The sequence below is a fragment of the Euprymna scolopes genome, chromosome 10, assembly GCF_053919585.1.
Source record: "Euprymna scolopes isolate OS-2025 chromosome 10, ASM5391958v1, whole genome shotgun sequence".
Classification (NCBI taxonomy): domain Eukaryota; kingdom Metazoa; phylum Mollusca; class Cephalopoda; order Sepiida; family Sepiolidae; genus Euprymna; species Euprymna scolopes.
This window is the reverse complement of record NC_136491.1, coordinates 135,181,892-135,326,070: the sequence shown is the minus strand read 5'-3', so window position 1 is coordinate 135,326,070 and position 144,179 is coordinate 135,181,892. Positions and strand designations below refer to the sequence as shown.

General features: G+C 33.2%; 1 protein-coding gene and 1 pseudogene across 1 annotated transcript; both read right to left on the bottom strand.

Annotated features, from left to right (window-relative positions):
• Positions 1–55,995: 55,995 nt before the first annotated feature.
• On the bottom strand, positions 55,996–134,733 carry LOC145286284 (uncharacterized). Its single transcript, XM_080135136.1, has 2 exons — positions 134,384–134,733; positions 55,996–59,206 (listed from the first exon to the last, which is right to left on the bottom strand). The coding sequence occupies exon 2, from the start codon at positions 57,994–57,996 to the stop codon at positions 56,635–56,637; it is 1,362 nt and encodes a 453-aa protein (XP_079991262.1). The 5' UTR covers positions 57,997–59,206; positions 134,384–134,733; the 3' UTR covers positions 55,996–56,634.
• Positions 99,132–99,248, bottom strand: LOC145286573 (5S ribosomal RNA; annotated as a pseudogene).
• Positions 134,734–144,179: the final 9,446 nt, after the last annotated feature.

The following is a 144,179-nucleotide window of genomic DNA, read 5'->3' as shown; positions in this document are numbered from 1 at the left end:
ATGGAGTACTGTTGTAACATCTGCTGCTTGTCTCTTACTCCTTGACAGGGTTCAAAAGAGAGTCGCCAACCTGATAGGTCCTGACCTGTCATCTAGGCTTCAGCCTCTGTCCCATCGCATCCCTCTGCCTGTTCTACAAATACTTTAATGATGAATGCTCTGACAAACTGCAAACACTTGTACCTCCTCGATGTAACTACACCCGACAAACCCGACAAGCCACTAAGTCTCACCCCTTTACAGTAGAGATCCCTCGGTGCAAGAAAGCCGTTTACTCTAATAGTTTTTTCCCCAGAACTGCAGGTCTTTGGAACTCCCTTCCGGGATTCTGCTTTCCCAACTGTACTGATATGCAGAAGTTCAAGTGTAATGTGAACAAACATCTTTCTACTCATCTCCCTTCATAATGCCCCTGCAAATTAAGTCCCTGATAGTAGCCCCCTGCTTCAAAGTGGCACTGTGCCTTGGGGTGAAAATTGAAAAAAAAATATTGTGCAAAGGCCAGAACGCATACATTCGGAAGACGTAATGAGGCAGGTTATCTCAATATTCCATAAGAATCTTTCACTTAGTGATACAAGCACCGAAATTGGCATGAATGTCATTCAGAACATACATTTAAAAAAAAGAACGTTAGCCATCAAAAAATTCAAGATGGCTCCCCATTTTCAAGATGGCTGTAGAAGCAAACCTGACAAATTTCAATTTTGGTGCTCGTATCACCAAGTGAAAGATTGTTTCAAAAATCTGCCACACTGACGAGTGTTATTTCGAATTGATGAAAACCGTCACCCAGAAAAAAAATCCTTAAAAAATTAGGCTCTCAAAACAATAAAGTTAAAATAATTCGTAAAAAATAAAATCAAATAAAAACAGATGATTTACTGAATTATGTGAAGAAAATAATGAAGTCATTAACACTAAGGAAGGTATCTCAACTTAAGTAAAAAAAATGAAAACCTTTATTCATTTAATAGTGGTATTAATTGATTGTTTGGATATTGCTCGGCAATTTTTTTATCTGTTTTGTTAATCGCAATATAGGAAACATTGGGTTGTACGGCTCCCCAACTATAGCATTTTCATCATTAACATTCAAATAAAATTGCTCTGTCTTAAGAATGTCAGTTTCAGTTGTATATTTTGTAAAGTCAAATAAAGTTTGACTCAAGCGTATTAAAGTCATATCAATCAATGTTTTCTCTCGGCATCAAAACCCTTGCTGAGATGGTTTGTTCCCAGATGACTAAACCTTTTTTCTCAGAGAAGAGACGTTGCGAGTCTATCTCTGCTTTAATGTTATTTCCATGTCAGGTGCTCGACTAAATTCAATCTATGTCCCTTGTAAAACATTCTCAACAAACGCTCATCTTGCAACAACCGCTGTTAACAATTTTCCCTAATATCTATCTATATCAAAAACAAAACGCAAAGTCTCTTTTCCTAAGACTATACGCATGTGGAACTGTATATCGCAAGGCTGCTTCTCAGTTGACTACATCATTGTAGCTTCAAGTCACATGTAAACAAGTACTTATTGAGGCGTTATCTTAATCGAATTTTACTACATTTCTAATACTACTGATCATTACCAACAACCTGACACCTATTAACCCTCATCTATTAGTGACCTACTAAAACACAGGTATATCTTTGGTCCTATCAATTCTATGAGGTCGCCTTTTGCGAAACGTTTACTTTGTCGCCCTTTGAGAAACGTTTTTCAAATCTTACTTTCCAACCCTTGTGTCACATCATTCTGCCAGAGGAAGGAGATAAATAACTGATGGTCATAAAAGCTATAACAGCTGAGGGGTTTCCCCGCAACGAAAAAAGTTGAGGCCAATGTTGAGATGACTCGTTCCCTATTGGCTAAGGTTATTTACTGCTCCTGTTTCTTTCTAAGAAATTCCACCCATCCCAGGCTTTTTCTTCTCCTTTTGAGATTAAGTTAATGTATTGCTAATCGCCTGAGGCGCCTCTGTAGGGGGAAACCGATGGACCCATCAAGCCATTTTTGCAGGCTAAAGTGCTTTTTTTTCTGGGGCGTTAGCTTTTGGAATCTCACTTTCCTGACCCCTGTGTCACATCATCTTGCCATGAGAGAGAGGTAAATAATTCAGGGTTGTTTATGCCTTTCCCCTGCGCTTTCCTCTTGAATAATTCATTTGCCTTTTACAAAATAGACAAACAACAAAAACTAAAACAATAAAAAAGGATTTACTTAATATAGATGTGGAATAATCACTTTAACTAAAACCGGTGTTATGCAGTCCATTCTCGCCTTCTGTTAACATTGGCTGTCAGAGTAACAGATTGGTTTTCACCATTCACGAGTAGATCGCCAAAGAAACAAAGGTGTTGATGGTTCAATGACGGGTTAAACAGTTCATTCCGTTTTTTTTAAAAATTGTTTCCAGATGTCTTTTTCCGCGTAAAGGACCTTTCTGTTACAAAAAGGAATGGTTTTCAGTTTCGTTTAAGAAAGAAATGCTAATTCGATTACTTTCAACATACGCGGATATGTTAATCAGTGTTTTTTTTATGACAAGGTTCACGATAGCGTAAAATTGTTGCCGTTCGCCGGTCCGACGCAGTGTTACATGTCTGCTCAGCCGAATTGGTGTTAAGAACAGAAACACTATATTTTTCCCTAAGATTCAGCAAGTGCTCTCTCAGTCGACACTAAATCTATGAATCATGAGTGCGTGTGACGGGTTAGATTTAGGGTTAGAGTAAGGCTGATGTTTGTCGGCTGAAAAGAACAAAAAAAAAAAACAAAAACAAAAACAAAAGACAAAAACAAGACATACGCACACACACACAAAAAAAAGAAAAACCGGATTTTTCTCGGGTAGGGGGCTACGGCAAATGGTACGTTCTTTGAGCAGCGTTCAAACATCAGTGCGGATTGTGGGAAGAACATCACCCCCTTACCCCCGGTCGGAACAATAGAAAAGAGGTGAAATGATGGTGTGATCGATGAAGCAATGAAAACATGAAAGGACGCTGAGGGTTAGAGATCAGTAGAGCGCAAAAAAAAAAAGAACAAAAAGAAAACGAAAGATGGTTGAGATCACATGGCGGTACACCAATGGACAGGAGTGGCCGGAGATGGACAATTAAGCACCTTAATTGTTGCGTTAGATGTAATCTAAGGTATCGACCGTGGTGACTAGCAATTTCATTTTGTTTTTTCCTCATGCACGATAGAGGCAGACCTTTAAAACAATTAGGGGACACTTCTACGTCATCCAATATTAGCAAGGGTATCCGGCGTTGAATTGGGATAGAGTTAATAAAATAGATTTGAAAAAAAAGTCTTTGTTATTTTCTTTTAGACCATATTTATACACATTTTTTTTTCAGGTCGGCGCCGATTTAGATGTATGTATGCATCTATCTGTATAAGTGTATATAGCTTATCATTTTACTGAAGTTTAACAGATCATCCAATAATACAATATGCATGTATATATATGTGAATATATATGAATATATATTTGTTATGTGTATATATGTATATGTAAGTTTATATATATATATATATATATATATATATATATATATATATATATATATATATATATATATTTGCGGGGTACAAAATTTTATTATGGCTATGTAAAGACTAAATTCAAACTTGTTCGAAAACATTATTTATTTTAGATTGTGAAATGAAAAAATAAAAATGAATGCGTCAGCTGACCGGTTTCGAAGCTCGCTCAACAGAGCTAAAAACAAGCTTAATTATGTTTTAATAAGAAAAGGGGGGAACAATGAATCGGAGATGAAAAAGTAGGGGGAATATATGTATAAAAAAAAGGGGGTGAATTAATTATTAAATAGAAACTACATTAAGCCCTAAGAGATTCTCTTTTTGTTTGCAAAGAGGTCTCAGAGTCTTAATATATATAGTTTCTAGAATTTTAAGATGGTAAAGAGAATGCGACTTGCTAAGGATGGAAAAAAAATCGGCTCTAAAATTCAAAGCGCAAATACGATTATCTATAAGGTGCTCTCCGAAAGATGAGCCATGTGTATTGTTCAAAACGTCCGAAGATAGGTAGTTTCCATTTCGAATTTTGGATGGAACATGTTGTTTTACCCTATTATCTGATCTTTGAGACGTTCGCCCGACGTAGCGCACACCGCATCTACATTTAAATACATAAATAATAGAATTGTTATGGTGGGGGGGGGGAGAACGTCTTTACAAATTGAAGACAAAATGGGTTTACAATAAAAAACAACGCGGGTATTTGATGCAAAGTAACATTGTTGTACAACAGAAGACAGTTGCTTGGCCAATCTTTCACTAATATTACCTAGGCAAGGTAGGCGTAGGCAGATAGGGCATTTGTCGACGGATGCATGTTTAATTTTATTGAAATTAGAAATTTTATTTTTAATTGTAGATTCCACGATTTGCAATGGAAAAAAAAAGAGTCTTGGTAATAAATTTGACTTCATCATTTAATTTGTTCTCTGAACATATCATACACACTCTATGGATAAGGGTGTTGATAAGATTATATTTTTGTTTGGTGGGGCAAAAAGAGTCCCAACGTGTGTAAAGACCAGTGAATGTAGGTTTACGGTAGATGGAAGTCAAGAAAACGGAAGGTGTTTTACAAACCAGTACATCTAGAAAAGGAAGGGAAGAATTACTTTTCTTTTCTATAGCAAATTTTAGAACTGGGTGATTATTATAAAGGGATGCAAAAAAGGTATCTACTTCCGTTTCATTGTTGAACAGGCAAAACGTGTCGTCAACATAACGAAAATAAATATCTGTTTTTTTTAAAGCCAGATAAAAGACTCTTTTCGTGGAAACCTACGAAAATATTTGCCAGAGCTGGCCCCAGGGGAGAGAGAACCCATCGAAACGCCATCTATCTGCCTGTACTTAATGTTATTAAAACTGAATTCGACCGACATGGTGGCGAATTTCATTAGTTCCACAAAAATATTCTCAGGAATCCAAAATTCGAAATGGAAACTACCTACCTTCGGACGTTTTGAACAATACACATGGCTCATCTATAGGAGAGCACCTTATAAATAATCGTATTTGCGCTTTGAATTTTAGTGCCAACTTTTTTTCCATCCTTAGCAAGTCGCACTCTCTTTATCATCTTAAAATTCTAGAACCAATATATATTAAGACTCTGAGACCTTCTCTTTGCAAACAAAAAGAGAATCTCTTAGGGTTTAATCTAGTTTCTATTTAATAATTAATCCACCCCCTTTTTATATACATATATTCCCCCTACTTTTTCATCTCCAATTCATTGTTCCCCCCATTTCTTTTAAAACATAATTAAGCTCGATTTTAGCTCTGTTGTGCGAGCTTCGAAACCAGTCAGCTGACACATCAATTTTATTTTTTAATTTCACAATCTAAAATAATGTTTTCGAACAAGTTTAAATTTAGTCGCATTTTTTTTTGCCATTAATGATCCCCACCCTCTTTTTTCTTTCTATTCAAAAAATGCTACATCTCCAAAAGTGTGTTTATTCAAAAAGTCTGAATAAATACAGGTTTTTGAAAATTTTCAAACGATATAATGCTTGAAATTGTCGAACTGAACATTGATACAATTGTAACATGAAATGAAATACACTTTTCGTTGTCATCAACACCTTATCTTGAAGTCTTGATTTTGCACACACACACACACACACACACACACACACACAATATATATATATATATATATATATATATATAAATAGAGAGAGAGAGAGAGAGAGAGAGAGAGAGAGAGAGAGAGAGAGAGATGGTTATTGGCTGAAGAGAGCTTGATATGCATATCTGAAACGGTCCTAATTATCGGGATTGAAACTGACGGTACCAATGACTTAAATACGATCTCATTTTTCGGATTTTCCTTTTAATTGAGCACTCTGCTGGATTTCTCCCCCCTTGCAGAAAAAGCTAATCATATATATATATATATATATATATATATATATATATATATATATATATTAGTATTTGGGTGCCATCAGCTAGAATCGAAACCGAAACTGTACCAACGAGGCACGCATATTAACTGATAAAAAATAAAAAATAAACTAAGATGAATGCAAAAAATGTATCACGATTTTTCAATTTTGACCCGTTTTTGACCTCTTAAAAAGTATTTTAACCCATAAAAGAACGGTCCGTAAAAAATTCAATCATTTGAGGTCCGGTAACGCCGCTCTGCGACTTTTAGTTTCGGAGGAGGTAGAGTTTGTAAATATGGAGACATATATATATATATATATATATATATATATATATATATATATATATATATATATATGAAACAACGGTTAACGGGTATTGCTGGTGCTTTAAACAAGAATACCAAACCGAACAACAGCGTGTATGTTTATACAAGAGCATTCCGCGCTCGTGGAGTTGCTCCCACAGCCATTTTCTAGAAAGATTGATCTTTTTGCTGAAGGAATTGTCGGCCTAAGTTCGGGCTCTTATTAAGAATGAAGATGCAACAATAGACGTTTGATGTGATGCAGCCTTTCAAGATTGTACAACCGTTCCACACTGGGATCCCACCACACCTTGCATGCTGTAAATGCAATGACCTTAACAACTTCACCAGATATTGCATACGAGGGGGGAGGGGGTTAACAGAGGGTGGACGCATGTATACAAATGCGAGCTATGTGCGAGGAAAATGACTATAAAGTGCGCATGCGAATAGACCGGCAATGGCATTCAGCACGTTCGAGAACACGTTCGAGAGCACGTTAGAAACGCCGATCGAGAAAGTCAGAGGTCAGAGAGAGAAAGCACGATAACGTTTTATTCGGCAAAGTAACCGGAAATAAAGGTCGTTGTTACAAAAAAAAAAAAAGGAGTAGCGTTATTACTTGTTCTATGTTCCTTGGGGCGTAGACTGTGGGTCCCATGTGTAAACGTCTGTACAAGCTTACAATGGTATACCGTGTAATTTAAATTGCCGTAAATAGACTTATCAGTGACTACAAAAAAAAGAAAGAATTTGGGAACAAGATGTCAACACCAGTCTGTTCCGTAGAAAATATGTAAACTCGGCACTAACTAATTCTGGGTATTCGCATTTATTTTTCATACATAAACTGATAACGCAGTCATGATCGATTTCCCGGTTCTGCGACAAAGACACCCGTTTTCCTTTGGCATAGGTGCTTGAAATACTGGATTCGGAGTTGTGAAGTTTCGGAAAGCAGGACCAGAAAGTGATCGGTGGGTCAAATGCCGGCAAAACTAGATAACAGAATTTCTGAATATGTGTTATTCATCAAGGTAAGGGAAGAATACAGACGTAAATTACAAATGCAGATGGATAATAGTTGATTACTGTCATATATGTAGAAGAAGAGTGTGACTCACCCTCGGGATTAATGCTGTTGATTATCATGTTTAACCTAAGATTTACCATGTAATTGGCTATTGAGCACTGAACATTTACAGACCTAGGAAACGTATGTCTGCAAGTAAACGTTGAAAAATCTTTGTAGCTGTACTAAACAATTAGCGTCAAAAGATCAAAATATTGTTAACCAGATTATGCTTCGGCTTAAATGTAGCACAATTAATAGTACTTATGTAATACCAGGAAAGGGTTATTGTTGGATTCGCCCAGAGATTTATGAAAAACAAAAAAACAAACAAAAAAAAAAAACGCCGGAAAGTGTCCAAACGCTGAGCGCCTAAACTCTAATACAAAAAAATAAAACACCCCCCCACACACAAAACATAAATAAAATATTTGTTTACTATCATTGGTCTATTATAAAAATCTAAATATTTATCTTAATTTGAACAAAGGATCGGGAATATTGTCTGAAATTTGCGGTATAATTATCCACGACTGATTCAAGAATATTGTTTTTATTTCAGTTAATTTTTCACTAAAATTGTTTTCATGTTCTCATCAGTTGTTCATTTTATTGACAGAAATAATATATTTGGAATTGTAACAATTCCCCATTAAAATCGCGAAACTTTCGTTCGGCACTTTCCGGTGTTTTCTGTATATCTGGACGATTCCAACAATAGTATTGCGCTCACACTGCATACGTATCCAATTAATAATGCGGTTGTGTTAGCACAGGACTAGATGATAACCTCCACAAATGTCTATTTGAAACAAATATTAGTTCACCACTTTTATAGTGCTCAAACCGCTTATTTACAAACAAACAGGGAGCTTCGCATTTTTCAGCCAATTAAGTAGTGGGTGAAATTATTTACGACAGTGCTCTACATAGGGCATATATATATATATATATATATATATATATATATATATATATATATATATATATGTAGTCATCGATATACTGTACTGTTACATTGCATCACAACTCATCAGTGCCGCTAGACTAGCACCTCACCACAGCCGAGGACCACCGCGTTGACAGTCGGCAGTACTACCCATTGACCCACGGGAGCGGCGCCCAAAAATAACCTTCACAAATGTCTACTTTAAACAAACATTCGTCCATCATTTTTATAGTGCTCAAACCGCTTATTTTCAAACAAACAACGAGCCTCGTATTTTTCAGCCAATTAAGTAGCGGGTGAAAATATTCACGACAGTGCTCTACCCAAAAAGAGGGGGGGGCTTATATATATATATATATATATATATATATTTGTAGTCATCGACATACAGTACTGTTTCGTTAAAAGAAAGAGAGAGAGAGAGAGAGAGAGAGAGAGACAGACAGACAGACAGACAGACGGACAGAGAAATGCCAGTGTCATTTTATGGAAAAAATAATAATTACGCTGCGAGTGGGACTTTGTTATTTTCATTTTGTGTTTGAAAGTCAGCAAAAATATAGGGCTAGTTATGTCTAGCTGTGTATGGATAGTTAGTTATGTCTAGCTGTGTATGGAGGGTTACTTATGTCTAGCCGCGTATTGAGAGCTAGTTGTGGTTGGTCTGTATGAGGGTGGCTAGTCTAGCCTAAACATATTTAAGATCTAGCTGTGTCTGGCCATATATTGAGAGCTAGCTTTGTCTAGCTGTGTATTGACGGCTAACTGTATCTGGCAGAGTGTCGAAAGTTAGATAATTCTTGCAGTGTATCTAGAGCTAGTTTAGACAGTCTCTTTGAGACCTTAAGCAATCAAGCACTAATCCACCACCTAATCTTCTCCTTAACAAACAGCAGATTTAGGCAATATTGTTCTACTGCAGATATTTTAACAGCCATATTTGAAGGCATATACTCTACAGGTCTATACCCTTGATATATCCAAGGCATTTGACAAAGTCTGGAATGAAGGTTTGCGAAGGAAAATTAAATCTATGCTAAACTTCAGACTGACAAACAAAATGGATTTAGACAAGCCCGTTCCACAGCAGACATCCTCACTGTAATCTCTGAACGTATATACCATTCACTTGACAAAGCGGGGGAAGGCAGAGCGGTAGTTCTAGATATATCTAAATCTTTTGACAGGGTATGGCATGAGGGTCTCCTCAGGAAAATTAAATCATACGGTATCCCTGGTAGAATACTTAACATAATTAAATCCTTCTTAAATAAGAGAAAAATCCAGGTTATCCTCGACGGTCATACATCTAAACAATATGATATAAATGCGAGAGTGCCTCAGGGATCTATCCTTGGACCTCTATTGTTCCTAATATTTATTAATGACCTCCCCGACAAAATTGCCTCTGAGATGGATATGATGACACACTCTATAACAGGTATGACAGGAAAACAAATGAACACATATCTAAAGAAATGGCAAACACACTAGAGGATGACAAAAATGGATGGTCACATACAATGCTGCCAAGACTAAACTGGTTTCCTTCAATAATTACAAGAAACCTTCTCTGCCACCAATAGCAATGGCCAGTGACTCTTTATCTGAGAGTACATATTTCAAACTGCTTGGCCTAACGTTCACAGGAAACATGAGTTGAAACAATTACATTGAAAGCATTGCCAGGGCCGCTGCGAAGAAGGTAGGCTCTCTCTACCGTGCTAGAAAACTAATAACACCCGAAAGAATCCTGTTCCTCTATAAGACCACCATTCGCCAATGTATGGAGTATTGCTATCACTTTTGGGCTGGTGCATCTGCTCGTTCCTAGACAAGGTTCAAAAGAGAGTCGCCAATCTGATAGGCCCTGAACTGGCATCTAAGCTTCAGCCTCTGTCCCATCTACAAAATGTTGCATCCCTCTGCCTGTTCTACAAGTATTTTAATGGGGAATGCTCTGGCGAACTGCAGACACTTTTGCCCCTACGACGTAGACACCCTCGACAAACCCGACAGGCAGCTAAATCTCACCCCCACACAGTAGAGATCCCTAGATGTAAAAGATCTTTCTACTCCAGTAGTTACTTCCCCAGAACCGCTAGACTCTGGAATTCCATTCCAGGTCCGTGCTTCCCTAACTGTACTGACATGCAGAAGTTCAAGTGTAACATGAACCGACATCTTGCTTCCCAAATCTCAACATAGTACCCCAGTAGTTGTTGCCCCTGCTAGTAGCCTCCTACACCAAAGTGGCAATGTGCCTTGTTTGGGGTGAAAATATAATAAAAAAATCATACGGTATAACTAAACGAATACTAAATATAATTAGATATTTCTTAGAGAATAGGACCATCCAGGTTGCCATTGATGGGCGTACATCCAAAACGCATAACATTAATGCATGAGTTCCCCAGGAGTCGTATCTTGAACCACTACGACCTCCCTGATAATATTGTATCCGAGATTGGTTTGCTGATGATACAACGTTATATAAAATGCACGAGGAAACAACGGATGTACACAAATCTAAGATAATGGCCGAATATTTAGAAAATGACCTCCAGACCATAAAGAAATGAGGCCTAAAATGGATGGTAATATTTAATACTAGTAAGATTAAGATGTTATCCTTTAGCAATTACAAGAAGCCTCTCTAACCACCGATATCTATCACAAATAACTCCCTATCTGAGAATTCTTCCTTAAAATTCCTCGACAACATTCACAGAAAATATGAACTGGAACAAATAGATTTAGGACATTTCGAAGGCTGTTGCAAGAAAGGTGGGTTACCTCTATCGCACTAGAAAAATACTCACACCTGAGAGTATCCTGTACCTCTATAAGCCCACACTTCACCCATGCATTGAGTATTGTTGCCACATATGAGCTGGTGCTTCTACCATTAGTCTCTCCATCTTGGATAGGGTTAAAAAATGTCTCCAATCTAGTAGGTCCTGCTTTGTCAAATAGGCCTCTGTCCCATCGCCGCAATGTTGCATTCCTGTGACTGTTTTACAGATATTTTAATGGAATGTGCTCTGATGAACTCATTGAACGTGTGCCCCCTCGATGCACATATCCTCGACAAACCCGCTTAGCAACAAATTCTCGCCCCTTCACTGTTGAGGTTCCTAAATTCCAGAAAGCTTTCTACTCTAATAGTTTCTTCCCTCGAACAGCTAAACCGTGGAAATCCCTCCCTGCTAGTTCGTGACACAAAAATCCCGTTCACTTCAGATGTTGGCAACCTTCTCGTAGTCTCTATCAATGTCTTTCAAGAAAAAATTCTGACTAAAAAATATCAGGGAAACCAATGCCAACAATAGAATCTTTAGATTCATACGATATGATAATGAGTAGTGGTGGTGGTGGTGGTGATGATGATAATGATGATGCTGATGATGATGATGATGAGGAGGAGGAGGACGACGATGATGATGATGATGATGATGATGGTGGTGGTGGTGGTGATGATGATGATGATGATGATGATGATGATAGTTTTTTTACTTCAAAATTTTTGTTTTTACTACAAGTTTCTAATAGTAACTATAGTGGTAAATAATTTTATTATTGTCAATAAGTATTGGTGTGTAATATTTTGATGACTTTTTACCCTTCAATCACTAAGGAAATCCTCGAAACATCGTTGATCTTCGCATCAAAATATAGAAAGATAAGTGAGCTCGATAAGGAAACAATCATGCAAGCTCGACAGACCCTTTTATTTTTTGACGATAAAACATGGGTCAAAAAATCAAACCCCGAAGACCCCTTTGACGTCGCGATGGGGGCGTATGACAGTGCGGATATCTGTGATCTGGTTGGACTTTTTCTACTGGAGACCATGAAACATAAATTCCCAGATAACTTTTTTGGATTATATAGAGATGATGGATTTTGCCTATCGCGTGACTACAATGGATGTGCACTAGACAGGCTTAGAAAAGACCTAACTGAATTTTTTTAAGGAACTAGGCTTTAAAATAATAATACAGACAAATTTAGATAGAGTAGATTTTTTAGATTGCACTCTAGATCTCGAGAAGAAAATACACAAACCCTTCCACAAACTAAATGAAAAAATTATGTACATAAATAAGGGTTCATGCCACCCACCCAAAGTGTTTAAAAATATGGTAGCAAACATTAGCCAAAGAATTTCACGGCTTTCTTCGAAAGCTGAAGTGTTCGAGAAAGCAGCACCATATTATAATGAAGCACTGCATCAAAGTGGGTTCAAAGAAAACATAAAATTTCAACAAACCCAGGATAATAGAGAAAATAAAAAACGAAAGAGGAAACGGAAGATAATCTGGTTCTTACCTCCGTTTTCATTGAACACTAAAACATGAGTAGGGCATTTTTTTCTTAGCCTTCTAGACAAGCATTTTCCAGAAATACACAAACTACATAACATTTTTAATAGAAACACTGTGAAAGTTAGTTACTCGACAGCTCCATCAATAAAGTCGATAATATCCAAGGAACCAAAAAAGATAGATAACGCAGGCAGCTCTTGCAGGATCAAAAATAGCTGTCCATTGGAGGGTAATTGTAAAGCTGAATCCCTTGTTTATGAGGCCACAATAACGGACCAATCCACACATATACCGGAAAAATATATAGGTATGACAAAAGGCCAGTTTAAACAAAGATATTACGCGCATATGAGCTCCTTTAGAGCTAAAACAAGGATGAATACAGCATTAGCTGCCCGCGTGTGGGAGCTTAAAGAAAAAATACATCATTTTCCATAAAATGGAGAAAAATAGAGCACAAACCAGCATACGTCCCGGAATTAAGTCAATGCTCACTCTGTAACGCAGAAAAATACTACATCCTCCGGACAATTCATGACCCAAAAATAAAATGTTTAAATGTGAGGAGTGAAGCTTTGAAAAATTGCATACACAGAAGGAAGGGGTTCCTAATAAATTGGATCAATGAAAAGAACAACACTTAGATGTTGATTATATATATATATATATATATATATATATATATATATATATATATATATATATATATATATATATATATATGTAATACGAAAAAAATTGTAAATACAAAAATGATTAGTCGGTAAACTTGGATTTTAATCGTAATTATATTATAGATTTTAAATTAATGTGTTTTATAAAAAATGTTTTTAAATTATACTTTATAAATGTAATTTACAATCTATTTCGAATTTAAAACTATAGAAAAAATATAATAATGTTAATATACTAGGGAAATCATTTAGGATAGATAAATACTCACTTCCCCTAACCCTGAAAGATTTGGAATTTAAAAAAATATTTTTTAAACGTATTTCGAAATTTTTAAACGTGATTCGATATAATTAAAAATATTTTTTAAAATTTTAAACATATTTTTGGAAATTTTTAAGCGTAATTAGATATAATTAAACGAATTTTTAAGTTTTTAACCGATACCAATATATATTTTAAGGTTTTTTATACATAAGAAAAGAGATTTTTAAATTAATTTGGGTTCAAAATGAAAATCGATTTATATAAGGAAAAAATTTTTCGAAATTAGATCTTAAATTTAAATAATTCAAAGTTTAAAATTAGGTATTACATCATCCGATTAATAAAATAAAAAGGGGGGATTTAACAAAAACGAGATTTAAACGTGAACTCTATATATATATCTTCAAACTTCCGGTTATAAAATAGACGAATATTGGCTGAAGAGAGCTTGATAAGGATACCTTAAACGGGCCTTATTATCGGGCTTGAAACCGACGGTACCAATGATCTGTCTCAACTAACAACTTCCTATACACAATATATATATATATATATATATATATATATATATATATATTAAGTAAGTTCAGATGCATTGAACTAAAACGTATTTTTCTAAAATTGCCCTATATATACTTACTTGATATATATATATATATATATATATATATATATATATATATATATATATATATATTAAGTAAGTTCAGATGCATTGAACTAAAACGTATTTTTCTAAAAGTGCCCTATACATATGTAGAGCTTTTATAAGTGAAATATATGCATATATATATATATATATATATATATATGGTCATCTACACGCAGTACAGCTTCGCTGTATCACAGCTTATCAGTGCAGCTAGACCAGCAACTACCAGGATTGAAACTCGACCGCCCAGTAGGATTTGATGTATCCACATAAAATGTTATCAAAAGATATATTTTTGTATCGATTTTCAATCTTTACGTTAACAGTGCTTAATACGTAAATAGAGTTTGCGAACTATGAAAATAAAGTCTGGCAATTTAGCTTTACAAAAGCGTCTGCATTCCCGGTCATAAATCGTCAAGTTATTTTAGCCAGCAAATCACTATAAGGATGAAATGCGAACGCGTCTGTATAGCTTAATTGCCTTATATATTTCCATGGCTTACTACTATTACTAATGATAATATTTTAAAATAAATATTAACAATTTTTTAACACCAGTGTTTCATGCTTTTGAAATCATCAGCATGGGAAGTGATAATTATTGCTGATCGAGAGATTCAAACCCAGTTAACAAAGTCAATTTACGGACTGCATTTTTCCTCTAGGTTATCAGCAACTGAGACACAATATATATATATATATATATATATATATATATATATATATATATATATATATAACTACTTCATTTAGCGATACAAAATAGTTTTAAAACTAACAAAAACAATAGAAAATAAACAAATAAATAAATTAAATAGACATGAATATACATAAACGATCACACATATATGTATGTATATATATATATATATGTATATATATATGTGCATATATGTATGTACACATATGTATATTTATATATAAACTAACAAAAAAAATGTCTGCCTTAAACCACTAACCTAGTTTTAAAACAGATCCTTTGTTCGATAAAAACATGCCCATTGGCTGATAGGAAGGGGCGCGGTGGATACTAGAAAGCTGATTGGCTAACTAAATCCTCAATAGAAGAGGACCATATAAAAACGATAAACAACTACAGAATTCGCGCATGAGCCTGAGGAATCCTAGAGTGGATGAAACGCCGAATATTCAGTGTAGCTTAATCGGCATATATATTTTATAAATTACTATATATATATATATATATATATATATATATATATATATATATATATATATATAGTAAGCTATGTGCATATATATAGTAAATTATGAATGCATACATATAGTAAGTTATGAATATTTACATACCAGTTGGTAACCTGGCGTTGCCCGGTCGCACACTACACTTTATTATGATATTTTAATTTATGTAGATTGCGTATGTATAATTATAGAATCAATCCTCTATTGATTATTATATATTACAAGGAATAACTTTCTCGGTGGACTAATTCGCAAATAAATAACATAAAATAAAATAATGATAATGTCGTTCATCAAATTCCGTAGTCTTTTACATGGGGGGGGGTCACAGCTTATCAAGGCCCAGAGGCTACTCGAGGATAAGGATTAATAGGTATACATTAGTTAATTTTGTAACTTGGATTACTTAGGGGGACGGTTCAATAAGAACTTTTCACGTTGGACTTGAAGACAATCAGATTGTAGTAAGCTGGAAAGCAGGCAAACGGAATAGAGTTGCACAGGTGAGCAGTTCGCAGAAAGAGGCCCTGTTCATGGAATCTACGTTTAGGTGTTAGCACAGATGAAAAAGACAAATTGTTGATAGTTGTTCTGGCTAGACGAGTGTTTTTCGTGAAAGTCTGGCGAGGGGGAACCATAGATTTAAGTTCAGATGAGCACTTGCAATGAAAATAACGATAAAGCAGGGACAGGCTCGCTACGTCTCTTATGTGGTAAAGAAATTGCGGGGAAGAGAGAAGGGCATTCCCCACTAAGCTACGAAGTCTATTTTGAACTCTGTCAAGACAGCTGCTTCTAGCACTTCCTGCCCAGATGTGGCGACAGTACTCCATAGTTGGGCGGGCCTGGTTTTTATATAGGTAGAGAATTTCATTAGGAGTGAGATATCTGCTGGAGCGGTATGAGGATCCAACCATTTTCCCAGCTGATCCACCATTTTTCCAGCTGATCCACCATTTTTTCCAGCTTATCAAACCATTTTTCCAGCTGATCCACCATTTTTTTCCAGTGACAGTCTGTATTTGTTTACAATATGGCATCAGTTGATATTTGGCTTGAGGAATAGTCCCTTTGATTAATGTATAGTTTTAAAATATACGAGTGAAAAATGATTTGCGGCGATTTTAAATGATGCCTTTTATTTTATACTAAATTGAACTAATTAATAAGAAAAAATTAAAATAAAATGGTGAGGTACAACCGTCTTGAAGAGAGGATCATTTGATCTGTAGCCGAATGCTATATCAGTAAGATATATCTCCAGATTATAATAAATCTGTTTTTTTTTAAGAAGAAATGACTTGCTGCAATGTTATTATCTCCTTTAGCCGGTGTAACGTAAAATATTCCCATGTAGACATATTTTGTATCTATAAGAGAGAAAAGCTATTTTTTAAAATCGGTTCTTTCGATTTTCGATACATTCGGATGAATTTCTGTATAAAACATATCTAAGAACACTGTCAGACATTTAAATTAGTTTTGTGTGAAATATGTAAAGGATATGTTCAATCGTGACTTTTATATAATAGTAGAAAGATATATATCTATATATATTTATAGTAAATTATGAATATATCTGTATGTGTATATATATTAAGTTGATATTTATTTGCTTCCACACGAAAGCAAAATTTTACATGAGCCCGTTTTTAATTGGGGGTAACACCAGCTCAGCAATACAAAAAATGTTTTAGTGTCAAAAGCTTTCTCCTACATTGACCAAGGACAAATTTACATAAATGTAGCATCAGAACAGATATTACACTGTGATCTTCTAGTCTTTCTATTATGAATATATATTTATATATATGTATATATATATATCAATAGTAAGTTATGAATATATATATATAATATCAATAGTAAGTTATGAATATATATATTATATATATGTGCACATATATATACATATATATACATATATATATATATATATATATATATATACATATATATATATATATGTTTAAATGTGTGCGTATCATCCTTAGCTTGTTCGTAGACATTTATGTTGACGACACTACCATCTATCGTAGCACATCAAAGACCGTAAACAACCAAGTTCTCACTGATTCTCTCTCCTCTAATCTTGAGCACGTGGTACAATGGGGAAAGAGGTGGCTTTTTACTTATGATGCATCTAAAACCGAGCTTCTATCTTTACACCATAAACGCTCAGATGCCCATCTGGCATCAATTGAAATGAATGGCTCTCGTCTTGGCGAGACTTCATGTTTTGACAAGCTTCTTGGCTTGAACTTTACACCCGATCTGAAATGGAACACATATATATAAAATCCATTGCCAAGGTCGCTGGGAAAATGGTAGGATCCTTCTACCGCTCCAGTAGATATCTCACTCTTGATGCAATTCTCTACCTTTATAAAAGCCAATAATAGAGTACTGTTGCCATATCTGGGCTGAAGCTGCTAGGAGCAACTTATCCTGCCTTGACAGAATTCAAAATAGCTTAGTGTGGGATGTCTGTACTCTTCCCTGCAACCTCTTTCCACAGAAGAGACGTTGTGGGCCTGTCCCTGCTTTATCGTTCTATTCATAGCAGTTGCTCGTCTGAGCTTTAATCTATGGTCCTCCCAGCCAAACTTTCACGAAAAAAAACTCGTCCAGCCCAAAGCATTATCAATAGTTTCCCACACTCTTTACCTTTTTTTTTTTACACAGTGATCACCACTTATCAAGGCCCGGAAGACACTCAGGGATAAGAGTTATTGCAAGTACATTACATTAGTGTGGAGATTTGATGAAGTGTTTACTTAAGGGGGCGGTTCATTAAGAATTTGTTAACATTGGACTTGAAGACATCCAAGTTGTAGTCCGGTGGGAAGCAGGCAGACGGAACAGAGTTCCACAGGCGTGCAGTTCTAAGAAAGAAGCTTTGTTCATGGAATCCGCGTTTTGATTTTACCCGTGCCTAAACCTAAATGTAGAGTCCATGAACGAAGCTTCTTTCTTAGAACTTCACGCCCTTGGAAGACTCTTCCGTTGGCCTGCTTACCAGCTGACTACAATCTGATTGTTTTCAAGTCCAACGTAAACAAATTCTTGATGAACCGTCCCCCGAAGTAATAAAACTTCCACTTCCTATGTTTATTACGCTATAATCGCATTGACTAATGCCTACCCATTAGTCCTTGTCCTCGAGTGGCCTACGGGCCTTGATAAGTGGTTATTACTGTGTAATATATATATATATATATATATAATAATTTTTTTTTCTATAATAATTAAATACCTACAGACACTAGTGTTTCATCCTTTCGGGAATCTTCAGTGCAGGGTGTCACGATTAACAGCAGCCGAACGATTTGAATCCCGCAACACGAGACATCTCTGACTCGATTAGCGAAGACTGTATCAATTCGGCTACCATTAAACGCGTGAAATAGCGTTGAATTGAAACATTTTAATTTTAAATATTCATTTACGTCAGTCAGACATATATATATATATATATATATATATATATATATATATATATATGTGTGTGTGTGTGTGTGTGTGTGTGTGTGTGTGTGTGTGTGTGTGTGTGTGTGTAAATGCGGTAAATGTATATGTAAATGTATAAATTTGTCTGCTGTGTACGTTAGCGTCGGTGGTGATTTACGATGGCGGACAGAAGATGACCAGAAAAGAAAATAAAAAACAAAAAAAGGAAAAAAAGAAAAAAGGTCCTTTTTTCTCTCAAAACAAAACAACTGCCATCCCAACAAAACTGCCGAATTCGCCATGACGTTGATTATAAAGCTTCACGCGCTTTTCTCGTATTTCGCCCTGCGCACCATCCCAGCCACTACCACCACCAGGCATCTTTTCCTCCTACCCTCGCCACGTCCACCTTTCACGGCTCAGGTTTGCATCTTTTCCCAATTTCTGCATGACTTGAAACTATGTGCATAATTCACCCCGTCACCTCGTCAATCTAACCCTCTCCCTCAGACCAACCTTCCCCCACCCAATTCTCTTAGACCCCCGCCCTTTTTTCTCCTCCGTTGAATTTTATTCTATTCCTGACCCCCACCATCTTTTTTTCTCTTTCTTCAAGATACCAAAAACCGAACATTTAGAATTGTACAATCATAATTGGGCCCAATTTTCCCAGTATTTGGACAATATTCTGTAATTTTTAGCAATTTATAGGTCGTAATGCGCCCATTAGATGTGTGGGTCGATGCGAGACTAGCTTGCACGGAGCTAATGATTCTGCGCCCACGAAGAAAAACGGGAAGGGGGTCACCCATTCCCCGTTGGGGGGCGTACATAAATGAAAGAAAAGAAATAACGGAAAGAACGATATAAAAAATGGAAATAAAAAAGAAATGCAAAAAATAGAAGGAGGAGATATTTTAAAACTGATAATAAAAAAATAAAGAAGGATTGTTTAGAAAATAATAAAAAAATAAAACGACCAAGAAATAAGGGAAGTCGATCCGAAAAGGTTTACAAAAAGGGAGCCAGAAAAGAAACAAGCGCAAATAATCTTATTGTACGACCTATCGTAGTTTAGGCGCCCACTAATGAAACTTCTATTCCCAGAAGATTAAGCGTGACAGACAAAAAAAAAATCTATTTTAAACTTACGCGTGACAAACCAACATGCAAACATATTTTCATTATGACGTTTTGACGTAACTAAAGTAAATTGCGTCCATTTAATCTACGCGCTTAGAGATGAAAATGGTCTCTAAAACTGCAGTATAACAAGGTTGTCACTTGGACAGGTTTGAAAAAAAAAAAGAACCTGATAGTTTCCATTCTGTTTACTAATCTTCACCCTCTGTCCCATCGCTGCAGTGTTGTATCCCTGTGCTTGTTTTACTAACACTTCAACGGAATGTGCTCCGACGAACTTATTGCATTTGTAACCCCTTAACGTAAATACATCTGAACAACCTTGCAAGCGGTAAAACTTCTTTTCTATTTCATTTATCTTCGTTACTCAAACTATTTACATTTGGAGTTTCCTTTCTTCTCCTTGTTCCTCTGACTGTATAAACATAAAATATAGATTTAATCTGAAAATGATATTTCTGCTCGTTACTTAGTGTGCTAATATAATATAAATCTGGACCATTACTTACACTAGTATTTATAGTATCATAGACGGCATAATCACGTTGGGTCCTGAATATAACCTTAAACTATATCCGATGGTGAGACCCCAGCTTGCGGGAGTGTGGAGCAATCCCTTAATTGTGATTGCTCCCAGGTCCACTCTGACCCAGAGTCGTAGTACCTGTTAGGGTCCCAACTATGGGTTAAATAGAAACCGACTTAAAAAAAACAAAACAAATATTCTCTATTAAAAAATTGTTCTTCAAAATCACTGGATTCGGCATTAAATAACCTGAAAAGGGTTTTTTTTTACATGGGGATCACCACTTATCAAGGCCCGTAAGCAACTCGGGGATAAGGGTTATTTTGTGTACAATAATCAATGGGATAATATCTTAGTAATAGTTGGTATTGGAGATTTGATAAAGCGTCTTACTTAAGGGGGCGATTAATCAAGAATTTGTTTATGTTGGACTTGAAGACGCTCAAGTTGTAGTCAGGTGGGAAACAGGCAAACGGAAGAGAATTCCACAGGCGTGCATTTCTCAGAAAAAAAAGCTATGTTCATGGAATCTACGTTTTGATTTAGGCACAGATAAAGAGTGGGGGGGGGGAAATTACTGACAGTGGTTTTAGCTAGACGGGTGTTTATCATGAAGGATTGGCGAGGGGGACCAGAGATTGGAGCTCGGACGAGAACTTGACATGGAAATAACGATAAAACAAAGACAGGCTCGCAACGTCTCTTCTGTGGGAGAGAGGTTGTAGGGAAGAGAAGCGAGCATCCTCCACGAAGCCACGAAGTCTATTTTGTACTTTGTCAAAGCAGGATAAGCTGTTTTTTGAAGCTCCAGCTCATCTTTGGACGTACTTGGCTTTTATAGAGATAGAGAATTGCATCAGTAGTGAGATATCTACTGGAGCGGTAGAAGGATCCTACAATTTTCCCAGCAGCCCGGGCAACAGACTTTATATACGTGTTCCATTTCAGATCAGGAGTAAAGGTCAAACCCAAGAGCTTGTCAAAACATGACGCCTCCCCAAGACGAGAGCCATCCATTTCAATTAATGCTAGATGAGGAACAGAGCGTTGATGATGTAAAGTTAGGAGCTTCGTTTTAGATGCATTAAAAGTAACCAGCCATCTCTTCCCCCACTGAACCACGCGCTCAAGATCAGAGGAGAGGGAATCAGAGAGAGCTTTGTCATTTACGGCCTTTGATGTGTTGCCGTAGATGGTCGTGTTATCAGCATAGATGTCAACGAATGAATTTAGTATGTATTTTGAGAGATCATGGATGTGGACCAGGAAGAGAGTTGGGCACAGGATGGACCCCTGGGGAACTCCAGCATTAATACTGTGAGCCTCAGATTTCTGCCCATCAACCACTAATTATTGAGAAAACATTTCCAGTTATACCGTAGCTGGAAATCTTGTGAAGCAGGCCCTTATGCCATACCTTATCGAAGGCCTTTGATATGTCAAGAGCAATTGCTCTTGGAATATAACTATTAGCACATCTGCTGTGGATCTAGCAGAACGGAAAACATATTATATGTCACTAAGGAGGTTATTTCTGCTGAGGTGGTTGACTACTTATTTATTTAATATGGATTCCAGTAACTTACTCATGACACACAAGAGACTTATTGGTCTGTACTGAGAGGGGGATGATTTATCACCTGAGTTCTTAAATACAGGGCATATTGACGAGGTTTTCCAGGGTGTTGGAAAGCACTTAAGCCAACGCTTAAACAGTTTTGTAAGTATGGGGGGGGGCAAGTTCTGGTCGAAGCTTTTTCAACACTATAATTGGAATGCCGTCTGGACCAGTTGCTTTACTGGAATCAAGGTTCTTGATTAGTTCAGCGACCTCAGGCACAGATATTTGTATGTTGGATAGTGTGTTGTCTGTTGTAGGAGGAAATATGGGGAGTTGATGACCTTCGTCGCAGAGAGTGGAGTTAGCTGAAAAGTTCTTGGCGAATAGTTTGGCCTTGTCTGATGCTGATGAGATGACTTCAGGTCTATTGATGATGGTTGGGATTGAACGCACGCTTCTGTTCAGGGTCCTGTTTGCTATTTGCCAAAACTGGTGGGAACCAAGCCGCTGATCAGCTACTTTAGATTTAACGGACTGAGCATATAGCTCTCTTGCATTTTTTATTACTCTTTTACAGTGGTTGTTGGCTTTCCTGAAAGCGGCTTTAGTCTCAGTGCACCTATTACGTTGGTAGCTATGGAAAAAGTGATTTCTGTGCGCGATATCAGCAGCACATTCAGGGGAGAACCATGTCTGGCTGTTAGTTTTTTGTTGGAATTTTTGGATGGTATGAATCGGTCTTTGCCTACAATTAAGCATTCGGTTAGGTCTGATACTATAGAGGATACATCCTTTTTAAACATGGTATGCAGAGGTAGATTAGACGGAAGCTATCCCAGTCAATCATAGATTATCGATATACAGTACGGTGGAGGGGTATATCTGAAGACTATTACATTTCATTTTTATCTTAACTGATACAACTGTTTGATCGGAGTATCCCAGGGGAGATAGGACGGAACATGAACATAGCTCAGGGGAAGTTGTGAGAAAAATATCTAGAAGGCTTGCATACTGACCAGTAGTATCGGGCACACGGGTGGGTTCATGAACAATTTGAGTGAGGTCATAGGCAATGGCAAAATCATGACAGAACCTCCCCTCATCATCTGTCTTATTTGAGTGGATCAGCGATTCCACATTATGGACATTGAAGTCACCGCAAATGTGAATGGTAGCCGAAGGATGAGCAGACAGGATGAGGTCAATTTTCTCATATATACTCTTAAGGACAGTAACCCCGCTGTTGTGGGGGCGATAGAGAGAAAATATGTATGCTGTGGTGTAAGCAAGTGCAACCCGGAAGCACATATAAGGTAAATTAGGGTCTTCTCTGGAGATATCTCTACCACACGGGAAGCCATCTTTAATGTAGGCGCATATTTAATGTCCATTGGGGGTCAGATTTAGATGTTAAGTTAGAGTATCCTTTTATTATGAACTCATCAAGGGAAGTTGTCGGCCCTATGCCAGTTTCGCTTAGAAAGAGTAAGTCCAGTTTCGTCTCCTGTAATTGGGTTTCAACCTCTGGAAGGTTGGAACGTAGACTCCTGATGTTGGAGAAAGAGACATGGTAGTAGGGGTCTACGTTGGAGGATGGGGTTCTAGGTTTATTCGTGTTTTTTTTTTTTAGATATTTCATATTGAGGTTTTGGGGTTTGTGGAACAGGTCGACAGACTTGGTTTGGGTAGGGCAGAGAGGGAAAGTAAGAGAGAGAAAGAGAAGAAATCTTTTTTGTAGTACATGATAAGGTAAAGCCGTAACAATTACCCACTAGTATGGCATCGAGAGGCCCCACTAGAAGCTACTGCATGGTCCAGAATCCATTCATCAAATGGCAATACAGCAGCCCCAGTACTTTACACCTGCTGATAGGACAGCCTCCTTAGTGGTTAACCAAGTTTCGGGTCCCTGACTATCAGGCGGATAATGTCAGCTCAGATGAAACGTTTACTTCCAGCACCCTTACTAGTGACGTGACCACAAGGATAGACACAGAAACAGAAAAATTTTCGACATCTCAGGCTACTGTTCACGAAGTACTACCGACGTGGAAAGCAGCTTTTTCTTCACCCTTTGTCAGAAAAATCACCCATTGGAAATGAGGACTGAGGGACAGAAAAGGAGAAGCGAGAGTTACTGGAGCTGCCGATAACACAACCACAGTGTATTATCTACTTTCCATTTAAAAAATAAATAAGGAAATAAAGAAAAATAAAAATAAAATACAAATGTAAGGACTTGATATATGTAAGGGTTGATATGCCGTAAAACAAAAACAAGCAAAATAATCACGTTGACACACCGGTTTTCACCAGATCATCGAAGTTAAGTAGGCCAACCTGGCCAGCACAAGATGGGCGACCATATGGGAATACTAGGCGCTGTAACGGGTGACGGGGTGGAAACACTTCCACCAACAAGAGCAGTAAGGCACCTTCTTTCCTATGCTAACCAGTGGGAGATCCTTGGATAAAGTTGAGAACTCATAGCCCCCACCTCACTCCGGTCAAGACAGGTGAAGTCACGGCAGGCAGGTGATGGATGAACTGTTCAGCAGCCTGATGGTTTCTTTCCGAATTGGCCAACGCTTCGTTGTTAGTTTGTTAGGCAAATGATACTGATCAAGGTACAATGGCTAAGACTACTCGCTCTGTACGAGGGCTGCTATTATAGCAATTAATTTTTTTTATTGCATTTTCATCCCAAACAAGGAACATTGCCACTTTGTTGTAGGGAGCAACTATCAGAGACATAAGCATCAGGGGTATTGTGTAGGAAGTTGGGCAGCAAGATGTCGGTTCACGTTGCACTTGAACTTCTGCATGTCAGTACAGTCGAGAAAGCAGGGACCCGGAAGGAAATTCTAAAATCTAGCTGTTCTGGGGAAGAAACTACTGGAGGAAAGGGCTCTCTTGCATCTAGGGATCTCTACTGTGTGAGGGTGGGATTTAGCTTCATGTCGGGTTTGTCGGGGGCATTTACGTCGAGAGGGCACAAGTGCTTGCAGTTCGTCAGAGCATTCACCGTTAAAGTACTTGTAGAACAGGCAGAGGGATGCAAAATTTCGTCGATGGGACAGAGGTTTAAGCCTAGCTGACAGTTCAGGACCTATCAGATTGGCGACTCTCTTTTGAACCTTGTCTAGGAGCGAGAGACTAGTGGCAGATGCACCAGCCCAAATATGACAGCAATACTCCATACATGGGCGACTGGTGGCCTTATAGAGGTATAGGATACGTTCAGGCGTTAGTAGCTTTCTAGCACGGTAGAGAGAATCCACCTTCTTCGTAGCGGTCCTAGTAATGATCTCAAAGTAATTGTTCAAACTCATGTTTCCTGTGAACGTTAGGCCGATGAGTTTAAAAGATGTACATTCAGATAAAGAGTAATTGGCCATTGCTATTGGCAGTAGGGAAGGTTTCTTGTAATTATTGAAGGAAACAAGTTTAGTCTTGGCAGCATTGAAGGCGACCATCCATTTTTGTCCCCATTCCACTACGGATCGGAGGTCTTCCTCTAGTCTTTCTGCCATTTCTTTGTAGATGTGTTCATTTGTTTTATTGTCGTGTCTGTTATAGAGCGTGGTGTCGTCAACATACATACCCATCTCACAGACAATTTTGTCAGGGAGGTCATTTATGAATATTAGGAACAACAGAAGTCCAAGGATAGATACCTGAGGCACTCCCGCATTTATATCATATTGTTTAGATGCACGACCGTCGAGGACAACCTTGATTTTTCTCTTATTCAAGAAGTATCTAATTATGTTATGTATTCTTCCAGTGATGCCGTATGATCTTATTTTCTTGAGAAGAACCTCATGCCATACCCTGTCAAAAGCCTTAGATATATCTACAGCTACCGCTCTAGATATATCTTTGCACCTTACTATAGGTACTATACTGCAAAGAACACCATGGTGAAACGGATCGAATGCAGAAAGGACTGGTGAGTTAGGATCATCGATGTCTGCGAAAACCGTTACATCAAGAAGAGTATTTAGCATAAGCAATGCCGGACGATGCCAGATAACCTTGCTAACCTAGGATAAATCGATTGTTGGAAATTAAATTTTAGTTGAAATAAATATTAATATAAATATAAACATAAAAGATAATGTTTAGAGAAATAGTAAAAACGCTATGAGTTTTACAACGATTAAATTAACAACAATCATTTAAAAATAAGTCTAAAAATAAATAAAAAATAAAAAAGCAGTCTGACGTAGAGGTCACATAAGATGACGTGGATCTTAGAATGAGACGTCGAGATCGAGTTAATTAGTGCAGTTGGGTTTTTGGCTCTGAAACGAGAAGTTGGGTTTCTTCGAACGAAGGCGGATCGAATCCAACAGATTGAAAACGTTATTAAGAATGGTGTTTGCAACTTCGAGAATGGAGGGGCTACCGAAAATAAAGAAGTGCAAATATTATTTTATCCATGATATCTGTGTTAGTCTTTATTCCCGGTCTGATAGTCCAAACAGGTGAACTAAACACCGGCTGAATGGAACCTATCGGATGAGAAGGTATTGCCCCTTTCAATGTTTTGCTATCTGCGTATATCTTGTAAACAGTCCCTTAAATGTTATACACATGTTGACATAACCACTAGACGATCAATATACAAATATATATAGTTATGTATAAACACATAAAAAAACCCAAATATATCTACCGACGTTTCAAACCCTTGTATATTACACATGCAGGATATTACAGGTCAGTCAGTCAACCAATAAGGTTTATCAAATCAGATTTTAATATGAATTTTACTGAAAAACGATGACAGTTTGAAAGAAAGTTTAAATTAGTTGCTTACCAATGCATTGCTTCAAATCGGCAAATTAGGTTTCGCAATTTTGGAGATGAAGATTATTCGTATCATTTGGATTCTTTACAACGTTTCGGCTAATGTAACCCCTAATCTTCTTGCGGAACTCTTGAATCTTTTTATCGAACTCTGGAATCTTCGCGGAAATTTTATCCATAGGAGTATCATGCTCTTGTTCTGTAAGTCAGGGTTGGGTGACAGCCCTAAGTAATTCGCAATTGTATCTTGAGTGTACCACACTGAAGTTTGAACCTTCAACTTCCAAACTTACAACTGAATTTTACCAAGTAAATTGCGAACAAACCCCTTCACATAACACTAGCTCCGTACATCGTAGTCGCAAAATACTTTGTTAGGGACGATTGAAGGTAGTTAAAAAAATAAAGCGATCGACAGGCATAATTTCTTATAGAGCTACGTGGATACATAAAAATTCGAAAATATATTGAAAAAATAAAATAATTACTAATGAGTCATTTGAAGTTGTAAAATTTATTTGTAAATTTTATTTTATTTAAATGTGATTGCGTTTGGCTAATTACAAAACCTATTCGATAATAGGGTCAATGTTATTGTCAGCTGAATGATGAAAAATACTCTGAGAGGATTGAAAAAGATGAATGCAATGAATAAAATTTCGTTATATATTATTATTTTTTTATCCTTTGAGATGAGGCTTCATAATTTGCGTATTTATTTTTTTGTGGACGCTTATCCTCATCTTCATAGTTGTTGTTGTTTTCACGACGTTTCGGCTAACTTATTCTCCGGCCTTCTTCAGTTGGTCGAAAAAAATATAATACTCAAAAGTTCATTACTTCATAATACTTTTCGATAAGCAGGTATTGACATTGGATCCGAAGACGACTATGTTGTCGTGTGCAGGGACGTAATTCCGTGATAATTTGTTCAAAAGATAGGAAGTTCTTAGTGAGAAAGTTTGTTTAAAAAAATTTTGCTTGGTTTTAAATTACACAGAAAAAGAAATGGAATTTATTTGCGGTTGTAATGCGGGGTGGATGCCCGAAAAAGAGAAATTGTATTTATGAATTTTATTTTATTTAAATTTTATTTTGTTTAAATTTTATTTTATTTATAAGATTTATTTTATTTAAAACTCATTTTGTGTAAACTTAATTTCATTTATAAATTTTTTTATTTAAATTTTATTTTGATTGAACTTTATTTTATTTATAAGAATTATTTCATTTAAATTTTATTTGTTTTAAATAGCATTGCGTCTCGCTAATTCACTTTTTCGATTTGCCCGAACAACATTTTCAGCATCTATTTGCGAGGTATAATTTTGAAAACTTTATAAAAGTTATTCTATGAATTACCGTTTGACAACTTTTTTTTTAGATTTTTAGCGAAAACACTGTTTAAAAAAAGGAAGATCCGGTTCACTAATTGATGAAAAAAGGACACAGAAATATATTAAAAAAGAAGAAAAAGTTTGATATATTTAAAAACAAAAGGAAAAGAATTGAAATAGAGAAAGAAAAGAGAATATGAAGATATTAATATAGAAACAAAAAATGATGATAAAAATTAGGAAATAAAGAAAAGAAGGCAGGAAGAAGAAATGAACAAAATGAATAAATATCGACGCCATATTTGTATTATTTGGATTATTCCGACTACTGTTCTCATCTCGACTGTTATTTTCCACAACTTTTCGGCAGATGTAACCTCCGACATTTTTCAGAATTATCTTATCGAATTCGAAGACTTTTGTTTTGTCGAACTCTTGAATGTGTACAAATTTCCGAATTGTCCAGAAGGCTCTTTAACGTAATGGATAAAATATTAGGTTGTCCCAAAAGTTCGTAAATTCTTGCGAAAATTGAATTTTTATGCATCTTTTATTGTTTTTTTTTGCGTTTATATTATATAGTAATCTTCCTCATTCCATTCCAGATGGCAATTTATAAAATTAAGCAGCGAGATTTGATTCCTTACTGCTGGAAGCAAAACTTTTCAACCAGAAATGCTGCAGAAGAGATTTGTGCTGTCGAAGGTGAAGAAAAAATTGCTTAGTCGACGATCTCAAAGTGGTACAAAAGTTTCCACTTTGGCGACATGAGTCATGACGATAAGTCTCGTTTGGGACGACCGTTAAAGTTGGATGATGGAAACTTGCAAATCGCGTTTGACATCACGTCTTCATCGAACACTCAAGCGTAGCCTTATGAGCTTGAAGTTGGCAAATAGACAATTCACAGACACTTGAAACAACTTGATTTTACCGCGCCAATATTTCATCGAAGCACAACAGACAATTTTGCGTCAATTGTTAAACAATCCATTGGACGAGCGTTTTTAGAACCGCATTGTGATATCGAATGAGAAATGGGTCTATCTAGTTCAGCACAATCGAGACAAGCGATGGGTCCAGAAAGGCATGCTACATCCTCGGTTCCAAAACAAGATTGATTCGGCAAGAAATCCATGTCGTGCATTTTAAGTTGGTCCCGAATGGTCGTGCCATCAATGCCTAAATTTACTGTAAGCAAGTGGAGCGTGTATACGAAAAGTTGAAGCAAAAGTACCCGACCCAGACCAACAGAAAACGCGCTTTGATGCAGCAGAACAATGTAAAGCCACACACCGCCAGGAAGACCAAACACAAGTTTGAAGAACTGGACGAGGTTCTGCCACATACAGCCTACAGTCCTGATTGTGCTCCATCAGACTACGGCGTTTTCCGTTCAATGCAACACTTTCTGAAGGGTTGCCGACTCAATTCGTTTGATGAAGACGAGGAAGTCTGTTACGAATTCTTGATTCGAAGCTGAAAACTTGCAGATCGATGGCAGAAAGTCTTGGAAATTTGATGGTCTTTATTTTGAGATTCATTTTTGTTTTGTTATTATTTGGCAAGTAAAATTTCAATTTTTTGCAACTATTTACAAAATTTTATAACTACCTAATACAAGTAAAATTTCAATTTTTTGCAACTATTTACAAAATTTTATAACTACCTAATACAAGTAAAATTTCAATTTTTTGCAAATATTTACAAAATTTTATAACTACCTAATACAAGTAAAATTTCAATTTTTTGCAAATATTTACAAAATTTTATAACTACCTAATACAAGTAAAATTTCAATTTTTTGCAAATATTTACAAAATTTTATAACTACCTAATACAAGTAAAATTTCAATTTTTTGCAAATATTTACAAAATTTTATAACTATCTAATACAAGTAAAATTTCAATTTTTTTTAAATATTTACAAAATTTTATAACTACCTAATACACGTAAAATTTCAATTTTTTGCAAATATTTACAAAATTTTATAACTACCTAATACAAGTAAAATTTAGTTCTAAGTAAAACCCTTTTGGAGGTTTAAAGATTTACTCCTCAATGTTGGCGATACTAAGAATACAAATACGAATTACTTAAAAACATTTACTACGTCATTGCTGACGGATCTCCAATGTTTTAAAATAGAGTTTCGTTCGAAGTTTCGTACAGATTTCTGAGTTCGACAGAAACAAAAGCACTTTTATCCATGGCGTCACGGTTGCTTGTGTTATGTAGAAGTTATATAAAGGGGATGTATTATATATTTTTGTTGTCGTTCATATTGTGGTGTGCAGATATATCGCGTATATATAAAGAGAGACAGGGACATTTTAATACAGACATGTAATTCATAATGAGAGGTGGATTTAGATATATAGATAGATAGACAGAGAGATTGATAGAGATATTGATATTTATACTGTTTGACAGTTCTGTGAATGGGAGTGTTTCTATAACATTGACACATATATTTCTTTACCTATTTTTGAGATGAGGATTTCAGTCTTTTATCATAATGAAGGAACATTCATTGTTTATAATAGCTGAGGGGGAGACGTATTCTTAAGATGATAGAGACACATTCTTAGATGAGTTTATACACAGTCTTATAATTACAGATGAGTCGAACACAAGTCTATAATACAAATTCATAATACCTTTCTGTTGAATAACATAACACGAAGACGCAGATACAAAATTATGAAGTTGTTCGTTTATTCCATTCGACCGGTCAGTGGCTTTGCATCAATGAATTCAAAGTCTCTACATGATTTCCTTCTTCTCACCTTCGCTTCCAAGGCGGAATGTCAGCTCTGTCTGTCAAACTCTGTCCGACCTCTGACTTTTCTCTATGACTCCCTTCTGACTAACTGACTGACTTACTGACCTAAAGCTCTCTATATTGAGAACTCATGACGTCATTGCGTGACCAAACACGTGCATTTCGGACACGTGGCCTGACATGCCTCCGTCTCTAAGCATGCATTGTTCCTCACGTTTCTACAAAGCCGATTTCTCTATCCTAATTTTTTATTAACCCACTTTACAAATAAATATAACATTTTCCATTGTTCGTTTTTAAATTCCTTATTTTAATTTCACAAAATTCCATCATTACATTCCTTTTTCAATAAACAGATATCTAACTATTTTATGTGAATTAAACAATGGTTAATTCTACATCCCATTTTCAATAACATTCTCTATTATTTATTTTAACTTATGATCGGAATTCTCAATTCCAATCCTAGCTTCGCAGTTTCGAATCCTCGGCTATCCTATCTCATATTTACTCACTTACAAGAAGAGGCGACTTGTTCTTGTAACACTTGTAGCTGAAGGGATAAAATTGTTTGGTAATAATTTAAGTGACACTCTTCTGGAAGTTGAAGGTTCAACAATCAGTTCGGCCGATATAAAGTAAATAATTGTAAATTACTTAAGACTAATATTTAGTAATGGCTGACGAAAAAAGGAATGCTACCTCCGTTGAGTAAAGAAAAGGATTTTCTTCGAAATTCATTTCAAAATTAAAAGTGACAGCTGGACCAATGTATCGATCTCATATTGCTGTAAAAGAACAAGAGCTATGTCAGGATGTGACACCATAGACAAAGAAGTATTTTCATTCTGAACATCAAAAGTGGTACTTTGTTTTTACTTGTGTGAATTAGTTGTTACATATCATCACTCGAGACCCACGCGCTGTATGCACATTGTCGCAAGGAAACAAAATAAGAATATAATTCGACTCGCTCTTTATTCAATTGAAACAACAGGCATTTATTTACACGTACTTCCAGAATAACGACTTGTCTCTTGTTCAAAAGTTTTCTCGTTCTCCAATGTGCTTAACAAGACTCTAACGTGTCGAACAAGTGGTACTCTGTCTTTGTATGTTTAGGACACGCCTTCCCCTGCCACTCGTCGGCCACTTGTGTAACACGTCTACTTCCGCTCTCTCGTATATTGAACAAGTTTCGAATACTTTACATCTCTAAAACGCCTCGAATACGCTCTTCTCTAAACAAGTGTCTTTTTTTTATCCATGCTATCACATCGCGAAGCCGTCTTGGTCATTTGATTATGGATACTGCTTCTAACGCAGTGTCAATGCCTCCATTATATTGGAAACTTAGGTAAGGCTAGATTATAAAAATAGACGGCTCAATAGGAATTTATTAACATTAGACTTGAAGACGATCATGTTGTAGTCATCCAGGAAGCAGACAAACGGTACTGCGTTCCAGTGATGGAGAGTTCTACGAAGGAAACTCTGTTCATAGAATTTTCATTTAGTTTTTGGTAAAGATATAGAGTGAGGCGCTTGTTTCAGTTAGGTGCGTATTTTTGTGATAGTTTTATGGGGAGAAACCCTAGACTGGACCTCAGTCGAACACTTACCATAAAAATATTTCAAAATTAGGAGTTAGAGACTAATCTACGTCATGTAAAATATAGGGTGATACAACTCAAGATTTAACGTCACGGATAAGAAGTCTGTAGTGACACGTAGCAATGAAGAGAGAAACTGTTCAATCATTTTTCATGGACACATTTTAAGATCAAACAAAGAATTATAACGAACGAATTAAAAAAAAAATCTCTTAAATCAATGTGGGCGTTTTGTAACAGAAATGTTATTTAAACTGACAGACTGACAAACAAACAAACGGGCCGAGGGACCGTCGAATGCTCCGACATATCTACGTTATGAAAAACTAGAGTACTTTTTTTTTACACAGTAATCACCACTTATCAAGGCCCGGAAGCCACTCAGGGATAAGGGTCATTAAACTTGTGAAGTTTACGGATTGTACTGAAAAGATATTAAGAAATCTATTCTTAACATGAAGATGTGGTGCTTTGTAAATTATTCTGTACTTTCACCTAACAATTTTTTAAAATGAGATACCGTAATTCTATCTAAGAATTATTACGTTTCAAAAGAGAATCACCAACCTAATAGGTTCCGAATTGTCAGCTAGGCTTCAACCTCTGTCCCATCGACGAAATATTGCATCCCTTTGTTTGTTTTACAAGTATATTAATGGTAGATGCTTCGACGAACTACAAGTCCTTGTACCCCCTCGACGTAAATACCCAACAATCAGCAAAGTCCCACCCCTACACGGTAAATATCCTCAGATGTCAGAAAATCTTTTCCCTGATAGTTTCTTCCCTAAAACTTATAGACTTTGGAATTATATTTCAGGTTCATGCTTCCCCGACTGTACTGACATGCAGAAGTTCAAGTGTAATGTAAATAGGTATCTTGCTGCTCAACTCCCTGCATTGTATCCCTTCAATTTATGTCCCAGATATTAACGCCCTACATCAAACTGGCAGTGTGCCTTATTTAGGGGCGAAATGCAATAAAAAAGAAAAAGCTGCACAATTAATAAAAATAGCATATTTAAGAGCTGGAGCAAAGAGGACAGTGCAAAGGAAAAAAAAACCCTTCGAAAAAGAAAATGTTGAAAAAGGAAATAAAAACGCGTGAGTCAATGTGGAGGTCTTCTTGTTTGTAAAGTATAGATTTCGTTCGCAGACGCCGATAAAAAAAGGGATTCCCAGTGGAACAAAAAGTAGTCGATATAAAAACAATTGCAGAAGAAATGATGAAAGAAAAAGGTTAAAAAAAAAGATTACGAAAATTGGAAAGAAATAGAATAATAAATATGAGCATAAAAAAAACGAACCTCAGGGCGAGAAAATGGAGAGGAACATGAAAAGTAAAAAGGGAAGAAAAAAGTGAAACATAAATTGTAATTATATCAATGATGATGATGATGATGATGATGCTAATGATGAGGCTTATTCATATCTTCGGCAGAAGACCAGGAATGATAACCGTGATAATGATAAGTTTGAGATGCAAAAATAACGAGAAAATCTAAATGATAACCGTAATAGCAATAAATGAAGATCAGGGGATGAAAAACGAAAGTCCGACTCAGACAAACGAGATATACAAAAGAAGGAGGGGGGTGGGAATGAAAAGCTTGGGTCAAGCATTTTCACCAAAAGCAAGAGAGGCAGAATAAGAAAGTTTTTTGTTTTATTTGTGGGTACATAAAAAAAAAAAAAATCTATTGGAAAAATCTGAAAATAAAGACATAGAAAAGAAGTGAATAAAAATGGAAAAAAAGAAAAGGTAAGTAAAAACGAAAAAGAAAAACCCAACAACTAGAAAAGGGTTATTTCCCTTTGTCAGCAAAGCCGCAAACGCTCGAAAATTAACTTTAATGTTTTAGAAGTACATGGAATTAGTAACTCTATTTTTCGTGGTCAGTATTTTAGATGCGCTTAATGATCTGTATTCAGTCAGAGGACGAATACTCTTTCCTGACGGGAATAATTTTTATTTTCATATGTTTCCAGCCGAAGTTCGATACCAAATGCTTCTGAGTGTGACTTTATAAAAAAAATTTGAAATCGCCCCAGACAAGGCATGAAGCCACTTGATGTACAAAGATAAAAATACTAATTCAAAGTCAAAATCTATTCAACGATAATTGTATAATTATATGGGTCAGTTCAAAGCAAGAAAACAGCAATTGTTTACACTTTGTCAGAAACATAGCTGATTAACATGAGGACTAAAAGAGGAAATAAAAAGAATGGAGAGTTACAAAACTGCTGAAAGTAAATTCAAAGTTGACTGTCTACTCTCCTAAACACAAATCAGAAATAGCAACAGAATTTTACGATAGGAAAACAGAGAGAAAAATGTAACAATACAGACGATTTATAAAGTATACAACTGCTATATATTATAGCCCTACGCCGGTAATTAGAGATTGAGTCAGCTAGTATAAGATTCGAGTCGTTTAAGTTCATTTTCAGTAGAGCAATGCGGCGTGAGTAATATACTGTGTACCAAGTGAGCCAGGGAATAACGGTCTTATGTTAACTCCCTAAAAAAGCAAGTTGCTAGATGATGTAAGAAGTTGGGTCATGTGTTTCGTGTTGACACAGAGCTTTTGAGTAATTGACATCCGAGAAGCGAAGAGACAAGACGTGTGATAACAATGTAGAAATTTTGGCGGATCTTCCTCGAGTAAGAATTTATTGTACTTTATATATTATAAGGAATCAAATAATTTTAGACTACCTTTTTTTTTTTTGTAAAGAATAATCTTTCTGTCGCTCCCATCTTTTGAAACAATATTCTCGAATTAAAACCTTATGAATCGACAACAAACCTCTTGTGTCTCCATGCGTGAAGATTATTCGCCCCGAGTAACAGAGATCAAACCACAGGACAATCAGGTGAGCTGACACACACGGATTTACAAGACTTTACTAAGTGTGTGCTTCATTACTAAATCGCGATAACCGGCAATATTAATTAAATACTACTTGAAAAAAAAAAAAATGAAATAATTAAACTAATGTTAAGTCTTATCTCTTTGTATATTTTTTTGTTCTCAGCGAGTTGGATTCATAATCTGACATTAATTTATTTCCAGCAGCTTACCGTAAATTGTCGGAAGATACCGACGCTACCGATTCGTACCAAAAATATAAATAATGCGGAGAGGTGGTGTTAATTGATATTAAGTCATTAAAAATAAAAATGTTCTATTTAACGTTGGTACTTATCGACTGTTCGACAACTCAGTCTATTTTAGTCTTTCTGTAAAAACGCAAGAGGAAACAATTTGGCCGATATTGATTATTTCCTGGGGAAATAATTTTATTTTTATCATATCGAAAAGATGAATTGGATTTTTAAAATTCGCTTTCACTCCAAACAAAACATCGTGTCTAACAGGAGACTGTGGGGATTTGAGAAGCGATATGTCTATTCACATAAATATAATCCTCTGCAGGTTAGTACAGTAGGAAAGCAGGGAACTAGAAGAGAATTACAAAGTCTAGCAACCCGAAGGAAGAAACTAAGAATAGAAGGCTTTCCGGCATCTATTGACCTTAATAGTGAAAGGGTGGAATTTTGCTGCTTGACGGGTTAGTCAGGAGTATGCACGTCAACGGGGACACAAGTGCTATTGGTTTAATAATTAGTTACGTTAGTCTCGAATGGGAGAATGGTGACTTTGTAGAGACACAGGATAATGGATGGTGTGTCTAGTTTTCTACCTCTGTAAAAGGACACCTCTGCGTTGCAGTAACCTTGCCAATATCTTCAATGCATTTGCTCCAATTCAAGTCGTCTCGGAATGTTCTGTCGAGGAATTCTACGCATAGCTCATAGGTATATTGTTATTAGATATTCTGTTTGTAGTGATGCATGGAGGAATTATTTAGACTCCATCAGATAATGCAGATTGTATACAGAAAAGAATAGTTCCTTCATTGACAAGTTGTAAGTAGGTAGCTTATTGATTAATAAAATTTCTATACAGTAGTGGCAATGGTAACCGTCGCAGAGATGCTAACATTTTCTTTTTTCTCCGTGTTGTTATAAAAGGCCACGCTTTGAAATAAATATCCGAAATCCAATCAATTCATCTGCCAAAGAGAAATACTTCCTCTCTTCATTGTTATCTGTCATTTCAGATTTCAGGTGCATGACGTCATATCCTTACACGTAGCTTTAATTATAATCATCCTTCAAATGAAAATTTTCAGGTTGATTTTTAGCATATGTGAAAAATACTGCATCTTATACTATTTTTACACAACCGCATCCAATATTGCATTACAGAGAATGCATTTGTTACAATGTTAAAACGAAAAACAACACATCATTCAATATGTCCGGGATCTGACAGATAAATGGCACACTAATAACAATCCATTCGATTTTAGAAAGAAATAACTTAAAATGGAACGTGTCAAAATTTGAGTAAAATCTGATTATTAGCTTACAAATTACAATTTTTAAAAAGTGAAAAAAAAGATTTAACATAATGTAAACATATAACTTTCGATGGCTCAAAACGGATTTCTTTCTGATGGTAAAAAATACTGTTCAAGTATTATTCGAATTCTGCTCCACCAGACACAACTGTTACCCGTGGTATTCTGGATTTCGTATAATCGTATATGATGCTGAATAGTCAGAACGTCGGAATTAGAAAACATTTGAGACGATCGTATATTGGAGTTGAGTAGCAAGGAAGAAGCGTTCAAATTTTATTTATTTATTTTTCTACTTGAGAATCAGAATCATCACTTATCACCGCTTGAAGGCCATTCGAGGATAAGGGTTAATGAATATAAGGTGGTAGTTTAGTAATCGTTAATGGTGTAAATTAGGTAGAATTTGATTATTTATGGGGATGGTTCAACAAGAACTTGTTTACATTGGATTTGAAGGTTACCATGTTGTATTCAACTGGGAAGCAGGACAGCGGAACAGTGCCCCACAGGCAGGAAAAAAAGCTTAGTTCATGGAATCTGCGTTTAGATTTAGGAACAGTTAGAGAGTAGCGAAAATAGTATATAACGGTTTTAGCTAATCGAGTGTTTTTGTGAAAGTTGTGCAAGGTGAAACCACCGATTAGAATTCAGTCGAGCTCTCCATCGTACAGTATATCGATACACTAACGCTGACTGGGATAGCTTCCGTACATTTATATCGGATCTACCTCTGCGTTCCATGTTTAAAAAAGATGTGTCCTCTATAGTATCAGACCTGACGGAATGGTTAATTGTAAGTATAGACCGTTTCATACCCTCGAAAAAGTTCCAGCAAAAGCCTAACAGCCAGCCATGGTTCTCTAGAATGTGCTGCTGCCATTGCGCACAGAAATCACCTTTTCCACTGCTTCAAACGTAATAGATGTATGGAAACTAAAGCCGCTTTCAGGACTGCCAGCAACCATTGTAAGAAAGTAATAAAGAATGCAAGAGAGTTGTATGCTCAATCCGTCAAGTTCAAAGTAGCTGAGAAGTGGCTTGGTTCCCACCAGTTTTGGCAAATAGCAAACAGAATCCTAAACAGAAGCGCGTGCTCTATCCCAACTATCATCAATGGACCTGAGGAAATCTCATAAGCATCAGACAAAGCCAAACTCTTTGCCAAGAACTTTGCAGCTAATTCTACCCTTTGCGAACAAGACCGCCAACCCCCAATATTTCCTCTTGTATCAGAAAACACGCTATGTGATATACATATATCTGTACGTGATGTTGCCAAGCTAATCAAAAACCTTGATTCCAGTAAAGCAACTGGCCCTGACTGTATTCCAATTATAGTACTCAAAAAACTTCAACCAAAAGTAGTGCCCATACTTACAAAACTGTTTAAACGTTGTCTTAAGGAGAATAGCTTCCATCACCCTGGAAAATCTCATCAGTATGCCATGTATTTAAGAATTCAGGTGATCGCTCATCCCCCTCTCAGTACAGGCCAATAAGTCTCCTGTGCGTCATGAGTAAGTTACTGGAATCCGTGTTAAATACAGAAGTAATCAACCATCTCAACAAAAATAACCCTTTTAGTGACACTCAATATGGTTTCCATTCTGCTAGATCTACAGCAGATGTGCTTACACTTATATCTCATAGGATTAGCAAATCTCTCGACGGAGGCAACCTTTCGAGGGCAATTGCTCTTGACATATCTAAGGCCTTTGATAGGGTATGGCATAAAGGTTTACTTCACAAGATCTCTAGCTATGGTATAGCTGGAAAAGTCTTCTCAATTATTAAATCATTTCTTTCTGATAGGTTCATAAGAGTAGTAGTTGAGGGGCAAAAATCAGAAGCTTACAGTATTAATACTGCTGTCCCTCAGGGGTCCATCTTGGGCCCAACTCTTTTCCTGGTATACATTAATGATCTTCCAAATCACATCCTTACATCATTTGTAGACATTTATGCTGATGACACTACCATTTATGGTAACACATCTAAGACAGTAAACGACCAAGTTCTCTCCGATTCTCTCTCCTCTGATCTTGAGCACGTGGAACAATGGGGAAAGGAGTGGCTGGTTACTTTTAATACATCTAAAAACAAGCTTCTCTCTTTACATCATCAACATTCTGATCCACATTTGGCATCAATTGAAATGAATGGCTCTTCAGGAGGCCTCAAGTTTTGACAAGTTTCTGGGCTTGACCATTACTCCTGATCTTAAATGGAACACGTACATCAAATCTGTTGCCAAGGCCACTGGAAAAATGGTGGGATCTTTCTATCGATCCAGTAGATATCTCACTGCTGATGCAATCCTCTATCTATATAAGAGACAGGTACGTCCAAGGATGGAATACTGTTGCCACATCTGGACAGGAGCTGCTAGAAAGGACTTATTCTGCCTTGATAGAGTTCAAAATAGACTTCGTAGCCTCGTTGGAGATGTCCTTTTCTCTTCCCTGCAATCTATTTCTCACGGAAGAGATGTTGCGAGTTTGTCTCTGATGTATCATTATTTTCATGGAAAGTGTTCGACTGAGCTTCAATCTATGGTCCCCCCTCTCAAAACTGTCACAAGAAACACTCGTCTAGCTGAAAACATTATCAATAATTAACCCCCCACTCTTTATCTGTGCCTAAACCTAAACGTAGATTCAATGAACAAAGCTTCTTTCTTAGAACTGCACGCCTATGGAATTGCCTTCCGTTTTCCTGCTTTCCCGCTGACTACAATATGGTTGTCTTCAAGTCTAACGTAAATAAGTTCTTGATGAGCCGTTCCATATAAGTTAACAAATTTACCGAATTTTCATTACTAATGATTACTATATTGTTCAATTTCTACTATACACTCTTTAACCCTTATCCTTGAGTGGCCTCTTGGCATTGATAATGTGGTGATTCTTGTGTAAAAAAAGCACCTACCATGAAAATAATGATAGAGCCAGAGATAGGCTGTCAGCGTCTCTTCTATGGGAAAGAGGTTGCAATAATATTCACAATTGTCTATGCGAAGCTATATTCAAAATAGATGTCCCAAGAAAAGAATAAAACCTGAAATGGAAATCAAGTTTATTAGTTAAGTTTACGACTTATTGAAGGATGTGTTAATTGGTTTAGACACTCGTCCGAGTCACGTTTGTGAGTGGATATTCTATACTCGGTTTGGATTTTGTGTATGGAAAATAATAAGATAAAATTAATTATTAGGAACCCGCAATAAACCTTTTATTGAACACATAACCAGAATGATCATATTGATTTTTTTTGGTTTATGTGATATCCGTGCATTTTACCAATAAGGAGTCAAATCGAGGTCGTTTCATTTCGCCACGCGCGCGCACACACACACACACACACACACACACACACACACACACACACACACACACACACACACACACACACACACACGGATACTCCTTCTAGGTCAGTTGAAATGACTAGTTATCTACTTGAGAAAAGCCTCCGTCTTGAGAATCTCCTATGATTGACTTGCAAGTCATACCTGAAATTGTAATCAAATCTGTTGCTACGTCGCTAGAAAAATAGTTAGATCGTTCCATCGATACAGAAAGTACCTGAATCCTAACGCAATTATCTAGCTGTATAAGAACCATACATGTCGTAAGATGGTGTACTACCGCCTTATCTGAGTTGGTGACGTTCAAAGCATCATTTTTGCCTTGGCAAAGTTCTTGATCGACTTTACAATCAAATGGGTGATGTCTCATGGACAGACATTGCTAATCTTTCTCTATTGATATTTTCATGATAGGTGTTTCGCCTTGTAAAACATTCACAGCAAACACTCATCTATCTGTTAAGTAATCGTTGTGTCCGGTTGTTTAAAATGCTTTGTCCAGTCTATATAATGTTAACATGCACTTTTGTCGCTGACACAACACTGACAGCAGAACAAAAACTCACTGACATCTACAATAATATATTGTTTTTTTTTCACTCCGACAATTAGTTTTTTCTGTGACAAATTGTTATTCTTGTTTTGACCTTTACTGAAAGGCGCCTGGTGTGTATTAAGACGGTTGGCTGGTAGTGAAGAAATGGTGACATATGTCGCAGCCCTTCTCTCTCTGACTTTTTGTCTGTGACGATTTTATTTATAATCACATTTTTTCATTAGAATCTCCAATACTTCTGTTAAGTGTTAAGCCATTAGGGTCTCCTCAGGAAAATTAGATCATACGGTATCACTGGTAGAATACTTAACATAATTAAATCCTTCTAAGATAAGAGAAAAATCCAGGTTGTCCTCGACGGTCGTACATCTACACAATATGATATAAATGCGGGAGTGCTCCAGCGGTCTATCCTTGGACCTCTACTGTTCCTGATATTCATAAATGACCTCCCTGACAAAATTGTCTGTGAGATGGGTATGTATGTTGATGACACCACACTCTATAACAGGCACGACAGGAAAACAAATGAACACATATCTAAAGAAATGGCAAAGACACTAGAGGATGACCTCCAATCGATAGTGGAATGGGGACAAAAATGGATGGTCACGTTCAATGCCGCCAAGACTAAACTAGTTTCATTCAATAATTACAAGAAACCTTCTCTATCACATATAGCAATGGCCAACGACTCTTTATCTAAGAGTACGTCTTTCAAGCTCCTTGGCCTAACGTTCACAGGAAACATGAGTTGGAATAATTATATCGAGGGCATTGCCAGGGCCGCTGCGAGGAAGGTAGGCTCTCTCTACCGTGCTAGAAAACTACTAACACCCGAAAGTATCCTGTACCTCTATAAGGCAATCATTCGCCCATGTATGGAGTATGGTTGTCATATTTTGGCTGGTGCATCGGCTACTAGTGTCTCGCTCCTTGACAAGGTTCAAAAGAGAGTCGCAAATCTGATAGGCTCTGAACTGGCATCTAAGCTTCAGCCTCTGTCCCATCGACGAAACGTTGCATCCCGCTGCCTTTTCTACACGTATTTTAATGGTGAATGCTCTCACGAACTGCAAGCACTTGTGCCCTCACGATGTGAACACCCTCTACAGACCCGACAGGCTGCAAAATCCCACTCCACACAGTAGAGATCCCTAGATGTAAAAGATCTTTCTACTCCAGTAGTTTCTTCCCCAGAACAACTAGATTTTGGAATTCCATTCCATGTTTCTGCTTCCCCAACTGTACTGACGTGCAGAAGTTCAAGTGCAACGTGAACAGACATCTTGCTGCCCAAATCCCTACATAGTGCCCCAGTAGTTGTTGTCCCTGATAGTAGCCCCCTACACCAAAATGGCAATGTGCCTTGTTTGGGGTGAAAATGTAAAAAAAAAAAAAAATCCAGTCGTTGAGAACAAAAATAGCGGCAGTAGATCAAATCGGCAAATAATCAATGTAATCCCGATCAGCAGTGGTTCAGTCGTGTCAAAAATCCAATTGTTTAAGATTTTTTAAAAGGATATATAGAAATACATACGGATATACATACACGCACAGTACTTTATACAGATGTAAAGAACGTGTACATTGTAAGCGGAAGCCATTACACTTTAAATTCAATTGTTTAAATACATATACATACATATACATATACATATACATACATATACATACATATACATATACATACATATACATAGACATACATATACATAGACATAGAGAAAATAAAAAGGAACAAACCGTATTATGTGTTCATCAACGTTTCGTCTTTATTTCGAGACTTCCTCTGGATGAAGAAATAAAAGAAATAAAGACGAAACGTTGATGAACACATAATACGGTTTGTTTCTTTTTATTTTCTCTATTTTGTCGGAATACTATTTCCATTATTTTCATCATACATAGACATACATATACACATACATACATATACATACATATAAATATACATACATATACATATACATACACATATACATACATATGCATATACATACATGTATATACATATACATATACATACATATACATATACATACGATGTGTCTTTAAAAAGAAAGGTTTTCTGAAGGTTGAAAAGAAAACAAAGGTAGGAACATATTGATACCAAATATCATTTTATAAGAAATGAAATTAGTAAAAAATCTATTATCATAAATTATGTAGAATCTGAAAATAATATGGCCGACATTTTTACTAAACCGACAACAGAGATAAAATTTAAACTTTTTTTTTACACAGGCATCACCACATTATCAAGGCCAAGAGGTCACTCGAGGATAAGGGTTAAAGAGTATACAGTAGAAATTGGACAATATAGTAACCAATTCGGTAAATTTGTTTACTTATATGGAACGGCTCATCAAAAACTTGTTTACGTTAGACTTGAAGACAACCATATTGTAGTCAGTTGGAGAGCAGGAAAACGGAAGACAATTCCACAGGCGTGCAGTTCTAAGAAAGAAGCTTTGTTCATTGAATCTACGTTTAGGTTTAGGCACAGATAAAGAGTGAGGGGGGAATTATTGATAGTGTTTTCAGCTAAACGAGTGTTTCCTGTGAAAGATTGACGGGGGGGACCATTTGGAATTTAATCTTCAATAAATCTATTTTCAGAAACCTAAAATGAGAATTCGAAACCACACAAAAGTAAAAATAAATAAATACTAATAGATTGTAAATTGTCCCGGGTATGACAATAAATTACCACCATGTTTTCTTGTCTTCGTAACTTAATTAACTAAACATATCTAACAGAAAATACTTCCTTCTTCAGAAAACCATATTCTTTAAAAAAAAACACACATTGTATGTATATAGGTATGCATATGTATATGTATGTCTATGTATTTAAACAATTGAATTTAAAGTGTCATGACTTCCTCTTAATGTGTACTCGTCCTGTATATGTTTGTGTAAAGAACTGTGCGTTTATGTATATCTGTATGTATTTGTATGTTTTTATGAAAACAAAACAAAACATAAAAAACAAAAAAAAAAACAAAAACAAAAGGAATCTTAAACAATTAGATTAAAAATGGCTTCTTTGTGCACACATATTATCCCAATATATTTATATATTTTTATCTGAGCAATGAAAATAAAGATAAATCACAAAAATAAATAAAACAAAAGAAGGGGGAATATTAATATATTTTTTATTTTTACACTATATTAACCTAATTGAGTCCAAAAAAACTCTTTTATTATAACAAAGTGGTGGAGTGTGTTAAAGTGTTTTTGATGAATATGGAGGGTTGCACGAACCGGATGCTCGTAGACAATAAATCTAACAATATCATGCTTTCCTCAAAATAATTTTCCCATGAAAAAGAATAAAATCCTCTGCTATAATTGTGGACGACCCAATCACAAGTTTCCAATGTCGATATAAAAACTCAAACGTGGACTCTTAAAAATGTTGAGAACATTCATAAAAATCATACATTTCGGTAAAAAATCTTCTTGCAGACTGTGGCACTACAGCACACGTTATCACCAAATAATCTTATTTTATTCATTTTGATAAGAACTTTAATCCACAGTCATTTTGTCGAACTGGCCGACTGTAGTCAAATAAATGATTAAGTCTTGAAGAGATACTAAAATATAACTAAAAATAATAAAGGCGAAACTGTATTCTTAAAAATGCTCTTTTAATACCTACATTTAAGCAAGATATATTTTCCGCACAGACAGCCATAAAACAAGGTGCGAATATAAAGTTTGGCCAGAGAAGTCAAAATTGATATACCCAAATGGAACTGTATTTGATATTAAAGAAAATGGCCAACTATATTATTTAAAAGTATGGTTACCTCAAAAGCCACCTGTCACGAATTGGAAACCTGGCATAAAATTCCTAGACACTACAATTATGTTGATATTAAAAAGTTATCAAATGTAGTCGATGGCATGAAAATAATACCTTCAGACGATCTCCCAAATGTGATGTTTGTACTCAGGGGAAAATGGCAAAATACATAAGCAAAACACCAGACAAAAGGACACAATAATTTTCTTACTTATGTACTGTGGCATAGCAGGTCCGATAAGTCCGATGGGAAGAGAGAACTTCAGGTATGCATTAAATTTTGCTGACGATTATTCAAGTTTAATTATGGTTTATTTCTTTAAAAAAAATCTTACACTATCCTAACCACTAACAAATATTTAGCTTACATTGCCCCGTACGGCTCGGTAAAATGTATTCGTTCAGACAATAGAACTGAATTTACTAGTAAAGACTTTGAACTTCTGTTAATTAACCTTCGTAGTAAAGACGAGAAGTCAGCGCCTTAGTCTCCATTTCAAAATAGCTCCATTGAAAGAGCATGGCGAAGTCTTCTTTTTTTTTTCGTATTGAATCTAAATTAGCCCAAAGTTTATGGACATACACTTTAATGGCGCCGGCGGATATCAGAAATAGATCGTTCAATAAAACATTAGGCAAAATCCCGTATAAAGCGTTTTGCGGGGTAAAACTCAAATCGAAGCGAAGGCATATATTCGGTTCAAATTGCTTTGCATTCATAGAAAATACCTGTCATCTAAATATTAAAAGCGAAAAAAATATTTCCATAGACTACGATAAAAGCAGCCCGGCTTATTCAATTTATTTTCCGACCAAAATGGCATAAAAATGTTAGATGTATAAAATTCAACGACACATTTAATTTACAAAATGACGAACCAATGGACGAAAACCTAACATTTTCGTTGATCGCAACGAAAATATTAATAACTAGCGGGGGTACCCGGCGTTGCCCGGGTATTTCGAGGTGTGTGTGGTTTTGGGTAAATCAAAACAAAAGAATAATAAAAATGCTGCTCAGGTGTTTGTTTTCGGGGTGGGGGGAAGTTTAAAAAATGCAATTGGCCAAAAAAGAAAAGGAATAAGAAAAAAAAGAAAAAGAAGAAAAAGATAAAAAAGAAGGAAAAAAGAAGAAAAAGAAGAAGAAAAAAGAAGAAACAAAAGAAGAAAAGAAAAAGAAGGTAAAAAGGAAAAAAGAAGAAAAAAAGAAGAATAAAGACAAACAGAAAGAAAGATAGCGTCTGAAATGAAAATATGTTTATTTTTGCTAGTATTTAATGTATTTATTTATTTATTTGTCTTTTGTTTTGTTTATGCAAAAGATTTATCCACATAAAGTATTTTTTTTTGTCTGCAATAATAGATTTTTTAACAATATAAATGTTTCGTGGACGTACACTGATGTTTTTATTTGTTGCTGTTAATTAAACATGTGTATATGCATCGCTGTCATAGTGGCTTTCTTCCAAATCCAATGTCGTCTGCATCAATTTACATTTAATTGGGCTAAAACTTTGAGAAATTCAATGTGTAAAAATAAATAATGAATAAGTAACTAATTGGAAAAGAAGAAATCACCTCTCCCCCGTAATATCACCTTAAAGAGTACAGTAAACATAACATAAGAAAAACATAATAAAAGGAATTAATAGGCGAGTAATCAGTTGAAAAATTGAAGAACGGTTGCGGCTTACACCGATGATTGCCGGTGTTGCATGATCCAAGCTTAATGGAAATCACGGTAAATCGGGGGGAAGAAAAAAGCAAAGAAAGGGAAGAAGTCCATATACTTGGAACTCGGCTGCATATTTACCTGAATGTTGTCTGGGAATTGTTAATCGATGAGGCTAGGTCGATAAAGGAATGAACGTGACATAAATATAATTGGATACGTAATTAATATTTGCAGACGGATAGAGTTAGATGTAAAATCTGGAATCCAATATTAGTTCGTTTCGTGTTTTTGTGTATTTAATAATTGTTGTTTCTGTGTAAAGTGTAGAATGCGGCGGAGAACGGATTTATGTAAGAGAACTGAACTGTATTCACCTGAATGTTGGCTGGAGAGTGTTAATTGATGAGGCTATGTCGAAAAAGAAAGGAACGTGGCATAAATACAGTTGCGTTTCAACCGACGGAAAATGCCAATCCGTTTTTTTAAACCGGTGCTTCCTCGTAGTGTCCCTTGTGGACGTATCCCCACCGGTGATAGGTGGGCGAGGAAGGAGTATGCATGTAATAGAGGCAAAAGATTTTACCACTTCCATTGATTGGCCGTGGACTCTCAGCAGAAAATATATAGGGATCTAAGTTTATCGAATAAGTGGATAGGTGATAGGCCTATAACACACCAAAAGGTAATGTGCTGCAGTACGTGCACATTTCATTTGCATGAAATGTCTTGATTTTCAATCCTATTAAGGTCAAATTCGCAGGGGAAAAATGAGTTCATTTTATTTATATAGATAGAAGATAGAATAGAAACAAGATAGAAGAGAAGAGAAGAAGAGAAGAGATACCGACAATTGCAGTAAAACTACTGACGTCAATATTAACCGAACACGCCGATACCCGATCAAAGATCGAAAAAAACTTTCTCAAAATTGAAAAATTATAAGACTACGCAGTAGATTTCTGTTACTCGTTGAATGATATAATGAAGCGATTAATTCCGAAACTCGCCAAGAATGGAAACAGCTATGGAATGCGAATTGGACGCTTTATCTAAAAATAATACATATGAAATTGTATCAAAACCACAGGATAAGAATATAATTTCTCGCTGGGAGTTTAAAAAAAAAATCACGGCTTTTGGCAAGTAAGTAAAGCAAGATTTGCTGCAAAAGGGTTTTCCCAAATTTCTGGGGTCGAATATTTTGCCACATTCTCACCAACGACAATTAGAATTTTATTGCAACTTGGCGCTCTATACAATTTAAAACTACTATAGATGTAAAAAAATGCTTATTTGAATGCTTCGATTGACTGTGATATTTATATTCCACCACCCAGAGATTTAAAAATAAAAATTTCGTGTGGAAACTGAGTAAGTCGGTTTATAGTCGCAAAGAAAGCGATCACAATTAGAATCTAACACTCCATAATTATTTAATAGAACAAAAATTCAGGCAATGTCCCGTAAACTCGACCATGGATACAAAAAATATCGGTAATAAATTATTGATTTTGGATTTTTGTGTTGACGATATATTCTGTTAAGAATAGATTAAATGAAAAAATTAAAATAGACGATTTTCACCAATTATTATAATTCCTTGGTGTACAGTTTACTTGTGAAAATGAAAGGATAACAAGTAACCAATCAGGGTATATTGACAAAATCCTGCTAAAGTTTGGTATGCAAGATTACAAACTACGAATAACTCCCGTTGAAATTGATATAAATAAAAATACAGAGACCTACAATAAAGTAATAGACGTAAAGTAACGTAAGACGTAAGATAAAGTAATAATACAGAAAGATTCGTGGAAGTCTTACGTATTTGATAACCGCCACTAGGTCTAGTGTATGTTACATTGTTACAAAGTTATCTCAGAACTTATCAAAACCAACAATTGCAAAACAAGCCTATCATTATATAAAAGGAACCAAGGAAAAATTTTTAGTATTTAAAAATCCATATATCCCCTAAAATTAGAGGCATTTTCAGATTCAGATTGAGGAAACTGAGGATCGAAAAAGTACAACAGGATACTGTTTTAGACTGTCAAAGACTGGATCTTTAAAAAACAACAATTTAAGTAGAGTCTATTGCACTTTTCCACCCAGCGCAAGAAGCAATTTTTCTAAACATCCTCCTAAAATCTATTTTAAAACCAGATCTTAGTAAAAAAAAAATCCAATAGCAATTCATTGTGACAACCAGAGTAGTATATTATTAGCAAATAACTCTACGATTCATGTTTGTTGTACAGAATCACTCAACACTCGAGATCGTAACTATATTGATTCTTCGCCGACTGGATTTACTGCCCCCATCTTTGTTCTACAGAATGGCTCGAATTTTAACAGGTTATGGGCTCAGCACACTTCTCAGACTTCCTTATTTTTTTTAAAAATTACAAGACTATGCAGTAGATTACTGTTACTAGTTTAAAAGCGCAGTGGAAAAATACTGGGCCCATAACCTGTTAAGTATTGAACCATTCCGTAGAACAAAGATGGCGGTAGTAAATCCAGTCAGCGAAGAATCAATACAGTTACGATCTCGAGTGTTGAGTGATTCTGTACAACAAAGATGACGGCAGTAGATCTAGTCGGCAAACAATCAATGTAGTCCCGATCAGCAGTGGTTCAGTCGGACGAAAATTGACAGCAAGCTGACTGGAATACAAAATTCGATATTTTTATAATGAGGTCGGAGGCTTCTCACTAGTTGGTTGTCCTAACACATAGTTATAAATAATCGCGTCCAAATTCTGGGAGTCATCCCCTTCATTATTAGCAAAAACATATTAACAATTTCTTTTGTCTATTGTCTCAACCGTTTGACCGATATCCGCTAAAATATTTCTCGGTCGAATTACGCAATTTGTTACGCAATATTGGAAATACTGAATTTTTCGTGTGTGCAGCCGTTAAATGATTTTCTTCCAGGCGTTGCCTGCCAATGTCTAACATATCTAGCTAGAACAGACCTTTCTTCCTCGGAATTCTTAAAACTAAAAACAACTTATATGAATAGAATTTCATTCCATCATCTTCCCACGTATAGAGCACAATACCACGAAGCTGTTTCCACGCTGATTTCATTATAGTCCTCGTCAAATTCAATGTCAAAAAACACTTGTCGAGTCACCTTCTTGAAAAATAAAACAAATTATGCACTTTACACCCAATATATTCAATCCTCTTATATTAATGTTCATCAATGCAACTGACAATCGCATTAACACTTATCCTAAAGCGGCCGTTGGGCCTTGTTAAGTAGTGACTCATAAGTTTCTTGTCTAGTAATCAACAATATAAATCTGTTCAGGAAAGTTTCATTTGGGAATGTTCGTATAATCCGAAATTTCTCCAGACCATCATCATCAGCATGTTCATATTGTATGAATCCGAAGATTCTATTGTTGGCATTGGTTTTCCTGATATTTTCTAGTTTATATATTTGTTTTAGAAATACATCCGAGATTTACGAAGGGCTATGTGAAGGTTGCTAAGATCCTGAGTAGAAGTTACTTGTGGATCGAACTGGATACGAACTAAGGAGACCCATGTCATCAGTGTGTGTCGTTAACCACTAGAAAACTATTATCTCCTATTTTCTCAGATGAAATGTTTAAACCGTAATTAGAGCTAAAAGTTGTAACAATAACTGATTATCCTTACAAATACACAATGAAATAAATAAATTTGGTAATAGCTAGAGAGGTAACTCTATTGAATATGAATCTGTATTATATCGGGAGAAAAAGTCTCTATATTAAGCTGATATACAATCTTCAGCTTCGTGTCTATTCCGGCCAGGGGAGATAAAATAACAATGATTTGACATCTAAATTATTTTACTGTTAAATAATATAAAACATTGTTGCGTAGACAATGGAGTTTAATTAATGTTGACATTTCCAGTGATTTTTTTTATATACATGATAAATAGAATGAAATAGTACGAGTGACGTTCGATTGCATTGTTATGATGACTAAACTTATGCATTCATGTCCTGAATTATTGACAGCGTGAGACTCTAAGAAAGCAACCCCTATCATGGATGTGCGTCAAAAGCAGAAATGCGTACTTGAATTCCTCCATGAAGAAAATATAAAGCAACAGTCCATATTGATCGGCGCCTGTTGAACATTTACGAAGCCGATGAATTTTATATCAGCACTGTTAGGATATGAGTTCATAGATTTCGGAGTGGCGACAGAGATATGAGTGACAAAGCGCGCTCCAAATATTAACAACTAAGGCATCAAAAGAGGCTTGCAAAATTACAATGATGGCGACTATGTAGAACAATAAATTCTGGAACACGAAAAGCTGCTCGGTTTAATGGTACTACTCCCGTACTCATCGTTTTAGGTTTAGAGTAAAAAAAATAGGAGGCCCTGCTTTTGGAACGACCTTCGTACATTTTTTAACTGAACGATTTATCATAGGTGTCAACCACTAATGATTATTACGGATGAATTTGATTATAGCTTGCAGATATCATCGAGTAAAAAGAATATTTTTTTTCCAAAATAATCGTTCATCTATTATTGGTCATGCACAAACGTGACTTAGCTTTGGTGATCTTACGATAACCCATGTGCCGACATAATTATGTCGTATCCAAATATTTAACTGTCGAATAAACACACACACACACACACACACACACACACACACACACACACACACACACACACACACACACAGAACAACAAACAAAGAAACAAAATATAGTGTAAAAACTGTCTTTAATTTGATAAAGTATTGTATTTTAATGCTGTTCCTTGACTTGAAATTGTTTACTGCTCATCTTGGTTCCAAAACAAACGCAAGAAAAGGAAGAACTTTGGTGCGATTAGACCGTTTTGGTGTAATTTGGTTCTTTACCTAGAAGACGGATGTTTGGTTCACATTGCTAATCAACAGAAAGGAAAGAATGTCGTCAAACAGTGATTGTTCTAACAAATTACTTAAAACCTCGATGTTTTCGCTTGTCGTTTATAGTTTCACAAATGTCGTTGTTGTTATTATTATTATTATTATTATTATTATTATTATTATTATTATTAAACGGACTAAAATAGTTAAGTGCACTTCGTTTTGTGAAAAGACATTAATCACGCAAAACATATTTGATAATCCGTATATTTTTCTGTTCTTAATGCGTATCAAAAAAAAAAAAAAAAAAAAATGTCGCGAAATCCTTACATTTGGTTTTCTTGAAATTTCTATTTTATTTAAAGATTTTCTATTTCAATTTTCTTCTAATATTCTATTTGTTTTAATTGTTTTAATGGTATTTTCAGGCGCAGCTGCTGTCTTGTTAGTGCTATATATATATGTATATATATGGAATCATTTATCATTAATAAATTATGGTTATTAGTGTCCTATATGTTTATGATACTTACTAATGCAATTCTATTATGTTACTTGAACCTGATGTCTCTGTTTAATATACGGTTTTACTGTCTTATATCTTTAGATTTTTTCCCACTTAACATAATGTATCTTCGTTTAGGATTTAAATTAGGTTTCCATAATTTATTTATATTTTACTTAATTGTTATGAATTATAATACGACCCTGGTTAGTTTTTCCCCTATCACTGTTTAGTTTAAATTATTATTTTTAATTTTAAATTATTATTTTTATCCGGCTTAAGCCAGTGGAAAAGCATTTTATCCAAGGCATGAAAATTGTTAAGCAAAATGTTTTTACTATCGGCTTTAAAAATAAAGGTACAAGATTCAATTTGAAATTTATTTACCTTCAAAGTGCACTTTTATAAATTTTACAAAGTAAGGTACAAAAATTTAACTTAAATTGAATAAAAAAAATTACCTTGGCTTTATTTTATGTAATGTACATTCTGTTGCACTTTAAAAAATATCATTGAAAATTTTATATCTATATCATTAATTGCTAGATGAAAGATACTGTTTTTAAATTGGAATAAAATGTACATTACATGAAATAAATCCAAGGTAATTTTTTAATTCAATTTAAATTAAATTTTTATTCCTTACTTCGTAAAATTTATAAAGGTTCACTTTGAAGATAAATAAATTTCAAATTGAAGCTTGTACATTTATTTTTAAAGCCTATAGTAAAAGCATTTTGTTTAACAATTTTCATGCCTTGGATGAAATGCTTTTCTAACTTGTATCTTATCTTTTTAATCTTAATTTAATTGTATCTTATCTTTTTTATCCTTCTCTCTATTTCAGTTTGTATTCCGTCTCACACCACAACTCATTTTTGCAACCCCCTCTTTGTATTATTACATGTCTGAATATTCTTTCTGTTTCAGTTTATATTTCTCCTCACACCACAACACATTTTTGCAACCCTCTATTTGTATTATTACAGGTCTAAATATTATCTCTGTTTCAGTTTGTATTTCTCCTCACACCACAACTCATTTTTTGCAACCCACTCTTTGTAATACAGGTCTGAATAATGGGAAAATCTGAATTTTTTAACAAAAACTTTAAAATAACTTTTTTAGATTAAATTTTTTAAAACTTCTCTCAGAATAGAAAATCTTTAAAATTTAATAAGGAACATATTTCATATAGGTTTCATTAACAAAAATAGATATGAAAATTTCAAAAGGAATGTATACCTGGTTACGGTTAATAGTAGTCCTCGCCAGCGAAAGTCTTTATTATTGTTATTCTATTATTATTATTATTATTATTATTTAAAACATTGTGTCCTGCTCTTTCGCGTGAGGACTAATATATATATATATATATATATATATATATATATATATATATATATATATATATATATATATATATATATACAGCCATTGTTAAAAATAACAAAAGGCTTCTGTTTAGTAATACCTATTTTATTCTTTCAATTTTCGTATTATCTTTTTTGTATATACATCGAACGTATGGATGTATGGTCCAAGCATTTTTTCTTCTCGAAATGTCCGCGGTTTGCACTTTTCGTGAATTCGTCTTCAGATCATCAAGAATGTGTGTTAATCTCGGTAAGGAATTTTGGAAAGATTTATTTAAATAGAAGTTGAGGTGTGAGTGAAGTTCATTGTGACTGCTGATAGCGGTGGGGACGTTGATGTGATAGGGGAAAAGTGAGGAGAGCGTTCCTGTTTTAGGGTGAGTGGTAGGAACAAGTGGGTGGTGAGGGAGGAGAGAAGTGCTGTGCAAGGCATTTGAACGTATTTGTACTATTCTGAAATGTGACCTGATTAAGGTTAGGTTTTTGCGTTTTGATATAAATAACTTCAATTTTTTTACGTTCGTTTCGTGGTGTAGTATTTTGTTGTTGTTAACTAGAATTTCTCTGAAATTTGAGGGGGGCAGTGATGTGTTTTTATGTAAATGTTGGAGGATGGCACTAAATTCGACATTATAACAGGTGAGGCGACGTAATAATGTTATGGTCGTATGTCCAACGTAACTATTAGTTGCATTGTTGTTATAGGAGTTACATTCTTCTAAAGGGATGACTTTTGCCTATTCTAGCGGTTTAAGGGAAGGGGGGGGGCACTGTTTATATTAACTAAGTCTTAGCTTTTAAAATGTTTTTAGTAAATGATGAATCTAATGTTATTGTTGTCTACAGGGGAGATGTGTCTATAGTTGATGTTTTTTTATAGTGATTTCTTCTAGCTTAAAGTCCGGATACATTTGATTGCAATAGAATAGGTTGATTGTATTAGTGTTATGGTGTTGGGGGCTGTTACTGTTAGTGGGAGTATTGTTAACCTTTAAGAGCATGGAGTTTATGTGTTGATCAACAATATAATTTGGGAAACCGTTGTTATATATATATATATATATATATATATATATATATATATATATATATATACAAGTGTGTGTTTGTATATATCACATTGACACACCTGTTCTCGCCAGATTACCTAAGTTAAGCAACGATAAGTCTGCTCAGTACCAGATGAGTGACCATTTGGGAAGGCTAGTCGGTGTATGTACCGCTCCGAATCATACGCGGATTCCATGAACAAAGCTTCTTTCTTAGAACTGCACGCCTGTGGAACTCTGTTCCGCTGCCTGCTTCCCACCGGACTACAACTTGGATGTCTTCAAATTCAACGTTAACAAATTCCTAATGAACCGCCCCCTTAAGTAAAAACTTCATCAAATCTCCACACTAACGTAATAAGAACCTCAAAATCTATTAAACTGTAGACGAGAAATAGCAAACAACTGTGTTCACAAAATAAAACTTACTCTAGGATAGCGATACAAAATAGCTTTAAAACTAACAATAACAATAGAAAACAAACAAATAAATAAATTAAATAAACATAAATACATATAAACGATCACACATATATGTATATATATATATATATGTGTGGATATATATGTGCATATATGTGTGTACACATAGGTATATTTATATATATATATAAAAAAGGAAGGAAAAGATCTACCGTAAACCACTAACCTAGTTCTAAAACAGATCCTTTGTTCGATAAAATGCATGCCCATTGGCTGATAGGAGGGGGCGCGGTGGATACTAGAAAGCTGATTGGCGCACTAGAAATCCTCAACATATATAAAAACAAGAAGCAACCACAAAATTCGCGCATAAGCCTGACGAATCCTATAGTGGATGAAACGCAGAATATTCAGTGTAGCTTAATCGCCATATATATTTTATAAATTACTATATATATATATATATATATATATATATATATATATATATATATATATATATATAGTTTGTTCTAGAGGCGAACTTTTTGTTTTTCTGGTTTCTTGTGGCAGTTTATATAATCTGGCTTCTTGCCTTTTAGAAAAATGAAACAGTTGATTTTTTATTGATTTTTTTGGGGGTGGGAGTTGTAATTGTTATAATTTTATCGAATGTTTTGTGGGGCAAGAGGCTAAAGAAATGACTGAAATATGAATACCCTGAGCTAAGAAAATTTAATGAATGAGAAAATTCCAGGGTATTCAACTAAATCTTTTTGAATAATGACTTGTTGCCTATAGAAAGAGAGAGAGGGAGAAAGAAAGATTTTCCGATATAAGACTTATTACTCAGTATTTAAAGAAAACACTTAAATTTCAATGTTAAAAAATAATTCGCTTTTCTTATATACTCTTAGACTTCATAACTTTATAGATATATATATATACATGTGTGTGTGTGTGTGTATGCATGTTAGAAGTATAAGTATAATATGAAAAAAAAATGATATATATATATATACACACACACATATATATACATATATATACACATATATCTATACATATACACACACACATATATATATATATATACACATGTATATATATATACACACACATATATACATATATATACACACACATATATATACACACACACACATATATACACACACACACACACACACACACACACACACATATATATATATATATATATATATATATATATATATATATATATATATATATATATATATATGCGTGTGTAGGTGTCTGTCTTCCATTCAAAAAATTTTGAAGATTCTTGAGTTCCAAGCAAAGATTCCATAGTTCGTCTTGGCGCACGGGCAGAAGGCCATTTTGATAATAAATAATCGGCAGTAGTCTGTTATCAAATCACATCTAAAAATTCCCGAACGTATTATTCTTTCTTTGCTTTCTCTCTCTCCTCCTTTCTCTCTCTCGCTTTCTCTCTCTCTCTCTCTCTCTCTCTCTCTCTCTCTATATATATATATATATATATATATATATGGATGGGTGTGTATGTGTGTGTGTGTGTAGCGAAAATATGTACAAAACATTGAGAATAGCTTGCCTTCTTTTGACTTTTAAAGTCAAAAGAGTTTTATTTCTGGTTTACGGTATATCAACCCTTTTAGATAATTTCATACTTAAAAAAATGCAAACTATAAATGATACATTGTAAAGTTAGCTAGTTTATTCATAGCAATGCCAGGGAAATGGCACATTTAATGTGTTTTCAGCAGTAATTGTACGTTCATTTTGACCAAATGTGATGTCGCAGTTCTGTTATTAGCTCTATACGCCACATATCAGATGAGCGAAGTAAACTTATCTCGTTCATAAGAAGCATGTGTCACGCGCTATTTGGTTTCTCTATCAGAATCTGTTCACTCTGTGTTGCTCATTTCTCCGGCCTTCTCTCGCTCACTTTCGTCCGTGCCGTGGATCGCGACATGTTTGCTCAGGTGATCACTACGCTCAAATCGCTTGTCGCACACAGGGCAGGCGAATTTCTTATCGCTTATGTGAGTCCGATAATGGCGCTGTAGTTCATCGGACCGCGTGAAACGCATGCCACAAAAGAGCCAATTGCACACGAATGGCCGCTCGCCCGTGTGCCACCTCAGATGCGCCTTCAGATGCGAAACCTTGGCGTACACCTTGCCACAGCCGGGCACGTGGCAATTATGCATTTGTTGGTTTTTAAGTGGTTCACCAACCGGTCCCAGCTTCTCGATATCCCGACAATTAGGGCACTCGCAACACAACTGCCCGGTTAAACGTCGACGGTTTGAGTACTGCTGGGTGGATTTCACCTGCTCTGTTGAAGACGAAGACACTGTACCCTGGCTGATGTACGCGCCAAATGCAGTAGGCTGATCGAAACGGGGTCTTATCTGCATTAAAGCTTCGGTTTGGTAAGTGCCGGAAATGTAATGATGACTAACATTCGATTCAGTGAAATAAGATTTCATGGTCGGACAAATGAGATAATCACGCGGAGAAGTGTTTGTGGTTGTCTGGCTGTGGTGATGAAGACGAGTGCCGATAACTTGTTGCTGGGTGTTCTGTTTAGCACCGGTGATGTCAGGAGCCCCAGAATCAAACCAATACTCCGCAGATTTTTGGAACTGTAGCCACGTTGACTGGCAACGTTCCCCGCCCGGGTTCATATGTGGTTTAAGACTAGAAATGACTGGCGAACCGAGTATCCTTAGGGGCCACATGTCAAAGTGTGTTTGATTTAAGGTTGCGTCTCCGGGAAAGAACGGCCTATTTGCAATTGTTTCAGTCATATTATCCGAATATTTAGAGATCACAATAGAAGAAGCGTGCATCGTTTTTGCGTTGTTAGAGATGCTGCAATTATCAGTATCTTCTCCAATTGGCAATCGTTGTGTTGGGAAGGTTCCAGTGATGGTAGTCTTTATCAAGAACGGGTTCGATTTTTCTTCGTGCGTCGAACTTGTGGCGATGGCTGTTGGAGTAGTAATAGCTGTAGCAGCAGCAGCTGTTGGCGGATCTGTGTTCATTTTGAGAGCTGAAGTACTGGCAAACGAGATATGCGTCGAGGCAGATGTCGACATACGAGCCTGTTTTTTTTCATGCATACTCGACAGAGACTCCGCTTGGCTGAACGTGGAGTCCATCTGGGCTATAAAAGACGACGAAGAAGGAACGCTTAAGTGATCGGATAAAAAGGACGGAAAAATCATGCTATATCTTTTGGTTGTTTCAAAGATATTCATGAGATTTTGTACGAGTTCAAATCTGTTGATTCTACATCTATGCTTGTCCAATTATATATATATATATATATATATATATATATATATATATATATATATATATATATATATATATATAAGTGATGGGGTGATTCTAATATTTTCCCAGAATAGATACAATTTCCGATTTTATTCTAAATTTCAGATTCAGATACAATCACCGATTTGTATTCCAATTATATTGCAACTTTTAGCGTTGTTGTTTTTAATTTTCCTTCCCGATTCCTTTCTGATGATAATATAGAACACGTAGGAATACACGTGTGAGGAGAGGCTTGATTTATGTATTTTAGTTTCTTTGGTAGTTTAAATCAATGAATGTCTATCATTTTATTCTTAGTATCAGAATTGAAAATCAAGTTTTAAATAAACACAAACAAAAAAAAAATTAAAACAATTGTTTTTTGCATCGCAAAACAGGCACTAAGTTTTTTTTTCTCGAATCCAATACTGAATTAGATACCCGCCAAAAGTTTCGATGTTTTCGATGTCTAATCAAATTGTAATGCGAAAAAAAAAACAAATTGATATCCAATTATGACATAAAATTGATTGTATTTTTTCTAATTTCTTATAGAAGTCTATTTAATTTTTTATCAATATAAATGTTTTCTTTATTTCATTTATCTCCTTTCTAGGCAGTTAGACACAAGGCCATGTGTGGGTTTCATGAAAATGTTTCTGTAGAGCGAACTGGATTCGAACTTGGCACTTGGCTTTTCAGTCTGTGTTGTTTACTACTTAGTCACCGAAACCGTAACAGTTAAGGTGATAGACGAAAGCACTGGCACAAATATTTCTTCTATGATTGATAAGAGTAGAAGAATATAGCCAGGATCATAGTCCTAACCAATGTGCTATCCAATATCGTTTAAGACTATACTGTGAGAACGTTTCGAGAACACATACACATATTCATTTTTAAAATAATATAATTTGTCTTTGGAGATATTTTTTTGGTGGTGATTTAATTATTTTTATACAGCGTTAAGAGATTTAAATCCAGTTCCGGTTACATGATTGCCAAGGAGTGGGTTGTAAAATAATGGAGGAGGTAATTCATGATTCAGCTTTCAATCATCACGATCTTCGAAGGATCTGTTTTTGTAGCTCTGTATTAAAACCTCTGAAGACGAAACTCTTCACGGCACAGAAGAGTCTGGTTCATCATCTGAGAGAAGAGAAAGAGAGAAAGTAAAATTAATGTTATTCGTAGAAAGAAAGGAAATAATTTAAAATTGGAAGAAAATAATTATTCTTTATATTTTTAATATATTAACACCTGTGTATGTTTTTACTTTCTAAAATTAAAAAAGAACAAGATGTACTAAACAATAATTTGCAAAAAAAAAAAAAAAAATCATATTTGAAAAGAATGGTACCTTGTGGAGATGGGATAATTTGAACATCCTATATGTATATAACGAGGAACCATTTTGACAATAGGTGCCCCTGACGACAATATGCAAGAAACAACATTTTTTTTAGTTAGGAGTCACCACTTATCAACGCCCGAAGGCCACTTGAGGATAAGAGTTAATGAATGTAAGGCGGTGGTGTAGTCATGCCTATAATGTAAACTGGGTAAAATTTGATTATTTATGGGGACAGCTCAACAAGAACTTGTTTACATTGGATTTGAAGGCTCCCATATTGCATTCAACCGAGAAGCATGACAGCAGAAGACTGTTCCACAGGCATGCAGTTCTGGGAAAAAAACTTTGTTCATGGATTTTGCGTTTAGATTTAGGCACAGGTCGTATATAGTGATTGTAGCTAGTTGAGTTTTTTAATAAAAGTTTGGCAAGGGAGAACTATAGATTGGAGTTCAGTCGATCACTTACCATGAAAATAACGATAGAGCAGAGATAGTCTAGCAACGTCTCTTTTGTAGGAAAGCGGTTGCAGGGAAGATAGATAAAATAATTATTGGTTGTACCAAAAAATCATTTTTATTAAAAGCATGAACCTAACATCATGTTAAATACTCAGGCCGTATGCATCGAACAATGATTTTGACAAGAGGTGCACTTGAAACACTATGCAAGCAACAGCATCACATGATTAACAGGTATATCAAAAAGTTGTTTGAATAAATATAATGAACCTACATGGGAATAAACAACACATTTGATCAATTGTCAAAAACTAAATTAAATGTTGGATGCTTGAAAGGTCATTTTCGACAAAAATGTACCCACAGGTGTAATCAAGTCGAACCAAAGATAGGTCTATCCAGTGAAACGACAATAAATGAATAAAATGTCGTTTAATGTGGTTATGATGATAAGGGGGAAGCTTTTCTGGTGGTTATAAATGATAATTATATGATAATCCGTAATGGATTATCATGGTTAGTTGATGATTTGGGCCCGATAAGAATCAACGCGTTAAATTTCCATACATATATTTTACCTTGATTAACTCAGAATGGTTTATCTTTCTTAAAATGTAATGACTCCTAGAAAGAGAAGAAATTAGGATTAATGGCTACTAATATATCAGCATTATCTACTAATCTCTAATCCCTGTTCGATCAAGCATATTCGGGATATATATTAGTAAGCGTTAATGGTGTAAATTGGGTAGAAGTTGATTATTTAAAGAGACAGCTCAACAAGAACTTGTTTACATTGGATTTGAAGGCTACTATGTTATATTCAACCGGGAAGCAGGCCAGTGGAACAGTGTTTCACAGAGAGGCAGTTCTGCGAAAGAAGTATTGTCCATGGAATCTGCGTTTAGATTAAGGCACAGATAGAGATTGTGGGAAATCAGATATAGTGGTTGAAGATAGTCGAGTGTTTTTGTGAAAGTTTACCAAGGGGGGAACCGTGGATTGGAGTTCACTCGATCACTTGCTATGAAAATGAAGATAGGATAGGAACAAGCTCACAACATCTATTAATGCAAAAGCCCCATTTATTTACTGTAGGGATCCTTGGATGCTGTAAAACACACACACACACACACACACACACACACACACACACACACACACACACACACACACACATATATATATATATATATATATATATATATATATATATATATATATATATATCCAGCAAGTATGTTGAACATGTTCACTAATGGACTAGGAAATTGGAGTTCGGAGTTCTCTCCTTGATCAGGATCATACGTAAGGCTAAAAATGGCACTTTTTGCCCCCTCGCTAAACACACAGCTATATAAAGGAAGAATTAAGGGCAAGTGGAGCAATCCTGATAATAGAATGGCACCCTTCCCTAAATCAGGGTGTATTAGCTAATGAAACGGAAACCTTCGGGTCGCCCTCGGTTACAGTCGACCCCTTAGCTTATTTTATCATTGCAAAATATTTCGGCCACGGCGTATCACAACATTAACACGGCGATGAGAATTATCAGGCAAATGAAGTTAGAAAATATTTGACAGCGACATCAGAACAACATCATTTATTGCCGAAACGCAGATGCGACGCATTCGCAAGGGATGCTCTGTACAGGTGCTTTTTGGTTTGATGATTTCCCAGAGGATACGAGAGGGAAAAAAAAAAACGTACCCGTACTGTTTTGCAAAAAGAAAATATTCCTAACTTTTAATGTTATTTTCGTGTTTAGGTATGCATCCTCTCACCGCTAGATTTATTTCCACCCATGTTCGTCGTGTACTCGACATTCTCATTTTCGTACCCTTTATGCATATCAATCTCATCTTCGGATTATTTCAATAATCGGACTATTGTTCTCAAACAGTAGTCCGATTAATCCAAATAAGTGTTATTTTCACAACGTTTCGATCGATGTAACCTTATACCTTTTTCAGGTGTATTTTTTAAAAAGGAGTCACCACTTATCAAGGCCCAGAGGTCACTCGAGGATAAGGGTTAATGAGTGTACAGTAGTCAATGGGAAAATATCGTAGTATTCGTTAGTAGTGGAAATTTGGGGAATTGGATTACTTAAGGGGTTGCCTCGTCAAAAAGTTGTTCACGTTGGACTTGAAGACGACCGTATTTTAGTCAGTTGGAAAGCAGGGTAACGGAAGAGAGTCACACAGGCGTGCAGCTCTAAGAAAGAAGCTTATCGAACTCTGGAATCCTTTTGTTTAATTCCTGAATCTGCACGGAATTTTGAACAGAACCTTTCATTTCATCCATCAGCCATGGTCAGCTAGAAGCTCCAAGCAATTCGCAATTGTATTTTGAATATCGGACACACTGAGGATTGAACTTTCAACCTCTAGAACGGTATCAATTACAATTGATTTTTTTCTAAATATTTTATCCACTACTTCACGGCTCCTTGCGAACAATTCTTGTATGAATTTTCGAATTCTACTGAAAGATTCCCGAGTTAGAAAAGATACGCCTGAAAATGGTTCGAATAATCCAAATAATACGAAGTATCAATTCTCATGTCAAAAATTCAGAAACAATTTTATTTTGTTTTCGTATTTCTTGCACAAAATGTTTTTACATGTTCCATCTTAGTACAATGTTGCTGGTTAGTTTGTAGTTCTGAACCTTCTATTCGACACATGCGTTGGTATTATGCGATACATATCGAAGCAAAATTATTCATGGCGAAATCGCTATAAATTCAACCTGAAACACAAAAAATAATGACAGATTGGGGCTCTGGAAATCTAATTGCAGATCCACTTTTACCCCATAATCATGGTATGCGGTGAACACGACAAGTAATTTATTGGTCGGGGCGTTGCATTCAAGTGTCTGAAGCAAAGATGGAGTACAAATTCAAAGAGACTGAAACCAGGTTTTCAACGTTATTATACAACAGTAATTCGATGACTTACGATCTCTGAGTTTGATTTTCACTAAAGATATATATTTTTTTCTTTCCTGTGTTTTTGCTTCTTTCAAGATAAATGGACGCGCCATAAACATTATAATAAGACGAGCATTTACACAGCTTACTTATAACAGAAAGAAAAATACAAATGATACGCGTTTTGACGATGTCGGAGTGGGCGTCGCTTAAAAATATATTTTTATTTCGAGTTTCATCCTTATTTCTGTTTTTCGTTTGTTTTGGTTTCAATCCTGTATTTATTTTTGTTTTCACGTTTTCTAAGTTTTTTTTATTTCGTTTTATTTGTTGTTTAGATTTTTTTTCAAGTGATTCTCCTGCATTGAAATTTGATCACAAATATATACAGGTACAGGTGAAATTTGATCACAAATATATACAGGTACAGGTGAAAAAAAAAACACGTCTAAATTTAATAGATGAGGAATGATTATTCGTAATATTTTGAGTTTTTGTACTGTTCTAATTTTGAGTGTTATTTTCACAGTGAAAGAACCCGTGGCGTAGTGGATAAATTACTTGGAAAACTTAATTGTATCAGTTATTATTTATGGAGGTTGAAAGTTCAATTCTCAGTGCGAGCGACACGCAAAATAAAATTTCGAATTATTTAGGACTTCCATCCAGTCGTGGCTGATGGAACGAGCGCATGCTATCGTGCGAAAAGTTGTAAAAATAAGCTATTTCGGCTGTATATTACGCGAAGACAATGAAAGGGCAACGTTTTTTTTATGTCCGGTTGATTCCAGAGTTTAATGGTGCTGCAACTGATATGCCCATTGTCGAATGGATTGAAAAGGTAGAACTAGTGTGTGAACTTTGCGCCATGAAAAATGTTGAGCGCGTCCTGCCATTTCTATTGCGAGATAGAGCTTTGGCCATGTACAGACAACTTAGCAAGGAGCAGAAAGCAGACGCAGAACAGATGAAGCAGGCCATCATAACTGCATATACTACTGATGCATTTATTACATATTACCAGTTCGTTACTCGACAACTCCCGAATGACAGGGTAGAGGAGTTTTTGCTGAGCTGCGGTGCCTAGCTCGGTTGGTTCGGGGGGCCGTTGACCGAATGTTGCTTAATATACACATTTGTCTCTGGACATAACTCACCACAATGGTGAGAATTTTCTAAGTATCATCGACTGTGGTTCATCTTAATTTGCAATATGGCGACCACTGCGCCGACAAGATTGGACCACTATTATCCGTTAGTTGGAGACTATTTTCCTCGAGCGAGACCCACCGATGGAAATACCGACCTACAACGTTACTGCATTTATTAGTAAAAACTTTGTGAATTTACGAAGAATTGTGATGTGCATTTGCAGTTTCGCTGTCCTTACTCGGCGAGTGGAAACAGAATTGTAGAATGATGGCATAGGACAGTTAAGGTCATCGCGACCAAAAAGAATTGTTCAATATTGGATGCGATCTACTGGCACAGCCTCATTCTGAAAGATAACACTTCACCTTCACTAAGCCGACTGAGACACTATAGATACCATGCTCGAAAAAGCGGTGTTGAGGCTAACTCGCTGCCTGAACCAGAGGTGACTGGAGAGAAGTATAAAAATAGTCGTTTGTGTTTTAAAACCCAGGCGGCAAATTAACGACAAAATATAGGACTGGTTGTGTTATTGAAGTGATCAGACTGCAGTCCATGAAAACTGATGGGGTTACTCGTCACATTAAACCTCCGACTAGTAATAGAAACGCCATTATCATCAGCGAAGAAAACGATTCTGAGTATAGTGTGCTTAATCTATCTGAATTCAAATCCACTGGACAGTGATTCAGATGTATGTAGCCCCCCCCCCTCAGGCTGATAGAGTGCCTATTAAAACTCAGATGTCAGGCGAGAGTGTGCGTGGATCTTTTTCGAAGAAAAGACGAGTACTACCCTCGTGTCCTTGTTGTGATTATGAGATTTGGAGGAAATTTAGGGAAAATCGTTACCTGAATTACGTATGGTTGTATGTTGTAGGGTTTGGTCGCTTAACAAGAAAAAAAATAACGCCCCGCAGTTGCTTTTGAGGCCCTAAGTAATTCACAATTGTATTTTCAGTCGCCTACAACATCAAAAAAAAGCAATATGTAATAACAACAGTGCACACCAAGAGTCGATTGACAGTTTTAAAGAAACAACTATCGAGAGGGCATAGCATCAGCTCCAAGAAATTTGGACCAGACACAAACGGACACTCAGAAACTTAAGCGAAATTCTTAAGTCTTTTTTTGAAGTTGAGCTCTGATAATCCTCATATTCTTGATTCCAGTTCTTCCTTACATTAACGAACGGTTACTACAATTTAAATATGCTGTCTCTGTACACAACTTCTGTTATTAAAGTAAGATGCTACATCTCTGGTGAAAAAAAATTCATATGTACATTTCATATTTATTGTATTTGCAGTGTCTTTCCGTTTTTCTTTTATTTGTACATTCGTATATACGTATGTTCGTGTGCGTGTGTTCGACTGCGCATGCGTTACAAAACAAAAACAAGACTTATGCGTCCGTACGTTTGTCTGTGTGCGTGTCTTTGTTTGCGCGTGCCTTTCTAAACGAAAACAAAAATTTTGTTGTTAAGTAAATTGCTAAATAACAAAAACTAATCTTAAATAAACATTGCACCATTAAACTATTCAGGCGAAAAATACACACACACATATATACATCTGTATATATATATATATATATATATATATATATATATATATATATATATATATATATATATATTCAATATGTTTAAATTTCTTTGCGTGCGTGCATTATGGCGAAAAGAAAGATATTTATTACATTAAAAAAAACAACATCATTTTCCCAATTTGGTAATTCGTACGTACGTCTGTTTGTGTGCGTGTGTCTAGCTGCGCGTGCCTCTCAAAACAATGTTTAGACCACTCTCAATCAAAGGTATCCACAAGTATTAAAAACATAAGTAACATACATTTTTGCTATTTTGGGGCGTTTCTTTTTCATTTCTACTAAGCCACAGCAACGTGTGGCCGGGCACCGCTAGTTAAAAGTAAATTCATTCTTTAAAAACATATTAAAGTAAATATATTTTATTACATAATATTTCATTAAAAATAAAACCATTCTTTAAAAAACTATAAAAGTAAATATATATTTCTAATAATCTATTTCATAAAAAACAATCTTAAAAAACATATAAAAGTAAATATATTTTATAATAATACATTTCATTAAAAATATAAACAATCATTAAAAACTAAAAAGGAAATATATATATTTTATAATATATTTCATTAAAAATAAAACCATTCTTTAAAAATTTGAATCCAGTTCGTATCCGAAAATACTTTAACTTATGAGGCTAGTAACTTTCATAAGTACCTCATGGTTTTTTAGAAAGAATTTTACTAGAAAAATATCGTGAAAACAATGCTAACAATAGAGTCGTCGGAATCACGGACAAATCTTTGACTAGAAACGTGAAGACACACCTAAAAATAATCTCTCTGAATGAACTATTGAAGGCTAAAGTAGTGTCCTTCCCTTTTCTGTATAATGACTAGAATTTGATTGCTGAATTCCCATTCGACGCCATCTTTCTTATGGGTCAATTCTTTCTTATTTCTAGCGACCGGCTTCCTTTTGCATTAGCTTTGCTTAAATATAGTCATTTTTATTGCATTGCTCCTTTGGCTTTTAGAGTAAGGATTCACTTCCGATCCACTTACTTCCGTCCCATCCCTCACGCCGAAACGTTTCCTCTATTGAAAATGGCGGTAGTAGGCATCTTGCATCAATGAAAATTCACTGTTTTCAATTACTTCCGGTTTTTGCTTGCCTACTTGCAATATATCGTCGAACCGGAAGTAAGATGAACGGCGTTAAAAAATAAAAAAAAATCTTTACCGTAAGATGTTTCTCTATTTTGCATGCATTGCCCTTTCATTTACTTTTTAAACTTGATTCGCGGACGGTAAAAAAATACTTCCCAAAATGCTGTAGGATATATTCGATTCGGTAAGTACATTTACGGTAGGAATAAACATTGAGTAATTTTGTAGCCTGCATCAATTCCGTCACTATCTGTAACGTTTATTGCAAATGGGTGTTATTTTAGAAGGGAACCTATTAAGCACAGAATAGGAAAAATATAAACAGATAAATTCTTTACATCTTTTCAATCTGTTCGTTTCGCGATGAAAATCATATTTCAACCTATGATGAATTGATTCAAAGAAATATGTAAAAAAACTTGAGTGAATCCAAATTAAATCTAATATAATCATTTTGCTATTTTCAATATCGAAACTTTAAGATAAAACGTCATGTTACAATATATAATTTTCAGTGCTTTTCTTTTTGTATTTGCCAAAAAATGTTGAGGGTATCGCAAGTTCATGAATGTACGCTCGATATACTCGAATTCTTCCACGATGTATTCTTCACTGCATATTCTCAGGGCCTTAAGAAAAATCCTATTAGAATACCTCTTTTTACTTTATCATCGTGATGAGAGTAAAAGTGTATGTAATCATTTTTATTCGTTACTTTCCGATGGACATTAAAACTTAGATGATTATTGTTATTTATGATATTGATGTCCAGAAAAGGTATGGAGTTGTTATTTTCTCTTTCATGCGTATAGTTAATAGTGGGTTCGATCTTGTTTAATTTATCAGTGATATTCTCTATTTTGGAAGATATAGGGAGAAAAATTAAAATATCATCAATATATCTATAGTAGGAAGTGCCCTTGGGCAATTTATATTTCATGGGTCCGGTTTCTATGAATTCTTTTTTTTTTACATAGGCATCACCACTCATCAAGGCGAAGAGGCCACTCAAGGATAAGGGTTAAAGAGTGTACAGTAGACATTGGACAATATAGTAATCATTCTAAAAATAGACATGCCAAAACCCCACTTAGAGGGCAGTCCAAATTTTCGTTTGTAGCAGAGTCCATCGAATATGAAATATGTCATGTCAATGCATATACTTATAATTTTAATTATATTATCTATCGGCAAAGGTAATGTAATTTTTATTTTGTTTAAGTGTTTTGAAAGAAGGTTGAGGCATTTCTTGGTAGGGATATTGGTGTATAAAAATTCTATATCGAGACTATTCATGGTTTTATTTTTCATATCTATGTTTTTTTATCTTATTAAGAAGGTCGCCAGAGTTTCTTATATCGGAATTGCTAATTGTGCCCAATAATGGCGTTAGGAGTTTTTTGATGGCTCTTGCTATCTTATGGGTGGCACTGCCAATGCCAGAGATGATTGGGCGTATTGGATTGTTATTTTTATGTGTGTTTGGGTAAACCATATAAGGTCGGGATTTTAGGATGATATTCTATATAGGTAGTCCATATTTTATCATTATGTATTAATTTCTTGTAAGATTTGTTAAATTTGTCAATTTCTTTATGTATTATTTCGGAGGTAGTTTTTTCATATGTGTTTTTATCTTGTAATAGTTGAAATATTTTATCTTTGTATTCAGTTGTTGCCATTATTACAATCCCCCCACCTTTGTCAGCAGTTGAGACGATAATATTATGGTCGTTAGCTATGTGTGATAATGCATTTATGTATCGCTTTGGTAGGGTGATATGCCTGGTTTGGGCGGTGGTCGTGGATATTATACCGTGGATATATATATATATATATATATATATATATATATATATATATATATATATATATATAAACTTAGATAAATTTGTCCGGTCGATGAAACCGTGTTTCCGATTTCAAACTCCCGCTTTCAGACATTTGCGTATGCAAATATTTCTAATATTTCTCGTCCCCCAAAAAATAAACCCAAACCATAATTGCAATTTTCTTTTTTTTACATCGCCATTTTTCGAATCATTGCTTTTCGTATATCACCTTTTCTTTACATTTCTACATTATATTTGTAAAGATTTCTAAAACGAATATACATATATAAATAAAACCGAATACAATAAAAAAACAAACATTGTACGTTTTTGGCGTTCCAAATTGTTTAAAAAGATTTTTATTCGTATTTTCATTGCAAATTTGAATCGTTTGCAAAGAAAACAAATATGTTTTTCTCATGTGCAAAAGCAAAATAAAACGACTTCATCAATTTACATGTTTTCCTTTTTAATTTATTTATCCAACATATTGATGTACGTGATAAAAAATATTTTTTTGTAATGATAACACGAATATTTCATCTATTGTTTCAACTGAATATGAAAATCTCCTTTTTATTTTTAGGTTTATTTTTCATTAAAATGACGAATATGATAAAATTGTTTTTTTCTTGTCCTTTCGACATCTTTTATTATGTTAATAATATGTTTTGCTGACAACGTTTTGTAATTTATGACAATTATAATTATTCAGAAAGGTTTTGTATTCTTTTCCAATATAAAAAAAAACATTGCTTAACTATCAACACACAATAACTTCTATCTTGTTTAATAAATGGAACACAACAAAAAATAGTGCAATAATTGATTGCTATTATAAACAATACAGTGACATCTCATCGCATTTTTGAGAAAAAAAGGAAGAAATTAAAACCATTAAGTTGGTAAATTCTATTTTCAGTCTCGTTTATAATTTAGAGTGAATTTCTCATAGTAACTGTGACCAAACGCACTAGCCGTTATTTCCATACGTATTTACTTTAGGTTTTGTACGACTTAGACTATTTTAAAATATATTTTATTTTTATTCTGTAATTAGCAGTTTAAAAACATTGCAATTACTTGAAAATATTTTCAATACTTTGAATATCATAGAAACATTAGACTCTTTGTCATGTTAAAAACAAGCAATAGTTATAACCATTTACTTATGATAAGTGTTTTATGCCATACTTATAGAATAATGTGGTATTGTGCTGACCAATCTGTTTTAATTCCTTACTATGTATCGAACGGATACCATAATACGTAGTTCGCTGCACCTTAAAACGATAAAACATTCGCCAATTAATAATTTTTCTGTTTTACTGTTGCAACGACACATAGAAATTTATCTATCTATTTTATCATTTTAATATACTTTCGCTAAAGTGTTTCTACTATGTAACAAATATATATATTCTTGGTTCATTCACGTAATTTTTTTCAAATATTTTTATTCCATAACGAGTATCACGCCTATACATTAATTCCATATACTCACTATTCCATAGATAGCGTTAGTATATACTGACCTACCGAGTCAAGATTAGTTTAGTATATATATATATATATATATATATTATATTATGTATAATATATATATTATATATATATATATGTATATATATATAATTATTTTTTTTTACTATAATAATTAAATACCTACAGACACTAGTGTTTCATCCTTTCGGGATTCTTCAGTGCAGGGTGTCACAATTACTACCAGTCAAACGATTCGAACCCCGCGACACGAGACATCTCTGGCTCGATTAGCGGAGACCGTATCCATTCGGCTACCATTAATCGTGTGAAATAGCGTTGAATTTTAAACATTTTAATTTAAATGTTCATTACGTCAGACAGACAGTGATCAAGTCGTTATACGACGATCTACGCATAAGAGCTAAATTGACCGACTTTTATTCAACAGAAAGTGCTCAACTATAAGAAACGTATTTCTTAAAGGGGCTGTCATAATTATTTTTTTACTATAATAATTAAATACCTACAGACACTAGTGTTTCATCCCTTCGGGATTCTTCAGTGCAGGGTGTCACAATTACTACCAGTCGAACGATTCGAACCCCGCGACACGAGACATCTCTGTATATATATATATATATATATTAGGCTTATGTTCTTTTTGCTAGTTAATATATATGTATATATATATATTTTAGGCTTATGTTCTTTTTGCTAGTTAAAACACACGCACGTACGCGCGCACACACACACTCACGCACACACACACACACACACACACACACACACACACTTGCTCTCATATTTACAAAGCCGTTAAACGTGGTCTTAAAACTTCATCAGTCTGCTCTGTATTTAAAACTCTGACCATCGGTCAGCTGCGTTTCAATACAGACCAATCAGTCGTGTGTTTATCACGAGTGAGTTGCTGAAATCTGTGATAAATAAAGAAGAAGATAGAGAACAGCTTAGCAAAAATAACCTACTTGATGACATGCAAGGTGGCTTTCGTCCTGCTAGATTTTATTTTTTTACACAGTGATCACCACATATCAAGGCCCGGAAGCCACTCAGGGATAAGGGTTATTGCAAGTACATTACGTTAGTGTGGAGATTTGATGAAGTGTTTACTTAAGGGGGCAGTTCATTAGGAATTTGTTAACATTGGACTTGAAGACATCCAAGTTGTAGTCCAGTGGGAAGCAGGCAGACGGAACAGAGTTCCACAGGCGTGCAGTTCTAAGAAAGAAGCTTTGTTCATGGAATCCGCGTTTTGATTTAGGCACAGATATAGAGTGGAGGAAGTTTTTCACAGTGGATTCAGCTAGACGGGTGTTTTTCGTGAACGATTGGCGAGGGGGGACCAGAAATTTGAGTTCAGACGAGCACCTGCCATGGAAATAACGATAAAACAAGGATAGGCTCGCAACGTCTCTTCTGTGGAAGAGAGGTTGCAGGGTAGAGAAAAGGGCATCCCCCACTAAGCCACGAAGTCTATTTTGTACTCTGTCAAGGCAGGAAAGGCTGTTTTTAGCAGTTCCTGCCCAGATATGGCAACAGTATTCCATCCTTGGACGTACTTGGCTTTTATATAGATAGAGAATTGCATCAGTAGTGAGATATCTTCTGGAGCGGTAGAAGTATCCCACCATCTTTCCAGCGACCTTGGCAACAGACTTGATGTACATGTTCCATTTCAGATCAGGAGTAAAGGACAAACCCAGAAGCTTGTAAAAACACGGGGCCTCACCCAGACGAGAGCCATCCATCACAATTGATGCCAGATGGGGATCAGAGCGTTGATGATGTAAGGATAGGAGTTTGGTTTAGGATGCATTAAAGGTAACCAGCCACATCTTCCCCCACTGAACCATACGCTCGAGATCAGAGGAGAGAGACTCAGAGAGAACTTTGTCATTTACAGCCTTTGATGTGTTGCCGTAGATGGTCGTGTCATCAGCATAGATGTCAACGAATGATTTAAGTATGTGTTTAGGGAGATCATTGATGTAGATCAGGAAGAGAGTTGGGCCCAGGATTGATCCCTGAGGGACTCCAGTATTTATATTGCAGGCCTCCGATTTTTGTCCATCTACCACTACTCTTATGAGCCTATCGGAGAGAAATGATTTAATGATTGAGAAAACATTTCCAGTTATACCGTAGCTGGAAATCTTGTGAAGTAGACCCTTATGCCATACCCTGTCGAAGGCCTTTGATATGTCAAGAGCAATTGCCCTAGAAAGGAAGCCTTTGTCAAGAGATTCACTAATCCCGTGGGATATAACCGTCAGCACATCTGCGGTAGATCTTGCAGAGCGGAAACCATATTGTGTGTCACTAAGAAGGTTATTTCTGCTGAGGTGGTTGACTATTTCTCTATTTAATATGGATTCCAGCAACTTACTCATAACACACAGGAGACTTATTGGTCTGTACTGAGGGGGAGATGACTTATCACCTGAATTCTTAAATACAGGGCAAACTGATGAGGTCTTTCAGGGAGTCGGAAAGCACTTCTCCTTAAGGCAGCGCTTAAATAGTTTCGTAAGTATGGGAGCAAGTTCTGGTTGAAGCTTTTTTAACACTATAATTGGGATGCCATCAGGGCCAGTTGCTTTACTGGAATCTAGGTTCTTGATTAGCTTGGCGACCTCATGCACGGATATTTGTATGTTACTGCTGATGTCCTAATTGTAATATCACACAGGGTTACTGAATTATTCGGCTGGCGCTTCATTTCTACAGCAATTTCTCTTGACATATCGACGGCTTTTGATAAGCCATGGTAAACGTCTACTGCACAAGATCTCCAGCTATGGAGTAGCTCGAAGTGTCCTCTCAATTATTAAATACATTTCTCGCTGATAGTTTTATAAAAGTAGTCATCAAGAGTCAGAAATCATAATGTTAATATCAACGCTGACATAACCCATGGTTCCCTCCTGGACCCAACTCTCTTCCTGATCTTCATCAATGATCTCCCAAATCACATTCTTAGATCATTCGAAGATATCTATGCAGACGATACTACCATATATACCAAGATCTTTCTGATTCTCCCTCTTCTGACCTTGAACAGGTGGTGTAATGGGAAAAAAGGTGGATGGTTAATTTTAATGCATCTAAACCAAGCTTCTCTCTTTCCATCATCAACGCTCTGATCCTCAACTGGCCCCAATAGATGGCGCTCATCTTGAGGAAGCACCATCTTTTGCCAATCTTCTTGGAATGACCTTTACTAATGATCTGGAATTGTTGCCATACCTGGACGAGAGTTGCTCAATGCATCCTCTCCTAACTCGATAGGGTACAAAACTGATTTTAAAATCTGGTGGGTGGTGTCATTTTCACTTTTCTGCTGGTTTTTCATAGAAGACATGTTGCAACCTCTCTCTGCTCTATCATTATTTTCGTGGCAGGTGCTGGACTGAACTTTACTCTAGGGATTCTCCCTAGCTACGACTATCAGCAATGTCCCTTACTCTCTATCTGTGCCTCAATGTAACCGAAAATTCAACGAGTTTCATTCTCAGAACTGTTTGTCTGTGTAACACAATACTATGGTGCTACTTCCCAGCTCACTATAACATTGTCGCTTTCGTTCAACATTTACAGGTTCTTGAAGAGCCGCCATCTAAATAAATGATCAAACTTTTTTAAGGTATGCATTAACCCTTATTCGTATGTGGCCTTATATATATATATATATATATATATATATATATGTAATTGTGTTTTGAATTAATATGATATATATATATATATATATTTATATTTATAATTGTGTTTGGAATTAATATGATATATATATATATACTACCAAAATGGACTGCGATTGATGAAAGTATGATAGGTTATGAAAAGGAGGGGGTTGTAAAGAGATAAGTTTTGATGCTCAAAAAATTTACCTTAAGCGAAATATGATGAAAGTAAAGATAATTTTCGCCAATATATATTTTTTTATATCAACTTTGTTTCCATTCGTAGCTAAGAGTGACCAACAAAATGATGTTTCCTTACAAAGAGAAAATGTTATATATAATAATATAAATATACAATAAATGTTACCATAGTCAATAAAAGTTACTTTTATGGTAGAAATGTTCATTGGTTTGTATTTTTAAGTAGTTTGTAAAAAAATGTTGTTTTTTTTTAATTCACGAACCCGTTAAAAAATCAAAATGGCAGCAACTTTGAAATCGAGAGCCCCGTTTTCAATTTGAAGGAGGGGCACCTGAGTATTCTGTGTTAACAATTTAAGAGAGTTCCGTCAACGTAAGGAATATTTATAAACATATTTTAATGTTTTCCGTTATTTTCTGCTTGAGGAATATTCGATTATGGCATGTGTAGTTTATATAAAAATTCATTTAAATTGTTATCGCCTCAAATTTCGTTTTAATTTCGGTTCGCTTAAATTATTTCAAGTAAAGAGCATTGAAAATTATTTCAAAACAAAACAAATCATGAACTGAACTTTTATTGACTATGGTAACATTTATTTCTTGTATATTTAGTTTTTCGGGTAGTCGTTTGTTGGCTTTTCTGCTAAACACTCTTACGAAATAATATCGACGAAATATCGAAAAACAAAGAAAAAAAACAGTTTTGAAAAATAATAAAGCTTTACTTACTTTATAAATTAATCCGAAACAGCAAAATGGGATATTAAAAATTTAAACACGTAATTACTTTAGTTTTTTAAAGATAAAAAATCGATATAAATATGAATAAGAAGAAAATGGCGCCCGTTTCAAACAGAACAGATTCGTTTCAGTTTTACAGTATTGAACAGTGTAGTATTGTGCGGTCGGATTCAGGGTTGTACTATTGTAATCTAAAGAACATGCAGAAAGGGTTTTAAGCAACTGAATTCCTTCTAGTACTCAGACAAAAAAAGCTTGAACATATATATAAATAAAAATAAAAAGTTTATGTAAATGTTTTTAAAAAGACACGTACTCACATAAGCAGGATATTTTCCTTCTTTTGACACGATAACAAGTAACGTTCTTGTTTTTATTATTTATCTATTTATCTATTTTAGAAAGCGTGCCACGTGCAAGTGGAGAAGAAAAAAATAGAGTTATGCAAAATTTGTGTCGAGAATTGTCTAAAGTTCCGACTTTTATTTTTGGCTTTCACTTTAATAAGAACGTGAATTTATGAGGTGAATTTATTCGACATAATATGATTCAACTAAAAAAAAATAAATAAAAGCCAACGTGAATTAAGATTAAAGTTAAGGTGTTATTGTGACCCTCACACCTTTAAAAAAAACCTTGTTAAACTTTGTGACATATTTACATTCTATGGAGGTCAGGCGCGAAAAACAAAGTATACTTACGCAAATAGATATGAAAAGCCTTTGCTAAAGTTTGTGCCATATTTCCATGGAGTAAAGACACGAACGCAGACCCCACAATTTTATTATACCATCCTTATTTAAGTTGAAACATACTTATCAAAGTATTCTTATGTACATCTATATCAAAAACCCTTGTAAATGTTTTTTTTTTCATTTTTTTATTTCCATACTTAAGGGGCCAGGCGCGAACGCAGACCCCACAATTTTTATGAACATCGTTCTGCCAGATCAAACATGCCCATTCCTGATCCTCGATACATCTTCTATCATTATATGTAATCAGTCTTTTTTTAATAGTCAACCATATAGGAGCCTATTCTGACCACACACAAACACACACAAACACACACACAGATGCTCAGCTTTATATATATATATATATATATATATATATATAATTGTGTTTTGAATTAATATGACATCTGACATCTTGTTGACCCTACTATGTAGACGTGTAACAGAAATAGGCATAACCTCATTTACTCAAACTAACCCTTGGAAATTAATCGGTGTTTGTATAATTCTTTATTTACATAGGAATCACCGATTATCAAGGTCCAGGGGCCACTCGAGGATAAGAGTTACATAGTGTACAGTAGTCATTTGGACAATATAGTAATTGTAAGTCATGGAAATTCAGTAAATTTATTAACTTAAAGGGAACAGCTTATCAAGAACTTGTTTACATTGGACTTGAAGACAACCATATTGTAGTCAGCTGGAAAGCAGGAAAACGGAAGACAGTTCCACAGGCGTGCAGTTCTAAGAAAGAAGCTTTGTTCATGGAATCTACGTTTAGGTTTAGGCACAGATAAAGAGTGGGGGGGGGTTAATTATTGATAGTGTTTTCAGCTAGACGAGTGTTTCTTGTGAAAGTTTGGCGAGGGGGAACCATAGATTGAAGCTCAATCAAGCACTTGCCAGTAAAATAACGATAAAGCAAAGACAAACTCGCTATATCTTTTCTGTGAGATAGAGTTGAAGGGAAGAAAAAGGACATCCCCTACAAGGCTACGAAGTCTATTTTGAACTCTATCAAGACAGGATAAGTCCGTTCTAGCAGCTCCTGCCCAGATGCGGCAACAGTACTCCATCCTTGGACGTACTTGGTTCTTATGAAGATAGAGAGTTGCATCATCAGTGAGATATCTACTGGATCGATAGGAGGATCCCACCATTTTTTCAGCGGCTGTGGCAACAGATTTGATGTACGTGTTCCATTTCAGATCAGGAGTAAAGATCAAGCCCAGAAGCTTGTCAAAATATGAGGCCTCCCCAAGACGAGAGATATTCATTTCAATTGATGCCAGATGGGGATCAGAGCGTTGATTACAAGGCGTACTGTCACTTGTAAGTAAGGGGCTACTATATAAGATTATGCCTAACCGAATGCTGTGGGGAGTTGGGCAGCGATATGTCTTTTCCTTTTACATTTATACTTCTGCATGTCAATACAATTAAAAAAGCAGGAAATATGAAAAGGACTTCAAAATCCTCGCAGTGCTAGGGAAGAAACTATTAGATTAGAAGCCTTTCTTTTGCATCTAGGATTTCGACAGTGAAGAGGAGGGATTTTGCTGCTTGTTAAGCTAGGTGGAGAGTATGCGCCTCGATAGGGCATAAGTACTATAAGGTCATCAGAACACATTGTATTAAAATGATTGTTAAACAAGCATATATATCTCGATTTCGAATCTCGCTAGATTCAGCCATCTGATGAGTCGTCGACGACGAAACATGTGTCAGTGGATAATTATATTTTAATAAATAATATATGTGTGTGTGAGAGAGAGAGAGAGAGAGTGTGTGTGTGTCTCTCTCTCTCTTTCTCTCTCTTTTTAATATGAAACAGTCGAAAATCCGATTTCACATTAAAAATTTTAATTATTCTATTATTTAGTAATTAATGATATAGATGTATAATTTTCACTCAAAACCTTGAAAAGGTGCAACAAAATGTACACACGATAAAATAAATCCAAAATAAATAGATTACCACCGTCATAGCCTTGAGCCCCTGGAAGAGCATAGCCGACCCACAACGTTTGTAGATGCTTTTGTAGCGAGGAGTTCCAAGAAGGTACTTACAGCGCCTCGCCTTCCCAAATGGTTGCCCATCTGGTACTGGCCTGACGCAACATTGCTTAACGTCGATGATTTAACGAGAACCGGTGCGTGTGCTGTACAAATTTTAGATTAAATTGAAATTCAATTTTTATATTTTACTTAGTAAAATTTATAAAATCCACTTTGAAAATTTGATGAATTTCAAATTAAATCTTGTAAGTTTATTAAAAAAAAAGATTTTATTTAATCAGTTCCATCTCATTTTTTAACATCATTTAATTAAAAAAAAATATATATAAAAAAGTTAAAATTATTTTTGTTTCAGTACTTTACTTGCTTGAGAAAGTAAAGTTTTTTTTAACAAAAAATGATTATTTTATATAAAAAATTTTTTTATAAAAAACATAAAAAGGAAAAAAGAAAAAAACATATACAATTAAATCTACACGTCTTTCAACAATGGAAATTATTTGTTGTTTCTATACTCTACTTAGATGAAAACGCTGAATTTGTTATAAACATCTTGCAATTATTATTAAATTTTATATTAAATTATATTTATTATGTATGTTTTGAAAGTGGAAAGAAACAATTGTATGAATAAAAATGGCTTTAAAACAAAGAACATTTCTTAAATAATTATATTATATTTTGTACATTAGTAATTCATATTGATAGTAATTTAATATCAGTAAAACATAATATTATAATACCACTAAAATATAATAATACTTATAATAATATCACGATAACGATATAATAATAAAATAAAAATAACAAAATAATATAATAATAATTAACCGATCGATGCCTCCGTTCAGTGTCGAAAGACAAAGGATACCCCTGTAGGGGTAGTTGTGCGTGTAATTGTGAGGCAAGGGTTGCGCAATCCTCAACCACACCTCTCCTGAATCGACACTGTTTGGGTCCAGTGGCAAGGAGAAGACCAGGACGACTGGAAACAATACCGAGAGCACATACAGCACCTGGAAGTCCCAAATTGTTACTCATTTAGTACTACCAGTCTCAACGTTGCTTAACTTCGGTGATCCAGCGGGAACCGGTGTGTCAACGTGATTATGCCGTATCCGATAATAATAATTAATATTATAGTAATAATATTTGATAATGTGTGTTAACTGTATTGAGTTATTAGTCTAATTTAAAGGAAGTTAAAATATATACATATATGTATATGTTGGCTTTTACGTGTATTTCTTACAGAACATTTTGTTCAATTTTCTGTGTCTGATGATTTATAGAAGAATGCTGAATTTAAGAATAATTGCACAACAATTTTGCCAAAAAACGTCGTCTTCCCAAACTGACACAAACAAGAAACGGTTGGCAGCAAACTAATTTCAAAACAAATTCTTTCTTCATTTTCTGTATTTAGATTTATTCTCTCTATAATTTCCCGATTAAAATGTTCGTATCCCTCTAAGCTCTAAGGAGATAATGACGCAAATAATTTCCTAAGCCAATAAAATAGCGATTTTGGCAAAAATGCCACGGTTTCATTTATTTTGAAAAACGAACAAAAAGAAAAAACAAAAACAAAATAAATAAATAAATAAATAAAGACCGCTCATAGTCAAGCGTTTGTGAAATATGGTTATAGATATTTTCTTGAATTGGAATTTGTCCTCCTTTTTTGAGAAAGAAGCTATAATTTGCTTTAATCGTTTTCTAATCTTTACCTTTGTCTCGATTCTTTGTTTATTATTTTATTGCAAAAGAAATCGAAGAATAAATGACTAAAACGAATTGCTTTCGCCTGTAAGCAAGAATGTATTCTTAACAACCTATTTTCTTGTGAAATGTTATAAACGATAAAGGTTTGCAAAATATTATTAAATTTGATCGGGAAGCAAAACAACAAAAAAAGGAAGGTATTTAAAGAGTCATACGCATGCGCAAATTTCCATATATTACTACACACATATTTCTATTTATCGTCTGCAGTTAAACACTTCTTGAATTTTCCTAGCTTTCTGTATTCGTTCATTGGTCTCAATATTAAATAGAAAACTTAATTCTTTTTCCTTTCACAGGTAATTCTTGTTGGCCAATAAGTTTAATACCGAACGGGAGACTCAAAGGTTACTTTGTGACTGGATACGAATCCGTCGACCGGCAGTAATTATCACTTCCTACACTGATAATTACATAATCATAGGACACTAGCTGCTGTTGGTAAAATAATTAATATTATTTTATAAAATACTTATAAAGCCCTTTCAACTAGAATTGAGCCTCTTTAAGAGCGTATTAAGAAGATGTCTACCTTAGCGTAATGTAATATTCCTCTGTCTGTAGCTGAAAACTATAGACTCGTATTCTGTATTTGACGCTTTTCTCGACATTATAAATAGAACATAATTCCCTTCCTTTTTACGTGATAATTCTGGTTGAGCGAAGCGTTGAGTACTAAAATGGGGGAACCTAAGGTGACTTTGAAAATAGACCCGAAATAATCATCACTTCCTACACTGATGATTGCATAATCACGAAACACTAGTATCTGTACAAAAACATTTACCATTTTATCTTTAGTAGAAATAATGGAAAATGAAGTTTAAAACAAAAATAAACCAAATAATAAACAATTACAAGAATCGCTGTTGGCATCGGAAAGTAGGCACATTTTTTTTTTCCGATTCTGATAACGATTCCGGTAGTTTCAAAAGTTCCAATTTTCTCGATCCCCGATTCCGATTCCGATAATCGTCCCCACACTAATATATATATATATATATATATATATATATATATATATATATATATATATATATATATATATATATATACTAGAATTTCAGCCCGGCGTTGCCCGGATGTTTTGAAGTATATGTTGAGCAAAAAAAAAAAACAAACCGGTCAAGTTTTTAAAAATTTGACCCCTATTATGACCTCTTAACATTTATTGTTTTGGGCTCGAATAAGGTTATTAAGTTAGATCCATGTCCAAGGAACCTATATCTAAAATTTCAAGTGTTTAGACCCAAAATTGTCGGAGGAATTTGGCAGAGCTCTCAAAGGTCAATTCGTTGAACTTTGACTCCTTAACAATGAAATGTTTGGCCGAAAACGGATTACAAAGATTTTTCCTAAATCTCAGTACCCTGTATATCAAATTTCGAATCTGTAGACTGACAATTGTTATTGCGTAGGAAAATGTACACGGACACAGACACGTTCACTTTTATATATATAATAGATATATACAGGACTTTGTCATTTTTAAATAATGATTTTTTTTCTATTTCGGATATTTTACAGATAATATTATGGAAATCAATTATGGATAAGTAATGCATTAGGCAATATACGCAGTTGTGGCATTTTTTTTTATCGAAATCAGGCAATGCTTTGGCGACAATATTATCTCTCTCTATGTCAATGTGAAATGGTCACCACGTTTCCCAGACTTGGCTAGCCCTGAGTTTTTCTTGTGGGAACATCTTAAAGTAAGAGACCAAGAGTAAAAACAACCCAAACCTTGTAAGAATTGGAGGAAAACATCAGAAACGAAATAAGGGAGTTAAATTGCAATCAAGTGATTCTGCAATCTGTTATGAATAATGTTTAAGGAAGAACACAAATATACGAAACTGACAATGTGCAACACTTAAAGACATTATTTTTCATAAATGAAGATTGATTGAATTTTGCAATTTTTGCAAACATGTCCCATGTTTATTCAGAAACGTAACAAAGATTTTAAAAAGTGTTAAAAAATCCAACAGAATGGCAAAGTACTTTTTCTATTTTGCTTGGTTTGAACAACGTGTTTTTTTTTTCAATTTTCACCCCAAAAAAGGCACAGTGCCACTTTGATGAAAGCAGAATCCCGGAATTCCAAAGGCTAGCAGTTCTGGGGAAGAAACTATTGGGGTCGAAGGCTTTCTTACACCTAGGAATCTCTACTGTGTAGGGGTGGAATTTAGCAGCCTGTCGGGTTTGTCAGGGGTATTTACGTCGAGGGGGTACAAGTGCTCGTAGTTCGTCAGAGCATTTACCAGTAGAATACTTGTAGAACAGGCAAAGGGATGCAACATTTCGTCGATGGGACAGAGGTTGAAGCTTAGATGACAGTTCATGACCTATCAGGTTGGCGACTCTTTTTTAACCCTGTCCAGGAGGGAGAGACTAGTAGGAGCTGCACCAGCCAATATGTGACGACAATACTCCATACATGGACGAATTGTAGCCTTATAAAGGTACAAGACACTTTCAAATGTAAGTAGCTTTCTAGCACGGTAGAGAGAGCCCACCTTCTTCGCAGCAGCCTTGGCAATGCTCTCAATGTATTTGTTCCAACTTATGTTATGTGAACGTTAGGCTGAGGAGTTTAAGAGAAGTACTTTCAGGTAGTGTGTTTTTTGGTCATTGCTATTGATGATAGAGAAAGCTTCTTGCAATTATTGAAGGAAACAAGCTTAGGATTGGCAACATTGAATGTGACCATCCATTTTTCTCCCCGTTTCACTACAGATTGGAGGTCTTCCCCTAGTGTTTCTGCCATTTCCTTAGATATTTATCCATTTGTTTTCCCCTCGTGCCTATTATAGAGCGTGGTGTCATCTCAGAGACAATTTTATCAGGGAGGTCATTTATGAATATTAGGATTAATAAAGATGTAAGGATAGACCCCTTGGGTGTACCCGGATTGATATAATATTATTTAGATGTACGACCGCCGAGAACAACCTGGGTTCTTCTCTTACTTAAGAAGGATTTAATTATCTTATGTATCCGCCCAGTGATGCCATATGATCTGAGTTTCCTGAGATACCCTGTCAAAAGCTTTAGATATATCTAGGGCTACCGCTTTTTTTTTACATAGTGATCACCACTTATCAAGGCCCGGAAGCCACTCAGGGATAAGGGTTATTGCAAGTAGATTACGTTAGTGTGGAGATTTGATGAAGTGTTTACTTTACCCTCCTCTACATTATCTAGTTTTTTTTTTAATTTTTGAACATCTCTTAAAGTAAAGATTAAAAAAACAAAAAATATTTTTCGTTATTGGCCACGAAATGAGGCGTAACATGAGAAAAAATGTGTGCAATTGTCGGAATAAAATAATGAGTATGTGCAGATTTCTCTCATTCTTGCAATGAAATGGAATTTACCAGTAGAACCCAGCAAAGAAATTTGACAAAGTCATTAGTCTTTTTTTTTGCATAAAAACAACTCAGAATTATGTATTTTTACCATCGTTTAATGCAGCTCTAGATATCATTATCGCAGAACACTTCAGATTGGTTCTACAACCACGATGTGATTTCGGAAATTAAGGTAGCAGAATATAGAAAACGCCTTTCTTTTCAAAAACAATACTACGGCTGGAAAGACGTGAAAGTCAGAAGATTCAAAGTCAGTAAAATAGGGTGTGGGTGGGAGAATTTCATCGCCACACGCCCGTCGTGCTTCTGATCTCGCGACACGCGCGTTGTTGACTGGTGTGTTGTGATGCAGGATGAGGTGCGTCTGTTGATCTTTCCGCGCCGTTTGATTCTGATAGCTTCTCTTAATTTCCTCAAAAGTGAAACATAATAGGCTCCTGCAATTGTGGTACCCTTTGTGACGAAATCTATCATCACTACCTCGCCCTGATCGAAGAAGACTGTAAGCATCTTGTTTGGAGTTGGTGGGTCATAGTGCTTCCACTGCATTGACTGAGCTTTGGTCTCTGGATCATAGACATACATCTAGGTTTCATCCTGTGCAATCGGTCTTTTGAAAAACGTCAACTCATCTTCTTGATACACCTCCAAATTTATTTTCAAGAACATGATGCGTTCCTGCTTCTTGAAAGATGTCAGCAACCTGGGAATCCAGCTGAGAGACACATGCATAGTCAACCAGTTATGAATGATAGTTTCCAAAGACCCTGTACTAAACATGGCCTCTTGAGTTATTTGGCGAATAGTCGGTTTTTCAAATTGATGCCTCATCAATGGTAGAAGGTGAACGGAATGATTAGGAGCTGTTTCAATAGGTTGTCGGCTTGAATTCGTGATACCATCGTTTTACAAGATCATATGATGGGACATCATCAATATATATTTCTTTCTATTTCATTAAACGTCTCACGTGTTCTGCATCTTTTCAAATACAAAACCCGGATCACTGCGCGACACTCAAAAGTCTTTTATAAAGAAATACTCAAAGAAAGATTGTTCGCTTCTCTCCAAAAATAAATAAATAGAGAGAGGTGAATTACAAGTCAATTGAACATGTGTCTAATAAAAGCTTGGCTATTTGCTTTCAAAAACGATATCAGAAATACCAAGGAATATGATTGGTTAACTAATACCACGTTATTGTCTGTATTTTTGATATGAGGTGTTTTCATTGATTGAGATTGTCGGACTAACTTCCTCATCTTGGTTGTTATTGTCACAACGTTTCGGCCGTTTCGCCCTCCGGCCTTCGTCAGGTGTTTTGTATCGAACTGGGGAACCGTTTGTTAGGAGTCTCAAACCCAACCCTTTATTATTATTGAACGAAGGCAGTAAAAAAGTAACATTCAAAACAGAGAATCAGCAACTATGCCCCAAAGCCTAGCTGGAGTCCGAACACGGTACCCCCGTAATAACAATAAAGGGTTGGGTTCGAGACTTCTAACAAACTGTTCCCCAGTTCGATACAAAACACCTGACGAAACGTTGTGACAATAACAACCAAGGTGAGGAAGTCAGTCCGACAATCTCAATCAATTAATACCACGTGTATATATATATATGTATATATATATATATATATATATATATATATATATATATATATATACAGGGTGTCTCAGAAGTTGCACACCATATACTGATCTTCATGGAGTGGCTACTCCGCTCACCAGATCTGTCCCTCTTGGCATTTTTGTCTTCGGGAACATCTCAAATGTGTACTAGAATTGCCCATCTGTTGAGCTAATGAACAAGAAAATAGATATTATATTTATTTTTATAAAAACCTAGATGCTGTGCGACTTTTGGGACACCCTGTATATATATATATATATATATATATATATATATATATATATATATATATATAAATATATATATATAAATATATATATATATATTATTAATTATAAAAGTATGTCCACATTATATTAATACGTTGGTATGGCGTTATATATATATATATATATATATATATATATATATATATATATATATATATATATACATATATATAATCCAAGGGTTATATTTCCCAAAGGCAAAGAAACTAATGAAGTTTAAACGAGGTTAATATATGAATGGTTATACCGTTGTTAGCGGCTGTCACACACATACATATATCCTCTTTGATAGGTTTATATATTTTTTTTATTATCTAATTTTTATTTTTAGTTTCTTAACTGCCTCGTCTTTGCCTTTATTTCTATATTTCAATACAAACCTTAATTCACACCATTATCATTATTAATATATTAAAAAAAAACATTGCACTTTTTAAATTTTTATTTATAATTTTATTTTATTATCTACTTGTATTTTTAAAAACAGGTGATAGAACCCCTTGATTATAATTTCTTATGACGCTTTCATATAAGCTGTATCACTTGAGGAGGTTTTTAGTTACTGGTAACTCTCTGACCGAAACATGCTCATGAATGTATAGCTACATATTTATGCTTATGTAAAACAAATAAAAAGTATATATATATGTATATATATATATATATATATATATATATATATATATATATAATGTTAATGACTGTACATTAAAATCAAAGACGTCGTAAATATAACAAAACACAATAATTGCCATCATTCTTCCGACATTTTCCGCATTCATGTAATCATGGGAATATTCCATTTTATTTTTCTTTAAAATTAATGAGTTCTCATTCTTCTAATAAATCAGAGCAGAAAAAATAAAACATTATCATAATAATTATATGAATGGTTCTACGCTACGAAACAGATGCTGTCAAAAATCTTACATTTTGAAATGCTGCAAGAAACAAACGGTAACATTGACAAATCTTATAATTTTGAATATAGACGTTCTGCATATATATATATATATATATATATATATATATATATATATATATATATATATATATACACACATATATATATGTATATGTATATGTATATATATATATATCCACTTATTAAGTGTTTCCTTTTAAGATTAAATATGTTTTAACTCTTTTTCAAAGTGTTTTTAACATGTTTTATTAACTATTTGCTCTTATATATATATATATATATATATATATATATATATATATATATATATATATATATATTGCCCGGTCATAAAATACGCTTAAATATGATATTTTGATAAATGCAAATTTTGCATTTATTACTATAATATATTGGAACCAATATATAGTATTGATTTAAAAAAAAATATACTCGTGCGCCACCACCGAAAATCGAAACCAAAACATTTAGCTTACAATTTCCTTTTTTTTTTTTTTTTACATTAATGCTGAGCTATGAAAATATGTTTGCTGCAGGGCTAAAAATTAAAGCATGTGCTATTACGTTACGCATGCATATTCGTAATGCCGTCGTTCGACCTTCACATGACAAATTCATTTTTTTTTAAATTTTCACACTTTTGCACCGATTTTCTCCTGACTAAAACCTAGGTATAAAGTTTCGTATGGGTTCGAATATCCTATATATTAAGTTTCATGCATGTAGACCAAAAAGTGGAAGAGGATTTTGGCAGGACAAAATATTTTAAACAAATATAAATACGCATATAAATATATATAGAAAGAGTTTAGTGTTTACTATAACGGTTTTACGCAAATAATACGCAAGTATAAATCATATAGAATATCTGCATGAATATAATTACTAAAGATGATCATCCCATAAGAAAACCGAAAAAAAAACTAATAGGGAATTAATTAAAGTGAATGTTTAAAGAATATGCAAACGTCTCTTGTTCGGTATGATGTAGGTTCATTCCACTGTGGGATATATGTCGCGGGTTGCTTCATATGTGTAAGTTAATAGGCATTCTTGTGTGTGTGGCGTGTTTGTTCTTTTGATTGAGTGCTCGCCTAGCATACATGAGGCTCGGGCTTCAAATCCCGTGTTCGAATGTGTTTAACTCATGAGCCCAAATGAGGGCGAAACTCGAATCTTGGGCTTCCGGTTTGTTGGCTTTCTTGGCTGTTGTGAGCTACGACGTTGTCTGGCTGTGGAAATAATTATATATTCTCTCACATTCTGAAGAATATATATATATATATATATATATATATATATATATATACATATATATATATATATATATATATTTATATATATATATATATATATATAAATATATATATAAAGTTTACTTGATTTACTTGATTCCTCCAGCCTTGACAGACGTGTTTTAAATATTCTCTCCAGTGCTTTTTCTTTTAATGATTTGGAATTTATTCCATCTGCGATTTTTTTCCAAGGAACTCTGCCTTTTGGATCATTTTGGACCATTTGGAATTCACCCATTGGATTGGAAATTTTTAATTCGACCGTTTTGGATTTTACCATTCTTGGATTTTTTACCCTTCACTGGACTATCCATTCATGTGAAATCTTTTTATCATTTTTCTTTTACCTCCTATTCCCCTTACCTCACCCTTCTTTTTAACCAAGTAAGATCTGTGACTTACTTGTAGTTTCATTAAATACTTTTATATGCCAAATCCGATCCCGCATTTTGCTAATTCCTGCCCTCTGAGGAGAAGGAGAGTATTTCTTCGAAACTCCGCGGATTAAGGACTATCCACTTATCTTGTGCTTCCTTTTTTAAAATTAAATATGTTTTTAACTCTTTTTCAAGATGTCTTTTAACATGTTTTATTAATCATTTGTTCATATTATATATATATATATATATATATATATATATATGCGGTAACATCAATTCCATGCATGGAATTGCGTTTGCGTAAAAACATGAAATACATAATAGAGGCTTCAGACTCTCGGATATTTTTCTAAATTCACATAAAATTTTCACATAAAAGTTTGATTAATAGCTCAATTACTGTTACAAAATTGTCTCAACTATTTTTGTTCGTTTCAAAAGAAAACTTGTAATTCCATAACCACAGTCGATGATTACCGCATCCATTTTGGAAGGGAACCCAGATGTATTCATAGATTTTTCTGGTGGTGTACGTAATTTCAGCATATTTCTTTTAAAAATCAACCGGAATTAAAAGAGGTGATTGGATGCAGGCCAAATTCATCAATCGAAATTCCGCATCTACATCACTGATGCTGTGTGTGTAAGACGAATCGCGATTCCTACTTGACTGCGCTCAACATTTAGATAAGATAAGACGTTTGTAATTCGCTATAAACGCTGGTTTTCTATTTTTCATCCAAGTCATATTTCGCATCGCCACTCAAGCATGTAATACTCTAATCCGACAAAATAATTTCTTGCGTCACAAGAATCCAGCAAGGAGGTTCCTTCGTTCAATTTGTAATCATTTAGAATATCAGTTAAGAATATCGACCGTTTCTATCACTTCCTATTTAAATATGTTATGCCTAATTATGCACTACTATAACGTGTAAACGTGTGAGAAGTGGCGTCATCGGTGCAGGGAAAAGGACTATGAAAAGAAAAACACAAACATCTCGTGAGAGACGAGATAACGTTCGAGATCTCGTGGGTGACGTCACGGCCGTAACGACGAGAAAATAAATGTCGTTGTACAAAACAAAAAGCGAGTTGGAGTTATTTCCTATTTTTTTGTCTTAATCTCCTTTGCGACTGAAACTGAATACAACGTGCGTTGCTTTCCAGAGAACATTACAAGACGAGAAGGATCAAACCAGGCAGTAACCAATGGTTTCAAACGCAAGATTTTTGCTTGACTTTGAAAGTAACTTATCTAAGTAAATAAATGTATTTTATTGTAGACACGATTTCGAAAGTGATATCAGGTAATTAAAATGTATCACTTAATGTATATAGGATTAACTGCTCGGGATGCATTACGCATTCTTGAACAGCCATTCTTATCTAAAGTCATCTAAGAGTGTTTGAATGTTCGACATTTCATTCTAACAATGATTACTAAGTGATAGAAACGGTCGTTGTTTTTAACTGGTATTCTATATGATTACAAATTGAACGAATGAACCTCCTTGCTTTATTTAACACCTAATGGTGATAGTCAACTAATGTACTTCCTAACTTCTGGTGTGTCTGCTACCGGAAGCGATGAAAAGGCAAATCAGTTTTTTTTTTCATTTTCATCGTTCTTTAGTATTTCTATTGTGAAGTGATTTATTGAAAAAAAAATATTGAAATAAAATAAAGAAAAGGACATTATTGAAAAATATACAATAAAAATTAACTAAACTACACCGATAAAAATAACACAGTTGGTCTTTATTTGCACTTATAAAAAAAGCTAAAAATTATGTTTTTATTTATTTGAAATTTTATAAGAAATATAGGTTTATGGAATCATAAAAATAAATGTTTTAATTAATATAATAAATATATTTATGAAAGTATGAAAAATAAAATTATCGTAATCAAAATAACAGATGAAATTATTGAAATAAAAATGTAAAAAATTCAAACATCATAAAAAAAAACGTATTAAAATACATAATATTCCTAAAATAGTTGATTTTGATTCCCCTCTGCCAGAAGAATGCTTGCAGATGGCTGCCGAAGTTTTCATCGTTAGTCCCTTACATTTAATTTAGCATAGACTACAGCTATCTTCCACACGATTTATGTGAATAGTAGAGTTATTTTGATCAATACAGTTATATATGTGGTTTAATACAGCACAGTTATGTAGTGCATTATAGATATATCCATACATATATTTTTTTAATAAAATTTCAAATAAAATAAAAGCTTAAGTTTAAAATTTTGTTAATAAACGAGTAATTGTATTATTTTTATCTGTGTAATCGTTTTATTGTGTTTTTACTGTATTTTTCAATAATGTCTTTTCCTTATATTTTATTTCAACAGACTGTTTCACAATAGAAATACTGAAGAACAATAAAAGTAAAGGAACTTATTTGCCTTGTCATCGCTTCCGGTAGCAGACACACCGGAAGTTAGGAAGTAAGATGAATGTCCGACATCTCATTCTAACGATGATGATTTAGAGATTTTTTTAATGCATTTTAGGTTAGAAATTCGCAATTCTAAGACAGTCTCATCTGGTAGCGCCTGTCATTACGTTGAGGAATGCTTTTTTCAGTGTTGTAAGCGCCTTATTGTTGTCGTCTTTGATTGACATTCCACTGACGCAGGCAGAAAGAAAGTTGGTGTTGCTCGTCCGAGGCTTATGACGGTGGCAATGCTCTTGCAGGGTGGTAGTCGCTGAAGTACCTCTTGATGTGCAAATAGGGGATGGTGATTGTCGTTCTGTTTGTCACGCTCTACTTTCGCTATCGCCTTTCAAGGAATCTGTGTCGGAGCGATTCCAGACAACCTGCAGAAAAATAGCATGTTCGTCGATTTCATATTGTCGGTAATCGTCAATATTTGCAGCATGAGCAGAACGAGTCCATTACTGGTACACAGTAATCTGCACTTGAGTAACACAGCGCTAAAGCTGACAGGCGTAGCCTCTGTGCCTTATGGCGTCCTTGTTAGACCAACTGCTGTACTGTGTCCAGTTGAACTATTGCGCCGTGTAGGTTAATATTTTCCAGAGGCGAAGTAACCAATAAAGGTTAGGGAGGGGGGTTAATGAACGAGTGCTCAATGCCAAATAGGGTAATATATACCTTTTATTTGTTTTACATAAGCATTTCTATGTCGCTACATATTCATGAGTATGTTTCCGAAAAAAGCTCATAAATATCAAGTTCAGGAGAACTTTCTGCAATATTCTTTAATTCGTAGTTTTTATATTTCTTTCGAGAAAAAAATGCACCGTAATGATCCAAGAGCACTGAATCGCATAATATAACAACAACGAGTAAATTATTATTATTATTATTAGTATTATTAGTATTATTATTATTAGTAGTAGTATTATTATTAGTATTATTAGTATTAGTAGTATTAGTAGTAGTAGTAGTGGATATATTTGCAATAAAAATGCTCACTAAAAATGATTTCCCGTTACTTGTAAATTCAAGTTTTCTTGAAAAAATCCGTAGAAAAAAAATGTTGTTAATAAATTCATAATGAAAATCAAATTTAATAGATAAATTTAAAGTAAAAAGTTGTTTTTTTTATCAATGTTTTCTTTTTTTTTTTTCAACAAGGCACATTGCCACTTTGGTGTAAAGGGGGCTACTATCAGGGGCAACAGCTACTGAGGTACTATGTATGGAGTTGGGCAGCAACATGTCGGTTCACGTTACACTTGAACTTCTGCATGTTAGTACAGTTGGGGAAGCAGGGACCTGGAATGGAATTCCAAAGTCTAGCGGTTCTGGGGAAGAAACTACTGGAGTAGAAAGCTCTTTTACATATATAGATCTCTACTGTGTGGGGGTGGGATTTAGCTGCCTGTCGGGTTTATGTCGTGGGGGCACAAGTGTTTTCAGTTCGTCAGAGAGATTTATCATTTGTAGTAAAATTCATTGTTTTACGGAGGATAGGCACGAGCGTAATTTCCACGATATTATTGCGCTATCTTTAGATAAACAGATACTACGCTTTGAAATGTTTATTTGCACAAAATATAAAAATATTACATAATGAACAAATTAGACACAAGACAAACCAAAAGTGCGGGAATAATAGGTCTCGTTTATAATTCTTGCTCACAAATACTTAAATTGTCTATCCTACTCTTGACTAAAAATATCTCAGTCACCACAATACCACATTCGCTCCAGGGCCTTTTCTACTTAAGATTAATGTATTATTGAAATCTAAATATTTACAGGGACTACACTTTGATCTTATTACGCAGAATACTTTGAGTGTCACGGTCAAAACTAAAACGGCACAAGTTTTTAAAATTCTCTTTATCATACCTAATGACCGGACGATCCCGCTTAAAATATGGGCGTAGGGTTATAACATACGCAGGACCATGTAATTATTTTAGTGTATTGTTATATAGATAGAAGATCTATACAATTAAGACGGCAAAATGCTTTGCAAAGTTGTATTGCGAATTGATGAGCACCTGGTACTGACTTATTTTTTTTTATTTTATGGCGAAACCATTATTGTCAATGATATTTTACGAAGTGAAATATGGAGCTAAGCAGCATTTAGTCCATGAAGCATGAAGGCACATTATGCCATTTAATTGCGTCCTAATGTAAGCGATAATGAAATATTAAAAGACCAGCACTGATAACCTCTGTGCAAATGTTGCTGCCAGTTGGTTCGTAAAGCAGTCAACAACTCGAAGAATGGCATGAACTTCAATAAGATACTTTGTTCTGCTTCGCTAAACCGCCATGTTGGAAAGGAAACATCGAAAGGCTCCTCGTCCCTTGAGAAATGAGTTGTCTCAGTATCGCCGTGTCTTTCTCTTGTTACGCCCCCCCTCGGCCCTTCGTCTCCCGTTTCGATGTTTTAAAGCTTCTTGTCTTTTTATTTGCGTGATTTTGATTTTATTCTTATTTTATTTGTTTTATTTTAGTTGTTTGTCTTGTTAGCGCTTGACCCGACCGCTGCCATTTAGCAAGTCCGAGAATTCTCTTCCCACCCTGTCCAGCTTCACAGAGATAAGATGCGCGATACAAAACGAGCACATGATTTACAATAGCTAAAAACCACATCCGTTCTTCTTCTTTTCCTTTTTCTTTTCCCCCTTTCTTATTTTTTTCGTTTTCTTTCTTTTCTTTTTTTTAATTCGTTCTTCCTTCGTAACTTCCGTTCATTCTTCTTATTCTTTGTCCTCGTCGGTGTTATTTTTTAAAAATTCTTTCTCTTCTTCTTCTTCTTCTTCTTCTTCTTCTTCTTATTATTATTATTATTATTAATAGTAGTAGTAGTAGTAGTAGTAGTATATTTATTTTACTCTGACTGTCCTTCCCACTTTTTCGGAAACTACTGAGGTGTTGTGGTTGAAATTTTGTATGGATCTTTTGTGTGGTAATGTACAGCTAACTAAGTATTATGGTTTCGTTTTGACACACAATCTGAGATGAATAGGAATTCATTATTATTGTTATTATTATTATTATTATTATTATTATTATTATCAATATCAAAATGAGCCCAAATTTAACCATATTCAACCATTAATTTAACATAAAGCACTCGTCTTAAAGCAACGGGCTATAACTTTTTCCTGTTTTAATCGGCTAAAACATCTAGTTATTATTATTATTATTATTATTATTATTATTGTTGTTATTATTATTGTTATTATTATTATTATTATTATTATTATTATTATTATTATTATTATCTATATATTAATTTGCTTGTACGTACGGTGTCACGTCATCATCATCGCAAACATTAATTAATGAAACGCGTCATCATCATCATCGCAAACATTAATTAATGTGAATTATCTCCCTTTATTGTTCAATCTTTATCAGTTTAAAATAAGTAACCCCTTTTATTTCCCAAAAGTTCCCGAACAAAAAAAAAAAAAATAATAATAACTGTCTATTTATGGTTCCGGATTATTTTAAAGGCAATTATGCATAGAAGGTATCGTTCCACAGTTTAAATAGTATAGTATTTTACTTACATTTTTAACGATGTCTTCTGTTTATTATTGTAGGAACGTTTATTCTATTTTATTCAGTAATAAATATATTTTTTATATTTAACGTTACGAGTTCGTTTTTTTTTTGCTGTGCCACTTTATGTTTTTTTTATTTACTTTTTATTTACACAACAAAAAATATGTTTAGAAATACATGTTACAAAAGTCAAGAATGACTTTATTAAATAAATCACCAAAGTCACCATTCGCAAATACAGAGTCAAAACATATTTTACGTCTTGTTCTGTTTTGTTTTTGTTTTACGGCATATCAATCCCTTTTCGTGTTATTTAATGCCGAATCGAGTAATTTTGTAACATTTATACAGCTTCACGTTGTTTACATAGTTATTTGTTCATTTTATTTTGCTTCTTTTACAGGCATTCATCTTCTAATGCCCACCGGCACAACAATTTTTTTTTTAATATGAAATAAAACAGTGTTTCATTACTTACGATTTAATTTATTTAAAGAAATATTTATTTCCTATTTAAAGATTTTCAGTATATTTTATTTAACTGAAGAATTTTTCCATTATTTTTATTACATTGTTAGGTGAAGTTTCAGAATAGTTAACCCCCTCCCCATATTAAGAATGGCTTTCAGCATGATTCTTACAATAGCGGTATCAAAGTTTTTGGTAAATATCCAGATACGCTACTACAGAACACCGACCACTCTAATTTGTTTTTTTATGGGTAATTGAGGTCGCTGACAACGAATCTGATAGTCAAACTTGGGGCAAATTTACCGTTTGCATGGTATTAACCCCCGAACCCACGAATAACTTTCCACCATTTTGCAGCTTCCGTTTACGCTACGCGCGTGCGCTGCAGCATGAACGACGGCTTGCTTCACCTAGCAAACTGCCTTCTCACATGGCGTACCAATCAAAAAATTACGGACTGACATTTTTTTAATGACTTACAGTTATAGAAAAGTACAACAAATTGAGGGACTTTTTTTTTTTTTTTTTTTGTCTCGCGTAGTTTTTAATGTGGTTTACAAAAACATGAGCACCAAACATCTTTATGTTTTTCATTCTTTTTTTTTTGCGGGGGGGGGAGGGGGATTCAATTATAGAACTTATGTGGCTTAATAGGTGCTTTTGCAGTTTAGTTAAACGTTTTTCCGTAAGTAACGCATCGACATTTACCAATTAGAACACCATTTAATATTTTCCGAAGATTTTACTGTGTACATTGGGGGCGCGAGCGAGTGGGGGCGGATGTGATTTTGGGGCGCGCGTGCCAATGTACACAGTAAAATCTTCGGAAAATGTTAAATGGTGTTCTAATTGGTAAGTGTCGGTGCGTTACTTTTTGTAAATTTGAAAATTCTATGTTCTAGGTAAAAAAAAACAAAAACAGATAAATTACCCCCCCTACTCCAACTTGGAGTGCTTCCCTTTTCTTGTTTTATTTCTTTTTCAGTTAATTTTAAATTTTCCACCAAAAAAGTGCTATAATGTATTTTTGAAAATTAGAAAATTCTATGTCCTGGAAAAAAAAATCCCCTACCCCCAACGTAGTTTGCTTGGTGAAGCCGTCATTTATGCTACAACGTGCATGCGCGTAGCATAAACAGAAGCTGCAAAATGGTGGAAAGTAGTTCGTGGGTTCAGGGGTAAATCCCATGCAAACGGTAAATTTGCCCTAAGTTTGACTATCAGATTCGTTGTCAGCGACCTCAATTACCTATAAAAAAAAAAAACAACAAATTAGCGTGGTCGGTGTTCTGTAGTAGCGTATCTGGATATTTACCCTTTATTTTTTTTCTTATTTTAAAACAAATTATACAAAAAAGATACAAGACCATTAATTTTTTTTTTCATTAAATCGCTATTTAGGTGAAGGTTCAAAATAGTTAACTCTTCTCCCCATAACCGTTTTTTCATGCAGTAAAATACTTTGTTTCAATAATTATGGTTTAAATAAATATTTATTCCTTATTTAAAGATTTACAGTATATTTTATTTAACTGAAGAAATATTTATTGTTCATACATATATTTTCCCTTATTTTTTTTACATTGTTAGGTGAAGTTTCAGAATAGTTAACCCCCCTCCTCATATTAAGAATGGCTTTCAGCATGATTCTTACAATAGTGTTATCAAAGTTTATTGATTTTTCTTATTTAACAAAAATTATAAAAAGATACAAGAACATTTTAAACATGTTTTTCGTTAAATCGTTATTTAGGTGAAGGTTTAGAATAGTCAAACCCTCTCCCCTTATTAAGAATGGCATTTTATTATTTCAGCATGATGCTTACATTTTTCTTAATATAAAAAAAAGATACAAGAAAATGTTAAGCTTTTTTTTTTAATTAAAATGTTAGATCAAAGTTCGGAATAACTTACTTTATAGCCAATTAGCCAGCTTACTTAACTATATAACATTGACAATAAATTTGATAGGTATAACCTACCTCACATCATTTTGATTATCGAAAAATCAAAAGTTAACTGTACTTCGTAAGATTTACAGAAACACTTCATTTTCTATGCATGTAATACACAAGAATCTGAATATTATAACAGATTACAATGTTTTTATGGAAAAAAAACAACTTTTGTACAGAAAATTCAAAGTGTTCTATTTATATTATCAGGAAGTTGTGATGCATTAATTGAAATCTATATCAATAATTCGACTTAAAAATATTTGTGAATTTCCAAATCTTCATTGAATAAAATTCAAAATAAATAGAAAAGTCTATCGGATATGTAAAAGTTGACAGTTGCTTATTTAACTTCATTAAAAGCCATCAAAGTCAACTAAGAGCTGCTCAATATTCTGGCTTAATGGATCATTTAGCAAGGAATGAAGATGGTTATCCTGGTGTACCAGTTATTCTACCATCTACACTTACAGGAAGTCCTAGGAATCTACAACAGCTTTATCAAGATGCAATGGCAGTTTTCTGTGACCTATTCATTACTTACACATGTAATCCAAAATGTCCTGAAATATTAAATAACTTGGGGTCATCAGAACTTGCACAAAATCGATGTCAACAATGTCACACAGTTTTTTAAATTCACAATCTGACTCCCAAGAACCTGCTGAGTGACCACTATTCTCACGCCAAGCAGCTGATCGACGTCCCTGTCACCGCCTCAATCATCACCAGCACTTACTGACAATATCAACAGCATCAGTTACGATTGCATTGACCTTCAATAAAAGTTTAAACTAAAATTCTTTGTTTGTTCTACTTGCTTCCATACGTTCATTTTTATAAGGAATTTCTTACTGATGTGTTTTAAAAGATTTTAACTACCGTGGAATTTCCACGGGTCCTGCTAGTTATTATTATTATTATAATTATTATCATCATCATTATCATTATTATTATTATTATTATTATTATTATTATTATTATTATTATTATTATTCCCTTCTAATTCTTCTTATTCTTTATTTCGTTCGTCTTCAGTTCTTTCGTACTCCTTCTCCACTTATCCGTCCTGGATATGACCTTAAACTATATCCGATGGTGAGGCCCCAGCTTGTGGGCTTTGGGGAATGTGGAGCCACCCCTTAATTGCCATTGCTCCCAGGTCCATTCTGACCCAGAGAGGTAGTACCTGTTAGGGTCCCAACTATGGGTTAAATAGAAACTTTTTTGAAAAAAAAAAAAATCAAATATTCTATTAAAAACTTTTTCTTCAAAATCACTGGATTCGGCATTAAATGACCTAGAAAGGGTTGATATGCCGTAAAACAAAAAACAATCAATCAATCAATCAATCAATCTCCACTTATCACTACTACTACTCTTAGTAATATTACTATTGCTACTACTATGAGTAGTAGTAGTAGTAGTAGTAAAACTACGAGTACTACATTTTGTTGTTGCCTTTTCTTTTTCTTATTTTATTTCGTTTTTCTCTTTTTGTTCCTATTCATTTTCTATTATTAGTTTTTCTTCTTTCTTTCTCTTTTTATTATTATTTTTAATAATATTATTACTACCGTTACCTTCTCTGTCTATTTTCTTATTATAGTGCTATTAATTCTGCTACTATAAATCTTGATGATGATGATGATGATGATGAGTAACTTTCCTAACCTTTCTTCTTCTGAATGTTTTATAATTACAAAAGTCGTTATGCATAACGTTTCTTCTAATGGTTATTTGTACTGACACGATTACCTTTTCTACTACATAAAACAGAAAATGAGTAATTAGTTGTTTTCTTTTGATGTTGAATTAGTCTAATATTTACAGGTTTCGGCAATTCGGAATCTTAACTCATGTTCTATGGGAGGTAACTCTATTTTACTAAAGTATTTGAATTTTTTTTTGACGATTACTCGAATGTTTTGGTTAAAAAATCTTACAATATCGCCGCATCTTACATTTGTTTTGTTCTGATACGTGAACTATATACAGACTGTCCCAAAAGAAGCTGATGGTTAAAAAAATTCATAACCTTTTAAAATTTTTTATATTTTTCTTTTATTTGTTCAGATCAACTAGAATAATCCTTCCCAAGTCATCAGGAGTCGTTACACTACCGAGGAGCGGATATTTATCGTAGAGTCGTATTTTCGGTTGAATGAGTCAATGTCAGAAACTCAAAGAGAATTTCGACGAAACTTCAGCACAAGAAATTCCCCTACTCGCAATGCAATAAAAGCTATGGTGGCTCGATTTCATGAGCAAGGCTCTGTATGTGACCTCCCTAAACCTGGTAGACCCCGTAGGGTAAGAAGTGATGAGAATTGTCAGAGATTAGCAGAGAGTGTGGCCGAAGATCCATTCACATCAGTAAAGAAGGAGATCAAGTCAGATTGGGGTCTCTCGATCATCTCTTCACAGAATGCTTCATGGAGAGGGCAAATTTCTATATAAAATTCAATTGGGGCAAGAGCTTCAGCCAAACGATCCGGGAAAAAGGCTGGATAACGCCATGCAATTCAAAGATTTGGCCAATGGGGATCCAAACTTTCTCAAAAACCTCATTATGTCCGATGAGGCCTATTTTCATCTGAATGGGTTCATAAATAAGCAAAATTGCAGGATTTGAGGGCTGGGGAAATCCCCACACAACAGCACAACGGCAATTACACCCTAAAAAATGTACAGTATGGTGTGGAGTAACGGCGAATGAAGTAATCGGATCTTTCTTTTTTGGAAATGAAGAATGAGAGAATGTAACTGACAGGAGCTCGGTACCGCCAGATGCTTGAACATTTTGTTCGACATTGGGTATAAAACAACCACCAATGTCGTTCCAGCAGGACGGTGCAATGGCGCATACGGCACGAGAAACATTAAATCTGCTCCAGGACATATTCAGCAACCGAATAATTTCTCGTGGCTGTGAGATAAATTTGCCACCCCGCTCGTCAGATCTCACATGTGCAGATTTCTTCCTTTGGGGTTACCTTAAAGAGGGCGTATTCGCAAACAAAGCAGCCACAATAAATGCCCTTAAAAACAATATAAAGGAGGAAATTAGGGTCATAAGCCCTGAAATATTAAGTGATGTGCTGGGCAATACCCTGCAGAGAGCACAAGAGTGTGAAAATGAAAATGAAAATGAAAATGAAAATGGTGGACATTTGAGTGACATCATTTTTCATAACTAAAATTAGACTTTGTGAAAAACATACTCTAGATTAAGTTGTGTAAATAAAATTATAATAGTATATCTTAAAAATTAACGGAGAGGCTCATCTACCTACATATGAAAATTGGTAAGCATAACTTAAATATTAAGGAAGTTACTCAAATTTAAAATCCCTCAGCTTCTATTGGACATCCTGTATATATATATATATATATATATATATATATATATATATATATATATATATATATATATATATATATATATATATAACAGGCTCCTTTAGTCTTGGATAGACTATGGATACCCAGGAAGGGTTACTTGCGCGTGAATTTTTTGTGGCAGGAGGTGCGCAATCTCCAACCACACGTCTCCTGAGACGACATTGTTAAATACCAGTGAAGAAAAGGACGACTGAAAACAAAGTCCGAGATAAGCGGAGAGTACATACAGCGCCTAGCATTCCCAAATGGTAACCCATCTGATACTAACCGGGATCAACGTTGCTTAACTTCGGTGATCTGACGAGAACCGGTGTTTCAACGTGATTATGCCGTGTATATATATATATATATATATATATATATATATATATATATATATATATATATATATATATATATATACTAGCAAAAGTACCCGTCGTTGACTGGGTTCAAAAACACACAACAGAAAATGGACTCTGATTCATAGGTTATGAAAAGGAAGGGTTGTAAATTTGGGGGTATCAAAACCAAAGCAAAATATGATGAAAGTAAGCATAAAATAGATAAACCCCATAATTTATTATACCATACCTGTTCACACTGAAACACCTATCACAATATTCTGTGGATCTATATTAAAACACCTTGTTAAACTTTGTGACATATTTCCATTCTATGGAGGTCAGGTGCGAACGAACACCCCATAATTTTATTATACCATATTTCTTCAAACTGAAACATAATTATCAAAGTATACTTACGAAGATAGATATGAAAAATCTTTATTAATGTTGATGCCTATTTCCATTCTATGAAGGCCAGGCGCGAACGCAGACCCCACAATTTTATTATACCATCCCTATTTAAGTTAAAACATACTTATCAAAATATTCTTATGTATATCGATATAAAAAAAAAACTTGTAAACGTTTTCTTTTTTTAATTTAAAATTTTTTTCATTTCCACACTTGGGGCACCAGGCGCGAACGCAGGCCCCACAATTTTAATGAACTACCGTTCTGCCAGATCAAACATACCCATTCATGTGTCTCGATACATCTTCTATCATTATATGCAATCAGTTTCTTTAAATAGTCAACAATATAGGAGCCTATTCGTGACCAGACACACACACACATTCAGCTTTACACACACACACACACACACACACACACACACACACACACACACACACACACACACACACACACACACACACACACATATATATATATAGTTATATTACGAAGTTTATCTAATAACAGTGAAATCCTAATAATAAAATTCTCTTAAGGATTAACTCTACCAATCAAGCCAAATAAAAGCACTTAATATTACGTAATAAATGTTTATAGCGGAGTTTTTCAAAACAATGGAATACCATAAATTTGTTCTTCTAATATATGATATTTTCTTCTCAAATGAATTATTTATGTTCTAACGAAGTACACACGGGACCCACACGTTGTAGCAGAGTAAGCCGCAAGGAACAGAAGACAAGAAATAACCCGACTCACTTTTCTTTTGTAGCAACGACATTTATTTCCTGGTACTTCCGCCACGCTTGACACCCCTTTAAGTCTGTGATGTCTTACGTGACTGACATCTATCGGGTTCTCTCTTCTTTTAATAGTTTTTTTCTTTACAGTGACGTCATTTCGCATCTCTTATGCATTCGCCTCCGCGCCTCCGCGCTCTGTTATAATATGGTGTTCTAATTCGGTTTATTTCGTTGAAGCTAAAATAATTTTTCTGTTTTTTATTACATAGCAAATTGACTCAACGTGTTTTTTTTCTGAGAGGAAAAATTTAGTGGACTCTTTGCTTCACGTTGGAAATTTGTTAAAAATTTCATTTGAAACGCACGTAAAATATGCGTGAAATCAATTGTAAACACTTTCTTTTAGTGCCATTATAAATCATAGAATACACACACGTAGACGCGCAGCATAATCACGTTGACACACCTGTTCTCTTTGGATAAATGAAGTTAAGCAACGTTGAGCTAATTAATAGCAGATGAGTGACCAATTTGGAATAAGAGGCGCTATATGTAATAAGACATCGTTAGTTTCTTTGAAGACCTGCAAAAACGTAGGGTCATCTCCTCTGATGTGGATATACATGTGACAGAGGAAGACGGTTCAAATCACTAAAGGTGAGTGCCGCTTCAGTAGCGTACTATAGTGTAATACACACACACACACACACACACACACACACACACACACACACACACACACACACACACACACACACACACACACACACACGCATATACACACCCACATATATATGTAAGAAAATATATTGATAATAGAAAAATATACACTGTTGTATATAGACTGATTAATCAATTTGAAACAAAAAAGTATAATAGAGTGTGTAAAGGTTATGAATACTCTTAATGCTAGGCCTTTCGAAGCTTAATGCTTCTCATCAGAAGAGAAAGAGAGGCGCTAGGTAACAAAATAAAGATCCGACGTCTAGCAATAGGCATGTTAAAGGATCTTGTATAGGTTTTGTACAATGGATGGGGAGAGAAGATTGTTTAGGGGATTATCAAGGTGATTATTAGATAATTGTGGTAGTTTAAATATGTTAGAAAGGGGCTTTAGTAATATTAGGTGATAGAGAATGGAATACGCTTTAGGGAGTAGTTACTATATGTTATGGGATCTCATTGAGTAATTAATGAATTAACTAATTAGGGTCTAATGAGAGTTACTTGTGTCAATCTATACAAGTAAAATAAAGAATAAAGGATGACATAAAAGAAGCGGGCGAAAGGATAAAAATATAGAAGATAAACGTAGTTTGAAGAATACTTATATACCGTGGCGGAAGTACCAGGAAATAAATGTCAAATACTATTAATGATGTTTTTTCGTATGGACACTTTTATTGATAGTACACACATGAAACTTCGAAGTAATCTCTTCCAGCTGCAATGCAATGTTAGCGTTCATACAACTTCTAGAAGGCCGCGTAGAAATCCTCTTGTTTGAGCGGGTCAATGGCCCTCGTCACAGCCTGTTTCATTTCCCAAGTTCTCTCATAACAACAACCTCTAAGGTTTTCTTTGAGCTTAGAGAATAACCAGAATTCACAAGGAACAAGGTCTAGGATATAGGGAGATTGTGGAACTGTCTTGTTGCTCACCTTGGTCAAATAGTCTGTGACAAGGATATAGAGGTGGAGTGGTGCATTGTCCTGGTGGAAATGCCACTAACCAAATTTGAAGAGTGCTTGCCTCTTCCGACGGAACTTCTTCTCAACATAACAATATTCCTTGTTGACTATTTGTCCAGTGGAAACCCAGTGAATGCCGGTGCTGTCAAAAAGTTCATCATAAATTTCTGGGTAGATTCGCTCTGTCTGGCCTTCTGGGAACCCGGTTTCTTGGTTTCTAAGGCGTGGCAGTAGATCCAGCTTTCATCGCAGGTCACCAGATCATCAAGAACTGCGGGATTTGAATTGAATAACTCCACCATCTCCCTGTTGTCATGACAACGTCTTTCTTTCTAGTCTTCACTGAGTAAAAAAAATTGTTATCCTATACATTAAAGAACCACAACAGCTATTAAACTGTAGGAGAGAAATAGCGAATAACTGTGTTCACAGGAAAAACTTTACTCTAGGATAGCGATACAAAATAATTTTTAAATTAACAATAACAATAGAAACTAAATAAATAAAATAAACATACATATGCATAAATTATCTTATGTATGTATATATATATATATATATATATATATATATATATATATATATATATATATATATATATATATATATATAAACTAACATAATACTAAAAAAAACCAAAAAACACATTTAACTACATATAGGTTTAAAATAGGTCAACTCACTAGATATCTACACTCCCTGCTAAAAAAGCACACACAAAGGAAGGGTGAAACATAAAGTCAACTTTACCTTTTTTCTGTAAGTGCCTGCCCATTGGCTGATTAGGAAGGGAGCGGTGGAAACTAGGAAACTGATTGGCTAACTAAAAATCCAATAGAATATGCGTATATAAAACCGCGAGATTACAATAACTCTTCGCATAAACCTGAGGAATCCTAGTGTGCATGAAACGCGGAATATTCTATGTAGCTTAATTGCCATATATATTCTTCTAACTTACTACCTAGCTCTACCTATCTATTGAGCACTGATGAAGTAAATACTTAGTTTACGCATAAATTATACATTCGTATATTATTTGATGTGATTAAATGAAGTAGTCATATATATATATATATATATATATATATATATATATATATATATATATATTTGTAGTCATCGACATACAGTCCTGTTTCGTTGTATCACAACTCATCAGTGCCGCTAGACTAACATCTCGCCAAAGCCAACGATTGAACCTTGAACCGTCGTGTTGACAGTCGGCAGTTCTCCCACTCGACCACAGAAGCGACGCCCGCAAATAACTCGTCGGAATGTCTATTTAAATAGACATCCGCCACTGCTTTTATAGTGCTCAAAACGCCTGTTTGGAAACCAACAAACAACGAGCTTCGCATTTTTCAGTCAATTAAGTAGCGGGTGAGATTATTTACGACAGTGCTCTACCCAAAGAGGTGGGGGGGGCTTAAAATATATTTGTAGTCATCGACATACAGTCCTGTTTCGTTGTATCACAACTCATCAGTGCCGCTAGACTAGCATCTCTCCCAAGCCAAGGATTGAACCTAGGACCGTCGTGTTGACAGTCGACAGTTCTAAAGAAGCTTCGTTCATTTTATTAAAAATAAAAATGGAAGTAATATAAAATAAAAAGTGCAATTTAAATTCCTATGGGCACTACGTTAAACATAATGCATACTTAGTAGTTGCGTGAATATTAAAACGGAATTGAGCAATATTAGAACGAAAGAAATGAAGCATAAGAAATAAACGTAAATTATCAAATAGAAAACCGGGATCATCAGCTGTTTCGGTGAACTTAAAGTAAAAGGGCTCTGAAATTTAAACACATAGTAGTTATTATTTCGTTAATATGTAAATTAAAATACACGGTGTCCATAAATCTATATACACTAAAAAATAAATTTATTTGCATTTATTTGCAAAATGGTATAATCAATGCTTGTTACCATAAGCCTTCGTTTATATATATACGTAAACTGTTCATATACATGCTATATTTAGCTTTGGTTTTATACAAGCAGGAACAAAATATAGTAGAAGCCTTCCACTAATTCAGGTACCTCCTATTTTTGTAAAATTTTAACAATAGGTATTAATCAATCTAATTATTTAATTGATGAATGCATTTACAAGCTGAGTTTCGAAATGTCAGATACATCAGATTTGCACTGACTTTGAGGTATTACATCGTGATTTTAATCTTGAATAAATATAAAAAAGCGCGAACTAGGGGGTTTCCTGGTGTAAATAATAGTTTATAAAATTACTATGAATAATGTAATATGCATGTATCTATTAGTAGTTAGTAGTTTATATATATTATAAGCAAAGCTGTATGTTTTCCATAATTAACACTTTTCTGTAACTTATATTAATGAAGTTTCAAATATTTCATAAATAATAGGCTATAAATACGTTTGTGTGAATAAGTTTTGATGAATGCTCATATATCTTTAAAATCTTATAAATATCACACACACATATGTATTATACACAGTTTTTAATAAGTTTTTAAATAACTGAAAAATTATGTGCACACACACATATATGACATAATGGACTCGTTTAATATAATTAATATAAGATGTACCTTAATTAAAAGAATATATTTATATCTTATTAAATTTATATTATATTTGATCTTATTAAAATTGTTCTATATAAATGTTATGTATATATTGAATTATATATACTGTTACATGTGTCATTACACACCCACACACACACACACACACACACACACACACACACACACACACACACATATATATATATATATATATATATATATATATATCTTCTATATATATAAAAGCGAAAATGTATGTATGTATGTACGCTTTTCCTCGATGTCCACAAAAGGCTTCTTTCAGAGAAGCGCTCGCTTCACAACTTCTTAAAACTTTTTATATCATCTATAAATTGTAATATCTCACACTTAATCACGGAGCTCGCCTGTCTGTTTAATTTTATTGACTTTCAAACGTTAATTATTCCACATTTCCCGCATCGGCACACGTTACATTCGGTTTTCGGTATAAACAAAAAGCGAAACTCGACTCTAATCACAGGCCCAGAGCCAGTGAACGTTTGGTCAATGTCGACTTCGTCATATCAGACGGTAGCTCGGATTTTTAAAAACAAACAAACCGATTTATTGACCTCATTAAAAACTGTCCCGCACAAAATGCTAACTGCTGAATACCTATCGCCGTCACGTCAATCAAAATCGCGCACCTGTTTTTTTTTCACACTTTAATATTTTCCAACTGCGCGTCGTCAACGCTTCCTTTTTTTCACGGGCACCTGTTTTTTTCACACACACCTACAAACACCCGGGCAATGCCGGGTACCTCTCGCTAGTATATATATAAGCGAGATAAGACACTGATAGACTTCAGATGAAAAATCCTGATGGATATTACTTGAAGTAATACGTTCAAGGTGATCCTTGACAAAATATGGAATATATAGAAGGGGTTATGTTAATTTCCTTAATCCATGGATTTTCAATAATGCCTCATATCATCAGAGGAAATTAAATGCGGTTAGCAAAATGTTTAGCTGTGTAAGGATGCTTATTTTGCTTTTCTGCACAATTATTGAAAATAGTTTTTAGAGTGGTTGTGGATAATTATATGGAAAAATATACGAAAATAGAAGTTGATACAACCTGGGCAGTCCATGATAATGGACTGCCCAGGTTGTAGATTGAATATAAATTATTATAACATTAATAACAATTATTTTATTGAATATAACTTATAGCATTAATAACAATTATTTTTATTGAATATAACTTATAACATTAACAACCATTATTTTTATTGAATATGAATTATTATAGCCTTAATAAAAGTTATTTCTATTAAATATAAATTATTATAGTATTAATAACAGTTATTCTTATTGAATATTAATTATTATAACATTAATAACAATTATTTTTATTGAATATAAATTAACACACCATACATAAAAATTATTTTTATTAGATTTGATTTATTATAGCATTAATAACAAGTATTTATTGAATATAAATTATTATAGCATTAATAACAATTCTTGTTATAGAATATAAATTATTATAGCATTAATAACAATTAGTTTTTTGAATATAAATTATTATAGCATTAATAACAAATATTGTTCTTGAATATAAATTATTATAACATTAATAATAATTATTGTTATTAAATATAAATTACTAAATAAATTATTAGATTTTTGAATATAAATTACTATAGCATTAGTAACAATTATTTTTTAAATATAAATTATTATGACATTAATAACAATTATTGTTATTAAATATAAATTATTCAAACATTATTAACAGTTATTTTTATTGAATATAAATTATTATAGCATTAATACAAATTATTGTTATTGAATATAAATTATTCAAACATTATTAACAGTTATTTTTATTGAATATAAATTATTATTTCATTAATACAAATTATTGTTATTGAATATAAATTATTATACTATTAATAGCAATAATTTTAAGTAATATAAATTAATATAGCATTAACAACAATTATTTTATCCAATATAAATTATTATAGCATTAATAACAATTATTATTATTATTGTTATTAAATATACATAATTATAGCATTAATAACAGTTATTTTTCATTGAATATGAATTATTATACCATAGGTAGAAATTATATCAAATATTGTAGCATTAATAACAATTATTTTTTTTCTAATATATATTATCCAATTAATAACAATTATTTTTATCGAATGTAAATTATTATAGCATTAATAACAATCAAATAATACAATGTCTTATTTTATCTATATAAAATAAAAATTCAATTTTGATATTATTATTTTAAAAGTCTAATAGCAACGTGTAGCCAAAGAAGACAGTTTTACACATCTAAACCTGCGTTGATGATAGTACATATTTTGTTATGAAAAACTTATTATTGTTTTCCTTAGTGTAACATAACGCGAACGACTATATACAAATGCTTGTTAAATGACGTCTCCACTAGGAGAAAATGCATATTTTAAATAAGAGATTAGTTAGAGACGGGGGATAACGTTCGAGATCACGTTTCAAGCGTTGGTTACGTTCAAGAGGGGCGTCACAGCGGTAATGAAAGAATGAGGAAATAAATGTCGTTGTACAACAACAAAAACAGCGAGTTAAAATTCTTTCCTATTCTTTGTCCGGTGTGCAAGGGAGGTTACAACGTGTTGTTATCGAACAACGTTACAGTAGTATCACTAATAGGAAATTCAATGTTAAAGTAAATTAAGTCTATACTCGATGAAATTGATTTAAAATACATTTTAACAACATGCTCTGATGTTCGGTAGTTGGTTATGGCTTAAAAAATTATACTTTATGGGTAAATATCGTACTTATGCAGAAGTAGGACTGCAATATCGTCGGAACTTTCCGTTCAGTTTAAACGCCGAAAGGTGCAAAGTAGCTTAGCCAATCAAATCGCAGCAAGAAAACATTTATTTACTATAGTTGGTTTATTATTAAAATATCAATATTTATCTTGATTGAAAGAACAAAAAAATAATTAAAATATCATAGTAAATAAAAACGTTTGCTACCAGTTGTGTTTTATTAAAAAAAAAATAAATAAATAAAATAAATAAATAAACCCCTCAACGTAAATACCCCCGACAAACCCGATAATCAGCAAAATTCCACCCCTACACAGTAGAGATCTCCAGATGCCAGAAATCCTTCTATACTAATAGTCTCTTCCCTGGGATTGCTAAAATTTAGAATTCCCTTCCGCGTTCTACTGATACACAGAAATTCAAGCCATTATGTAAAATGATTTTATAAAATTAAAAGTAGCTTCTCTACAGTGCAATGTAGACTACAACATATTGAGAACCAAGTTACAGCGAGAGGCATATGAAACTTCCTTCCGGTGCACTGCGATGGATTCACAGCTAGAGCAGGCTATCAATCAATTTGATTGAAAAAAAAAACGGGGCGATTTCACTAAATTAGATAACAATAAAATTATGGCAGTGTAAAATATTCGTTGATCATCATTTAATCCCGGGCAACTCCGGGTTTCCCTGCTAGTTTTACATAAATACCTTAATAGTTTACATATCTAGAACACGACTAGCTCAACTTTATATATTAGACAAATGTCCATGAATGTGGTTTATATTTCGGATTATTAACAATCGGTTCGAAAATGTATTGAAAGATTGGTTATGTCTATAATGGCGTTTCTATAATTTTACTTATTTTCATACAGTAGATACTATAGCATAACCAGGATCTGCTTAAATACCAAAGTTAAAAATAATATAAGTAATTAATAAGATATATTAATAATAGATTTCTTACACTATTAGGAGGGATTAAACAAACTCAAAACATATCAAATATAATTCAAATAAGCGAACCCAATTTGAGAAATAACATTGCACCATGTCTATTTTACATACAAGCATCATATATATATATATATATATATATATATATATATATATATATATATATATATATATATATATAATATGATGCTTGTATATATATATATATATATATATATATATATATATATACTTAAAAGATACATCTGCCTTACTTACAAAATGCTAGGTTTATTTATGGTGTATTTTATATATGAAAAAACCTACCCAATACTTTTGCTGATGAGGAGAATTTGTTAAAAAAAAACTATATGTCAAAATTATTGTCCTTTCTAGAACGATCGTACAAATTATTGACTTTGTTGTTGTTCCTTCTTATGAAACAGATTTTTAATTTTTAATTTTAAAACATGATTGCAAATATTTTTATTTATTTATTTATTATGATTTTTTAAAATTGTTTTTGTTTAAATCAATATATATATATATATATACTAGCAAAAGTACCCGTCATTGACTGAGTGGAAAACAGTCTACAGAAATGGACTCTGATTTATAAAAGTATTATTGGTTATGAAAAGAAAGTGTTGTAAAGAGATAGCTTCGAATTTGGGGGTATCAAAACCAAAGCAAAATATGATGAAAGTAAAAATAAAATGGATAAACCCATAATTTATTATACCATACCTGTTGACACTGAAACACTTATCACAAGATTCTGTGGATCTATATTAAAAAACCTTGTTAAACCTTGTGACATATTTCCATTCTATGGAGGTTAGGCGCGAACGAACACCCCATAATTTTATACCATATTTTTTCAAACTGAAACATAATTATCAATGTATACTTACTTCAAACTGAAACATAATTATCAAAGTATACTTACGCAGATAGAAATGAAAAGTCTTTATTAAAGTCTGTGCCTATTTCCATTCTATGGAGACCAGGCGCGAACGCAGACCCCATAATTTTATTATACCATCCCTATTTAAGTTAAAACATACTTATCAAAGTATTATTATGCACATCTATATCAAAAACCCTTGTAAACGCTTTTTTTTTCAATCTAAATTTTTTAGTTCTATACTTTGTGGACCAGGCGCGAAGGCAGACGCCACAATTTAAATGAACCACCATTCTGCCAGATCAAACATACCCATTCCTGTGTCTCGATACATCTTCTATCATTATAGGTGATCAGTTTTCTATAATAGTCAACCATATAGGAGCCTATTCATGACCACACACACACACACACACGCACACACACACAGACGTTCAGCTTTATATTATATATATATGCATTTAGGTAAAAATGAACTCTCGTAAATAATTGAATTCATTCAAAACGTATCGCAAAAACAAAAACAAAAAACATATATATATATATTTATTTTTATTTATTTATTTTTAAATTAACGCTGAAGAGGGGTAGGCTCCTGAAACATGCATGCACATAGATTACTGTTTTAACAATAAATAAATAAATAAATAAAAATATTATTTGTTTACGTCCAAAATAAAAAAAAATGGGCAATTTCTAAAAAAATACATCCGATCTTCAAGGTGAAGACGCTTATCTCAATATCGTTAAAAAATTTTTTTTTTTAAAATCAGTAGCAACAAAACTACGTAAATATATAAACGATAAAAACTAAACAGTAAATCGTCTATGGTATCATAGCGTAATGGATAAGACGTTGGACTGAAATACATAAAGTCCAAGGTTTGAGTCCTAATAACAGTCAAGCTACGCTGAAGAGGGGTAGGGCCCCGAAACATGTATGTACGTAGATTGCTGTTTTAAAAAATAAATGAATAAATAAAAAATATTATTTGTTTACGTCCAAAATAAAAAAATGGGCAATTTCTAAAAAAAATACACCCGATCTTCAAGGTGAAGACGCTAACCTCAATATCGTTTTAAAAAAATCAACAACAAAATACTACGTGTATATATATATATATATATATATATATATATATATATATATATATATATATATATATATATATATATATATATATATAATAAACCGACATTTAGAAACAAATGTTTTTTAAATAAAGTTGGATACTGCGATATCATGAACTCAGCCCTTTCCACCTTTCGGAGTTTTATGAACGGAAATTTCTGACGATAGTGCAGTCCTAACTCTGCATACGTACTATATTATACATATAAGATAACTATTAAATTACATTTAGCCATAAAAAACTACCGAACATCAGGGCATCTTATTAAAATGTATTTTCAATCCATTTCTCCGAGTACGGACTTAATTTGGTTTGGCATTTGATACTTGAGTGATATAAATATAACCATTGTCCGGAGACCAACACGTTGTAGACTCAGTCCCAAAGCAAACAAAGACTAAAAATGATCTTCAATTCATCGTTTTTGTTGTACAACAAAATTTATTTACTCATTCTCTCATTATCACTGTGCTGTCCCTTACATGATCGTCTTTTCCAACGTCATTCACGCTTGAAACGTAATCTCGAATGTTATGGCTGTCTCTAACGTGATAATATTTATTTTTCCCTATCGGTGACCTCATTTCACATGGATTTGCCTATAGCCGTCCGCACTATGTTACACTAGTGGAAATATAATCAGTTTTTCCTTACAAAATATGTACTATCATACACAAAGTCCTCTTTGGCTATACGCTGCTCTTGGATTGCCACAGTAAATCCAAAACTAAATTTTTATTTTACGTCGCTAAAATAATGTATTATTTAATTGTAATTAATGGTATGATTATTAATATTAAAAAAAGACATTCGAAATATGACAAATATTTCTGTTCAATGTGTGAATTAATGTAAAAAAAAAACAAAGACCGAAAATTTTACCCGACTAAAGTGTTGGTGTTATTTAATTACAGTAATGAACAATCTCTGAAAAGAGAAACTATACGTTATCCTCGCTTGAAGTTCAAGAAAGTGATTTTATATATATATATATATATATATATATATATATATATATATGCTAAGCATCATAGTATTAAATAAAATATACTATATACATAACGTACTTTCTATATAACATATTTATATGTAATATATACATAGCATTATTTATATATATAACATTTTTATGTGATCAAATCTAATATAATTTTAAAAAGATATATAAATATTCTTTCAATTAAGATATATGTGAGCTTACTTATATTTACATTGTCGGTCATGTCCAATATATATATATATATATATATATATATATATATATATATATATATATATATAAAGCTAGATAATATAGATATAAATATCTATATATATATGTATACATTTATAATTATCAATAATTCTAATAACATTTCAGTGAAGATAATTGACCACCTATAAATACGTATTTACACAAACGTATATACGGCATATTCATAATAAAATATTCGAAACTTTATTAATGAGTTAGAGAAAAGTATTTATATTGAAAGTTATATAGCACTTCTTATAATATATATATATATATATATATATATATAAACTACAAACTACAAAATGTATACATATGAATAATTTTATATATAAATATATGTATATATATATGTGTATATATGAGCGTATACATAATTATATATGATGAAAATAATGGAAATAGTATTCCGACAAAATAGAGAAATAAAAAGGAACAAACCGCATTATGTGTTCATCAACGTTTCGTCTTTATTTCATCCAGAGGAAGTCTCGAAATAAAGACGAAACGTTGATGAACACATAATACGGGTTGTTCCTTTATATATATATATATAAATATATATATATATATATATATATATATATATTTATATATGTCTGAGGCCCAGTTGTTAAAATACTATTAAATATTATTATTATTATTATTATTATTATTATTATTATTATTATTATTATTATTATTATTATTATTATTATTATTATTATTATTATTATCATCATCATTATTATTATTATTATTATTATTATTATTATTATTATTATTATTATTATTTTATTATTATAATTATTTTATTATCATTATAATTATTTCAATACTATTATTATTTTTTATTATTATCATTATTATTTTAATATTATTACTATTATAATTATTTTATTATTATTATTTTTATTATTATCATTATTATTTTTAATATTATTATAATTATTTCCATTATTATTATTATTGTTATTATTATTATTATTATTATTATTATTTCTATCGTAATAATAATAATAATAATAATAATAATAATAATAATAATAATAATAATAATAATAATAATAATTATTATTATTTTGTAGCTTATATATAGCAATGATTTCAAATATACAAAAATATAACTTGGGTGCTATCAGCTAGAATCGATGTCAAAACATATAGCTCTCCAGCACTATTCGGTAGCTTACGTATATAAATATTTAAACAATAATGTTGAAGATACAAATGTGTATACGCATACAACCTCCATACTCTTTTATAATAAGATCACATCAGAAATACGTCCAGCTTATTTTTTTTTTTCATGCAGGAAGTTTTTTTTTTCATTCGAGAGAAAAAACTATATGTCTCACTCCTTTCTGGCAATTATTTAGAAAAATGAAAAAAACATTACAAAGTCAAAACAGTTAAGATAATGTTTTCATAGTATTGTTTTATACGAATATATATTTACAATTGTAACATAACAATTGTAACATAGCAAGTCCGTATTCAAAATAAAGTAGTTGATTTATTTTTTTTATTTTTCATTCAGTTTAAGGTCAAACAAAATAATATAAATTCAGCTTAAGTTGGGACAAATCAAAACGATAAAAATAAAATTCCAAACGATGTCAAATTTTTGTTCTATGAAGATTTTTGCAAAAAAAACTTTTATAAAGAAAAGACGAACAATACGATACTACGTTTTAAGATATCTTGTAAATAATGTTATATATATATATATATATATATATATATATATATATAGAGAGAGAGAGAGAGAGAGAGAGAAAGAGAGAGAGAGAGAGGGAGAGCTAGATATATTTTTTACATGTGAAAAATTCTTTTTATCACAATTATTTAAAAAAAGCATATTATGAAAATACTATTCTAAGTTTTTAAGTATCTTTTAAATAATGCCATATATCTATATAATTATAAAACTCAAATGACCTTGTAATGAGTGTTGTAACCCCAAATCCGGTTTACGACTTCCACTTGCGTATGTGTACATAAACATAAACCCATAACAGCGAAAACAAATAAACACAAATTTTATACTTTTGCAGCATTTGACCTGCGCACTGAAATATTAACGTTATTATTTAGAAATTATTATTTAACATGGGAAGGGTGGGGATGTTTTGCAACTATTCTGTATTACGAATATACTCTCGCAATTTTCTGACAAATAAATCAACTTTGACCCGTTGACAACCATAAGAACAATTTACAACGGCGACTTCTCCACCGCCTTCCTTTTTTAAATTTATTCTCCATTTTTAATACACTTTTCTTAAAAACATTCATACATTTTCTTCTACACTACCAACATAAATAAATAACTCCGAAATATGTATTTTACTTGTGTTACAAATAAATAATCAACGCGACAATTAAACATATTGTTTTACTGTGTACGTTTTCAGCGTCACAATTGTTTTTTTTTCGCGTTTAAATTATCCAAACAAACAAACAATTGTTAATACTTTCTGCTTTTTATTTACATCGTTCATTTCCGCATTGTCTTAATTAGTTTTATTGGCTTTATTATTAACATATAAATTAAATATATGACTCAATACATTAATTCCATAGCTAATATAACATACTGACCCAACAAGTCACGGGTAATCTAGTATATATATATATATATATATATATATATATATATATATATATATATATATATATATATATCTTTAACATATAATAAATTCTTTTTATTCAAATTATTAAAAAATAACTTATAAAATACTATACTATACTACAGTTTTTTAGTTACCTAGCAAATAATGTTATATCTATATCTTTAATATGTGATGAATTGTAATATAAATTAGAAGTTCAGCCTGGCTTTGCTCTGGTCCTATGTGCTATTCATAACTTTATGGCCATATGCACATATACATTGAAAATTTTGACGCATGTCCAGGTAACATACATCTAAAATTTCAAGTGTTTGACCCAAAATTGGCGGAGGAATTTAGTAGAGTCTGCAAAGGTCAACTCTTTCAACTTTGACCTCATGGCAGCGACATTTTCGCCTAAAATTGATTAGAAAGCTTGCTGCATGTCTGAATACCCTTTATGTAAAATTTTAAATGTTTAGACCAAAAATTGGATTAATAGTTGGCTAAAGACCGCAAAGGTCAAACTCTTTTGAACTTTGACCCTTGATAATTAAATTATCGGCAAAATATGATTAGTAAGATTGTCCTATGTCTGAATAAATTTAATGTAAAATTTCAAACGTTTAGAATAAAAATTGGCTGATAGGTCAAATTAAAAAAAATTGATCCCAATTTTGACACGTTAACCTTTATTATTAAGTTTGATCCATGTTTAAGTAACCTACATCTAAAATTTCAAGTATTTGAACCCTAAAATTGGCGGGGAGTTGGTAGAGTTACCAAAGGTAAAAATTGTTGATTTTTGGCCCTTTGACAGCAAAATATAATATAATATAATATAAAGCTGAACGTCTGTGTGTGACTCGTCACGAATCGGCTCCTATATGATTGACTATTATAGAAAACTGATCACATATAATGATAGAAGATGTATCGAGACACAGGAATAGGTATGTTTCATCTTGCATAATGATGATTCATTAAAATTGTGGGGTCTATGGAAATAAAAAAATTAAACATTAAAAAAAAAGTTTACAAGGGTTTTTGATATAGATGTACATAATAATTCTTTGATAAGTATGTTTTAACTTAAATAGGGATGGTATAATAAAATTGTGAGGTCTACGTTCACGCCTGGCCTTCATAGAATGGAAATAGGCACAAACTTTAATAAAGACTTTTCATATCTGTCTGCGTAAGTATACTTTGATAACTATGTTTCAGTTTGAAGAAATATGGTATAATAAAATTATGGGGTGTTCGTTCGCACCTGACCTCCATAGAATGGAAATATGTCACAAAGTTTAATAAGGTTTTTTAATATAGATCCACAGAATATTGTGATAAGTGTTTCAGTGTAAACAGGTATGTTATAATAAATTATGGGTTTATCTATTTTATTTTTACTTTCATCATATTTTGCTTTGTTTTTGGTACCCCCAAATTCAACCGAAATTTACACCCCTTCCTTTTCATAACCAATCATACTTTCATAGAGTCCATTTTCTGTAGGCTGTTTTTGAACCCAGTCAACGACGGGTACTTTTGCTAGTTGTAATATAAATTAGTTTGTTATAGAGACTATAGTGTATTATTAAATTAGATTTGATTTTATTGAACTTATTATATACATCATGTTTTATATATTTATTTTAAATAATGTCACATGTACCTTTTCTTATAGATTAGCATGGGTACCTGGAGTTGATCGGGTATTTGGAGGTGTATGTTGAGAAAAAAAAGAAGTGGTAGTAGGAAGGCAGGCTCAAACCTGTTCCGCCAAGGAGGAAAAGAACGTGAAAAAAACGTGACCTCTTTGCTGTTACGACCACCGCCAAATCGGAAGTGACGTAGGTTTAAATTAAGGCTAGACAATTTAAAAGAGGGGATGACTTTCGAAAATATCGGCGAAAAAAGCGACCCCCCCCTGTAGAAAAGTGCCCATTTGAGTGTAAAGAAATTAATGTTTATAGCCAATGGTTCGATATTTGTCGTCTGAAGGGTCGACCTTTAAAACGATTCTGATCTTGTGAAAAACCGTCGCCTCTGTCGAAAGTTCTATGCAGACATGCAAACATGCATACATTTATATATTGATAGCTCAAATTTTCGACCCAAACCGATTAAGAAAGATTGCTCTGTATCTGAATACCCTTCATGTAAAATTTCAAATGTCTAGACCAGAAATTGTCTGAATAATTTGGTAGAGACCGTAAAAGTCAAATTTTTAAAAACTTTGACCCCTATTATGACTCCTTAACATTTATCGTTTTGTGCTCAAATCAAGTTATTAAGTTAGATCCATGTCCAATGAACCTACATCTAAAATTTCAAGTGTTTAAACCCAAAATTGGCGGAGGAGTTTGGTAGAGTTCTCAAAGGTCAAATCGTTGAATGTTGCCCCCTTAACAACTAAATTTCTGGCCGAAAACCGATTAAAAAGATTTTCCCAACTCTCAGTACCCTGTATATCAAATGTTGAGTCTGTAGACTGAAAATTGACAGAGTTATTGTGTAGGGAAATGTACACAGAAAGACACTTTCACTTTTATAGATATATAGATTACATGAGTCGATAAATGCTATAATGCACTGAATTCTCTTTTCGACTTGTTACTTACTTTCGGTTATTGCATTGTTCTGCTCAAGAAGGTCAACGCGACACAGAATCTTAGTTTTATGGTTCACTAGTTCTGTAAGCCATCTTAGCATTACAATTATGCTGCTCACAAAGTACAGGGTATATTTTTACTCATACGACGAATAATTTATCCTCTTTATGTCTCCCTCGTCAGACAAACATTATGTTATCCAGACCTCATATCTATATCTAATACGTGACATCCAGCATGTAGAGAGTCAAAAGACTGATACTCAAATGGTGCAGGGTCTATCTGATCTGCCTTATTTAGAAGCGACCCAAAAAGGTCTTTGCAGACACAAGGGAAAGCTATTTTGCAGCTGAAAAAATTCCCAAAAGAATAAAAAAATGTAATAAATACATAAACAGAGCTTCTTTCTTAGAACTGCACGCCAGTGGAACTCTCTGCCGCTTGCCTGTTTCTCACCTTACTACAACTTGGACGTATTCAGTCCAACATAAACAAACTCCTGACAAACCGCCCCCTTAAGTAAGACACTCTATCTAACCCCCTAATACTAATGATTACTACAATACTATATCATTTATTACTGTACTGGCAATAACCCTTATACCTGATTGGCCTTCGGGCCTTTATAAGTGTTGACCTCCATGTAAAAAAAAAAAAAATAATAAAAAACGTAACGAGTTCTACCACCGTTTTTTCTAGATGGCATTGCAGCCCGATTGGTTATTTTTTTTGCAAACACTATGTGTTGTGTGTGTGTACGCATATTTATATATCTTAACTGTTATATAAAACGAAAGTTTATGTGTGGTATGTGTGTGTGAGTTTGTTCCTTATGGTGTCGAAAACTGCTTGGTCAATTTTTATGAAATTTTACACGAAGGTACTTTACGTGGCTAGGAGTGTTCTTAGTCTTTGTATCGGGATAACCTTCGATAACTATCAGCAATTGATAATCGAAATAATCCGGTATATATATATATATATATATATATATATATATATATATATATATATATTATATATATATATATATAATATATTATATATATATATATATATATATGCTATATACAGAATGATTCATTTATATAATAAAGTATAGATGCATTTATTTGAGGGGATAAAGGGAACTCTTTATACAAAGGTATTTCGAAGCCTAATTCTTCTCATTAGAAGAGTAGAGAAGATGCTAGGTAACATAATGTGACGTCTAGCGAGGGATTCAACAAAAACAAGATAAATAAATAAAATTATTGATGTTGTTCGGGGGAACTATATTGAAGATAAAGGAGTAGCGTATTATATAAAGTGCAATGTAAAAAGTTATAACCCGATAAGTTTACTCTTATAGAATTGAATTTACAGTTTTCTTCTAACTCACCAAGGGACACACACACACACACACACACACACAGACACATATATATATATATATATATATATATATATATATATATATATATATATATATATATACGGGGTAGCCCATAAGTCACGTCACATTTTAAAAATTAAATAACTTTTTTTCTATTAATATATTTTAATGTCTCTTTTCAGAATCATAAAATAGAATATTTGAAACTTTTTTGTATAGATAAGTTTACAACAGAACAACGAGTGAGGATAATTTAATTTCACTTTGAAAATGGACAGTCAATTGTTGCAATGCAAAGATCTTATATGCGCCATTTCAATGTTCAATATCCTCTTAAAAGATATGCTATTACATTTGTTCAACCTCAGTTAGTAAACATGCCAGGGTATTGGTGGCAAAAAAATGAAGCAACTGCACATACAGCTAGAGCAACAATGCAGTTGTTAACTGTGATGTTTCAGGATCGAAAAATCTCTTGAAATTTCGATTTTGAATGGCCTCCACGTTCCTCTAATTTAACAGAACTAGACTTTTGGCTTTGGTGATATCTTAAAGACAAAGTGCATGCAAATAAACCTCGAAACATCCAAAAACTTAAGGCAAACATACGCAGGAAATTCTTTCCCTGCAACTTCCGATGTAAAGAACTGTCATAAATAATAGCTTAGAAAGAGCTCGAATTTGCAAAGCCGAGAATTAAGTCGATACAAATTTCCACAATATAAACTGTGTTATAAAAAGAATTAATCAAATACAGTCATTTAAGAAAAATATATTTGATTTTCAAACTGTAAATTGACTTATGGGCCACCCTATATATATATATATATATATATATATATATATATATATATATATATATATATATATATATATATATATATAAATTCCACAGCCAAAAAATATCGCAGCTCACAAGAGCCATGACAGTCAACGAACCGGAAGTCAAAGACTACGAGTTTCGCCCTCATTTGGTCTAAAAAATCATATATATATATATATATACATATATATATATATATATATATAGAGAGAGAGAGAGAGAGAGAAAGAGAGAGAGAGAAAGAGAAAGAGAGAGAGAGAGAGAGAGAGAGAGAGAGAGAGAGAGAGAGAGAGGAGGGTTAATCAAAAACTGTAATCATACTCAAATAATCTGACCGTCACTTTAAGCGCAATTGTTTGAATTTCTCTTGCACTTGTTGCACCGGGTATGAAGTACATACTTTTTAAAATTCTTTTTCATGAGTTTAGTTGCTCCTATAATTACTGGAATGATAGAGATCTTCCTACGTTTCCAGTTTCTTTTCATGTTATACATGACCTTTGTATTTCGTTATATTTCCCTCTCAGCTCTGTAAATCCAGGCTACTTTCTCCTTTTTGTCACATATCACTATGCCAATTTTTCATTCGTTTTCTAAGTATGTAGCTGTAATAGTCGCATAGCAATGGTGGATGGTGTCTGACTTATTTCCGACTGTTCTTTCTCGTATGTTTCCACAACTTGCTACTGCATTCAATATTCAACATTTTACACCTTCCACTGTGTCGAGTTATATAATAGCCATTCCTCAGAACCTGCATTTACCGTCATTGTTGAGACCACTCATTTAAAAAGCAAAATTGATCATCAAGCAGTCATTATAACCCTCTCCTTATAATAATGAGGCGATCCACTTTTTAGCCAGTCTATAGAGCCTTCACCATCTATAAAGTCCTGGATTAATCTATATAATTATAAAACACAAATAACCTTGTAACGGGTGTTGTAACCCAACATCCAGTTTATGACTTCTGGTTGCGTATACGTACATAAACATAAACCCATGACAGCGTAAACAAATAAGCACAAATCGCTGGACCGGTTTGTTAGAAAAGCGAATATCTTAAATGTATTGAATAAAAAACTTCAAGATATGGGAAGCAAACGCAAAACGTGATTACAAATGATACGTATAATCATCGATCTGTTTCATATATACGATATATATTATACTAAATAATCAACGCGACGATAAAACTTATTGTTTTACTGTGTACGTTTTCAGCGTCCCAATTGTTCTTTTTCGCATTTAAAATAAACAATTGTTAATTCTTTCTGCTATTTTTTTACATCGTTCATTTCCGTAATTATTTTAACGCAATTTTCTTACAAATAAATCTACTTAAACCCGTTGACAACCATAAGAGCCTTTTACAACGGCGATTTACTAACCGCCTGTCTTTTTAAAAAAAATATTCTCCATTTTTAATACACATTTCTTAAAAAAACATTCATACATTTTCTTCTACACTACCAACATAAATAAATAACCCCGAAAATATGTTTTTTTTTAATTTGCGTTTGAAATAAATAATCAACGCGACAATAAAATGTATTGTTTTACTGCGTACGTTTTCATCGTCCCAATTGTTTTTTTTTTCGCGTTTAAATAAAAAGATATTTGAAAATCTGAATTTAACTTTAAGTATCATGGTATCTGCTCAGTGCACATTAACCTATAAGTATGGCAAACCACTTATAATTCAATGGCTGTAAGTTAAAAAAAAACAATTATAAACAGAACGACTCATAGAAATATCTATATTCTTTTTTTTTCATTTTAATATACTTTCATAGAAATGTTTCTGTTATGTCACAAAAAACTATTTTTTTACATCACAAGTGTCACACTCATACATTAATTCCATAGCTAATATAACATACTGACCCAACACGGGTAGTCTAGTTAACTCATAAAATACTCGGTAAGATGTTAAATGGCCTATTCTTCCAGGCTTTTGAAATAAAGTTAAAAAAAATTTTTTTTTAGATATCTTTGTCGACTCTTTTGGGCTGTTTCTGTAACATATTTATCTGTTGATTCCTCTTCATTTGTAAAACAGTTGTGTTTGAAATACTTGGCAAGTTTCGTGATGGAAGCTGTCCTGCCGACTCTTGTTTCGTGATGTTGGTGCACCATTTTGAGGTTTGGATTTGGGAAGCTCATCAAATATTGCTTGGTACTCACAGTGATAATTATCAATCTCTCATAGACCCATACCTCCTGCTGCTCTGTGCAGACGTGGGTTTCTGTATGTTATCCATAGTCATAAGCACAAGTATGTATAAAAATGCACATAATCAAACGCATACGCAGAAATATATGTATGCATGTATACATATAAATACATACCCGCAAATGAATGTGGTTATACTCAGGCACATATACAAATACAAATATATAGCTATATAACTATATAAATATGTATATATGTATATATATACATATGTATAAATATATATATAACTATGTAATTTATGTATATAGATATACACATATATTGCACATGTATATGCGTTTTTCTCTGCATGTATATACTATATTTATGTGCATTTACATCATTATATATATATATATACATATATTATTTTATGTAATTTAGGAAATTAATTTGGTCGCGACAATAAATCTATTGTTTCAATCTAAAAAGATCACATCAAGCAACCAAGGCATACGGTCTTCATCGAGGCCACTATCTTGTTCTTGTTAAATTCAATGGAATATTTGTAACCTGTATATATTTTATATCTATTTATATATAAGTTACTTTGTGTGTGCGTGTGCTCTGTGTGCGCGTGTGTGTGTGTGTGTGCGTGTAAGTCCGTTCCCTATGGACTCTGAAACGGCTCTGCCATTAAAAAAAATTCACACAAATGTACTTTATGTGCTAAAAATAATTCCACCGATAAGTATCAAAATCGATACTCCAAAAAATCCGGTTATTGAAAGTACTGTCCGATTTTGAGCAAAATTTACACCCTTATGCGGACAAACATCACACGTGCATCTTAAAAATTTTACTAGAAGAAGGGCTTGGTGTATAAATCAACAGAAGATTCTTTGATAAGACAGAGGCGCGTTCGAAATAAATATTAGCTAGGTGCAAAAATAATGTCGTTTTTGACGATCAACTTTTATAGAAACAAACGACATTATTTTTGCACCAAATAAATAAAACCAGATTACTTAATTTTTGCATTTTAGAATTGATTACAGCCATTATAAAAAATAAATTTATAAAATCAACAGTAGGTTAACTTCAGTGCGGTATAAACTACAATGTATTGTGGATTAAGTTCTTTCTTAGAACTGCACACCTGTGGAACTCTGTTCCGTCTCCCTGCTTCTCACCGGACTACAACTTGAATGTCTTCAAGTCCAACGTTAACTAATTCCTAATGAACCGCCCCCTTAAGTAAACACTTCATCAAATCTCCACACAAACGTAATGTACTTGCAATAACCCTTATCCCTGAGTGGCTTCCGGGCCTTGATAAGTGATGATCACTTTGTAAAAAAAAAAAAGAAAAAAAGTCACCACGAGGAGGCATGTTAAGCTTCATCCGGGTAAATCGTGGTTATTTCCTGACTAAAATCGATTTGATTGAAAAAAAAATGGGCAACTTCACCAATTTCTATGACAATAAAAGTATTAAAAGTGCGAGTATATATATATATAAAGTGCGAGGATATATATATATATATATATATATATATATATATATATATATATATATATATATTTATATTTATATATATTTATATAAATATATATATATATAAATATATATAAATATATATATATAAATATATATATAAATATATAGAGAGAGACATAAATATATATATATAAATATATATATATATATATATATATAAATATATATATATATATATAAATATAAATATAAATATATATATATATGTGTGTGTGTGTGTGTGTGTGTGTGTGTGTGTGTGTATATTTGTTATGCATAGACAAAGATATAAATATTCTGGTGCATCATTAGGTCCGTATGTTAACTGACGTTTTTATTAGGGAAATCGGAATTCGTAATATTACAGTGTCATTTTAAGGGCCCGGATATAATGACAAATACGGCATCAGATATAGTTGTTGTTTCTGCACCATAAATCAATTGATTTATTCATTAATCTCTTTCTTTTTCCTCCTCCTCTCTTCTTCTTCTTTCTTCTCTCTGTTCATCTCTCTATATATATGTCTATATATATACATACATTTATATACACATACACACACACACACACACACGCATATATATATGCCAGTATTTATCAAGTTGGGTATATTTATATACACGTCTGTCTCTTTTTCTCTTTCTTCCCTTCTCTGTTTATATATATATATATATATATATATATATATATATATATATATATATATATATATATAATAGCTGTGATACCGTGGATAACTATATATAAGCCTCCCTCTTTTTGGTGTAGATCACATTCGTTAAATTATATCAACCACCTAATGCAAATAAACAAATGGAACATTATAAAAGTGGAAATCAATATTTATATAAGACACGACTATAAACTAAATGGTTGTAGGTTCGATTCCTGGATTGGAATGGTGCTAGTTTAGCCGCACTGAATAGCAATAATAAAGCGAACCAGTCTGCCTGTGCTAACTATATATACATGTGAGTATGCGCGTGTGCAGGTGTCTGCAAGGGAATCTCTGAAACTAATGAACAATATATTATGAAATTTGGGATATAAATTTTTAAAAGATTATGAATATTGACGCAATACTTTTTTTTGTAAATCTTTGTATTTAAGATATATATATATATATATATATATATATATATAAACACACACATACACACATATATATATGCGTGTATGTGTGTTTACACACATGCATGTTTGTGTGTGCATGCGTATGCATCTCCCTTATCTGAGCCCATTTGAACTTGTAATAGTCATAATAATATTATATCTCTCTCTCTCTCTCTCTCTCTCTCTCTCTATATATATATATATATATATATATATATATATATATATATATATCGAGACAGATCGTCTCGTTTTCTCGCCACTTTACAGTTCACTTGATAAAGTCCCTGTGGCAGCTGAGTAAAACGTTATGTTTAAGGTTTTTATCTTTTTCCGTTTTAAGTTCATATATATATATATATATATATATATATATATATATATATATATATATATATATATATATATGAATAATAATAAATACGAAACCTGCATAAAATAAAATATCATATCTTAGTGCATTTTATGAGCGGGCAACGCGCCAGGTACGGCCAAACGGCCTTCTAGTTTTGGGAAAATCTTTGTGATCCGTTTTCGGCCAGAAATTTGGCTGTTAAGTGGTCAAAGTTCAATGATTTGACCTTTGAGAACTCTACAAAATTCCTCTGACAATTTTGAGCATAAACACTTGAAATTTTAGATATAGGTTTCTTGGACATGGATCTAACTTAATAACTTGATATGAGCCCCAAAACAGTAAATGTCAAGGGGTCATAATAGGGGTCAAAGTTAAAAAAATTAACCACTTTTTTTTGTTGCTCAACATACGCCTTCAAACACCCGGGCAATGCCGGGCCGAAATGCTAGTAAGCAATATTTCAAAGAAATCCAATTTTTATGCTTATTTACCATATTAACAACTTCTGGAAAGCCCCATGGAAGTCCTCTTTTTTAAGTCAATGAGCCTCGTCATAACCTCTTTCATCTCTTTACTTGTCTCATAAAGACAGCCTCTAAGGTTTTCCTTGATCTTGGCAAAAAAAAAAAAAGTCACAGGGAGCAAGGTCTGGACTATAGGGAGGGTGAGGAACGGTCTTGATGTCTTATCTTGGTGAAATAGTCTATGATCTTCTCTTGGGACAAACTTCGCGCAAATCTTCCGCATCGTCAGTTCCTTGCGAATAATTGTGTGCACAATTCTCACACTGATATTAAACGGTACTTATTGTCTCTATAGATACACGACGTTCCTCATCTATAAAATTCTTTATTTGTCCAATCCACTCTGGTGTTCTAACTTCCTTACTCTTCCCACACCTCTCATCATCCCTCACAGACTCCCTGCCTTCCTTGAATCCTTTATGCCACTCAATAACCGATGCCGATTCATACAAGCTAATTCAAAATCAGTCTGAAGCATTCCATTCGTTTCTGTGGCATTTTTTCTAAATTTGAAATAGAATTATATTTCATATCGGTGTTTCTAACGTATCCTCACTCCCAGCTGTGACGATCAGGCTTTACTAGGGTGTATTCCAATTCCTGCTGTAGCTGTCTATTTGAACCTGAAAGCATAATATTGGTCAGTCATCTCCTAAGATATGTAACAATAACATACTGAAATATCAAGAGTCTACGACAATTTTCAATGCATATACCAAAAAGTCTAGAAACTTATTAAGGACACTTCGTATTCTTGAAAAATACAGATGTTGCTGGAATATAGTTATGTTTCTGGTCCTAAAATAGGACCATAAAAAACTAATAGGTTAATATAACAAATAATAAATGATAATATAACAAATGGAAAATTACAATTCAACTCTGAGGAAGACAGGAGCATGGCGAATATCTTTTTTACGATGAGTCACCACTTCCCCTGAACGTCACGTGAGGGCAAAGGTTAATGAGTGTAATGTCGTCAGTGAGACAACACCGCAATGGTGGGTTGTGATGAGAATTGCATAGAATTTGATTATTTAAAATTGCCGATCGACAAAAATTTGTTTACATTGAACTTGAAGACGACCATGGTGTAGTCAGCTGAAAAGTAGGTTCGCGGTACAGAGTTCCACAGGCGAGCAGTTCTAGGAAAAAAACTTTGATCACGGAATTTGCGTTTAGATTTAGGGGAAATTTAGAATAATTATTACCAATATTCACTTTTTGTTTTATTTTACTTCAGTCGAAGTTTCAGAAATCAAGGGGCCCACTTGAAGTCTATATGAAATTCATAGATATTCGAATGTTTCATTTAAGTTCTTTATTTCTCAAACACTGAGTTAGTAAAGAAATTGAGAACATAATTTTCCTCTCCCCAATTAACCATTTTCATATATTGTATTATATCTTTTATTTTGGTCTCTTGGTCTTACTGAATTCCAGGACAAGAATTTATCTAGTCTGGTGGAGTATCCAGTTTCGTGCTATTACTTGAGGTAATATCACTTGGAGAAGGTGCACCATTCCTCGGAAAAGCTGTATATACCAATATGTGATTGCATATTTAAAAAATATTTGCTATTGAGTTAGACATATCATTTTTTTACTGACAAGCGATAATATGGTTGTGTATCGAATGCCTTGTTATTATCAACGGTGTAGCATTGCGGCTTGGTGATAACAAAGACAAAAAACAGTGGCATAAGAAACGAAGATTAGCAAAAATATGTTACAGAAATATACGTCATGATCCTGTGGCCATAACTGTCATGAATCGTTATCTAATAACATGTTAGATGTAACTGTATCTCCGGGTAAATCTATTATTAGATTTATCAGCTTACTTCCTAACAATCTATATCCATAATTCCGTACTATATTTCCATGTTCAAAAACCATACGTAGTTTAGAAAAATATTAAAGAAAAAAAAAATTAGATAACGTCATAATGGATATATATATATATATATATATATATATATATATATATATATATATATATATATATATAATTCCGTTTTCGAAAATAAAGGTTGTTGCCTGATGAGGTCTCTAGTTAGTAAATACTAGTAGACCGAAACATGCTCATGACTGTGTAGCAACAAACTACTGCTTATGTAAAGATATATATATATATATATATATATATGTCTATATATATATGTCTCTCTCTCTCTCTCTCTATATATATATATATATATATACACATATATATATATGTATATATATGTATATATAATGTAAAGTATGGCCTTTGTTTATTTCTATTAAAAACTTACACAGAACATTTGTTTGGGTTCGTAACTACATTTATTATATGCTACGTATTGTCCGTTTAATATTCAATTCAAATTATTAATATCATTGTCATATTTTATTTCATTCTACAATAAAAAAAAATACATTTTTAAAACTCCACGGGAGTAGCATGTCTTCATTTTGTCAGCCATGATCGGTTAGAAGGCCTAAGTAATTCGCAATTGCATTTTGACTGTCACACGTTCTGAGGATTGAACCTTCAACCCCCAAGAGAGTGTCATCTATGTTTGAAATTCTGCGCAGATTTTAAAGTTCAACAAGATACTTCCGAAGAAGGGTTGAGGTTACATCGGTGAAAACATTATGGAAATTACACTCAAAATAGGAATAGTAGCCCGAGTATGATACCAATTTAGACTTTTATATTGATATTTTCATTATTTTTTCTATTAAATATCATTTTCTTTTAATATAATTCTTATAGGATGTTCATAAATTCATAAATTGATAACTTTTAATGTTAAAATAAATATAATTATCTTATTATGTATTGTTCAAAAAATTCATAAATCCCATTATATTGATAATAATAATCTATGAAAATCTTTTATAATTTTTTTTATTAAAATGATGCTAATTCCGCCATTATGATTCTATTAGCATGCTGATATTGTTTCATTAAGATGTTGATAATTTTTAAACTGAGATATACGAAACTTTGTCTAATAAAAATGATGATAGTTTTTTGCATAGAAATTTCTATTAAAATGTTAATATTGTTTAACTAAGAGGAGGAGAATTCTGGCATTGAAAGACTTGATAGTTTTTTAAAACTTTTTTAATTAAAAAGTAAAAATAATTTTGTTTAATTTTTTAAATAAAAAACTGAGATATACGAAACTTTTCAATTGAATTTATAAATGTAGTTAAATAATAATGTCTTTTGATAAAATTATAAACATAGTTTTGTTTATTTGTGTTTGTACAACAATATAGTTGTAATATATGAAAATAGTTTTGTTTATTTCTATTAATAATAGTTGGTTTGTTGTTTTTGTTTACGGCATATCAACCCTTTTCGGGTTATTTAATGCCGAATCCAAAAATTTTGAAGAAATTTTTTTAATAGACTATATTTGTTGTTTTCAAGTCGGTTTCTATTTAACCCATAGTTCGGACTCTAACAGGTACTACCACTCCGGGTCAGAGTGGACCTGGGATCAATGGTAATTAAAGGGTGGTTCCACACTTCCTAAAGCGCGCAAGCTGGGGCCTTAGCACTGGATATAGTTTAAGGTCATATCCAGGACCTCTATTAATAAAATGTTGTTAATTAAAATAATTTTCTGGATTTCTTTATTACTATACTAAATATAGTCATTAGATAGTAAAAAATAATTTGGTTTATTTTTTTTAATAAAAAACTTGAGAAATACGAAACTTTGTCTAATAAAAATGATCATAGTTTTTTGCATAAAAAATTATATTAAAATGCTAATATTGTTTAATTAAGAGGATGATGATTCTGACATTGAAAGAGTTGATAGTTTTTTAATTAAAATGTTATCAACACTTTTGCTATTTTATCCTTTTTTAATGAATGATGTCTAGATAAGATGCTGATAATTCGTATTAAAATCATTGATTCCTGCAACATCAAAAGCAATAGTTACTTTCAAAGATTTGTATCTTTGAAGGATTGTGCGACTATTCATTTATACTATATAAAAGCATGTGGTTATTTGTTTTAAAACTATTATGAATAATAATGATATCGATTAAATGACTTATTTGTTAATAGTAAAGTGTTATATTTATTCTTTTTCTACTTAAAATAATTTAATGTAATTTTAACCAGAACATGATTTTTAATGGGAAGAACACACTTATTATTATATTTTCATGAAAATAGTTTTGTTTATTTATTTTAATGTGATTATACATGTAATTGTTATTAATTAAACCAAGTTTTAATCACTTAAAATATACATATAATTGTTAATAATAATACCTATTTCTTTAACAGAAATTTTTAAAACATGAATACAATTGCTATTAATTAAAACAAGTTTTGTTTATTTCCTTTATTACAACCATGAATATAGTTTTTATAAATTCAAAATAGCTCGGCTTATTTCTTTTAATACATTTATAAATAAGATTTTAAATCTAAAATAATTTTGTTTATTTTTCTTACGAAAATTATAAATATAGTTTTTATAAATAAAATTAGACTTGCGCACTTCTCTTAATAATGCTATAAATATAGCTTTTATGAATTAAAATAGTTCTGCTTTATTCCTTTAAATACAATTATAAATATAGGTTTTACAAATAAAAAAGTTTTGGTTAGTTTTTATAAAACCTTTATAAATTAAATTGTTATAAGTTGCGCATTTTGCTTATTTCTTTAAATACAATCATATTCCTTATGAATTAAAATTTTGTCTTTATAAATTGATAAATATTTTTGTTTATTTCTTGAAATACAATTATAAATACAATTATTATTAATTAAAACAGTAGTTTTTCGTTTTACTGTTAATACAAATATAAATACGGTTGTAATAAATTACAATACATTAGTTTATTTCATTAATTAAAATCATAATATAGTTTTAATTAATTAAAAATAGGTGGCGGAATTTATTTTAATGCACTAAAAATATAGTCGCTGGTTATTAGATAGTTTTGTGCTATTTTTCGTAATACAATCAAACATATAATTCTTATTAATGGAAATAATTTTCGTAATACAATCCCACATATAATTCTTATTAATGGAAATAATTTTCGTAATACAATCAAACATATAATTCTTATTAATGGAAATAATTTTCGTAATACAATCAAACATATAATTCTTATTAATGGAAATAATTTTCGTAATACAATCAAACATATAATTCTTATTAATAGAAATAATTTTCGTAATGCAATCAAACATATAATTCTTATTAATGGAAATAATTTTCGTAATACAATCAAACATATAATTCTTATTAATGGAAATAATTTTCGTAATACAATCAAACATATAATTCTTATTAATGGAAATAATTTTCGTAATACAATCAAACATATAATTCTTATTAATGGAAATAATTTTCGTAATACAATCAAACATATAATTCTTATTAATGGAAATAATTTTCGTAATACAATCAAACATATAATTCTTATTAATGGAAATAATTTTCGTAATACAATCAAACATATAATTCTTATTAATGGAAATAATTTTCGTAATACAATCAAACATATAATTCTTATTAATAGAAATAATTTTCGTAATACAATCAAACATATAATTCTTATTAATGGAAATAATTTTCGTAATACAATCAAACATATAATTCTTATTAATGGAAATCATTTTCGTAATACAATCAAACATATAATTCTTATTAATTGAAATAATTTTCGTAATACAATCAAACATATAATTCTTATTAATGGAAATAAAATTGTTTATCAATTTATTTTAGTACAATCGAAAATATAGTTTTATCAATATAATAGTTTCGTATATTATTGGTAATAGAATTATAAATGTAAATTAAAATAGTTTTGTATACTTATATTGATACAAAAACATAATTGTTAATAATAGAAAGTAGCGTTTTTTATTTTTTCAATTGCATTTATAAATGTAGTTAAATATGTTGGTAATTTCTTTTGATACAATTATAAATATAGTTTTTTTTATAGGGTAAAATAGTTTTGTTTAATGCCCTTATTACGATTATAAATACAATTATTATTAATTAAAAAAGTAGTTTTGTGTTATAATGTTAATACAAATATAAATACGGTTGTAATAAATTATAATACTTTAGTTTATTTCATTAAATAAAGTCATAAGTACAGTATTAATTAATTAAAATATGTGTTGATTTATTTTAATGCACTAAAAATATAATTGCTGTTAATTAAATAGTGTTGTGCTTATTTTCGTAATACAAACATATAATTGTTATGATTGGAAATTATATTGCTTATTTATTGCAATACAATTCAAAATATAGGTTTTATTAATATAATAGTTTCGAATAGTTTTGATAATAGAATTATGAATATAAATTAAAATAGTTTTGTATACTACAACTGGTGCAAAAAAACATAATTGTTAATAAAAGAAGGTAGTGTTTAAAAAAAATTCAATTGCATTTATAAATGTAGTTAAATTAATTTCTTTGGATACAATTATAATCATAGTTTTGTTTATTTATGTTTGCACAATAATATAGTTGTAATATATGAAAACTAGTTTTGTTTATTTCTATTAATAATAGTTGGTTGGTTGTTTTTGTTTTACGGCGTATCAACCCTTTTCGGATTATTTAATGCAGAAGAAGAAATTTTTTTTAATAGAATGTATTTGTTGTTTTTAAGTCGGTTTCTATTTAATCCATAGTTGGGACCCTAACAGAGTGGACCTGGGAGCAATGGTAATTAAGGGTAGCTCCACACTCCCTAAAACCCGCAAGCTGGGGCCTCACCACTGGATATAGTTTAAGGCCATACCCAGGACCTCTATTAATAAAATGTTGTTGTTAATTAAAATAATTTTGTGTATTTCTTTATTACTATACCAAATATAGTCGTTAGAAAGCCCCCCCCCCCAAAAAAAAATTGTTTATTTTTTTAATAAAATTATATATGTAGCTGCTATTAATTTAATAACGGATTATGTCTTCATTTCAATAGTGATGCTATTCTACGAGAGTTAAATATATTTTAAAAATAGTTTATTAAAAACACTAATAATGTTGCATTTTTCATATAAAGAAAATACTATATGTTGTTATGTTCTCCTGATTGCTTCATTCATTGATAAATTAATAACTTATGTTGTTTTTTATTTAATACATGAGATGGATTTCGATGCCGTGAATGATTTTTATGATTGTATTTTTTTTCTAGTTATCTTTCTATTGATAAAACTAGCAAACCTGATCGTGTGCAATGTATATGCGGGTTAACCGTAACCGTAATAAGTACATATGTCCGGACAGTTTACGTAAAACACCGGAATATACATATATATATATATATATATATATATATATATATATATATATATATATATATATATATATATATATAACTGGAACCCTGTGTTTAACATACCTTTTCTATGCCACGAGTTTGAATATGTGAATCTCATTTTCCTTCATTGTATTTGCTGTTTATATCCAGACTCGCAAACTTATTTATATTACAAGTGACATATAAACAATAATATTCAAAACGTAGCTTAATACATAACATGACAAGCATATATATATATATATATATATATATATATATATATATATATATATATATATATATATATATATGTATGTATATTTGTGTGTGTATGCATGTATGCATGTATATATATATTATATCATATTAATCCAGGTAAAATTACATCCCTAAAATAAAAAACCACTGAATCTTTGATTTATGAAGAAAAAATTATTAAACAGAGCTGTTTAATAGGGTGATATTTGTGTTATTCATTTAGTGGTACTCCTGTAGATAGACTCATATCAAAGCTACAAGTAATTCATCCCTGTTTGAAGCAAAACCTTTTTACAATAACTACTTTATATATATATATATATATATATATATATATATATATATATATATAAAATAACATACATATATTATTTTTAAAATATATTATACTTTATAAATATATATATATATGTTTATAAAATATAATATATTTTAAAAATAATATATATATATATAATTTTTAAAATATAATTATCGAGTGACACGTGTTTCGTCGTCTACGACTCATCAGAGTGACTGAATCTAGCGAGATTCGAAATCGGGACCCCATCGATGACTTTTCGGATATATCGCGGTTTACGTATATGTTATTTGTTTTTGTTTTTGCGAGACGTCCTGAATGGATTCAATTATTTACAAAAGTGCATTTTTACCTAAATGCGAGTTGGGAATAATTTTCCGTTTAACCAATTTGGTACCCCCACATGGGGAACGGTATATATATATATATATATATATATATATATATATATATATATATATATGCATATATATATGCATATATATATTGTATAATATATACAGGAATTTACATTTATATCGGTAGTCGGTACCGACGGTTTCAAGCCCGGTAGTTGAGGACTGCTCTTAATGTCCGCCTCAGGTCTCTCTTCAGCCGACTCTCATCCCGGAACGGAGAAACAGACAATGTAATATATATATATATATATATATATATATATATATATATATATATATATATATAAGATATATATATATATATATATATATATATATATATATGTATATATATATAAATTAGTGATGGGACGATTCCAATATTTTTCAGGATTCAAGTCCGAACTAAATGCTCGACTCCGATCCTTTATAAATCTCTGAATATTTAAGTTATTATTTGTTTGTTTTTTTTGATTACCGCAAAAACACATCTTAATTAGTGCATATATTTTCTCACATGTAAAGTTTACTTTTAGCTTCGTTGGTTGTTTAAAATGAATAAATATTTATTATTTTATTATTACTACCAGCAGGAAAAAAATTTGCTTCAAACTAAATCAAATTAAACAAAATAATGAAATCGTTTTTGACATAGAAAAGTGGCAGAAAAATTTCCGATTACAATACGCCAAAAATTCCGACACACACACACACACACACACACGCACGCACACACACACACACATACATATATATGAATGAATGAATGAAAATAAATATTATCTAAAGAATAGACTCTATAAAGGTGTAAAACGTTCAATATATTAGAGAGTCCAATTTAAAGAACAGAGAAACAGACAATGTAAAAAAATGATTAAATTACAATATTTATTAATCCATAAAAATGCAAACAAGAAAGTATAATAATTATAATAAAGAAAAAGAATCCTCTGATATAAATAGCCTATCTTTGAAAATCCATGGATTAAATATTTTTTTTACCATAATTCATTGATAAATATTTTGATCAAATCAATTGTAAACTACTGTAATTCATTTAAATTTCTTTATCATGAATTTTTCTAGTACACACACACACACACACACACACACACACACACACACACACACACACACACAAATTTATATATATGTATATATTTGTCTGTGTGTGTACTTGTGTGTGTTTGTGTGTATGTGTATAATATATATATATACATACATACTTACATATATATATACATAAATATATATACAGATATACATATATATACAGATATATATATATATATGTATATATATATATATATATATATATATATATCTATGTGTGTGTTAGAGTATAGTATGCGTATATGTTATGAGAAAAAAATCTCTTACCAGCTGTGCGTGTGTCCGATATCTTTTGCTTCAACCACTTGTTGCATTGTTTTTTTACAATTTCATTTTCGGTGAAAATATAATTAGTTCCCATTAATTCCTTTTTGGTGTCATTCGTCATTACATTCGATAAAATCCCTTTGAAGATTTCCATCAGAATTTTTATATGCGGTTCAATCCTTTTGTCATCATTAGTCTGGCTTTTAAATAACGTTTTCGCGGAAAAAAATATTCTTGAGGAAAAGAATCACCCTTTTACCAATTTTATATGGGACCGTTTGCCTTTTCCCCCCCCAAATAATAATAATAATAATAATAATAATAATAATAGTAATTATTATTATTATTATTATTATTATTATTATTATTATTATTATTATTATTATTATTATTATCTAATATCTGATAATTTTTACAAATATACGAATATTACATATATATATATATATATATATATATATATATATATATATATATATATATATATATATATATATATGAATGTGGGTGTGTGTCTGTGTAAGAGGCTTTCAATTATTATAACCTAACCAGGAAATATTCGGTTTTAATTAGACTACGAATACTTTAAGCTTTACTGCATATATATATATATATATATATATATATATATATATATATATATATATATATATAGTTAACAAAAGAAAAAGCGGTTTACTGTACACATATTAAACCCTATCAATATTTTAAACATACTAAATTTCTGTTAAATCAAATTAATACAGTAACAATAAAATAATATGTTTATTTTAAAATGCAAAGTGTTTAAGAGTTTAACAGACAGAATTAACTAAAATAATTATTTCTATAAACAAACAGTATATATTTGTGCGGTATTTTAAAATTGCATAATATGTAATATTTCGCGTCGATGTGTACACAGTATTCAATATTTATCGTTAAGTAATTTTAATTTTATATATAAAAGAAGTATTGGACTTGCATTAAATTAATTTAGATTTTATATAATTATTTTAATATTATTAATTATTTATTATAACACTATTCTTAATCTATTATTAGTATTATAATTATAATAATAATACTTATTATTATTAATATTACTATTATTATAGTTGTTTTCATCGTTAACGTTGTTTTCATCGATGATGGTCATGATGCTGGTGATTATTTACGCTTATTTACACGTATGGTTGAAGAGTACTATATTCTATTATAGGGTCGGGACATGTCGCTCTACGTATTGTACCATTTCTTTAGTCTCTCGATGGATTATCATACTATATTTAACAATACTATCAATGAAAAATATTTTTTCTTAATAACTTAAACGTATTATAGTCTAATTGAAGATCACTAAGTATTTATATTACAGAACCGCAACATTTCATTCTACGTGCTGTTATATTTCGTTAGTTTTCTGATGCATTAATTTAATATATTTTACAATAAAATTAAATTAAAAAATGTAACATATTTTACAATAAAATTAAATTAAAAAATGTAACATATTTTACAATAGTAACAATTAAAAACATATTTTTTAATAAATTTAAACATACAATTAAATTTCTAATAGTTCGGTTTTCTATTTCACATAATTGCATAAAAGTGTACTAATTAAACTGTCAAATATTTAATTCAAGTATTATTATGCGCTTATAGAAAATACATATAAATAGTTGAACTTATGACTCATATTTCTGTTGATTTTTTAAATATATGTCGCGCATTGTAATAAATAAATCTTGTTCCGTTATATGTTACTATGAATAAAAACTGCATCGTTGCAAATTAAACGTGTGTATAAATACAAAGATCTCTGCAAACATTAATGTGCAAGTTTTTTTTGTGTGCTGCTGCAAAAGCCTATTTTCTAACAAATAGCGCTACAGTGGGTAGGAGGCAAGCCTTTAAGGGTGTGCAGGCCTGCGCAATGGTTGACACAGAACGATTGCAGACGAATGCTAACACGCCCGCTGTGCACGGCCGTCGTTGCCAGCGATAGCAGGAATATGATTCTGACGGATAAAAATGCTTATATTGATAATTTTCAGTTGTTTTTCTCGCATACAGCCAACCAGGAGGTCAAATGCGTCTGATTGATCACGTCATATACATAATGAAGGACTTTATCTCCTTTTTTTCCCTCGTTCTTTCTTTTTAACGCTTTTCCGTTCTGTTTTCTTTTCATGAAATTCTTTTGCTTATTTCATGCCGCTCAGTTCACCGTTTTCGTTCTTTCTCCTTTTCGGATGATTCGCGTAATACCATTCTCTTCATTTGAGCGACGTATTTACTGCTTCGTTTTCTCTCATTCCCTGCCAACTTTCATTCTCAAAACGTCTCCTTTCCTTTACTTTTATCTTTTCATAATTTTTAATACTTTATTATTTGCTTTATTTTTAATTTTGTTTTCTTTAATTGGTTTAATTTAATTGGTATTCTACGTCTGGGTTTCATTCTTTTTGGTTTTCTTTTGTTGGTTTGTCAGCTTCTTGCTACCTTTTTCCTTTTTCCACATTTTCTGTTCCATCCTTTCATTTTTTTTTCATTTTTTTCATTTTTTTTTTCATTTTTTGTTCATTTTTGTTCATTTCTTTATCACATTTTCTTGCTTTGACGTTCATCCACTTTTTCATTATTTTTCACTTTTTCATTTTTCCGCCCATTTTTTTCACCTGTCCTTCTTTTTTTCCTTTCCTTCGTTTTTATTTTCCATTTTATTTTTCCTTTTTTTGCAACATTTTCGTTCTTTTTCACTTTTTTTCTTTTACTTTATTTATTGTTCAACATCTTTTTATTCTCATTTTATCATTTTTACAGTTTTTCTTTTACCTTTTTTCACGTTTTCTTTCTTTTCATCATTTCCTTTTTACCTTTCTTTTTTACGCTTTTCTTCTCTCCTTCTTTTTTTTGATCAATTTTTATTTTTTAATCAATTTTTCTTTTTATCAATTTTCTTTTCATATAAATTTTTCAATTTTTTAATAATTTTTTTCGTGTTTTCTTTCACCTTTTCTTTTTTTCAATTTCTTTTTTACTATCTTTTTTTAACATGGGGGTCACCACTTATCAAGGCCCGAAGGCCACTCAGGGATAAGGGTTATTGCGTGTACAGTAATCAATGAGATAGTATTGTAGTAATCATTAGTATTGGGGATTTTGATAGCGTGTCTTACTTAAGGGGCGGTTTGTCAGGAGTTTGTTTATGTTGGACTTTAAGACGTCCAAGATGTAGTCAGACGGGAAACAGGCAAGCGGCAGAGAGTTCCACTGGCGTGCAGTTCTAAGAAAGAAGCTTTGCTCATTGAATCTACGTTTGGTTTAGGCACAGATAAAGAGTGGGGAAAATTATTGACAGTGGTTTCAGCCAGACGGGTGTTTCTCGTGAAAGATTGGCGCGGGGGGACGAGGGATTGGAGTTCAGACGAGCACCTGCCATGGAAATAACGATAAAACAAGGATAGGCTCGCAACGTCTCTTCTGTGGGAGAGAGGTTGCAGGGAAGAGAAAAGGGCATCCCCCACTAAACCACGAAGTCTATTTTTACTCTGTCAAGGCAGAATAGACTGTTTTTAGCAGCTCCTGCCCAGATGTGGCAGCAGTACTCCATCCTTGGACGTACTTGGCTTTTATACAGATAGAGAATTGCATCAGTAGTGAGATATCTTCTGGAGCGGTAGAAGGATCCCACTATTTTCCCAGCATCTTCTTCCTTCTATTTAACTTGTCCTTCCTTTCATTATTTCGTTGTTTTTTTTTTTTACTTTTCTTGTTTTTAGGTTTTCTCTATTTTTCATTTTTCCTTCATTTTCACTATTTACTTTTTATTTTTCATTTGGAATTTGTCTTTCATTTTTTTTTCTCGCTATCTTTTCTTATTCCACTATTTTCTTTTACATTTTTCTTTTAACTAATTTTTTTTTCACTTTTTGTTTAATTTTTACCGTTTTCTGTTTCAAGTATCATATTTAACTTTTCTATCTTTCCCCCATTTTCTATTTTCATTTATTTGTTTCTGTTTTTAAAGTTTCCGTCTTTTCACATATATTTTATTTATTTGATTTTTTTTTCATTTATTTTAGACCTCCGTTTTTATTTTTTTGCTTTCATTTATACTTTTTTCATTGTTTCATTCTTTGATTTTAATATTTATTTCTCCCGTTTAACGTGTCACATTTTTCCTTCCTTTTTTCTATTACCATGTTTCGTTTGGAGCAGACAAGTAGTTTTCTGTATATTAAAACCTTTATTATTCAATGTAATCCATTAGGTGTTCACTGGCGGCCATTAACATGTTTCGTTCCTCCTTTTGAGTTTTCACTTTTTTCTTTCCCTTGTTTACTTTCTTTTTTTTATATTTTACATCTTGTTACTTTATTAAATTCCACTTCCTCTTTATTTTTATTATTCACATTTTGTCTTTATTTTCTTCTAAAATTTTTCTCTTCTTTTTATTTATCTTTCATTTTTTCATTATCTCAATTATTTTTCATCTTTTTCTTTTCTTTCTTTACATTTTCATTCTTTTTCATTCTCTCTTTTGTCTTTTTTTGTCTTCTTTGTTTTGTTTTTAAATTTTACTTACATTTTCTTCTTATTTTTAGATTTGTTTCTTTTTGCGATTTAAGTTTTACACCCTTAAATGCCTCCGTTCAGTCTCGAAAGAAAAAGGACACCCCCTGTAAAAGCAGCTGCGCGTGTAACTGTGAGACAAGGGTTGCGCAATGACTAACCACACCTCTCCTGAAGCGGCACTGTTTGGGTCCAGTGACAATAAGTCCAGGACGACTGGAAACAATACCGAGATAAGCGGAGAGCACATATAGCACCTAAAAGTCTCAAATAGTCACCCATTTAGTACTGACCAGGTTCAACGTTGCTTAACTTCGGTGATCCAACGGGAACCGATATGTCAACGTGATTACGTCGTATTTTTACACCCTTACTTTATTTATTTCACACATTTCCATGTTAATACGAGCGGCGTTCCGATAGTAATGCCTCCTACTTTTTATTGAATCCGTAAGGATCGGTGGGGGGAGGTGAACATTTTATTGTTATATTTATACAATGTGTGCCTTTATGACCTGAAAGTTTTGCCTCTCTGTTGAAGATATTGATGGTGTAGGACCTTAAGAAACCAACCCATCTCATGGATGTGCATCAAAAGTAGAGATGCGTCATTGAATTCCTGGCAAAAGGCTATTGACAGTGGTATTGACAATGTAGAAATACATTCTGGAGCAAAAGAGGTCGCACGTTTTAATGATACTACTCCTGTCTTCGTACCTCTTCAAAGTTTTGGTAAAAAATAGGAGGCTTTAATTTTAAAACGACCTTCGTATTTCATTTTTGTATTAGTTTTCTATGTTTTCGTTTCATTAATTTTGTTCCGTTTCTGTTTTTCACATTTTCTTTTTGTAGATTCCATGTTTTTTTTTTATAGATTCCATGTCTTCATCGAATATCCTTTGTTTTCTTTTCCAATTTTTCTCTAACTTTCTTACTTGTCACTTTTTTCATTCTTTTATTTTTTGTATTTCATATTTTCCTTTTCCTTTCTTTTATTCCTTATTTTTTATCATTCTTTATTTTCTTTTTAATTATTACTTATTTCATAGCTGAGTGGAGGATGCCCTTTTCTCTTCTCTGCAACCTCTTTCTCACGGAAGGGACGTTGCGAGCCTGTCTTTGTTTTATCGTTATTTCCATGACAATTGCTCGCCTGAGCTACAATCTCTGGTCCCTCTTCGCCAATCTTTCACGAAAATCAGCCGTCTAGCTGAAGCCAGTGTCAATAATTTTCCCCACTCGTTGACTGTGCCTAAATGGAAACGTAGATTCCATGAACAAAGCTTCTTTCTTAGAACTGAACGCCTGTGTAACTCTCTTCCGTTTGCCCGTTTTCCAGCTGACTACAACTTGGTTGTCTTCAAGTCCAACATAAACAAATTCTTGATGAACCGCCCCCTTAAGCAATCCAATCTACAAAATTTCCATTACTAACGATTAATACGATAATATCCCATTGATTACTGTACACTCAATAACATTTATTCTCGAGTGACCCCCGGGCCTTGATAAGTGGCGAATCCTATGTAAGAAAAAAATTCCTTCTTTTCTATTTTGTAGTTGTTTTGTTTTCGTTTCACCGAATTAGTTTCTTTGTTTTCATTTTTGTTCTATTTTCTCCTTTTTTTATTTTCCATCTTTTAGATTTATTCTTTTTTAGTTTTCACGTTATTATATGAATATTTACAAATATAAGAAAAATATTCATATAAGAACAGTACTCAGGACTTCAATGTAGGCAGCAGAATTGATTTTAGTTCTTGTGGAAAGAAATGTGGTGGCAGCACATGCCCCTCATTGCTAACCACCCCCAAAACCATAACAGTTGCTGGAAATATTGTGTGCATGACTCTTGGAACTTCAGAAGGGTCAGCACATAGCCATCTGTCATCTCTTCGGTTTACCTTTTGATCTTGGTAAAAAAAAATTTCTCTGACCCCCCCCCAAAAAAAAAACAAAAAAAAAAACAAAGAATATGTTGCTCAGCAGGATATTTCAGTTTGCTTAAAAGCCTCTTGGATCTTACCAACCAATTTTCTTTGGTGGTCTCGGAGATAAATTGGCCTCTTTTCATCACATACGACTTGCATCGAAGATTTTCGTGACAAGTCCAACGAATTGTGGCTTCTGAGACATTAAGATCTTTTGCAATTGACCTCATTGACTTTTGAGGACTCTCATCAAAGATGTTCTGAACTCTTTGAACAAATTCAGGTGTTCTTATGCTGTCAAAGCGTTGTTGATGCTTTTTGCGTTTAGCAACTGGAGAAATTGGGCCATTTTTGTCTTCTAATTCTTTGCGAACTTTAAAGACAAACGATCGGGCAACTTTTAGAAATTTTGCAATTTGCAAATCACTGTGTTCTGTCATTATTGCAACAAATACAGCCTGTCTTTTCATTTCCTGAGTTATATTAATATCTGCCATAATTAATTTTCTGAAAGAAACAAAGTAAAGGATTAAATAATAGATAAAAGACTCCAAACAAGTAACAGTGCCACTTTGATGTAGGGGGCTACTATCGAGGACATAAGTTGCAGGGGTACTATGTAGGGAGTTAAGCAGCAAGATGTCTGTTCACATTACATTTGAACTTCTGTATGTCAGTACAGTTGGGGAAGCAGGAAACCGGAAGGGAATACCAAAGTCAAGCAGTTCTGGTGAAGAAACTGTTAGATTAGAAGATCTTCTTAAATTTAGGGATCTCTACTGTGTAGAGGTGAAATTTTGCTGCTTGTCGGGTTTGTCGGAGGTATTTACATCGAGGGAGTACAAGGGCTTGTAGTTCGTCGGATCATTCACCATTAAAATACTTGTAGTACAGGCAGAGAAATGCAACATTTCGTCGATGGGACAGAGGCTGAAGCTTAGATGACAGTTCAGGAGCTATCAGCTTGGCGACTATCTTTTGAACCCTGTCCAGGAGCGAGAGACTAGTAGTAGATGCATTAGCCCACATGTGACAACAATAATTCATATATGGGCGAATGGTGGCCTTATAGGGATAATGATACTTTCAGGCGTAAGCAAATTTCTAGCACGGCAGGGAGAGCTCACCCCCTCGCAGCGGTCTTGGCAATGCTCTCAATGTATCTGTTCCAATTCATATTCCTTGTGACTGTTAAGCCGAGGAGTTTGAAAATAAATACTTCCAGGTAATGTATCTTTAGCCATACCTATTTGTGGTTGGGAAAATTTCTTGTAATTATTGAAGGAAACAAGCTTAGTCTTGGCAGCATTGAATGTGACCATCCATTTTTATCCCCATTCAAATACAGATTGGAGGTCTACTTCTAGTGTTTCTGCCATTTCCTTAGATATGCGTTCATTTGTTTCCCCTCGCGCTTGTTATAGAGTGTGATGTTATCAGCAAATGTACCCATCTCGGAGAGAATTTTACTAGCGAGGTTATTTATGAATATTAGTAATAATAAAGGTCCCAGGATAGACCCCTAAGGTACACCCGCATTTATATCATATTGTTTAGATTTACAACCGCCGAGGACAATTTAGATTCTTCTCTTATTTAAGAAGGATTTTATTATGTAAAGTAATACTACATGATCCGATTTTCCCGAAAAGACCATCGTGCCAAACCCTGTCAAAAGTCTTAGATATATCTAGGGCTAACGCTCTTCTGCTTTGTCCAGTGTATGGTATACACGTTCGGAGATTACTTTTAGGATATCTGCTGTAGAATGGGCTTGCCTACATCCATATTGTTCTCCGATCAGAAGTTTAGCAGCTTTAAGGTGATGAACTAGAGCTAGGTTTCTTATGGACTCAAATATTTTGGCGGAAGGAGGGTAATGAGGCGATACTTTAATGGGTCAGTATTTTCATCAGAATCCTTGTAAACTGGTACCACAAAAGCCGTTTGAAGAGGACCACAGCAACACAATTTTTTTTAATAGCATAGCCGGAATAAGATTCAGTCCACATGCTTTTGAGGTGTCTATGTTTATTATGGTATCATGCACCTGAGAAAGGAAAGGAAAGTCAGAGTGATTTGCTAGGTAAAATGTGAAGGCAAACCGACTGACAAGCATGTTAGCCTTCTCGATTGCCGTGCAAACAACCTCATAATTCTTGGATAGTGGGGGGGGATTGTTGATTGTCCATTATTTACTATACTATTGTAGATTTTTCAGAAATCACGAGTTCCTAATTTCTGTGCTTCGATACATTTTCTCGTGGTTTCGTTATATTCTCTCTTAGCTGTCGCTATTTCTTTCTTACAATTACTTCTAGCTTCTATAAACTTTTGTCTGTTTTTACTTGACTTATGTCGGTTAAATCTGCGGTATCCACGTTGCTTTTGAACAATAGCAGCTACACAATTAGAAGTAAACTATTAGGGAAATAGGGTTTGCTATAGAATTTCCGCGTTGGAACATGTGCTTCAACTGCCGTTCAGTGGTCTCATTTGCGCACTGTTCGGCGGAGAGAGAAAAGATGGTTCCTCATGGGGTATCTCTGATGAAATCACTGATGGTTTTCCACTCATCTTTCTTATAATACCTTGTTGTTTGGAGTAGTGGGTCTTCAGTTTTGGGTCGAGAATTTAGGGCGATTTTTACCATTACCACAGCGTGGTCAGCATTCCCGAGTGGGACATGGACATTCGTTAGACAATCATCAGGAATTGTGGTCAGAAATAGATCTAGAAGTGAAGCATGTTGATCTTGCTGATCTGGGAAACGTGTCAGAAACGTAACCGTCTAAGATAAGGAATGAGATATAGAGAAGCTATGTGTTATGCTACCAGCTGTGTCTGTGTAATGAGAGAAGCCAAGCCAATTACTGTGGTGGACATCGAAGTCATCAAATGCATGTACTTGTGCGCTAGTATCGAGGAAGATTGCTGTATTTATGTTGTCAGAGTACAGTCCTTGGTCGAGGGGGGGAGCGGCAGAGAAAATACAAGTAGCTAATGTTATGTTGCATGTAAAGTCTAAAGCACATAAAGGCCTGGCCATCTGATTCTAGTTTTGTTTCTTTAGTCAAGGGGAGAGTGTTTCGAGTATAGGCTGCAAGCCCGTGAATATACCTGTCTGAGACACGGCAAAGTGGGAGATAACCAGGCATGTTAAAGTGGTTTGAGGAGTGTAGATGAGTTTTTGTTTTCATGTTTTCCATTTTTCATTTTTCATGGATTCAATTTTTTTCGCCGTATTTATTCATCTTTTTCTTCTTTTTTTATTTTTATCTTTTTACTTTTTTCCTATGTTTCTT

Excerpts from the sequence above, each read along its gene's own strand:
- LOC145286284 (XM_080135136.1), bottom strand. The coding sequence starts at position 57,996 with ATGAATATCTTTGAAACAACCAAAAGATATAGCATGATTTTTCCGTCC.